A 119,165-nucleotide genomic window follows, 5' to 3' on the forward strand; every position below is an offset into this window, starting at 1 on the left:
TTTACTTTTTTTTTTTTGGTTTTGTTTTGTTTTTGTTTTTGTTTTTTGAGACAGAGTCTCACTTTGTCGCCCTCGGTAGAGTTCCGTGACGTCAAGGCTCACACAACCTCCAACTCCTGGGCTTAAGGCGATTCTCATGCCTCAGCCTCCCGAGTAGCTGGGACTACAGGCTCCCGCCACAACGCCCGGCTATTTTTTTGTTGCACTTTGGCCAGGGCCGGGTTCAAACCCGTCACCCTTGGTATATGGGGCCAGCACCCTACTCACTGAGCCGCAGGCACCGCCCAACCAGCTTCTCTTTCATAGGAGATGTAATAAGTTATTCTGCCTAGCAGAACTGTCACACACAGGTTCGGTGACTGTTAGGGATAGGTACATTAGAAGTAGGGATGTCTCCTTCTTGATGCTGATTTCTTGGACTAAATTTAGTTTCCTACAGATGTTGCTCACAGAGGATGGCAGATGGAGCAAGCGGATAGTGATGCTGGCCAGCACTTATACTCTGAGCTCCAATCCTCCCCCCAAGAAAATCGGATCAAACCCCCCTATAAAAAAAAAAAGAAAAAAAGAAAAACCTTCAGGAGTGGACTTGGGGCATTGAAGACAATGAAAACCCCCCAAGGCAAAACTGCATGGAGAACAATGAACAAAGAATCTACACTGAGACAAGGGCAGTCAGTGGTCTTCCCAATTCCTGCCTAATGAAATTTTAAAATGACTAAGATTCTTTGACTTCTGTGTGTGTTTCCCATGCTTCCATTGAAGTTGGAATTGTTTTTATTATTTGGAGATTTTTGTTCATTTATTTGTTTACTTTGGTTTTACCATTTATATTGCATGCATACTGGAGGGTCTCATTTAGGTTTTCAGGTCACCAGACCATATTCAAACTGGATGCAGTGAATGGGTGATTCATTAGGAGAAGGGTGTTCTGTGTTGAAGAAGGAGGTGCACCCATATTGTACAAACACCGTATGTGGTGGCATCAGTTCATTTAGCTCTGCTTGTTTAGGGAGGTGACTTTAGATATTTCAGAATCAAGATAACTACAAGACAAATAAATTCTTCTCTTACTTATACTGACTGCCTTTCCTACCATAACTTTTTTAAGTTTAATTTTTTATTTCTAAGTGTGGCAAAACACACACAGAAATCTACCATTATAGCCATTTTTGAGCATACAGCTCAGTAACGGTATAGCTCAGCTCAACATTCAGATTGTTGTGCAACCATCACCACCATCCATCCCCAGGACTTTTCATCTTGCACAACTTAAACTCCATACCCATTAAATACATTCCTTAATCTAGCTCTGCTTCTACCCAGAGGCCAAGGATTGAAGGAGAAGATTTAGAAATTTATAAAACGTACGATGGCACATTTTATTTCCATTATCTGTCTTTATCCTTTGTGAGGCCACTCATGGTCCTTTTAATCTTATGGCCTCTGTTGATGCTTTCTCAGCTCATCTATTGCTGGTATGATTTGGGGGGCCAAGAGGATTGTTCTCGAAACCAATTAGTCACAAATAATACATGAATACTGGGAAACATGGATTGTAGGGCTACTTTAGTGTGATTGGGCTGCCTTCAACCACTCTTTAGGAAAACCAAATTTTATGTGAGTGCTTGTGATAGGACAAGATTTTCATCCTATCTCTTTTCTGAGATAAGCATTAACAAAATTGAGAAAATAGAGATTTTTATAGATCAGGAATCTGGGCATGGCTTAGCTGTGGCATGGCTGTGTTTCACAGGCTGAAATCAAAATGTTGGCCATAGGCAGATGTAGTGAAAAGGGAACACTTATAAACTGCCAGTAGAAAAGTAAACTAGTACAACCTCTGTGGAAAACAACATGGAGATTCCTCAAAATACTAAAAACAAACCTTCCATTTCATCTAGCAGTTCCACTGCTAGGTTATCTACCCAAAGGAAAAGAAGTCACTATGTTAAAAAGATGCATCACTTATGTGTTTATTACAGCACAATTCAGAATTGCAAACATATGAAATCAATCTAAGTGCCCACCAATGCATGAGTGGATAAAGAAAATGTGATATATACCATGTAATACTACTCAGCCATAGAGAAGAATGAAATAATGTCTTTTGCAACAACTTGGAAGGAACTGGATGCCATTATCCTAAGTGAAGTGTCCCAGGAACAACAACAACAAAAAAAATAACACCACATATAAGTAGGAACTACTTATAAGTAGGAACTAAACAATGGGTATACCTGGTTATACAGAGTGATATAGTGGGCTTGGAGACTCAGAAGTGGGTAAGGATCAGAAACTGCCTCTTAGATTTAATGTATGCTATTCAGGTGATGAGTACACCAAAAACCCTGATTTCACCCCATGCTATGTACAATTCATCCATGTAACAAAAAAAAACACTATACCCCCTAAATCTATTGAAATTTTTAAAAAATATTGGCCAGGGCTGAGATCGCATCTGAAGTCTCAAGTGGGTAATAAATTTTTCCTTATTCACTCATGTGGTTTTAGGATGAATTCAGTTCTCTGAAGACTGTTGACTAAGGGCCTCTTCACTGGCTGCTGGATGAAGAATAACCTCTATTCCTTGCTTCTTCAAATAAGCATCTGGTTTCATCAAAGCCAGCAAGAGAGAAACACTGCTAACCAAGACAGAAGATAGAATCTTTGTCACCTGATCATAAAAGGGACATCCAGTCAACATTTTAATATTCTATTTGTTAGGAACCAGTTACTCAAAAGGAGGGAACTCTATAAGACAATAAGTACCAGAAGGTGGGAGCGTTGGGAACCATCTTAGAGACTTCCTGCTATACTATATCCTGTAGGGTTACAGGACTCCAATTCCTAACCACTTGTTTCTCCAATTTCTATCTTTACTCCCTCTTCTCTCTTTTTTGTACTAGAAAGGCTTTCTGCTTCCATTCCTCCCTAAAATGAGCTTTTCCATGTTTCCATGGGAACATGATGCCAAAATCATTTCAGGGGGATACAATTTGTGGAAAACAGACAAAGATTTCATAAAACACATCTGTTCAGAATTTTCAAAATAGTATGTTTTGTAAGAGTTATGTACATATGTACATTATGTATTATAATGTACATATTTAAATATGCAGAACGAATGGGCAGAAATAAAAAAACACAGATGCAAGGAGAGGCACTGCAAAGGCAAGACACAGGGGTCCTCATGAAAATTCAGAGTTATCTAATGTGATCACTAGGTTCACCCAACATGATCAGAACAGGATAAATGGAAAGAGCTTCCCTTAGCCTTTGCCTCCTTACTGAGGCAATTCCATTTATAATTTCATAAACTAGATTCAACAGGAAATGTAAGACACATTCCTGTGGAGAAATTTAAGAGCAATTTCTAAAAGGGACTGCTCGTAAAGGTGTGGACAAAGTTAAGGGCTGGTGCAGTACCCCAAAGCTAGCAAAACTGGAGAACTATTTCTAACTCTTAATGCCTGACAGTTCAAGGGAGAGAGTGCTCACAACTGACCAGAGAAAGTGGCTAGGGAAGCCAACTACCACAATAAGGTAGAAAAGGATCAGAGAGAGTAACACCCTGACCTTTCTCTCTACCTTCCTTCTATCTCCTGCCAGTACCTCCCATTGGCCAAACCCAAACAGAAGTTAGAGGGAAGCAAGCTCATCAGCATGATCCATACAGTTTGGTCTCCTGAAACAGAAAACAGAGTAGAGAACAGAGTGGGCTTTTTGAAACAAATAGAAGGCAAAGCACATAAAATAGACAATATTTTCCTGAAGAATCTCATGGTATTAGCCTCATCACCAATGTTCAGCATGCTTTTCTTTTTCTAGTTTCTGGAGATATAAAGTTGGGTTATAAAGTTAGGAGTCTTTCTTCTTTTTCAATGTAAGCATTTACATCTATGAATTTCCCTCTGAGCACTGCTTTTTTTGCACCCTGTATGTTTTGACACATTTTGTTTTCATTTTCATCCATCTCAAAGTACTTTTCAATCTCACATAATTTCTTCTTTGACCCATCAGTTAAGAATGTGCTATTTAGGGGGGGCGGAGCAAGATGGCAGCCGAGTAACAGCTTCCTTGCATCTGGGCACCGTGAGTCTGGGGAGATAGGACTCCAGGCATCTCTGGCTGGTGGGAACTGCCTATCATCACTCCTATGAGGATACAGGGAGTCAGCGAGAGACTTCTGGACCCCAAGAGGAGGACTAAAACAGTGGAAAACCGGCAAGTGGTCGCGTGTGTTCAACCCGTCTAAACCCGCCCACAACTTCCACAGGCACAAGAACTTAAAGAGCAAGAGGAAGTGAAAGGAAAATTAGGGCAAGGAAACAGATAAAAGAAATCACTCATGAGGAAGAATCAGCAGAAAACTCCAGGCAACATGAAGAACCAGTCCAGAACAACCCCGCCAAGGGACCATGAGGTAGCTACTGCAGAGGATTCCACCTATACAGAAATGTTAGGAATGACAGAAAGGGAATTTAGAATACACATGTTGAAAACAATGAAAGAAATGATGGAAACAATGAAGGAAACTGCTAATAAAGTGGAAAATAACCAAAAGGAAATCCAAAAACAGAATCAAATCAGAGATGAACGATATGAAGAATATAAAAAGGATATAGCAGAGCTGAAGGAAATGAAACAGTCAATCAGGGAACTTAAAGATGCAATGGAAAGTATCAGCAACAGGTTAGACCATGCAGAAGAAAGAATTTCAGAGGTAGAAGACAAAGTTTTTGAGATAACTCAGATAGTAAAAGAGGCAGAAAAGAAGAGAGAGAAAGCAGAACGTTCACTGTCAGAATTATGGGACTTTATGAAACGTTCCAACATACGAGTTATAGGAATTCCAGAAGGGGAAGAAGAATGCCCCAGAGGAATGGAAGCCATACTAGAGAATATTATAAAAGAAAATTTCCCAAACATCACCAAAGATTCTGACACACTGCTTTCAGAGGGATATCAGACCCCAGGTCGCCTCAACTCTAACCGAGCTTCTCCAAGACACATTGTGATGAACCTGTCCAAAGTCAAGACAAAAGAAAAGATTCTGCAAGCTGCCAGGAGTAAGCGCCAGTTGACCTACAGGGGCAAATCCATCAGAGTGACCTCAGACTTCTCTAATGAAACTTTCCAAGCAAGAAGACAATGGTCATCTACCTTTAATCTACTTAAACAGAACAATTTTCAGCCCAGAATTCTGTACCCTGCTAAGCTAAGCTTCAAAATTGATGGAGAAATCAAATCATTTACGGATATACAAACATTGAGGAAATTCACCACAACAAGACCAGCTCTACAGGGAATACTTCAACCTGTTCTGCACACTGACCACCACAATGGATCAGCAGCAAAGTAAGAACTCAGAAATCAAAGGACAGAACCTAACCTCCACACTGATGCAAAAGATAAAACTAAGCAATGGACTCTCACCAAATAAGACGAATAGAATACTACCACACTTATCAATTATCTCCATAAATGTTAATGGCTTGAATTCCCCACTGAAGAGACATAGATTGGCTGACTGGATTAAAAAACACAAGCCATCCATTTGCTGTCTGCAAGAAACACACCTGGCTTCAAAAGACAAATTAAAGCTCCGAGTCAAGGGTTGGAAGACAATTTTTCAGGCAAATGGAATTCAGAAGAAAAGAGGAGTTGCAATCTTATTTTCAGATACATGTGGATTTAAAGCAACTAAAGTCAAAAAAGACAAAGATGGTCACTTTCAATTGGTCAAGGGAAAACTACAACAAGAAGACATTTCAATTCTAAATATCTATGCACCAAATTTAAATGCTCCCAGATTCTTGAAACAGACCTTACTCAGTCTGAGCAATATGATATCTGATAATACCATCATAACAGGGGACTTTAACACACCTCTTACAGAGCTGGACAGATCCTCTAATCAGAAATTAAACAAAGATATAAGAGATTTAAATGAGACCCTAGAACAATTATGCTTGATAGACGCATATAGAACACTCCACCCCAAAGATAAAGAATATACATTCTTCTCATCACCCCATGGAACATTCTCCAAAATTGATCATATCCTGGGACACAAAACAAATATCAACAGAATCAAAAGAATTGAAATTTTACCTTGTATCTTTTCAGACCATAAGGCACTAAAGGTGGAACTCAACTCTAACAAAAATGCTCGACCCCATCCAAAGGCATGGAAATTAAACAATCTTCTGTTGAATAACAGATGGGTGAAGGAAGAAATCAAACAGGAAATCACTAACTTCCTTAAGCATAACAACAATGAAGACACAAGCTACCAAAACCTGTGGGATACTGCAAAAGCAGTTTTGAGAGGAAAATTCATCGCTTTAGATGCCTACATTCGAAAAACAGACAGAGAGCACATCAACAATCTCACAAGAGACCTTATGGAATTGGAAAAAGAAGAACAATCTAAGCCTAAACTCAGTAGAAGAAAAGAAATCTCCAAAATCAAATCAGAGATCAATGAAATTGAAAACAAAAGAATCATTCAGAAAATTAATGAAACAAGGAGTTGGTTTTTTGAAAAAATAAATAAAATAGATAAACCATTGGCCAGACTAACTAGAAATAGAAAAGTAAAATCTCTAGTAACCTCAATCAGAAATGATAAAGGGGAAATAACAACTGATCCCACAGAGATACAAGAGATCATCTCTGAATACTACCAGAAACTGTATGCCCAGAAATTTGACAATGTGAAGGAAATGGATCAATATTTGGAATCACACCCTCTCCCTAGACTTGGCCAGGAAGAAATAGACCTCCTGAACAGACCAATTTCAAGCACTGAGATCAAAGAAACAATAAAAAAGCTTCCAACTAAAAAATGCCCTGGTCCAGATGGCTTCACTCCAGAATTCTATCAAACCTTCAAGGAAGAGCTTATTCCTGTACTGCAGAAATTATTCCAAAAAATTGAGGAAGAAGGAATCTTCCCCAACACATTCTATGAAGCAAACATCACCCTGATACCAAAACCAGGAAAAGACCCAAACAAAAAGGAGAATTTCAGACCAATCTCACTCATGAATATAGATGGAAAAATTCTCAACAAAATCCTAGCCAATAGATTACAGCTTATCATCAAAAAAGTCATTCATCATGATCAAGCAGGCTTCATCCCAGGGATGCAAGGCTGGTTCAACATATGCAAGTCCATAAACGTTATCCACCATATTAACAGAGGCAAAAATAAAGATCACATGATCCTCTCAATAGATGCAGAAAAAGCATTTGATAAAATCCAGCATCCTTTTCTAATTAGAACACTGAAGAGTATAGGCATAGGTGGCACATTTCTAAAACTGATTGAAGCTATCTATGACAAACCCACAGCCAATATTTTACTGAATGGAGTAAAACTGAAAGCTTTTCCTCTTAGAACTGGAACCAGACAAGGTTGTCCTCTGTCACCTTTACTATTCAACATAGTGCTGGAAGTTCTAGCCAATACAATTAGGCAAGACAAGGAAATAAAGGGAATCCAAATGGGAGCAGAGGAGGTCAAACTCTCCCTCTTTGCTGACGACATGATCTTATACTTAGAGAACCCCAAAGACTCAACCACAAGACTCCTAGAAGTCATCAAAAAATACAGTAATGTTTCAGGATATAAAATCAATGTCCACAAGTCAGTAGCCTTTGTATACACCAATAACAGTCAAGAGGAGAAGCTAATTAAGGACACAACTCCCTTCACCATAGTTTCAAAGAAAATGAAATACCTAGGAATATACCTAACGAAGGAGGTGAAGGACCTCTATAAAGAAAACTATGAACTCCTCAGAAAGGAAATAGCAGAGGATATTAACAAATGGAAGAACATACCATGCTCATGGATGGGAAGAATCAACATTGTTAAAATGTCTATACTTCCCAAAGCAATCTACCTATTCAATGCCATTCCTATCAAAGTACCTACATCGTATTTTCAAGATTTGGAAAAAATGATTCTGCGTTTTGTATGGAACCGGAAAAAACCCCGTATAGCTAAGGCAGTTCTTAGTAACAAAAATAAAGCTGGGGGCATCAGCATACCAGATTTTAGTCTGTACTACAAAGCCATAGTGCTCAAGACAGCTTGGTACTGGCACAAAAACAGAGACATAGACACTTGGAATCGAATTGAACACCAAGAAATGAAACTAACATCTTACAACCACCTAATCTTCGATAAACCAAACAAGAACTTACCTTGGGGGAAAGACTCCCTATTCAATAAATGGTGTTGGGAGAATTGGATGTCTGCGTGTAAAAGACTGAAACTGGACCCACACCTTTCCCCACTCACAAAAATTGATTCAAGATGGATAAAGGACTTAAATTTAAGGCACGAAACAATAAAAATCCTCAAAGAAAGCATAGGAAAAACACTGGAAGATATTGGCCTGGGGGAAGACTTCATGAAGAAGACTGCCATGGCAATTGCAACAACAACAAAAATAAACAAATGGGACTTCATTAAACTGAAAAGCTTCTGTACAGCTAAGGTGACGATAACCAAAGCAAAGAGACAACCCACACAATGGGAAAGGATATTTGCATATTTTCAATCAGACAAAAGCTTGATAACCAGGATCTATAGAGAACTCAAATTAATCCACATGAAAAAAGCCAACAATCCCTTATATCAATGGGCAAGAGACATGAATAGAACTTTCTCTAAAGACGACAGACGAATGGCTAACAAACACATGAAAAAATGTTCATCATCTCTATATATTAGAGAAATGCAAATCAAAACATCCCTGAGATATCATCTAACCCCAGAGAGAATGGCCCATATCACAAAATCTCAAAACTGCAGATGCTGGCGTGGATGTGGAGAGAAGGGAACACTTTTACACTGCTGGTGGGACTGCAAACTAGTACAACCTTTCTGGAAGGAAGTATGGAGAAACCTCAAAGCACTCAACCTAGACCTCCCATTCGATCCTGCAATCCCATTACTGGGCATCTACCCAGAAGGAAAAAAATCCTTTTATCATAAGGACACTTGTACTAGACTGTTTATTGCAGCTCAATTTACAATCGCCAAAATGTGGAAACAGCCTAAATGCCCACCAACCCAGGAATGGATTAACAAGCTGTGGTATATGTATACCATGGAATACTATTCAGCCATTAAAAAAAATGGAGACTTTACATCCTTCGTATTAACCTGGATGGAAGTGGAAGACATTATTCTTAGTAAAGCATCACAAGAATGGAGAAGCATGAATCCTATGTACTCAATCTTGATATGAGGACAATTAATGACAATTAAGGTTATGGGGGGGGAAGCAGAAAGAGAGAGGGAGGGAGTGGGGTGGGGCCTTAGTGTGTGTCACACTTTATGGGGGCAGGACATGATTGCAAGAGGGACTTTATCTAGCAATTGCAATCAGTGTAACTGGCTTATTGTACCCTCAATGAATCCCCAACAATAAAAAAAAAAAGAATGTGCTATTTAATTCATGCATATTTGTGAAGTTTTCTGCTGTTACATATTTCTTATTTTATTTTATTATAGTCAAAGAAGATACTTTGGATGATTTTAATCCACCATTGATATTTCATTAAACAAAAGCAAACTCAGGATTTTTATGATTTTTAAAGCATGAAATAACAAGCATGAATTAGCAAAGATGTGTAGAAAATAGAATATTCATGCACAGATGATGAGAATATAAAACATTGCAGCCACTGTGGAAAACCAGTTTGCAATCTCTCAAAGAGTTAAACATAGAATGCCTTGTGATCCAGTAATTCCACTCCTAGGTACATACCCAAAAGGATTCAAAACAAGGACTCAAAGAGACACTTGCATACACATGTTTATAGTAGCACTATTCACAATTCCCAAAAGGTGAAAACAAGTCTAGTGTCCACTGAATGGATAAAGAAAATGGGATATATCCATACAATGGAATATTGTTCAGCCATAATAAAGGATGACATTCTGGTACATGCTACAGAATGTGAAAACATTATGCTAAGTGAACCAAAATAGACACAAAAGAACACAGTAAATGATCCCACCTAGATAATACACAGGTAGTCTCTGAGTTACAAGTGTCTGACTAACGTACAACTTGCACTTATGTATGGAAGCTATTATAGGTAATAGGTAAATATACCTGTTCCAATTTACATACAAATTCAGCTTAAGAATAAACCTATAGAACATACCTCATTCCTAGCTTGGGGACTGCATGTATCTAGAATAAGTGAATTCATAGAGACAGAAAGTAAATTAGAAGTTGCCAGAGACTGAGAGGAGGGAACAGTAGAGAGTCATCACTTGACAGGTATGGTTAAAATGGCAAGTTTTATGCTGTGTATTTTTTGCCACTTTAAAAAAAGTGTTCATTTGAGTGGCGCCTGTACCTCAGTGGGTAGGGCACCGGCCACATACACCAAGGCTGGCTGGTTTGGACTCGGCCCCAACCAGCTAAACAACAATGACAACTGCAACAACAACAACAACAAAAAGCCGGGGGCGTTATGGCGGGCGCCTGTAGTCCCAGCTACTCCGGAGACTGACGCAAGAGAATCGCTTGAGCCCAAGTGTTTCAGGTTGCTGTGAGCTGTGACACCACAGGTCTGTACCCAAGGAGATAGCTTGAGATTCTGTCTCAAAAAAAAAAAGTTCACTTAATCTCCCCTTCTCTCTCTTCCAAATAAATAAAGAATCCCAAGGGAAGATAGCCAGAGGCTAATAATGAAAGAAAAAAAAAACAGCATTTATTATGCATTTTGACAGAAAGGAAAAACAAAGGCAGCTTTGGGTGATGGCAGACAGAGCCTCCCTCTGCCGCCCCAAAAAAGTGAACTATTTCTCAATGTGACAAAATAAAAAGAATGCTGGAGACCATGTTGTTACCAGAGACCATGTTGTTACCAAACACCACGCGCCTGGGCCCGCCAAAGTCGGTTGCCTCCATAGCGCCCCCGGCTGGTGAGCAGCGGTCACTGCAGACCAAGACACATTGCGGCAAAGTGCAAAACGAAAAACAGGGAAAACGCTTCTTTCCTTGAGTTAATGCTAGGGCTCAGGCACTGCTAGTTAATAAAGGATATTTGAGATACGAGAGTATCCCGTTTTATAGATAGGGAAACAGTCTGAGAAGGAGCACATGTTAATAAAAACCAGAGAGCGGCACGAAATGTGCAGCAAGTCCTTCATAGTTCTTTTTTTTTTTTTTTGAGAAAGGGTCTTGCTGTGTTGCCCAGGCTAGACTGCAGTGGTGCCACAGCTCACTGCAGCCTCGAACTTCTGGGTTGAAGTGATTATCCTTCCTCAGCCTCCCCAATAGCTGTGACTACAGGCAATTGCCACCATATCGGGCTAATTTTTCTAGTGTTTATTTTGTAGAGATGGGATCTCACTATGCTGCCAGGCTGGTCTCAAACTCCTAGATTCAAGCGATCCTCCCACCTCCGGCTCACAGCATGCAGGGAGGCACAATAGGCCCCCACTCCCAGCTCACAAGGCCTTATTTTAAACCCCACCGCGGCGGGCCAGCGTCCTCCTCAGAGCCACCCTCACCTCTTTGTTCCTCAGAGTGTACACCACAGGGTTCAGCAGCGGCGTCACCACCGTGTAGAACACAGCCACCAGGCGGTCTTGGTCGGGGTTGCTCCCGGACTCAGGCCGCAGGTAGATGACCGAAGCGCAGCCAAAGTGCACGATGACCACGGTGAGGTGGGCCGCGCAGGTGGAGAAGGCCTTGCGCCGGCCGGCTGCCGACCGGATTCTCACAATGGCAGCCACTATGAAGGCGTAGGAGAGGAGGATGAGGAGGAAGGACACCAGCACCACCAGGACGCTCAGGAAGAAGATGCCCAGCGCTTTGTGGGCACTCTCGGAGCAGCTGAGCTTCAGCACCGGGGCGATGTCGCAGAAGAAGTGCTCCACGCGGCCTCCGCGGCAAAAGGGCGACCAGAAAATCATGCTGGTCTCGATCAAGGCCACAGAGAACCCACAGCAGAAAACCAAGGCTCCCAGACAGAGGCAAATGGTGGGGCTCATGATCACTGAATAGCTCAGAGGATGGCAGATGGCCACATACCTGTCATAGCCCATCAGGGTAAGGAGGAAGCAATGGCTACATCCCAGGCCCAGAAAGAAGAACATCTGAGCCCCACAGCCCGAGATGGAGATGGCCTGGCTCTCCATCAGCAGATGAGCCAGCATGTTGGGGACAGTGACCAGAGTGTAGCAGGTCTCAGAGAGGGACAGCACTGCCAGGAAGCGGTACATGGGGGTGTGGAGAGTCCTGTCCACATGGATGATGGTGATGATGGTGACGTTGCCACTCAGGGTGGCCAGATAGGCGAGGAAGAACAATGTGAAGAGGGTGGTCTTCAGGTCTGGGAGGTTGGAGAATCCTACTAGCAGGAACTCCGTCACCAGCAAAGTCCCATTTTCCCATTGCTTCTTGGAAACCTGAGAGGAGAGGACAGAGTAAATAGGATAGAGCAATTCACAAGAGTCTGCTATGCATCAGGCACGTGTGGGAAAGATCATCCCTATGTTACAAAAGGGGAATGAGAGACCCACAACCAAGTCCCTTGTTTTTCTAATGTTACCCAGCTAGCAAATGTCTTTTCAATAGGTAAGAAAATCACAGATATCTCTAAGGAAATGATATTTGTAGTGTGTTAGAAAGGTGGTAAGAATGTCAGTGCCTTAGTTTGAGTCTTCCGAGAAACCTATCTTATGTAAGGATTCAAGAGCAAATAGTATACATGAGAGATGGTCCCAAAACACATGAGCAGGGAAATGGAGGGAGACAGCCGATAAAAGGTGCATTTCTAAGGAACTTTCCACTTTGGGCAACTGAAATGTAATCCACCTGGGGAACACTGAGAAGTGTTGAGGACAACACACAACACAGCATCAACCCACCTGAGGCGGGAGAGAGCTGACATATTTATCCACCAACTCCCATCAGTCATTGGTTGACAGTTTTTCCCCCAGGAAGTGTTAATGGCCCAGTACCTCCACCTTGCATATTATACAGGGAATTCAAAGTCTAACTGGTCCACGGACACCTGGGTTAGGATTTTACAGGGTCTGCTAGAGTCAGTGCAAAAAGATTACCTGAAGAAGACAAAGCCTATAACATTAATACCTGAAATGAATCAAATAACGCTTTTGGAAATCTAAAGCCCCAGAGTTGCATCAGGACTTTCATGGGCCAAAGTCACTGCCTCATAAAAAAAAAAAATTTTTTTAATTATCCAGGTGTGGTGGCTCACACCTATAATCCCAACAGTTTGGGAGGCAGAGGTAGGAGGAATGCTTGAGACCAGGAGTCTGAGACCAGCCGGGGCAATGTAGTGAGACCCCACTTGTATAAAAAAATTAGCCAGGCAGGGTGGCACCTGTGGCTCAAAGGAGTAGGGCGCTGGCCCCATATGCCGGAGGCAGCAGGTTCAAATATAGCCCCAGCCAAAAACTGAAAAAAAAAAAAAATTAGCCAGGCATAGAGGTGCACCTGGGGTCCCACCTACTCAGGACATTAAGGAAGGAGAATTATCTGAGCCCAGGAGTTAGAGGTTACAGTAAATTATGCAACACTCCACTTCAGCCTGACCCAACAGACCAAGACCCTATCTGGAAGAAAAAAAAAAAATTGAAGATTGGCCCGGCACCCATAGCTCAGTGAGTAGGGTGCCAGCCACATACACTGAGCTGGCAGGTTCAAGCCCCGCCAGGGTCTACTAAACAACAATGACAACTGCAACCAAAATATATCGAGTGTTGTGGCGGACGCCTATAGTCCCAGCTACTTGGGAGGCTCAGGTAAGAGAATTGCTTAACCCCAAGTGTTTGAGGTTGCTGTGAGCTGTGATGCCATAGCACTCTACCAAGGGCGACATAGTGAGACTGTGTCTCAAAAAAAAAAAAATTGAAGATTGTATTTTGAGACTGTGCTTTTGTAAAAATGAATATAATCTTCAACCCTAAAAGTTCATTTCTTCTGATGTTAAAAAAAATTAAAACAATGTCTATGAAGAGTGTTGTGAGCCCTAGGCACTGTGCTTCATGGATAAAACTATGTTAATTAAATGAAAAGTAATTCTGAAATTATTGACCACTTTACCTCAAATGATGAGGCTTCAATAGAGATCCTGGATTGGAAATAGTTTTAACATTTTATAATTGAGTAACCTGAACTCTCAAAAAAATGTGTATAATATTTTTGAGAGTACTTTGCACTCCTTTGGAACGTGGGACTTTGTTTTAAGGAAAACGGTCCTAAGAAAATCTCTCCCTGTTTATCAAGAGTTAAGTGGCATAGGTAATAAGCATAGCTCAGCCATCAATTCCTCACATCCCTTCTTAGAGACCTGGGACAGAGGCAGAGAGAGTCCTGGTGTCTGCGCCATCTAGTGGCATTTTGGGTAATCTGCAAGCCAGTCACCCTTACAAGGAGAGAAAAAATTAAAATAGCTGTGCACTGAAACTATCCTCAGCAATGGGAAGATGGAAATTGAGAATGGTCATTTAAATGTTTTGAAAATTTGACATTTTTATCTTGGAAGGATAAATTTTTAATTTTCATTATTAAAGATGCATACGGCGGGGGGGGTATGTGCTTGATTGAGTCCGAGATTTTCTGTTAATGAAGAAAAGACAAATCAGGACCATGGAAGAACTTAATGATAAAGTCGAATGTGATGACCCACCCAGGTAGACTGACCCACCCAGGAAGAATCAAGTGCATGTCCCACTCAGGAAATAATGCGCCAATCCCTACCTCCCCGCTCCCCGCCCCCCGACCCTTTAAATCCCCATCTGCCATAGCCCATGTGTGGAATTCTTTCCCAGTCAGGGATTTCACCCCACCTGCACCCAGGTGGACTAAAGACCACATTGACCATACAGAACCAGGACTCCTTTCGTTTTGTGCCTTGGAATAATCTTTCATCTTTGGGTCCATAACCTCTCATATGATACTGGGACTCAGATGTGGTGAAGCCCACTTGGGGGGCCGAAATATACCCCATTGGACCCAACCAAAAGGACCCTTGTTCCCACTAGACAAAGGGAAATGGGACATACTCCAACCCTGACTAAAATCCATCCATTTAATGGTGAGGTGAATCTTTGTTTAGAACTCCTTTTCCGAACTTCTTTTCTCTTCCCATCTCTACTCTAATTCCTCTTCTCCTCTTCCTCCATTTCTGTGCCTTTTTAAAGCATTCGTATATAGTACTTCCGTGCCTTTTTTAGCCTCAGCACTCATATATAGTCTCTCCATGCCTTTTAAAACTTCCTTTCCCTCTTCCCATTTTAGGCCAAAAATTCCAGTGATCCATGTCTCTTCCGGTCATGGATTAACCTTAGTGGGCTAGGCTCACCCATCTAGTGCCCTCCTGTGAAGCTGGGCCACTCTCCATGGTCCCTGTCTTTTCCAGTCATGGGCTAACCTCAGCAAGGGCTTACTGTGGGCCTAGATTCTTCCAACTGGTTAAGGTCACATGCAGAGTCCAAGCCCTCTTTGACCAAGGTCATATGTGGAGACTGGTATTCTCCCTGATTCCAGCCTTGACAAGCCAGACTTGCAGGTCCAGTGGCTTCCCAGGGATATGGATCACTTTTTTCTGGCTGACAGCCACATGCAGAGGCTGGGTCCTCTCTGACTGCAGCCTTGGCCATTTCGTCCCTCCTTTTCCTCCTCAAAAGTTCTCTTTACATCTTCACTTTAATCTCATTTATTTTCTACCTCCAGTTTTCAATATGAGGACCTCTCAGTCACAGATTCCCCCTTCTTCGGCTCTAAGCTGTCTTTTAGCTCACCTCAAGCCTCTATGGCTCTATCCTGACCACACCTAAATACTTCATCTTTTTCTGTAATACTACTTGGCCTGTGTACGATCTGGACAATGGCTCACATTCAGGCATTTCTCATACTCTGAAATATTCCTTCTCTGTATTCATTTTGTGAACCCTCTCAGATTCTCCTGGTGCAGGTAACACCAGCTTTCCCTGGTCCATCTAGGTCTCCATTTTCTTCTCTTGACCCAGTGGACAGACCTCCCCCTTCTGCCCCTCCACATCCTCTCCTCCCTCAACTTCATTCCTACCCACAGAATTCCTATCTGCAGATTTCCTACTGGCAGAATTCCACCCCACCCCATCCCCTCTCTCCACTGCCTCCCACCTGCCCTCCTCTGCACGTGGTAGGAAAAAAATGGCGGAACCAGGAGAGAAAAGAAACATGGCAGAACTCCAAAAATTTCCCCAGGGACCTCAGATCCCTCAGTGAGATCTCATGGATCTAGCCTTCAAGGTGCAGCAGCAACTCTCAGAACTCCAGTTAATGGATTCTGCCATTAGTCAAAACCCAGCTACTTCTTGAAATTCCAAGGGGCACTCCAAAAGAACATTCTCCCCCCAGACCAGGTTTTAAGTGCAGCAAACCATGCTTTTGAGCAGAGCAGTGTCCAAATCCATACCTCCCCCAAACCACGTCCAGCCTGTAAAGATCTTCACTGGAAGTCTGACTGCCCAGGTCTTTCTGAAGATCTGATTTCACAGTCACTCCCAAGATCTAGCGAAAATTCCCAACCTCCTAAGCCTAGCTGCAAAAGACTGACACTCCCCAGAAAATCAAATGCCCCCCAGATGCTGTCCTGGAAAACTAAACTCTGGGTATTTTTGCTAGTGGAAGGTAAGCCAATCTCATTTCTCTTTTCTAATAAACATGGGAGCAACATTTTCCACTCTGCCACCTTATAAAGGCCCTCTAAAACAAGATCTCAGTGGTGGGAATTAATGATAATTTACTGTGCCCTCAGGCGACTCCATCCTTGAGGTGAATCATGGCCTCCTTGGTTATTTCCTATGATAGAGCCACTAATTATAATTTTTCTCATTCTCAGTTGCAGATCAGTAATTCTCTGCCTCATCTCCTGATTTATTAACCAGACAGTCACCCAAAAACAACCGCTTATATCCTTGCCCTATATGGATTCCAATCAGTCCAGACTGAAGATGCAAGATGTTCCTGTAAACACTCCTCCCCCTCCCATTCTCTTTATAGGCAGCCCATGCAGATCCTTCCCTGCAGGAAGCAGTCAGACACTACGCCCATCACCCTGCCTCCTTATAATAGGGTAAAAAGATCAGAATGATAGAGTCAAATGTACTGACCTGCCTAGGTAGAACTGACCCACCCAGGAAGAATCAAGTGCATGTCCCACCTAGGAAATAATGAATATACCAATCCCTGCCCCTTTAAATTCCCATCCCCCATAGCCCACATATGGAGTTCTTTCCCAGTCAGGGATTCCATCCTACCTGCAACCAGGTAGAATAAAGACCATATTGACCACACAGAACTAGGACTCCTTTCATTTCACACCTCAGAATAATCTTTTATCTTTGGGTTGGTAACCTCTTAACAGGAGCAGAAAGACAGTGAGGGAGGGATGCCCATTTTTCATGAAGAAAGGAAGCATACAGCTGTGTTGATCCAGCACTAGGGGACGCTAATTTATTCTGCAAAGGACCAAAGAGTGAATATCTGAGGCTTTATGGGCTCTACGTTCTCTGTTGCATCAGCCAACTTGACTATTCTAGCATGAAATTATCCAAAAACAATGTGTAAATGAATATGTATGCCTGTGTTTAAATAAAACTTTATTTACAGAAACAAGTGGGGGGCAGGCATATTTGTAGCTCAGATTGCAGTGTGCCACCTCTGATCTGGCACAAGTAAAACTAAAAGGACATTCAACTTGAGAGGAACTCCAATGAGATTCTCTGAGGGATTTATGCTATGATTTTTTAAAAGCCAAGTGTAACTTGAAATCTTCAAAAACTGAAGCAAAACAAAGTCAAACCAAGAAATTCATTTAAGAAATTCAGATCAGGGCAGCGCCTGTGGCTCAAAGGAGTAGGGCACTGGCCCCATATGCCGGAGGTGGCAGGTTCAAACACAGCCCCACCCAAAAAATAAAAAAGAAATCCAGATCTAAGAAAAGGCATATTGGCAAATGTGCCCCCAAGCATTATGTATCTGAAAGAGGCCTTTTCCCTTTAATATAAATGATATCAGAAAGAAGAATATAGCCCTTTATAAAGACAATGCTAGAAACTCAATCACATGGAAGACTTCACAAAGAGAAAAGGCAGTTTGGTATAACTATTTAATAAGTGTAATTCCTGGATATCACAAAACATTGTTCAATTGCAACAAACATGTTCAAATCACAAACTAGAAAAAAAGGTTGCAATCCTAGAAAATGTTCAACTCTTACAAATCATTAAGAAGAAAATAAACACCCAGGCCCTCCTGCCTACATTTTCAGAGTTCAAATGAAAGCCCATGTACAATGTCACTTTATATTTAAAGTTAAGAATAAAGCTAATACTTACATGAAATATGTTCTAATTCTACACATTGAGGAACATACCTTCATAATGACCTAGAAAGCCAGATTCAAATTTAGAATTCCTGGGCTCTTCATAGGTGCACTCCAGAATGTTGTACTGTGAATAGCACCCCAAGTCTGCTGTTCCCAGCCCATGGCCTATCTCCTTTTCTTCCCACCCCAGGAGCCATCCACCACCACAAGGGGCCTCATGTGTATGTGTATGGATACCCTAACCACACAAGTTCAAACTGTAGCTACACCAACTGCCAGCAGCCAATGCTTGAGCACATCAATAGGAGTGCACACTAGCAGTGTGATTCATGTTAGGGGGGTACACCCAGAGAAGACACACTCTCAGCCCTGCTAGTGCATTGAAGTCACCTAGACAGGAAATTCTGGGATCCTGTAGAGCAGTGGTTCCCCAACCTTTGTGACACCAGGAATGGGTTTTATAAAAGACAATTTTACCATAGATGGGGGTGGGGCAGAGCTCAGACGTGATAAGAGTGATGGGCAGCAGCTGTAAATACAAATGAAGCTGCTTCACTCTTCACTGGATCACCCACTGCTCACCTCCTGTTATGTGGCCAGTTCCTAAGTTTAGTGAAAGACAATTTTTCCATGGAAGGGGAGTGGGGGCTAACGGGGTAAGGGAATGGGGGAGGCAGAGCTCTGTGGCCTAGGGATTGGGAACCACAGCTATAGACCATTGTCTATAATGGAGTGTAAGTCCAAGGTCAACACAGACCCTTGACTTTGAGGACTCTTCACCCCTTGAAGAGGAGTAAGACAAACCAGGTGACAGTAAAGTCCTTAGAAGTATAAATACCACTGATCCTCTAACACCTCAGTAGAAAATAAACAAGTGCAAATGCAAATGTCCAATATCCATAGGGGAAAAAACTGTTTTAGTTTTTTGTTTGTTTGTTTATTTGTTGTGACAGGGTCTCTGCTGCCTAGGCTGGAGTGCAGTAGGGTCATCAGAGCTCACTGCAACCTCCAACTCCTGGGCTCCAGTGATCCTCACACTTCAGCCTCCCCAGTAGCTGGAACTATGGGTGCCTGCCACATGCCCAGCTACATTTTCTGTTTTTAGTAGAGATAGACTCTCACTTTTGCTCAGGCTGGCCTCAAACAATTCTCCAGCATCAGCCTCCTGGAGTGATAAAATTACAGGGATGAGCCACCACATCCACCTGGAAAACTGTCTTAATCTCATAATTATCAAAGAAATGCAAGTTAAAAACACGATACGGTTCCTCAAAATTAAACATAAAGTTACCATATGAACCACATGTCCACCCCTAGATATACACCCCCAAAAATTGAAAACAGCTGTTACAACAAACATTTCTACATGAATGTTCATAGCAGCATTATGAAAGTTTGCCAAGAAGTGGAAATAAATGTCTACCAGCAGACAAATGGGTAAATAAAATGTGGTGTATCTGTATAATAAAATATTATTCAGCCATAACATGAAATGAAGTTCTGAGCCATGCTGTAACTCAGATGAACTCAAAAACATGATGCTTTCTGAAAAGAAGCCAGACACAAGGCCTCATAGAGTATGACTTCATTTATATAAAATGTCCACAACAGGCATATTTATAAAGACAGGAAGGAGATCAGTGGCTTCCAGGGGCCGGGGGAGGAGGAGTGGGGACTGACTGCTAATGTGGACAGGGTCTCCTTTTGCGGATGATGGAATGTTCTGCAACTAGATAGAAGTGGTGGTGGCACAACACTGTGAATGTACTAAATGCCACTGAATTGTCCACTTTAAAATGGTTAATTTTATGCTATGTGAATTTCACCTTGATTTCTTAAAAGATAGCATTTTCAGTTATCAAAATGGCTCAGATTAAGGATGGAAAAAGAATGCTATGTCCTAATGTGTGTGAGCTGAGGTAGGCTCTCTGCCGTTGTTCTTGCATTGCTGCTGGTAGGAACACATGCTTTATATAGACCCAAAGCACTGCTTTGGTTCAATAATTCCATTTCTAGGTTTTTCTAAGAAATGATCTGACCTACACATATAAGCGTGTTCATATAGCATTATTTAAATTAACAAAAAAAAAACCCCACCTAGGTGTTAAGCACTTAGCTAGCTATGAGGAAGACAGAGGACAGATGTGGTTAGGCTGTTTTGGATTGGTTTGGTCAGGCTGACCTGGGCTATTATGAGACTGAGGCTAATTAAGACCTTTCAGATGGGTTGTTTTCAAAACCTGGCAGGTGAGTTGTTTTGAGAACAGAGTTAATAAGACCCTGGAAGACGTTCAAGAAGCAGCTGATACTCCTCAAACTTGTGTATAAAACCCTGAAATCACTATGCTGGGGCCCAGCTTGCTATGCAAGTCATTAATAAACTTTCCTTTTTTTGCTAAAACTTTACTTGCTCTTTTTTATTATTTTGGCAACTATCTCAAGCCACCACACCACCCTAACTAACATAAACATTCTACAGGAGAATACCCTGATAAACAGTTCAGAGGAAAACTAAACACTTTACAATAGAAAAAAAAGGTGAAAGATTAAAATAATAGTTTTCATTAAAGTCACGACTTTCACAATAATAATGACATAAGAACTCTCATGTGGTTTCTGAGAAAAGAGATATAAAACAAAAGATTTGAATTGTGTAACTACATATTTATATGTTCTGTTTTTCTGATCTTCACAATTTTTCTACACTTGGTGCTAATATTTATAAACAAGAGATAAAATTTCTTAGAGGGATTTTTTCTCTTAGTAAATGTTTTTATTGTTCTTATGGAGGTTTAATTACTCTGGTTTTCACAGAGGAAGCCAAGGGTAGAGATAAACAGGCACCTTCGTGAGTGCAAAATAAGCTAAAACCATCGTAATTAAATGACCTGAATAGCGTCTAGTCAAAACTATAAATATGTGAGTGACACTGAGCTCTCCTGGCAAGCCACAAGACAGATATCTTAGGAAGATCATAGGAAGCCATAAAAGAGTTAGCAGAATTTTTCAGAGTAGCATGATGCTTTCAAAGGGAGAGTTCAAAAACAGGTTGATGAACTCCCAACTGTTAATTTTCATATAGTGAAGGGACCCTTTAAGCTATCGTCAAGTCTCTGCTCTCCAGAAATAAGTCAGCCCCTCTTGCATATCTTTTTCTTTTTTTTGGAGACAGAGCCTCAAGCTGTCGCCCTGGGTAGAGTGCTGTGGCATCACAACACACAGCAACCTCCAACTCTTGGGCTCAAGCGATTCTCCTACCTCCACCTCCCAAGTAGCTGAAACTACAGGAGCCGGCCACAACGCCGGCTATTTTTTGGCTGCAGCTGTCATTGTTGTTTGGCAGCCAGGCTGGATTCAAACCGCCAGCTCAGATGTATGTGGCTGGCGCCTTAGCCGCTTGAGCTACAGGCGCCAAGCCCTCTCTTGCATATCTTAAAAAGGGGGATTAGAAAAGAAACTCCCCCTCAATGTGCACTCAGTGTAGGAGTGTCCTCTGCCACCATTGTTTAGCCTCCACTCGCTCACCTTCAGTGACAGGGAGCTCACTACCTGGCCAAAACAAAAATCCTCATAACATACAACAGAAATTCTGTGCTCAAGACAGCCTTTCCGTGACCAGCAGGGACAAGTTTGAGCTCTGGAACCAGACAGGCCCAGATTTAAATGTTGATCCCTTCACTTATTAGAGACAGTGTAACTCTAAAGAGCTGGATTTGCCCCTCTGAGCCACACCTATAAAAGTAGAGATTGGTCCTATGAGCTCTGTGGGTGATAGTACGATTCCCTGAACAGTGCTAACAGTGTTACCAATCCTTTGGTCTCCTACTTCTTGTTAGGATAGCTGGGATTTTTATTCTTTGCTTTGAACCTCTGGTGAAGCAGGGCATTGAAGGATAATTTGCTCCCATTCTCACAGAACTCAGGAGTATGTCTCTGCAGGCTGTGCTTCAATGGCTGTGAGTTTTGCAAGCTCATGTTTCATCCTACATAGAGCTATTAAGAATCTCCTCTGAACAGGGGATGCTGTGGGCACTGAGGATACAGCAGGGAACTAAATAGGGCAGAGACCCATTCCCTTGCCTCAAGAGCAGAAGCCACCAGGGGAGGGAGTCCAACAATAACTCAGTAAGTGAAACTGCATTAGAAAAAAGAGCTAGAAAAAGAAAAGGCAGAAGACTTAAAGGGTGGATGGAGGAATCTGAGGAGGATTGCGCTTTTAAACAGAATGGTCAGGAAAGGGTTTGGTGAGGTTTAATCTCAGTCTCTCCGGAAGTTCTTTTTCCTCTGCCCCCTTTCTAATCTCCCCTCTAGGGCTGAAGATAGGCCAGAGTGGTTTCTCCAGTCAGGCGAAGATCCCCAGTTCACACTTGGAGGAAATGAGAAAATTCTTCAAGAGGACAGATGAAGGCAGAGCATTCCAGGTAGAGGAAGCAGCCCCCGCGAAGGCCCTGTGGCTTGGGCAGGAACAGCAAGAAGGGACAGAGAGGAAGAGAGGGGGAGGTGAGAACGTAGAGGGAGGAGGGGGAGGTGAGAACATAGAGGTGACAAGGGTATGCTGTGTAGACCCTTGTAGGCCTCGGGGAGGAATTTGGGTTTACTCGGAGTGAGGTGGGAGTCCTGGAGGGTTCTGAGCAGAGGCGGCGTGTACCCTGGCTCGAGTGTTCCCAGGCGCCCTCTGGCGGCCACTGGAGAACAGGCTGAAAAGAAGCCGAGAAACCAAGAAAGAGGTTACTGGGATGGGACGATCCGGCGAGGGAAGATGGCAAGAGGATGGATCAGGGGTTGCGACGATGACAAGTGGCTAATCTGGGCAGATTCCGAAGGTGTAGGCCTCGGAATTTCCTGAGATGGGTTAGAAGTGGGTTGAGAGAAATGCAGGTGGAGCCGGCAGAGCTGCAGCAGAAGGGCAGGGCAGAGCCAGGCCAGCGAGAGGTCAGAAAGGACTCTGGAAGTCAGCGATGCTGGGGGCCGGGACCCACCTGGCCTGGTGCACTCACGCCGCAGCAGCAGGGCACCTGTTCATTTGCACCGTGGCAGTAGCATCTGCCCCAGGCCCCAGCACCCAGCCCAGAGACAAGGAACAAGAAAGAGGAAAACTCTGGGTGTAGCTGAAATGTACAGCCGGGAAACTGTGACTTTGAGTTGCTTCAATGTGTCCATCTCTTGCTTACCAGTCTGGACAAGCGACCAGGTCTGGTCAAAATGAGGTCAATCAGGCTGCGCAGGCGCTGTGGCTCACAACTGTCATCCCAGTAATCTGGGAGGCTAAGGCAGGAAGATGGCTTGAGGTCAAGAGTTGGAGACCAGCCAGAACAAGAGCAGAAAAATAGAAAAATTAGCCAGGTGTAGTCCAACCTGTAGTCCCAGCTACTCAGGAGGCTGAGGCAGAAGTAACGCTTGAGCCCAAGAGTTCGAGGTTGTAATGAGTTATGATGCCAGCGCTGCACTCCACCCTGGGCAACAGAGCAAAAACCCTACCTCGAAACAAAAAAAAAAAAAAAAAAAAAGAGCTCTGCTTACAGAGTGGGATAATTCTTGTTTTCATAGCTAGAACCCATAAAAATTGCAGTCAATGAGAGAGTCCCAGGCCAGCTGCTTGTTTGGGGTAAGAGAGTTCCAGGAACACAGTGAGCGCAGAGTTCTGGGTCTCAGGCAAAACTGCCGCTACAGTGAGAGTAGAAGAAGCCCGCCTGGTCAGTGTCTTTCCTGAGAGCTGCTGGGAGCCGTGGGAGAGGAATGCAGGACATTAGGATGTGGATTTCTTCCTCTATTGCTTTCTTCTCATCAGGAAGCCACCTAAAGGTAAGAGCTGCCTCCCCCTCCCCTTCAAGCCCTCACCCTAAATTACCTTATATGAGGCTGCACGGGTTTGTGCCTGTAAATCTCCAGAGCACACGCACATTCACATCCTAGGAGCCCAGACCACACAGGAGCAAGGCGCATTTCCTAGTATCTAGCCACACACCTGTACACAGTGGTTCTGTGTCTGGGTGTGGGTCACTTTAGAGCTGTCTCCATGAGGCTTCCCCAGAGACTTTGCCCTCCGTTTCTGGGCAGATCTCATATTCTCCCTCATCCCATGTTCTGTCATCCACAAAAATCGGAATTAAACACCTTTCCAGCAAACACCATCCAAGTGTATAACTGCACCTGATTTTCAGCACTCAGCCATTTTGCAGTTTCTGTCTGCCCAACTCATTTGTATATCTCAATCCTAAGTCCAGCCCCCAAATGCACACTCACCATGGCCCTGAGAGGTTCCCACAGAGCCTGCCTGCAATCTCTCTCTGCTTGCCACCTAAGAAGGGGGGTGCTGAGGATGCCAGTCCTGTTATAACCAAGGTCCCCAGAGCTGCCATCCCAGGGGCTCCCCAGCTACTGTAACAAGTTCCACAAGGCTCAGGTTGCCAGAACCCTGGGGTCTTGCAGCCCTGTGGGGGTTTTTCCTTCTGGAAAGCTGGGACACTCTAGAGTCTGCTTCCCCATCCCCTCAATCCCCTCACCCACCTAGCTGGGCCTGCCCTGAATGGGCAGAGTGAGAGAAGGACTAATTACCATTTGTGATGGCTGTCAGAAACACACTCCTCACTCCATCATCATTCCTGGAGCCAGTGGGGTGCTTACCCTGTGCCAGGCAACTGCTGCTTCCCTAAGGAAATATAGCCCCTGCCCCCAAGAGGAGAAGGAATAAGCAGACCTCTCAATATCATTACGCAAACGTTCTCCAGGCCCAGCTTCTTCAGGGTGACTTCAGCCTTCTCAATCCCACTCTCCCCAGATTTAGTTACCAAGTCTCTGATCTTTCTCTTTAAATCTTCCCCATCCCTGAAGCTCCACTATGACAACATTCTAATTCAAGTCAGCGTCATTGTCGCCTGTTGAAAGAGCCTGTGGTGTTGCCCTAGTTTAGTCTGACCTGTGCACTGCTATCACAAGAAGAGACACTCACCGTGTTCCTCCTCTACTCAACACCTTCCATGGCTCCCCATTACCCTCACAGTAAAGTTGAAAATTCCCTATCTTCATATTCAAGGCCCTTGTGATCTGGCCCCTGCCACCTTCTCTCATTCCAAATCCAGCCATTACTCTACTCACAGCACTAGTCACCATTTATTGAATTAACAACGAGGAAGGAAATCAGGTGTAGACTCAGCCATTCCTGCGTGCTGACTCTTCCTTTGAGATTCCCACTCTTGCACACCATGTTGTTCTTTTTCTATGCTACTCCCTTCGGTGGAAATTTCTATTCCATTCTTCCTAGACTCCTAGAAAACTCCTACTTCTCCTGAAGGACACATGTGTAGCATTACCTCCTCCAGGAAGCCTTCCCTGATAATCCCAGGCTAGTCACATGCAGTATCTGTGCTCCTGAAGATCCTGGATTCCCTCTTCATGTTTTTGGTGTCCCTGTTTGTCTTCCCCTGGCCTGAGAGCTCTCCAGAACTGTCCTCATCTTATTCCTACTTCCAAGAGCATTAAACCCAGATGATGAAGTCCAGTCTTACAATGCCTCCTTTCTTCCTTTCCTTGGCCCCTGCTATTTCTTTCCCTGCCTTTCCTCAATCTTCTCCTCTCCCAACCCTCAAAATGAGAATTCTCCAGGGCTTTATCCTAGACCCTCTCTCTCTCCCTAGCTGATGAGTATGCTCTCATGATTTAGTGTACCTTCACTATGGCAACAACCCTTGTCATCGTTTGGGTTCCTCTAGAAGCTGATTCTGAGACAAAGACTCTAGTTGAATTAAACTTATTTGCAAGGTGAATCCAGATCAGGAAAAGTAAGAGTGGAAGGAGAAGGATGCTTATAAAGGAAGTGTTATCAAGCAAGTTACCTCTGTGAAGAACTGGAGTCAATACCATAGGAGACCTCTGAGAAGCAGCACAAAGCATTTGCCTCTGAGGGGTGAGGGAGCTGAGGTGAGTGTATACCACCTTTAGCTACTCATTGTTGAGGGCTGGTCCTGTGGGTATTAATTCTCCAAAACTTCTGGCCTGCTGCACGTGTGAATAGAGTAAGCTTTTGTGTGCAGAGAAGCCCTCAAACAAACAGATGCAAGCACTCTGTTGGCATTCAGGCTAATATGCAGTGAAGTGGTCAGAGCAAGAAGATATTGACAGGGGATTGACAACAAATGCTACACCTAGTTTGTCCCCATCATCTCCAGCTGCTCTTTCTTTTTTTTTTTTTTTTTTTTGTAGAGACAGAGTCTCACTTTACCGCCTTCAGTAGAGTGCCATGATGTCACAGGACTCACAGCAACCTCTAGCTCTTGGGCTTCCACGATTCTCCTGCCTCAGCCTCCCGAGCAGCTGGGACTACAGGCGCCTGCCACAACGCCCAGCTATTTTTTGGTTGCAGTTCAGCCGGTGCTGGGTTTAAACCTGTCACCCTCGGTATATGGGGCTGGCGCCCTACTCACTGAGCCACAGGCACCACCCCCACTTTCTTTTTTATTATTATTATTATTTTTGAGACAGAGTATCACTTTGTCACCCTCCATAGAGTGCTGTGGCATCATAGCTCACAGCAACCTCAAACTCTTGGGCTCAAGTGATTCTCTTGCCTCAGCCTTCCAAGGAGCTGGGACTATAGGTGCCTGCCACAACACCCAGCTATTTTTAGAAACGGGGTCTTGCTCTGACTCAGGCTGTTCTTGAACCTGTGAGCTCAGGGCAATCCACCCACCTTGGCTTCCCTAAGTGCTTAGGATTATAGGTGTGGGCCACCCCACCCAGCCTCCATCTGCTCTTCCTTTCTCTCTGCTCTTCTGCTTTTCCAATAGTGGAGCAGTCCAGGGCTCCCGCCTTGACTGTCTTCTCTCTGCATAACTGATCAATAGAGTCATATGGTTTTATTTTTTTGTTTGTTTGTTTCTCTGTTTTGAAACAGGATTTTGCTCTGTCACCTGGGCTAGAAAGCAGTGGCATTATCACACTTACTTCAGCCTCAGATTTCTGGCTTCCAGCAATCCTCCTGCCTCAGGCTCCCTCCTGCCTCAGGTTCCCATTACTGAGTGCCGATCACCACACCCAGCTAATTCTTCTAATTTTTGTAAATATGGGGTCTTGTGCTTGATCAGGCTGGTCTTGAACTCCTGGCCTCAAATGATCTTCTCACCTTGGCCTCCCAAAATGCTAGGATTACAGCTGTGAGCCACCACACCCAATGAATTATATGGCTTTAAATTCCACTTCCACACCAGTATTTCCTAAATCTACATCCTCTGAGAAGTGATGTCAACAAAAATGTCAGAATGATGATCTGCAAAAGTTCTGTCCTCCATAAAGCAATGAGAAAGCAGGAGGGAAAAAGTTAGAATAATTTTTTTTTGTAGTTTCTAGAATGCTTACATATGTTTTGTACATTCAACAAATGTAATTGTCCATCACTGTGATGGGAAGACCTCTTCAGGACCTCAGGCCATATCAAGAGAGAAAGAAAGCGTACCCTGACCCCCTCCACCTCGGTCATGCCATGTAGCAATTACCAAAGTTTTGCAGTAACCTCGGGATCATGTGTTCATGTGTTTCAAGAAAAACAACAGAATATCAATAAGAACAACTAGCTGGGTGTTAGTTTAACACATCTGGTCTTATTCTCTAGTTTCCAGCCTTGGAAAATAAAAGCCCAAATTCCAGGTGCAGCCTGGATTCACAAAAGAAAGCAAGACAGAACTAGAACCCTTTCAAGCCTCATTCCCAAAGAATTGTCATTATTTATCCATCTGGTTATTTCCTGGATGATAAGACTTGTAAGGCTTTCTGTATTTGACCTGACTCCAAGATAAACCCAGTGCAACAGTCTTCTCTTTGGGGTCCTCTGTTGAAAACAACTACAGTCAACTGCTTCATGTTTCCAGAGGCAGTTGGTGAAGGAAGGAATCTTATGCAGGAGCTTATATTTATTTCTGGGAATATCAAAGGCCACATGAATATGTGCCTGTGCATGTGTCTGTAGTCTTGCCAGTGTTCAGGAAAGACTGGAGAAGCCCTAAGTAATCACCACAGATTGACCTTGAGGTGCTAATTCTATAAATCTAAGGCAGATTTTTTAACCTGCCTGGGTGCATGTTAAATATATGCCCTAACATGCAGGAAGAGCCCGTTGGCAAACACTGGGAAATTTACTTTTCCAAGCATTTAAAGAATCTGTGTCTAATCACTAGCTGTTCACTGAGCTGAGTAGAGATTTCAATAACTACACATGACAAAGAATAGAGACTTTACTTAATTACCTCAGAAAAGTCACTAAACAAACAAACAGATCAACTACAATAAGCAGTAACAGTAGCAAATACTGAAGAAGGGAGAGAATCTGATTTTCAAAGTTGCCACATTATATTGTTTTACTTGTCCAGTGTTGAACATTCAAAGAATCATGAGCCATGCAAAGAAACAAACTATGCAGACACAAAAAGAAAAAATAAATAAAAATTGTTCCCAAGGAAACCCAGGCATTGACTTACTAGACAAAGACTTTAAATGAGATATCTTACATGTGTTCAAAGAACTAAAGGAAGCTGTTAACAGAAAAAAATCCCAAACTCTGTAAGATAATTTAAAGGGGTTTATTCTGAGCCAAATGTATGTGACTGCTAACCCAGAACACATGGGTCCTAAGGTGGCAGAGTTACATTCTGGTTTTTATACATTCATGGAGCCAAGAATCAAACATAAAATCATAAAGCAAGGGGCAAAATGGGCCCTGGGGAAGAGCTTGTGGTACTCATGGGGGAAAAGGCAATATGGTGGCAGCTCTGAGTGGGAGATGGAGGCCTAGTCATTGTGACTGTCTCACTCATTCACTTAGGACCTGCCACTCACAGAAATTCCAATGTCAGAGGGAGCTAGGTCTCCTTTGAAAAACCAGGGCTTGGGCGGTGCCTGTAGCTTAGTCGGTGAGGCGCCAGCCCCATATACCAAGGGTGGCGGGTTCAAACCCGGCCCCAGCCAAACTGCAACCAAAAAAGAGCCGGGCGTTGTGGCGGGCGCCTGTGATCCCAGCTACTTGGGAGGCTGAGGCAAGAGAATCGCTTGAGCCCAGGAGTTAGAGGTTGCTGTGAGCTGTGTGAGGCCACGGCACTCTACCGAGGGCCATAAAGTGAGACTCTGTCTCTACAAAAAAAAAAAAAAAAGAAAAACCAGGGCTAGAGTGCTGGAGCACGTTGTAAACATAACATGCACCCCATAAATGCATTAATGTACACAGTTATAATTTAATAAAAAAATTAAAAGGCAAAAAAAGAAAAAACACAAATATAGTCTACCAAGGGGGAGGGAGAGGAGAGAGATGTGATGGAGAGGAGGGAGGGTGATTGGCTGAAGGGGAAGGTCAACTGTCAGGATCTCAGCCAAGGGATGCACACTTGAGGGTGTTCAGCACACCCCCTGGGTAAAAGCATGAACACAACTTAAACTGTAACTTAGAATTGAAAACAATGTAACCTAAAAATCTGTACCCTCATATTAATTTGTAATAAAAAATAAAAAAACTATCAAAAAAAAGAAAGACATTTGTAAACGTTCAAGCTTACCGTCGCTACCCTCTTCTTGAACATTAGTGGAGGAAGTACTCCAAGAAAATAAGTTTGTGAAGTAGCTGCATAGAAGGCACAGGATTTAAAAGGAGGAAATTCAGTATAGGACTTGGAGCAAGTGGTGCCACAGGTCCAGAAAGCACCCAACCCAGCGTGGCTCAGTGAGTGGTAACGGAACCAGTGGATTTGCTGAGACAGAGAGCCTTGTGGCAGCTCAAATAGTGCATTGGAAGACTATAAGGACAGAAACTGACAATGCCACCCCAATATTCGTCACCCACCACCCTGCTCAGTCAGGAGCTGTCAACATCAAGGCAGGACCCTCCACCAGCAGAAGGATTACAATTCGCTGAAGACTCAGATGATAGCATTCTTTAAGAATAGTTTTTTAAACTACAGTATGTACCTTTTTACACATAATGCTTTTGCACACTTAACCAATTATAGCATAATGTAGACATAAATTTTACATGCACTGGGAAAGCAAAATATTCATGAGACTCGCTTTATTACATTATTTGCTCTATAGTGGTGGTCTGGAACCCAGGTCCAGTGTCTCTGAGGCATGGCTGTGCTAACTGTGGACTTCAGGTGATAATGGTGCCTCAATATTGGTGCATCAATTGTAGTAAAAGTCCCTCACTACTCCAGGATGTCCATCACAGGGCCATTGTGACCAGAGCCAAGGGATGCTTGTGAACAATCCAAACATTCTAGTCATTTTTTTAAAACCTAGAAGTAATTTAAAAAGTAAAATATGCTTAAAAATGGAAACAGTAACAACTCTCTCTTAGCCACCTCCTCCCTGACCCTGCACTCTGGTCAGGTTCTATGATTTCTCCACCATAGGTCTCCTCTAGCCTGAGTCCTGGTGTCCCCAAGATACCCAGACTAACCTGGGCTGGTGTTTCTCCTGTTTCCTTCTGGAGTGAAGATTCTGGGAATGAGGTGGTCGTGTAACAGTCCAGCGTATGGACAAGGGAGCTCGGAGGGCTACAAAGATATATGAGAGTGAGGAGCAGTTTAGCATAGTCCAAAGTGGTCAATTGAGGCCTATAAAGGATCCACACTCTCCATTAGAGACACCTACTGATAGTGAGTAAGGAGACTATCCCCAGGTCCACGTGGAGAAGCATGAGCTGAGGATGGCAGTGTCACGAGGGAAGGATGCTAGATCACTGTGTTCCCCCAGAGTTGGGTCTCCCCATCCAGGATCATCAGATTCAACCAGGACACACCAGACTCACAGACAATCCTTGAAAGTCTGAGAAGCTGCCTGTTATAGTCCATCTCTCTCCAGTTCATACACTTGAAGTCCAGGTGTCTCGGTCAACACCATTGCAGAGAGCCTTCATTCCTGTGGTCCTGGATGCTGACACTGACCAACACAAGGAGACAGGGAACCTCACAGGAGGTTCCCTGGCCCTTTGTAGGTGGGACTAGGCTTCCCTGAGCAGAAGGAAACTTGAAATCAGAGAAAGGGCAAACATACTGCCTGTGAGGATCATGCACAGTCATGGGTTTTAAGTACAGCCCAGCTCTGACCCTCTAGCTATGCCTAGAGTGTCCCCAGATACTGGCTACTGTGAGCTCTTCCTACCTCCCCCGAGGCACTGTGAAAATTATGTCACTTTCTATTGTAAAGCAAAGTGAAGGACAGTTTCCTAGATCATGGGTGGCCTCCCCTTCCCCACCCCAATGGATATTCTGCCCTAGATGCTGGGCACTTGTTTGTGTTAGTAACAGAAGAATCCACAAGGCTTTCTGAGGTCAGTTGTGGCCCATAAGCCACTAGCAAGGGAGACAGAGCTGCAGAGCATTTCAGAGGTATGGAGGGCCTGCTGTCCACACCGAAATGTTTCCACAACTGGTCCTGAGCCAGCTGTGGGTTGTTCTGTTGGTGATGTTCAAACACCTGGGACAAATGTTGGATGCCCTGAGGTTCTCCTGGCAGGTCCTGGTGTGCACTGTTCTGGTAACCTTTATAGTGAGGAGAGGCAGGCCAGGAAGACAAGGGGAAGAGCTGGCCAAAAGGGGTTCAGCCTGGAGTAACAGGGACCCAAAACCCCAAGCCAAGATGGAGTGAACATCCAAGGCTGATGCTGGCCCACAACTGCCCATGGTGGAGGCTATTCCTTTTAAGGCTCCAAACCCTCTGTTTGGCAGCTCTTAATGGAACGAGGGCATATTCTTTACAGTACATGGTTGACTTGCTTAAAAGGGGTAAAACCAGCCTCCTAAACTTCCCCAGGTGCCAGACATACAACATGTTTCAATCACTTCACAGCATGATGGAGTTTCAGAGGAAGAATGCAGTGGGTTTGGATGACATCCATGACCTTTGGCAGTGGTATGAGGAACAGTTTCACCAAGTCCTTGCTATAAAGAAGCAAAGATTGCAGGACAAGAAGAAGGGTAGGTCGGAGAAGGAGAAGGCAAGAATGAATCAGGATGAGAGAGGTCAAATGAGGTGATGGCCATTCCTGGCCCACACCCTAATCAGCCCCCTGCAGCTGCCCAAGCTCATGAGTGACCACCGGAGGATGGGAACATGGAGATGGAGGAAGAGAAGAAAGCAGGACAGGCTGATTGCCCAGTGTCCCTGCCTGAAGTCCCCTTGAAGAGTATTGATGACAATGATGATTTCACTGTATCTATGCAACAACCTGAGAAGATGTTTGAAGAAATAGCTGGACAAGTGTCCAAAGAAACTCAAAGGAGGGAAGAGCTGGAAGAGCAAATTGAAACTGCAAGCCCAGGCGGCATCTCTGTGGGAAAACAATGCCTGGCTGGACAGGGAGACCCAGGAGCTCAAGCTGAGGCTGCAGATGCTCTCAGCTTTGAAGCAACATGTGATGGGAGCTGAGAATAAATTCACAGAGGAGGAAGCCCACTGCTTGGAGAGAGAGAAGAGATTCGCCACTGTGTCAGAGAAGCTAACAAGATATATCTTCAAGAAGATGGCTGAGAACCTGGCCCAGGAATTGTACAGAGCCACTAGCTTTTAGCAGAGGGACATCCTCTTCCATAAGCGATGAGCTAAAGACAGCTGGATAGCCACTGCGTCCAGTGAGTGCGAAGCCAAGTTGCTCAGGAGAGAAAACTACAACAGGCAGATGCTGGCTGCCCTCAGGGGCACATTCCAACCTTTCCAGAGTGGCCCTTTTGCTCCTATGGCTCCACCTGCAACCCACTGGGGCCCAGAGCTGCCAGGAGGTCTGTGGGCCTTCGGGTCCACCAGGAGGGAGGATGGCTGCTGTTGTGAGAGCTCAGGGGTCCAGGGTGACCTGCTGGTTTGATTGTGCTGCCCCTGCAGCTGGATCCTGAAGGCCGCAGCCTTGGTGAGCATCAACTGGTACTTCTCCCTCTGAAGGAGCCTTTGATTGAACTCTTTTTGGTTTAGTTCTTTCATTCATATCAAAATTACTCTAAAGTTTCATAGACAGCATCATAATTGTAAGGTAGTATTTTTACAGTATAAGGTGTTTAATGTAATTCCTATGTTTCCTTTATTCCCACATGTCTGGACCCTCTAGGCATACATACACCGTAAATACTGCATTTTGATTTAGATAAAGGGCTGGTTACATAAACATCATTGAAGTGAGAAATGGACAAGGCTGTTTAAAACCAAGTCCATTTCTGTGTGCTGTGAGTAGTTATTCAAAAACAGTACAATTTACCTGAATAAACTTTGTTTTTCAATAAAATAAAATAAAATCATGAATTAATACAAGAAGTACATTGGTTTGGCCCCAAAAGGTGGGTTCAGAGATTCTTTAACTTGGAATTGGCTAAAGAAAGAAAGCTCTGTCTAAAAGCTTGTAATGCTTTAAGTTGAGATAAGGAAGCCTGGCAATCAGAGGCAAGCCACTGGACATACACTGGTGTCAGGATCTGGTAAATAAATTGATGAGCTGCATGTGTGGTTTAATCTTTGTCTTGTAAGACCTTAGGTCTGTTAATGATTTAGTATCTTACTGTTGGAAAATTGTCTGACCTCCCTTCCCTTGTGGCCAGGATTCAGTTTTAAGGTTTTTGTGGGGTCCCTTTTGACTAGGACAGGATCTGATCCATTGGTAGGGGGATTAGGATTTTCTTTTAGTTCAAAAATCATTTCAGAAAAACTTAAGGAAAGTATGAGAATGATGTCTAACTAAATAGAGCGGGTAGAAAGAACAAGGGGGGGGAATATTTGCAGTCGCCAAGAGAAAGTATCTGCGTGGAAGAGCCTCTGGCCTCTGGTTAAGATAGCAGCCAACTAGAGCAGCCAGGCTGAGAGGGGAACCTGACCTTTCTCTCCTCCTGCCCTCCATCTCTCGCCAGTGCCTCCCATTAGCCAAACTGAACCAGAAGCTAGAGGGTACCAGGCCCATCAAGGTGGTCCATACAGGTTGGTCTCCTAAAACATAGAGCGGAAGAGAGAAGAGTAGATCTGTTGGGATAAATGGAAGACCTAACGCATCAAGCACAAGCACTAACCATATTTTCCAGGAGAATCTAATAGTGTCAACCCAATCACCAGTGTCTAGCTTAGTTTCTCCTCCTCCTCCTTCTTTTTCCTCCTCCTTTTTTTTCCTTGATAAAAAGTAGTGTATTTTCATACAACCTACACAATCCTCCTATATACTTTTAATCATCTCTAGATTATTTGTAATACCTAATACAATGTAAATGCTATGTAAATCATTGTTGAATTGTGTTTTTTTATTTGTATTATTTTTATTGCTTTTTTTCCCCAGATACTTACGGTTGTTGTTTTTTCACAATTATACTCATTTCTTAGTGGTTTTGAAATGTACCACTGCATCGTGCACATTAGGTGAGGTCCCCCCAAATACCTTCCCTCCTCCCAAACGCCCCTCCCCTCCCCTCTCTCTTCTCTTCCCTTCTACTTTCTGGACTATAGTTATGTTTTGCCATTTATATGAGTGTGTAGGTGATTATATATTGATTTCATAGTAGTATTGAGTACATTGGATACTTTTTTTTCCCCATTCTTGAGATACTTTACTAAGAAGAATATGTTCCAGCTCCATCCAGGTAAACACAAAAGATGTGAAGTCTCCATCTTTTTATGGCTGCATAGTATTCCATGGTGTCATATACCACAATTTGTTAATCCATTCATGGATCAATGGGCACTTGGGATGTTTCCATGTCTTGGCTATTATGAATTGGGCTGCAATAAACATTCTGGTGCAAATGTCTTTGTTGTAAAATAGTTTTTGATCATCTGGGTATATACCTAGTAGAGGAATTGCAGGATCGAATGGTAGGTCTACTTTTAGTTCCTTGAGTATTCTCTAAACTTCTTTCCAAAAAGGTCGTATTAGCTTGCATTCCTACCAGTAGTATAGAAGCATTCCCTTCTCTCTGCATCCACGCCAACATCTGTAGTGCTGGGATTTTGTGATGTGGGCTAATCTTACTGGAATTAGATGATATCTCAAAGTGGTTTTGATTTGCTTTTCTCTGATAATTAAGGATGATGAGCATTTTTTCATGTGTTTGTAGGCCATGCACCTGTCTTCATCAGAGAAGTTTCTGTTCAAGTCTCTTGCCCACATAGAAATGGGGTTATTTATTCTTTCCTTATTGATTAGTTTGAGTTCTCTGTAGATTCTAGTTATCAGACCTTTGTCAGAAGCATAACCTGCAAAAATCTCCCATTCTGAAGGTTGTCTGTTTGCTTTACTTACTGTGCTCTTGGCACAGCTTGCAAAAGCTTTTTAGTTTGATTAGATCCTAGTAATGTATTTTTTGGCATTGCTTCAATTACTTTGTGGGTCCTCCTCATAAAATATTCTCCCAGGCCAATTTCTTCGTGTTTTCCCTGCACTCTCTTCTAGTATTTCTATAGTTTCAGGTCTTAAGTTTAAATCTTTTATCTAGTGAGAATCAATTTTTGCTAATGGTGAAAGGTGGGGATCCAGTTTCAGTCTTCTACAGTCACCAGCCAGTTCACCCAGCACCATTTGTTAAATAGGGAGTCTTTCCCCCACTGAATATTTTTGATAGGCTTATCGAAGATCAAATGATGATAAGCAGCTGGGTTCATTTCTTGGCTCTCTATTCTGTTCCATAAATCTACCTCTCTGTTTTTGTGCCAGTACCATGCTGTTTTGATTACTATAGATTTATAGTATAGCCTGAAGTCTGGTAATGTGATACCTCCTGATTTGTTCTTATTTCTGAGTAATATATTTGCTATTTGAGGTTTTTTCTGATTCCATATAAAAAGAAGTACTATTTTTTTTCAAGTTCTTTTAAGTATGATAATGGTGCTTTAATAGGGATTGCATTAAATATGTAGATTGCTTTGGGTAGTATGGATATTTTAACAATGTTGATTCTTCCCAGCCATGAGCATGGTATGTTTTTCCATTTGTTAACATCTTCAGCTATTTCTTTTCTCAGAGTTTGTTAGTTCTCTTTATAGAGATCTTTCACATCCTTTGTTAGGTAAATTCCCAAATATTCCATTTTCTTTGGCACTATTGTAAAAGGAATGGAGTCTTTGATTTTTTTTTCAGCTTGACTATTGTTGGCATACATAAAAGCTACTGACTTGTAAGCATTTATTTAGTATCCTGAGACACTGCTGTATTCCTTGATCACATCTAAGAGTTTTTAAGTTGAGTCCCTGGGATTGTCCAGGTATATGATCATGTCATCAGCGAAGGGTGAGAGTTTGATCTCCTCTGACCCTATTTGGATACCCTTGATCACCTTCTCTTGCCTGATTGCAATGGCTAAGACTTCCATTACTATATTGAATAGCAGTAGAGACAGTGGGCATCCTTGCCTCATTCCTGATCTGAGTGGAAATGTTTTCAATTTTACACCATTCAATGATATTGTCTGTGGGTTTGCTGTAGATGACCTCTATCAGTTTAAGAAATGTCCCTTCGATGCCTATTTTCTTAAGAATTCTGATCATGAAAGGATGCTGGATATTATCAAAGGCATTTTCTACATCAATTGAGAGAATCATATGGTCTTTGTTTTTATTTTATTGATGTGATGTATTATATTTATAGATTTGCATATGTTGAACCAACCCTGTAACCCTGTAATAAAACCAACTTGATCATGGTGTATATTTTTTTTGAGGTGTTGTTGAATTCTGTTTGCTAAGATCTTATTGAATATTTTTGCATCAATATTCAGTAATGATATTGGTCTATAATTTTCTTTCTTTGTTGGATCCTTTCCTGGTTTGGGTATCAGGGTGATATTTGTTTCATAGACTGTGTTGGGAAGTATTCCTTCTTTTTCTATGCTTTGGAAAATGTTGTATAATATAAGTACTAGTTCCTCTTGAAAGGGTTGATAGAATTTGGATGTGAAGCCATCTGGTCCTGGACTTTTCTTTTTAAGGAGATTTTATATTGTTGATGCTATTTCAGTGGTTGATGTAGGTCTATTCAAGATTTCTAATTCTTTCTGGTTGAGTCTGGGAAGGTGGCATGCTTCCAGGTAGTGATCCATTTCCTTCAGATTTTTGTAGTAATCATTGAGGATTTTTTGAATTTCTGAAGTGTCTGTTGTTATTTCTCCTTTATTGTTTCTGATAGATGATATTAGAGATTTTACCTTTCTATTTCTGGTTAGGTTGGCCAAAGGTTTATCAATTTTGTTAATCTTTTCAAAAAACCAACTTTTTGTTTCGTTGATCTTCTGAATGATTCTTTTGTTTTCAATTTCATTTAATTCTGCCCTAATTTTGTTTTGTTTTGTTTTAATTCTGCCCTAATTTTGGTCGTTTCTTTTCTTCTGCTGGGTTTGGGGTTGCACTGTTCTTCTTTTTCCAGTTGCTTGAGATGATCCATTAAGTTGTTGGCTTCCTCTCTTTCTATTTTCTTGATGAAGGTTTCCAATGCTATAAATTTCCCTCTTAGGACTGCCTTTGCAGTATCCCACAGGTTTTGATAATGTGTCTTCCTTGTCATTTTGTTCCAAAAAATTGGTAATTTCCTTCTTAATCTTGTCTTTGACCCAGCTATCACTCAGTCTAAGATTATTTAGCTTCCATGTCTTTGTTTGAGTATGATGATTCCCATTGCTGTTGAGTTCAACTTTTATTCCATGGTGGTCTGAGAAGATAATTTCTACATTTTAAATTTTCTGAGGTTAGACTTGTGTCCTAGGATATGATCTATTTTGGAGGATGACCCATAGGCTGATGAGAAGAATGTATATTCAGTTATATTAGGGTGAAATGTTCTGTAGAGGTCTGTAAAGTCCATTTGTTCTGGGTTAGATTTAAGTCTAATATTTCTTTGTTTAGTTTCTTCTTGGAGGATCTATCCAAAACTGTCAAAGGGGTGTTAAAATCTCCAACTATTATAGTGCAGGAAGATATCAAGTTGTTCATATTCATTAGGGTCTGCTTTATGAATTGAGGAGCATTCTGGTAGGGTGCATAAATGTTAATTATCGAAAACTCTTCATGTTGGGTGTTTCCTTTGACAAATATGTAGTGACCTTCCTTATCTTCCTTTATCTTTGTTGGTTTAAAGCCAATTGTATCTGCTACTAAAATTGCAACCCCTGCTTTTTTCTGGTTTCCATTGTCTGTATTATACAAGTCCATCCCTTCACCCTGAGTCTATTTTTATCCTTTAAGGTAAGGTGAGATTCTTGTATACAGCAGATATCCAGTCTGAGTTTATGTATCCATTCAGCCAGCCTGGGCCTCTTTAGAGGACAATTTAAACCATTCACATTAATTGAGAGAATTGATAAACCTGGTTGTGTTTGGGGTATCATGATTTTTGGATGTCCAGTGGACGATTTTAATCCTTTCACCACTGTGGAAGTTGGGTTTTGTTCAAAAATTTCTGGGTGAGTTTACTTTGGAGGTAGAGCATTGTGCTGGTCATTGTGGAGGATGGGTCTGAGAATATCCTGGAGAGCTAGTTTAGTTATGGCAAATTTCTTCCCCATGTCTATGTCATTAAAGTATTTGATTTCTCCATCACAAATGAAACTTAGTTTAGCTGGATAGAGAATCCTGGGCTGGAAGTTGTTTTGTTTTAGGAGACTGAAGGTCAATGACCATCTTCTTCTGGCTTGAAATGTTTTGGCTGAAAGATCTGTGGTCATTCTGATATTTCTCCCTTTGCAGGTGATGCTTTTCTTACATCTGGCTGCTTGCAGAATTTTCTCCTTCATCTTAACTTTGGCAAAGTTAATCACAATGTGTCTAGGAGATGCTTTATTTGGATTGAGTCTTGGTGGGGTTCTGAAACTGTTTGCTATCTGAAGTTCTGTATCTCTTGCAATGTTTGGGAAATTCTCCAAAATCTCTTGAAGTAGAGCATCTGTACCTTTAGGACCATCCTCTTCGCCTTTGGGAATTCCTATAAGATGAATGTTTGATCTTTTCGAGTGATCCCACAACTCTCTTAGGGAATGATCAGTTTTTGCTCTCCATTGGTCTGCCTCTTTGAGTGTTTGGGAACGTTCAAAAGTTTTGTCCTCAGTTTCAGAGATCCTTTCTTCTGCCTGGTCAACTCTATTACTGTGGGATTCTACTGTATTTTGGAGCTCCTCAACTAACTTTTTCATTTCCTTGAGCTCTGTTATCTCTTTTCTCATTATGTCCATATCTTTGGTGACTTGGGCTTTGAATTCATTAATTTCTTGAGAACTTTAGAACTACTCTTTGGAATTTAATTTCTATCTTTTCTTCCATTCTATTTATCTTATTTGCAATCCATATTCTGAATTCAATTTCTGACATTACTGCCATTTGTCTATGCATGGCATCTTCAGTTGTATCTCCTTTGTCATTTCTTGGGGGGGGTTGATCTACTCTGGTTATTCATGTTGCCAGAGTTCTTCTGTTGGGTCCACACTATGTTTATTTTCCACTGTTTGGTTATTAGAACTGGTAAGATGAGATTGAATTGGGGTTCCCAGGTAGTAGAGATAGCCCCTTACCAAAGCTATAGGCTTTGTAAGTGTGGCTTATCTCCTACAACCTTACAAAGTTCCCTTTCAGAGTTTTGACCAGAGACTCTGAGGACCTACTTGGTGAGATAGCGCAGGCTAGCTCTGTTTTGATATTAGCCAACCTCTACCTATCCTAAGAAACCACACTATTAGGTTTAAATCTTGACTGTGAAGAGATACAAACAGCTGTGGTGCCCAGCCCCCACCCTTCAGGTCTTTTCCACTACAGAACTTTGAAGGTCAACTTCAGAATGTTCCTGAGTGGACAGCCCCAGACACAGGTTCCAACCAAATTGTCTCAGGTAGTACAAACCCTGCCCAACAGAGAGGGATTCAAGGACAATTCAAAGCAAAGGGATTCAAAGCACAACTGGAGCCAGGGATCCACACTCCCACCCACCAGACTCAGCCCACACTATTGTCTGCTTCTCTACTCACAGGCCCAGCTGGAGCCAGGGGCAACACCCCCCCACCCCTATTGGTCTCAGTCCCCACACAGCTAGCCTCTGCTTGCCAAACCAGTTGGAGTTAGGGGACCACACACCCCCCTTGCCAGTCTCAGTCCACTGCCTGGCAAGCCTCTGTTCGCAGGCTCTGTTAGAGTCAGGGCACTACACTCCACCTGCAGGTCTCAGTCCTCACCTGGTAAGCCTCTGCTCACCAGCCCCTCTGGAGCAGTGCAGCGTGCCCTAGCCCTCAGGTCGTTCACACCCAGTAAGCCACTGCTTGAGGGTTCTGTTGGAATCAGGAGACCAGCCCTTGCTCTCAGGTCACAGTCCACGCCTATCAAGCCTCTGCTCGCAGGTGCAGCCGGGGCTGGGTTCCAAACCTGTCTGCCAATCTCAGTCCACATGGAGCAACCACTCTTCTGCTCTGGGTGCCATCAGAGCTGGGGGTTCTGCAGCCCCTCCCACCAGACACAGCCCGGACCAAGGGTCAACACTACCACTGGCCAGGCATACTCATAACCAGGGGACTGCTCCTCCTCCCGCCAAGTGTCCCTTTCTTCTTAAACCCTCTTACTTCCTCTTTAGTCACAGATTCTGTCCTGATGGTTGGTGGTCCACACTATGCCCAGAGTGGGAGGCTCAGCTTGACTCATCTCCCCATCTTTGGCTTCATAGAGTCTGATTCCGTTCAGTTTTCTTCCTCTGCTCAGGAGCCGCTGGTGAGGGTTGCTATCAGTCGGCCATCTTCCCAGAATTTCCTCTCCTCTTTTTCCTCACAGAGTCACTCTGTGGTGATCCTCCCACCTCAGCCTCTCAAGTAGCAGGGACTGCAAGTGTGTATTACTATGCTTGCCTTTTTTTTTCTTTTTCTTTTATTTTTTTATTAAATCATAATTGTGTACATTAATGCAATCATGGGGCACCATACACTGGTTTTATATACAATTTGACATATTTTTATCCCACTGGTTAACATAGCCTTCCTGGCATCACCTTTTTATTTTTCTTGCAGATAGAGTCTTGCTATGTTACCCAGCCTGGTCTTGAACTCCTGGTCTCAAGTGATCCTTCCAACTCAGCTTCCAAAGCACTGGGGTTACCAGGCATGAACCACTATGCCCAATCTGGTCTTCTTTTCTAGTTCCTTGAGGTATAAAGTTAGGTTACTGATTTGGGATCTTTCTTCTTTTGTAATGTAGGCATTTACAGCTGTAAATTGTCCTCTGAACAGTGCTTTTGTGCATCCCATAAATTTTGGCATGGTATGTTTATTTTCATTTATCTCAAAGTATGTTCTGATCTAACTTGTGCTTTTTCTTTGACCCATTGGTTAAGAATATGTTGTTGAGTAGGGTGCAGTAATCCTCGTACTTTGAGAAGTTGAGGAAGGAAGATCAGTTGAGCACAGGAATTTGAGGTTATAGTGAGCCACTTCACTCTAGCCCAGGAGACAAAGCTAGACTGTTTCAAAAACAAAAACAAAAAAATAAATAAAATATGTTGTTTAATGTCTACATATTTGTGAAGTTTTCCTTCTCTACTAATTTCCATTTTATTCCATTTCACTGTTTGGAAAAGATACTTTGGATATGTCAATTTATCACTACAGTTTAATTAAAAAGTGAGCTACTACACCACAATGAAACACCACTTCACACCTACTAGGATACCTATAATTTCTTAATTGATAAATGACAAATTGCATACAATAAATATACATATTTATAATTTTTCAAAACAGAAAATAACAAGTGTTGACAAGGACGTGGAGGAATTGGAACTCATGCATTGCTGATGGGAAGGTAAAGTGGTAAAGCCACTATGGAAAACACTTCGGCAGTTCCTCAAGAAGATAAATATAGAATTACCTTGTGATTTAGCCCTTCCATTCCTAGTTACTTGCCCCAAAGGGCTGAAAACAGAAATTCAAACCAATTGTTTTATACCCATGATCATAGCAACATTCACAAGTCAAAAGGTGGAAACAAGCCAAGTGTCCACCAACAGATGAATGAATAAACAAAATTGAATATCCATACAATGAACTATTGTCCAGCCATAAAAAATGACATTATGGCATATTCTACAAAATAGAAGAACATGAGAAGTTTATGCTAAGTGAAGCCAGACAGATGCATAGTCTACAATTCCCCCTAGACCAGTGGTTCTCAACCTTCCTAATGCCGCAAACCTTTAATACAGTCCAAAGGGGTCGCTATCCACAGGTTGAGAACTGCTGACCTAGACAATATATCTAGAATAAGTGAATTCATAGAGACATAAAGTAGATTACAAGTTACCAGAGATGGAGAGAAGGGGGCAGTAGAGAGTCATTGATTGATGGGTACAGAGTCTGACTAGTTGGGAAGATGAAAAAGTTTTAGAAATATGGTGGTGGGTTACACAACATTGATCCTGTATTTAATACCAATGAATTCGACACTTGGAATCGGTGGGATCACACCTGTGGTGCATATTACAGGGGTATTTGCGAAACTTGGTAAATGTAGAATGTAAATGTTTTGGCACAGTAACTGAGATAACACCGGAAAGGCTATGTTAACCACTGTGATAAAAATGTGTCAAATGGTAAAAAAAAAAAAAAAAAAAAAAAAAGAATGGTTAAGATGGCAAGTTTTTTGTTTTTTTTCTTTTTAAACTATGGCTTTTTATTTTCATGTGGATAGCCTAACAGAAGTAGGAATAATCAGTAGCCTTTGTTCAATGTTATTTTAAAAAAAGAAAAAAAAAACCCACAAAACAGAAACCAAATTTTGGGCTTAAAAGAAACCTAAGTCTGTCACAGGATCCTGGTTGGAAGATACATTATTTTTATGGATGAGAAACACAGTGCTAGAGAGTGAAGAAGGAATGGTAGTTTGGGAGACCTATTTCCCAAAGTGATCTGGAAGAGGTGTCACAGTGCTAGATATAGGGTGATGGGACAGTAATCACTCCCCAGGGCCTTGGAACGGATCTTGCTGTCACACAATGCTGGTAACAGAGAGTGGGACAACAAAAAGTAGTCAAGACACCAACCAACATTCTTGGCTCTAACATTCATCATGTAAGTCCAAAAGGTATAGGCATAGGCTGTGTTGGGGTAGAGGTGCCGAAAGCTGTCAGCCAGTGGCACAGCTTGCAGCAATTCCCCCATAGCCTTGGCGCTCTTGTGGGGTGAAGCCAGCATTCTTTTTGTTTCCCTTGGGGTTGCGAAGGTCAATTTCTTCATGAGCCACATTGAGATCTCCACACAGCACAAGGGGCTTTTGGGAAGTCAAGCCCTTCAAGAACTTGTGGAAGGCTTCATCCCAGCACTGCCTGTACTCCAGTCACACTAGCCCATGGCCTACCTTAGGTACATAGGCTGTTACCAGCACAAACTTGTCAAACTCAGCCACAATCACTCGTCCTTCCTAATCATGTTCTTCCTCACCAATGCCATAGGAAACTTTGAGTGGGCACTGGCAGGACAGTAGGCCCACATCACTGTACCCTTCCTTGTCTGAAGGAGCTGACCAGTACTGATGGGATAGTCCAGGCAGCTCTTGAAGTTCAGTGGGTAGTTTGTTCTCAGAACATTTGGTCTCTTGGAGGCACAGGATATCTGGGGCTTCTTCCTTTACCCCAATCTAATCCTTTCTTCTTAATCCAGGCCCAAAGCCCATCCACATTCCAAGAGCAAATCTTGAGTGTGGCAGATTTGCCACTGGGTGAGGTTTTCTTATCTGGTGGGTCCTCATATAGGACAGGGCCCTCTCCTGCTGCTTCTTTTTCATTTTTCTTTGCTCCCGTCTTACTCTTCTTGGGCTCTGGCTCCATCTTGGGGTCTTCCCCATCTTCTGCCACTGCTCCCTTTTTCCCACGCTTAGGCATCCCTGCCCTTGAACACCTATACCACGTTGTCCACCGAAGCAGTATTTTATCACTTCACCCTATTCGGATCTCAGCCCGGCTCCTCCTTATGCGAGCACAAAGAATGCAGCACACTGTGCCCCCACGTGGGTACCTAGCGTGGTCACATCAGTCTGGATATATATCACGTCTAAGATGGCAAGTTTTATGCTGTGTATCTTTTGCCACAATAAGAAAACTTCTTCATTTTGTCCTCTCTTTTTCTTAAATTATATACTAAAGAAATAAAGGATCCCAGGGGAAAAGACCTACAGGCTAATAGTAAAAACCACTTTTTTATTAACAAATGTTATTGTATATATTGAGGTTTATTACATGATGTTATGAGATACATATAGATAGTGAAGTGCTTAGTAGAGTGAATCAAATTAACATATCTATCATCTCATATAGTTAATTTTTTGTGTCCAAAGCAAAAAAAGATTTGTGAAATCTTAATTTAACAAAAATTCTTAATCCAATACAATTTTAATAACTTCATGTTGTACATTATATATCTAAATTAGTTCATCCTACAGATATATATTATTTGTGTCCTTTTACTGATATCCCCCACTCCTGCCCTTCTGTCATCCCGATGGTAACCACTGTTTTATCCTATATCTCTGAATATTTGAGGATTATTTTTTTGAGACAAAGTCTCACTCTGTTGCCCTAGATAGAGTGCCATGGCGTTATAGCTCACAGCAACCTCAAACTCTTAGACTTGAGCAATCCTCTTGACTCAGCCTCCTGAGTAGCTGAGACTACAGGTGCCCACCACAACTCTAGGCTAGTGTTTTGTTTTGTTTTTTTAGTAGAGACAAGGTCCTGCTCTTGCTCAGGCTGGTCTTGAACTCCTGAGCTCAAGCAATCCTCCCACCTCAGGCTCCCAGAGTGCTAGGGTTACAGGTGTGAGCCACTGTGTCCAGCCTATTTGATGCTTTTTTAAATAAAAGTTTCACATATAAGCAAGATCATGCAATATTTTTCTGTGTGTGTCTAATATGATTCCCTTAGCATAATGTCCCCCAGATTCATCCACACTTTGGCACATGGCGGTATCTTGAGGGTTTGGGGAATTTTTTGTTTGGTTGCAGTTGTTTGTTTGCTTGCTTGCCTTTTGAGACAGGGTCTTGCTCTGTCTCCTGGGATAGAGTGCAGTGGTATCATCATAGCTCTCTGCCACCTCAAACTCCTGGGCTCAAGTGATCCTCCTGCCTCAGGACCCAAATAGCTGAGACTAAGGTGTACACCACCATATCTAACAAAATTTTTCTTTTTTTTTTTTTTAAGAGATGGGATCCTGCTTTGTTGCCCAGGCTAGGCTGCAGGGGCCCCATCATAGCTCACTGCAACTTTGAATTCTGGGTTGAAGTGATCCTCCTGCCTCAGCCTCCCCAGTAGCTGTGACTACAGGCAATTGCCACCACATCTGACTAATTTTTCTATTTTTTTATTTTGTAGAGATGGGATCTCACTATGCTGCCAGGCTGGTCTCAAACTCCTGGGTTCAAGCGATCCTCCCACCTCCGGCTCACAGCATGCGGGGAGGCACAATGGGCCCCCACTCCCAGCTCACAAGGCCTTATTTTAAACCCCCACCGCTGCGGGCCAGCGTCCTCCTCAGAGCCACCCTCACCTCTTTGTTCCTCAGAGTGTACACCACAGGGTTCAGCAGCGGCGTCACCACCGTGTAGAACACGGCCACCAGGTGGTCCTGGTAGGGGTTGCTCCCGGACTCAGGCCGCAGGTAGATGACCGAAGCGCAGCCAAAGTGCACGATGACCACGGTGAGGTGGGCCGCGCAGGTGGAGAAGGCCTTGCGCTGGCCGGCTGCCGACCGGATTCTCACAATGGCAGCCACTATGAAGGCGTCGGAGCCTCCTCTCCTACGCACCAGGACGCTCAGGAAGAAGATGCCCAGCGCTTTGTGGGCACTCTCGGAGCAGCTGAGCTTCAGCACCGGGGCGATGTCGCAGAAGAAGTGCTCCACGCAGCCTCCGCGGCAAAAGAGCAACCAGAAAATCATGCTGGTCTCGATCAAGGCCACAGAGAACCCACAGCAGAAAACCAAGGCCCAGACAGAGGCAAATGGTGGGGCTCATGATCACTGAATAGCTCAGAGGATGGCAGATGGCCACATACCTGTCATAGCCCATCAGGGTAAGGAGGAAGCAATGGCTACATCCCAGGCCCAGAAAGAAGAACATCTGAGCCCCACAGCCCGAGATGGAGATGGCCTGGCTCTCCATCAGCAGATGAGCCAGCATGTTGGGGACAGTGACCAGAGTGTAGTAGGTCTCAGAGAGGGACAGCACTGCCAGGAAGCGGTACATGGGGGTGTGGAGAGTCCTGTCCACATGGATGATGGTGATGATGGTGACATTGCCACTCAGGGTGACCAGGTAAATGAGCAAGAACACCGTGAATAGCTTGATCCTAGGGTCTGGAAAATTGGAGAATCCCACCAGCAGGAATTCTTTCACCAGCCAGGTCCAATTTTCCCACTGCTTCTGAGGGGAGAGGACAGAGTGAATGGGATAGAGCAATTCATAAGGCTCTGCTATGCATCAGATACTGGTGAGGAAGGATTGTAATCCCTGTTTTACTATAAAGCAGTGGTTCTCAACCTTCCTAATGCTGCAGTGTATTTTTATTGTTAAAAAGGGGTCACGACCCACAGGTTGAGAACCGCTGCTATAAAGGAAAGGGAAGCTCTGAAATGAATAGTCACTTGTTTTCCTAATACCACCCAGATAGCAAGCCCTCAATAGATAAGAAAATCACAAAAATCTATAATGAAAATATATTTGGCATGTGGGAGGAAGAGGGAAGTAATGGTAAGTGTTAGTTTAAGCTTCCCTAGAAACATATTCAAAGACTCAAGAGCAGATATTTTGTCTGGGACATGATTTCAAACAGCATGGATAGGGTAGTGGGAAAGTGAGCAGGGGTAAAAAAGACAGCCAATAAAAGCTGCACCATAAAGGAAATTACCACTGTGGGTAACTGGAAGCCCTGAGAAGTGTTGAGTAAAACGTGATTCACTGTTATCCCAACTAAGCCGTGAGGGAGCTGGGGTATTTATTCACCCAATCACATCAGTCATTGCTTGAAGGTTTCTCCTGGAAGTTGTTAATGTCCCAGTACTTCCAGTTTACCGTGTGTACAAGGAATTCAAAGTCTGGCTGGTGAGCAGGGAACAGTAAGAGCCATGAGGATGTAGGTTAAGATTTTACATGGTCTGTGAAAAGACTACCTTAGAAAGGCAAAGCTTGCAATATTAATACCTGCAATGAAATAACAGTTTTAGGAGTGTGAAATCAGCAAGATTGTGAAATAACGGTTTTCTAGCATCATCCTTTTCCCACCAGAAATCCACTGGCAGGTATCCACTGGCAAGAATCCCATTGTTACTATACCAAAACTTGGGAGTGAGGCTGGGATCCCTCCTTCAACTGCAGGATTTTAAAAAGTGTGATTCGTTCTCTTTGACCACACAGCCCCTCCCCAAGGCCAGCAAGAAACCGTTTGCTGAGAGTTCTCCTGGGTCCATGATTTCTTCAGTGAAAGAAGAGAGTTAGGTGTGGAAATTAAGATTCCCTACCATTCTAGGGACTCTTTACCATGGCTCACTCCTGCCTGTCCAATTTGAAATGCTGGGAATGCCACCAAGCCTGAACCACCTGGGGTCTGTTGAAGACAAAGAGGGGGGTTCACAGAAACCAGCTCATGGATTTTGGTGGTTGACCTACATTCCAACAAACAGAGATGCCACACCATATAAACTCACCAAAAGCATCATTCAAAGGAAACATGGTGTAGATTCCTAACAACAGTACCACCTACCCAGGAAAGACAGTTTCCAACCCTCCCTGACCAGAGGCAATTGCAGAGCCCAGCTAGTAATGGCAGATTCTAGCCAGTGGTCTTAACAGCCTGGTGCTCAGCCTCAGAGCTCCAGAAGAAACCCAGCCCAATTAAAGAATCCCACACCAAGGTCACAACAAGCCAGCCCATACAGAATCCCAAACAAAATTAAATAGAAAAGGTCTATCACCACCAAAGAACACTTGCAAAGACTGGAAGGGTGGCCATCTCCTCAAATGTACAGACATCAATGTAAGGACACAGGGATTATGAAAAATAGGGAATTATGGACTCAGCACCCATAGCACAATGGTTATAGCCCCAACCACATACACTGAGGCTGGTGGGTTTGAACCCCACCCAGGCCAGCTAAACAACAATGACAACTGCAACAAAAAATAGTGGGGATTGTGACAGGTGCCTGTAGTCCCAGCTACTTGGGAGGCTGAGGCAAGAGAATTACACCAAGAGTTTGAGGTTGCTGTGAGCTGTGATGCCACAGTACTCTACCAAGGGTGACATAGCAAGACTCTGTCTCAAAAAAAAAAACAAAAAAAGGGAACTATGACACTAACAGAAAAGAAAAAAAAAATGAGCCTAGGGTAATGGATTCAGGAGAAAAGGAAATCTATGAAATTACTAGCAAAGAATTCGGAATAATCCTCTTTAAAAAGTTCAGAGAACTGCAAAAAATACATAGCTAGAAAATTTAATAAAATATGGGGAAAATCATGAACAAAGTTAGGAGATTAGCAAAGAAACAGAAATAATTCTTTGAAACAAATAGAAATCCTAGAGTTAAAAATTAAATAACTAAACTGAAAAATTCAATAACAATAGGAATAAAAGTATAGAAATAAGTTTCTTATTATCAAAGTTAAGTTATTATCAGCTTAAAATAATCTTTTATTTTTTTTTTGAGACAGAGTGTCACTATGTCACCCTCAAAGTAGAGTGCTGTGATGCCACAGCTCACAGCAACCTAAAACTCCTGGGTTTAAGTGAATCTCTTGCCTCAGCCTTCCAAGTAGCTGGGGATTACAGGCACACCACAACACCTGGCTACTTTTTGTTGCAGTTGTTATTGTTATTTTAGCAGGCCCAGGCTGGGCACGAACCCGCCAGCCTAGGTGTATGTGCCTGGCGACATAACCACTGTGCTACAGGTGCCAAGCCAGCTTAAAACAATCTTTTATAAGTGTTTTGTAAGCCTCATGGAAATCACAAAGCAAAAACCTATAATAATAATAATAATAAAAAGGAAACAATCAAAACATACCACTAGAGAAAATCACTTAAGCACCAAGAAATATAATAAGAGAGGAAAAAAGGGAAAGGATCTACAGAACAACCAGAAAATAATTACCAAAATAGAAATAGTAAGTTTTCATCTATCTATAGTTACCTTGAATGTAAATGGAATAAATTGTTCAATCAAAAGACATAGAGTGAATAAATGAATAAAAAAGAACTCTCAATTAATTGCTGCCTACAAGAGACTCACTTCAACTTTAAGGACACACAAAGGATAAAAGTGATTGACTAGAAAAAGATATTACACACAAATGGAAGCCGAAAAAAGCAGGAGTGATACTTACACCAGATTAAATAGACTTTAAAACAAAAACTATAAGAAGAGACAAAAAAGACATCTTATAATGATAAAAGTGTAAATTTAGAAAGAAAACACAACAATGTAAATATATATGCACCTAATAATGGAGAACATAAATATATTTTTTAAATATTAAAGGATGGGAAGGAAGAGATACATTGGAGCATAGTAATAGTAGGGGACTTCAACACCCACTTTGAGCAACAGACAGATCATATGACAGAAAATTAATGAGGAAACATCGAGTTTGAACTACATTAAATGGACTTAAAAGACAGATACAGAACATTCCATCCAACAGCTGCAGAATACACATTTCTTTCAAATGCACACAGAACATTCTCCAGGAATAGATCATGCGTTAAGCCACAAGACAAGTCTTAACAAATGTAAGAAGATTAAAATCAGAAAAAGTATCTTCTCTGACCTCAATGGCATAAAACAGGAAATTAATGCCAGGAGGAACTTCAGAAAGCCCACAGATACATAGAAATTAAACAACATGCTTCTAAACAACAAATGACTTGGTGGAGAAATTTAAAAGTTTCCTCAGACAACTGAACATAGAAACACAACTTATCAAAATATGTGGGATACAGAAAAAGCAGTTCTAAGGGGAAAGTTTATAGCAATAAATGCTTATATCAAAAAAAGAAGAAAGATTTCAAATAAACAACTCATATTGCCCCTTAAGGGACTAGAAAAATAACAACAAACTAAGCCCAAAATTAGTAGAAGGAAGGAATTTATAAAGATCAGAGCAGAAATAACTGAAATAGAGACTACAAAGACAAAAGATTGAAAAATGTTTTTTGAAAAATAAAACCTAGAGTAAGAAAAAAAGAGAGAAGATGGGGGGGCAGAGACAAGATGGCTGACTAAAGCCAGCTTTCCACAGAGGCTCCTGTCCAGAAGGAGAGTTAAAGGACAGAAATTTAGCAAGTCACCTGGTGGATTAGAGCTGCACCAAGAGAGAAGGTTGAAGAATGCACATCAACTCTGCTGAGGCAAGCTGTGACCCCAAGGATACAAACAAAAGGTACAAAATACATCACCAAACGGATGGGAGTCCCCTCCCCCATGAGAACAACTCAGAGTGCCCCCCAAACAAATGAGCAGAGTTTAAAGGTCCTCCCACTATACTCCACGGGACAGACCCTCTAAAACCTGGACCTACCTCCCCTACTAGGATGCCATGGCATTCACCTGCCAGGCATAAAACTGTATATATTCTCTACCTGCAATTCTGAGCTCCCAGCACTCCCCTCCAATCCCACTCTGAGGTCTGGAGGCCTATCCCCCAAGCCCAGATTCTTGGGTGATTTCTTGAGGGGTGTGGACAGGGCCTGTACTGCAGCTGGTCAGTGCTGATTCTGTGGCACTGGAGTGAGGAGAGGATGGTCAGCTCGGAGGGAACCAGGCCAGAGTGGCAGTGCCCCAAGTCACAGAGCAGCAGCCATTTTTGGCAACAATAAAGCTCACTCCCAGATATTCCGAAGTCACACCCCCTGTCTCCCTGGGCAACCAGAGGAGGTCGGGCATCTTCTCAGATGGCAACCACCACAGAAAAGACCTGGGATGGAAACATAGGCCCCGTGAGTAAAGGGTTCGCCTGAGGCGGTACCTGCCTGGGTGGAGCGCAGGGACTAGAAAATGCACGTGCAGAGCCAGGAGATTCCCAGGGTGGGGCTGACCCAGAAGACCACTTTACCGAGCCTAAGATGCACCCGGCCCCCAGGGGACCATCAGCTTAAACACAGGAGGGCAGGTGGAGGCTGGATCTGACAGGTAACCATACTGTGAATACAAACAGCTGAGACCGTACAGCAGCACAGACAGGGCCTGAGGCACAGGTTCTGGGAACTCAAAACAGCTTCTCTTCTGCAGGGGAATTTAGCAGGGACAGAAACAAATTCCCACAAAGTTGTTCTGTTCTGTCAGTAACATTAATCAAAGGCAGGGCTGGAACTCAGTGAACACCCCCCAGCCTCCATCAAGCACCTGAGGTTGTCAGGCCTCACCTACCCCTGCTGGATAGAGGCAGAGAGCAGCGGCCTGGCTTAGCAGACATAGATTTCCTTGTGATTCAGACAGGTGCAAACGCCTGGAGTATCTGCTCATTGGAGGCAACTGGGTCACAGCCCTGTGGGGTAATCAGTGACTGGGTGTGACAGAGGTGCAAGATGGGGAAGAAGGCATCAACCTTCCCAGACTAATCTATTTGCTGGGTGGGTCCTCCTGACTTGACAGAGCACCAAAGCAAGTCATATTTGAGTTGTCAGCAGACCCCTGTGATCTAGTTGCCAGAGACCTTTTAAACTCTCTCACCTGAGACACGGGCTGACTGAGACAATTGATTTGGACCTTTTGAACTGAGCCAAACGCCCAAGGACTATCCAAGTGGTGCCCTGGGTGTGTGGTTGTAGAAAGGTTTGATTTTCCTTTTCCAATTGTTACCTGTGAGGAGTGGGGTGGCTTAATTGCTGGTATTTCTCCACAGCTGAGACTTCAACCCAGAGTTAACTGTTTCACTAGGGTCAGACAGAGACCAGGTGAAAACAAGACAGAGACACTTGGCCCCACCACACCAAACAGGTCCCCAGTTTCTCAGGCCATAGCACTGTATGGGTCCTCGACAAAGCTCCAGGGGAAAAGTCAAATGGTGTAAAATAATCATGGGGCAGAATCAGTGGAAAAACCCTGGTAACATGAAAAACCAGAATAGATTAACACCACCACCACCCCAGGAAAGATATGGCAGATGTAACTGAAGATCTCACTCATAAACAGCTGGCTGAGATGTCAGAAATTGAATTCAGAATTTGGATTGCAAACAAGATTAAAAGAATGAAGGAAAATTTGGAATTAGAAATTCGAGGAGCAATTCAAAAGTCAGAATTAGAAATTCGAGGAGAAAATCAAAAGTTGTCTCAAGAATTTAATGAATTTAAAGATAAAACCACCAAAGATTTTGACACACTGAAGCAAGAATTTACAGCCTTCAAAGATCTGAAAAATACAGTAGAATCCCTCAGTAACAGAGTGAAGCAAGCAGAAGAAAGGATTTCTGACATTGAAGACAAAGCTTTTGAATGCTCCCAAACTCTCAAAGAGGAAGAGAAATGGAGAGCAAAAATGGATCATTCTCTCAGAGAGCTCTGGTATAATTTGAAGAAGGCTAATATCAACCTCATTGGAATCCCTGAAAGTGATGAAGTGGCTTTGCAAGGCACAGAGGCCCTTCTCCATACAATTATGAAAGAGAATTTTCCAGACATGCCAAGAGATTCTGAAATTCAGATAGCAGACAGTTTCAGAAACGCAGCACGACTCAACCCAAATAAAACATCCCCCAGGCATATCATAATTAACTTCACTAAAGTTAATATGAAGGAGAAAATTCTGAAAGCAGCCAGACATAAGAAATCCATTACCTACAAAGGGAAGAATATTAGAATGACTGCAGATCTCTCTGCTGAAACTTTTCAAGCCAGAAGAGGGACGTCATTGACTTTTAATCTCCTAAAACAAAATAACTTTCAACCCCGGATCCTGTATCCAGCTAAACTGAGTTTCATTTATGATGGAGAAATTAAATACTTTAATGATATTCATATGTTGAAGAAATTTGCCATGACCAAACCAGCTCTTCCGGATATTCTCAGACCTATCCTCCATAATGACCAGCCCAATCATCTACCACAAAAGTAAACTCACTCAGAAACTTTTGATCAAACTCCAACTTCCACAGTGGCAAAAGGATTAAAAATGTCCACTGGACTTTTGAAAAACTCAATACCCAAAATTTTATCAGACTTATTAATATACTCCATTAATGTGAATGGCTTAAACTGTCCTCTAAAGAGGCACAGTTTGGCTGATGGATACAAAAACTCAGGCCAGATATTTGCTGCATACAAGAATCACATCTTACCTTAAAAGATAAATATAGACTCAGGGTGAAAGCATGGTCGTCTATATTTCAGGCAAATGATAATCAGAAAAAAACAGGTGTTGCAATTCTATTTGCAGACACAATCGGTGCTGCGGACCGCCGGTCGATGGGCCTCAGTCCGAGGGTGTTCAGGGTGAACGGTACAGGTTGGTTGAAAAGGTCGACGCAGGATGAAATGACAGACTGCACACAGCACTTGGTGAAGCATGCAGTTGCAAATTTTATTGAGTTCAGAAGTTGGTATTTATACATTTTCTTTCCAGGGTTCAAACAATGTAATCGTTATTTTGTTTATGTTTACAAATTATCTTTGTGTTTGTATATGTGGTTTATCATGCATTATATGTTTTCAAGGTTTTGCTCTCCGGAGGGAGGTGGTTTATCTTTAACACCTGGTTACTTCCCCTTATTTAGGAATGTTAAGGTTTGTAACTTCTCTTAGCTCTGTAATTGTTCTCAGTTTCTTATAATTTCTTTTAAAAATAGCTGAACATATTCTTTTACGTATAATGCTTGACTACTTCTATATATATTTTCTATATATTTTTACTCTTATTAGTAACTATACTTTGATTTATAATTAATTGTTTGTTAAACATTAAGCTACTCTATTGATTTGTATTACATATGAAAATTAGTGAAGTAAGATGTTTTTCTAAGTAAAGTTTTACTGTAGGTGGTGATAGTGTATGTTATGTTGGAACATCTTGTTTGCTGTGCCTGCATTGTCTCAATGCACTGTCTCAATTCACTGACATTTATGGTGGGAACGTGCTCCTGCATCGTTCCCCTGGAGACATTGAGTCTCCACCGGTTATGTTTGATTATGGATTAGTAAGTTATTATGTTTATTTTTAGTTTCTCAAGACAAGCAGGCATTCAACTCAACAAACAGGTTTCAGAGCAAAGGTTTCTTAGGCTTTTATGTCGCACCTCGTGAGTCATTACGTTTAAACAAAGGCATGCTAGGCAACTTATGCGCTGCTGTCGCATACCAGGGGTGCTGGGGGTATCGCTCCGGGGAGCACAGACCACCTACCCATGTGTTTTACAACGCGGACAGCGCCACCTCGCTGCGGTTTGATGTCGAGGGTGTGGCAAATCGGTTTAAACCAACAAAAGTATGGAAGGATAAGAATGGTCACTTCATATTTGTTAAGGATAATACTCAATATGATGAGATTTCAATTATTAATATTTATGCACCCAACCAGAATGCGCCTCAATTTATAAGAGAAACTCTAACAGACATGAGCAACTTGATTTCCTCCAGCTCCATAATAGTTGGAGATTTCAACACTCCTTTGGCAGTCTTGGATAGATCCTCCAATAAGAAGCTGAGCAAAGAAATTTTAGATTTAAACCTAACCATCCAACATTTGGATTTAGCAGACATCTACAGAACATTTCATCCCAAAAAAACTGAATACACATACTTTTCATCAGCCCACAGAACATACTCCTAAATTGATCACATCTTAGGTCACAAGTCTAATGTCAGTAAATTTAGAGGAATAGAAATTATTCCTTGCATCTTCTCAGACCACCATGGAATAAAAGTTGAACTCAGTAACAACAGGAATCTGCATACTCATACAAAAACATGGAAGTTAAATAACCTTATGCTGAATGATAGCTGGGTCATAGATGAGATTAAGAAGGAAATAAACAAATTTTTGGAACAAAACAACAATGAAGACACAAATTATCAGAACCTCTGGGATACCACAAAGGCAGTCCTAAGAGGGAAATTTATAGCACTGCAAGCCTTCCTTAAGAGAAGGGAAAGAGAGGAAGTTAACAACTTAATGGTACATCTCAAGCAACTGGAAAAGGAAGAACATTCCAACCCCAAACCCAGTAGAAATAAAGAAATAACCAAAATTAGAGCAGAATTAAATGAAATTGAAAACAAAAGAATTATATGACAGATCAATAAATCCAAAAGTTTGTTTTTTGAAAAGGTCAATAAAATAGATAAATCTTTGGCTAACCTAACCAGGAAAAAAAGAGTAAAATCTCTAATGTCATCAATCAGAAACGACAAAGATGAACTAACAACAGACTCCTCAGAAATTCAAAAAATCCTTAATGAATATTACAAGAAACTTTATTCTCAGAAATATGAAAATCTGAAGGAAATTGACCAATACTTGGAAGCACAGCACCTTCCAAGACTTAGCCAGAATCAAGTGGAAATGTTGAAAAGGCCAATATCAAGTTCTGAAATAGCATCAACCATACGAAATCTCCCTAAAAAGAAAAGCCCAGGACCAGATGGCTTCACGTCAGAATTCTACCAAACCTTTAAAGAGAAACTAGCACCTATACTACTCAACCTGTTCCAAAATATGGAAAAAGAAGGAAGACTATCCAACACGTTCTATGAAGCAAACATCACCCTGATCCCCAAACAAGGAAAAGACCCAACAAGAAAAGATAATTATAGACCAATATCACTAATGAATGTAGATGCAAAAATATTCAACAAGATCCTAACAAACAGAATCCAGCAACACATCAGACAAATTATACAACATGACCAAGTCGGTTTTATCCCAGGGTCTCAAGGCTGGTTCAATATACGTAAATCTATAAGTATAATTCAGCACATCAACAAATTAAAAAACAAAGACCATATGATTCTCTCAATTGATGCAGAAAAAGCTTTTGATAATATACAGCATCCCTTTATGATCAGAACACTTAAGAAAATTGGTATAGAAGGGACATTTCTTAAACTGATAGAGGCCATCTACAGCATACCCACAGTCAATATCGTATTGAATGAAGTTAAATTGAAATCATTTCCACTCAGATCAGGAAACAGACAAGGTTGCCCATTGTCTCCACTGCTCTTTAACATTGTAATAAAAGTTTTAGCCACCACAATTAGGGAAGAAAAGGTGATCAAGGGTATCCATATAGGGTCAGAAGAGATCAAACTTTCGTTCTTCGCAGATGATATGATTGTATATCTGGAAAACACCAAGGATTCTACTACAAAACTCTTAGAAGTAATCAAGGAATACAGCAGTGTCTCAGGTTACAAAATCAACATTCATAAATCGGTAGCCTTTGTATATACCAACAATAGTCAAGCTGAAAAGAGAGTTAAGGACTCTATTCCATTCACAGTAGTGCCAAAGATGATGAAATATTTGGGAGTTTATCTAATAAAGGATGTGAAAGATCTCTATAAAGAGAACTATGAAACGCTAAGAAAAGAAATAGCTGAAAATGTTAACAAATGGAAAAACATACCATGCTCATGGCTGGGAAGAATCAACATTGTCCCAGAGCCTGCGCCTCAGGCCCTGTTGTTGCTCCTGCAGGTTTGTATTCGGTTAGCTGTCAGTTCTAGCCTCTTGCCTTCCTTTGTCTATAGGCTGATGATCCCCTGAGGGCTAGGTGCATCTTAGGCTCAGTAAAGCGGTCCTCTGGGTCAGCCCTGCCCTGGGAACTTCCAGGCTCTGAGCATGCGTTTCTAGTCCCCAAGCTCCACCCAGGCTAATATCGCCTCAGGCAAACCCTTTACTCACAGGCCCTGCGTTTCCCTCCCAGATCTATTCCGTGGTGGTTGCCACCTGAGTAGATACCCAGCCTCCTCTGGTTGCCCAGGGAGACAGGGGGTGTGGCTTCAGAATATCTGGGAGTGAGCCCTATTGTTGCCAAAAAACGGCTGATGCTCTGTGCCTCAGGGTACCGCCGCTCCAGTGCGGTTCCCTCTCACTGCGACTGTCCTCCCCTCACTCCCATGCCGCAGAATCAGCACTGACCAGAAATCACCCAAGAATCTGGACTCCAGGGGGGACAGGCCTCCAGACCTCAGAGTGAGAGTGGAGGGGAGTGCTGGAAGCTCAGAACTGCAGGTAGAGAATATATACAGTTCTATACAGTTTTATGCCTGGCAGGAGAACGCTGTGGCACCCTAGTAGGGGAGGTAGGTCCAGTTTTTAGAGGGTCTCTCCCATGGAGTGTAGTGGGAGGACCTTTGAACTCTGCTCATTTGTCTATGGGGCACTCCAAGGCGTTCTTATGGGGGAGGCGACTCCCGTCTGCTTGGTGATGTATTTTGCACCTTTTGTTTGTATCTTTGGGGGTCGCAGGTCACCTCAGCGGGGTTGATGTGCGTTCTTCAACCTTCTCTATTGGTGCAGCTCTAATCCACCAGGTTACTTGCTAAATTTCTGTCCTTTAACTCTCCTTCTGGACGGGAGCCTCTGTGGAAAGCTGGCTTCAGTCAGCCATCTTGTCTCTGCCCTCTGGTTTTCCTCTTCATATTGTCTGTGTCCTTGTGAATCTCCCATTAGCCTGTGAGCTCTTTGAATTTGGCTCATCTTATTCCACCTACCAGGAACATTCAACCCAGATGATAAATTCCTATCTAGCGATGCCTTCCTCTCTTCCTTTCCATGACTCCTGATTTTTCTCTCCCTTCTTCAGTCTCCTTTCCTAACCCCTAAAATGATTATTCCCCAGAATCAGTCCTAGACCTCTCCTTAGCTGATAAATACAGTCTCATAATTGTTCACACCTGCTTTATGCCAACAACTCCTGTCATAGTTTGGATACCCCCCAGAAGCAGAGCGCTGAGACCAAAATTCTAGTGGAATTATATTTACTTGGGAGGTAATCCCAGAAAACACCAATAAGAAAGTGGAGGAAGGAGAACAAGAAAGGAAGGAAGCTTATAAAGCACATGTTATTGAGCAAACCATATCTGTGAACAACTGCAGTCAGTACCATAGGGTACCTGCTAGAAGCATCACACAACATTCACCTCTGAGGGGTGAGGGAGCTGAAGTATGTATACGCCACCTCCAGTTGGTCGTTGTTGAGGACTGCTTGTGGGGGCATCAGTTCTCCAATAGTCCTTGCCTGCTGCACATGGGAGTAGAGTAAGCTTTGGCATGCAGAGAAGCCCTTGGCAAATAGATAACAACACCGGGTGTTGGAAGTCAGGTCACTGTGCAGATCAGAGCAAGAGGATATGAGCAAGAGACTGATGACAAATACTGCACCCAGTTCATCCTCATCATCTGTGTCCACCTCTTCTCACTTTCCTTTTTTTTTTTGACTTTATTTTTTATTGTTGGGGATTCATTGAGGGTACAAGATGTGTCAAACACTGAGACCCCACCCCCCTCCCTGCTTCCCTCTCTGCTCTTCCTTTCCTCCACTCCCATCCCTCGTTCTCTCTCTCTCTGCTCTCCCCTTTCCTCACCCCCCACCATGTCATTAAGTGTCATTAATTGTCCTCATATCAAAATTGAATACATAGAATTTGTGCTTCTCCATTCTTGTGTTGCTTTACTAAGAATAATGAGTTCCACTTCCATCCAGGTTAATACAAATGCTGTAAAGTCTCCATTTTCTTAATGGCTGAATAGTATTCCATGGTTGTACATGTACCACAGCTTGTTAATCCATTCCTGAGTTGGGGGCATTTAGGCTGTTTCCTCATTTTGGCAATCATAAATTGAGCTGCAATAAACAGTCGAGTGCAAATGTCCTTATGATAAAAGTTTTTTTTTTTTTCCTTTTGGATAGATGCCCAATAATGGGATTGCAGGATCAAACAGGAGGTCTAGCTTGAGTTCTTTGAGGTTTCTTCATACTTTCTTCAAAAAAGGTTGCATTAGTTTGCAGTCCCACCAGCAGTATAAAAGTGTTCCTTTCTTTTTTTTTTTCTTTTTTTTTTTATAGTTTTTTTTTTAGAGACAGAGTTTCACTTTATGGCCCTCGGTAGAGTGCCGTGGCCTCACACAGCTCACAGCAACCTCCAACTCCTAGGCCTAAGCGATTCTCCTGCCTCAGCCTCCCGAGTAGCTGGGACTACAGGTGCCCACCACAACGCCCAGCTATTTTTTGGTTGCAGTTTGGCCGGGGCTGGGCCCAAACCCGCCACCCTCAGTATATGGGGCCGGCGCCTTACCGACTGAGCCACAGGCGCCACCCCAAAAGTGTTCCTTTCTCTACACATCCTAGCCAGCATCTGCAGTTTTAAGATTTTGTGATGTGGGCCATTCTTGCTGGGGTTAGATGATATCCCGGGGTAGTTTTGATTTGCATTTCTCTAATAATTAGGGATGATGAGCATTTTTTTCATATGTTTGCTAGCCATTCGTCTGTCTTCTTGAGAGAAGGTTCTCTTCATCTCTCTTCCCCTTTGATATATGGGATTGGTGGCTTTTTTCATGTGGATTAATTTGAGTTCTCTATGGATCCTAGCTATCAAGCTTTTGTCTGATTCAAAATATGCAAATATCCTTTCCCGTTGTGTAGGTTGTCGATTTGCTTTGGTTGTTGTTGTCTCCTTAGCTGTACAGAAGCTTTTCAGTTTAATCAAGTCCCATTTGTTTATTTTGGTTGTTATTACAATTGCCACAGCAGTTTTCTTCATAAAGTCTTTCCCCAGGCCCATATTTTCCACTGTTTCTCCTATGCTTTCTTTGAGGATTTTTATTGTTTTATGCCTTAAATTTAAGTCCTTTATCCATCTTGAATCAATTTTTGTGAGTGGAGAGAGGTGCGGGTTCCATTTCAGTTTTTTGCATGAGTGTCACAGCCCCTAGTGGCCCCTATGGCCCTCGTCTCGCCGCAGGAAGGAACCAGGCATGACTCAGATTAGAAATACAAGCTTGCAGGAAGCGGGCTAACCTTGCTTGCAGGGTAGCCCCCAGCAACCTCCGCAGTAGCCTTTTATTGAGACAGCACAAGACAGGTGAGGGGAGTATCAGACAATGACTAAGTGCCTAAGGATCGTCATGGGCTTGGACTCTTTCTCCCTAAGGAGCACCTATGGATGAATTGCCTGAGGGTCCATCCCCCAGCTGCAAATCATCTTGCTTAGAGGTCGTCTGGCTCTTGACCTCCTCCTCACATGTGGATACCCAGTTCTCCCAGCACCATTTATTGAATAGGGAGTCTTTCCCCCAGTGTATGTTTTTGTTTGGTTTATGGAACATTAGGTAGCTGTAAGTTGTTAGTTTCATTTCCTGGTTTTCTATTCAATTCCAAATGTCTATGTCTCTATTTTTGTGCCAGTACCATGCTGTCTTGACCACTATGGTCTTGTAGTACAGCCTAGCAGGGGTCCTCAAACTATGGCCCATGGGCAACATGAGGTGGTGTGATTGTATTTGTCCCCATTTTGTTTTTTACTTCAAAATAAGATATGTGCAGTGTGCATAGGAATTTGTTCATAGTTTGTTTTTTTAAACTATAGTCCTGCCCTCCAACGGTCTGAAGGACAGTGAATTGGCCCCCTGTTAAAAAAGTTTGAGGAAGCCTAGCCAAGATCAAGGCTTGGGACCTTCGCAGCAAGAAGGAGAAGGAGCTGCTGAAACAGCTGGGCGATCTCAAGGTGGCGTCGTCCCAGCTCTGTGTCACCAAAGTGACAGGAGGTGCGGCGCATTCGCAAATCCATCCTCATTAACCAGACTCAGAAAGATCCTCAGGATGTTCTACACGGGCAAGAAGTACAAGCCCGGATATCTGCGCCCTAAGAAAACTCATGCCGTGGGCCGCCGGCTCAGCTAGCTCCAGAGGAATCTGAAGACCAAGAAGCCGCAGTGCCAAGAAAATGTGCCCACTGCCGCAGTCAAGGCCTGAGCCTTGCAGCATCAATAAAAACAGAAAACTGGAAAGAAAAAAAAAAAACTTTGGACCCAAATCCCTGTTCAAAGAAACAAACAAAAAGTAGAAACTGGCTCTGCACCCGTAGCTCAGTGGTTAGGGCGCCAGCCACATGCACCGAGGCTGGCGGGTTCAAGCCCGGCCGGGGCCTGCTGAACAACAATGGCAACTGCAACAACAAAAAAATAGCCAGGCGTCGTGTTGGGCGCTGAGGCAAGAGAATCACTTAAGCCCAAGAATTTGAGGTTGCTATGAGCTGTGAGGCCACAGCCCTCTACTGAGGGTGACATAGTGAGACTCTGTCTCAAAAAAAAAAAGGTGAAAACTATTGTCATAACTACACAAGGACTACTAAAAGGAAAAATTGTGTTACATTTTTTAAATTTTTTGTTAAGTTTCCCTCCATAATTTTTTTGTTCCTGTAAGGAAAAGAGTAAAACTTGTTTAATTTTATTTGACTTTATGATACTGTGTTCAACTAGCAAATTTAAATGTGTTAAGACTTAACTTGTTGTACTAGCATTGCAATTTTGCAAGTAAAGGTGTCCTTAAGGCCACTTGCTATCTGATTTTTCCCAGTAAATGAAACAAGTAATTCTAAGATTTTCCACAAACATCTAGCCCTCTAAAACTGAGACATGAATCCTTCTGGCTATGCAAACAAGCTAGCTATTAGAGGGTGGGGTATGCTACTCTTAGGATTTCAGGGTGTCTTCAAAGTGAAATCTCAGTATTCTCAGTGTGAAAAACCTGACATCAGATGCCTATGTAAGGAAAGTGCTGCTCACTCAGTAAATCCAAAACAAATGGATGATGTGGTCATATTTTGCCTTTCTGACATTTCCTGGGGCATCTGCAAGAACTTGCATTTTCCCCTTCCCCAGTAAGACCTTTTAAGTATGTGTTAAACAACTGAAGAATACTAAATAAAAAGTTTGGCAAAAACAAACCAAAAAATACAAAAACCAATTCTAAGCCAGGCACAGTGGCTCACTCCTGTAATCTCTGAGAGGCTGAGACAGGTGGATTGCTTGAGCTCAGGAGTTCAATATAGCAAGAGAATCTCTCTCTAAAAATAGCCAGTCATTGTGGCAGGTGCCTGTAGTCCCAGCTACTCGGGAGGGTGGGGCACGAGGATCACTTGCACTTGAGAGTTTGAGGTTGCTGTGAGCTGTGACACCATGGCACTCTACCAAGGGTTACAAAGTAAGACTTTATCTCAAAAAAAAAAAAAGCAAGCTCGGCTCCCATAGCACAGTGGTTACAGCACCAGCCATGTACACTGAGGCTGGCGGGTTCAAACCCAGCTTGGGCCAGCTGAACAATAATGACAACTGCAACAACAAAATAGCCGGGTGTTGTGGGAGGCACCTATAGTCCCAGCTACTTGGGAGGCTGAGGCAAGAGAATAGCTTGAGCCAAGGAGTTTGAGGTTGCTCTACCCAGGGTGATATAGTGAAACTCTGATTCAAAAAAAAGCAATTATATTTCTATATATCTGAGAATGATGAACTGAAATGAAAATTTTGAAACAGAACCATTTAGAAGTTTTAAAAATGGAATTGTTAAGCAGTAAATCCAATAAAAATCTCTTCTTAACAACTAGAACACACTGATTCAAAATAGAATCAAAGAAATGTAGCACGATCTTAGATCAAAATACTCAATGTTATTAAGATGTCAATTCTCTCAAAATTGATCTAAAATAGTGGTCACCAAGTTTTTCTCTGTAGGGTTAGGCAGAAAATACATTAGGCTTCATTGGCCATGCAGTCTTTGTCACAACTACTCAACTTTGCTGTTGAATCATGAAAGCAGTCAGATACGATGCATAGATGAATGGATGTGTCTATGTTCCAATAAAATTTTATTTACAAAAACAAGTGAAGGGCCAGATTTGGCCAGCAGGCTGCAATTTGCCAATTCCTGATCTAAAGTTATCAGTGCAATTCCAATCAAGATTCCAGCAGGACAAACCCACAGCTAATATTTTACTGAATGGAGTAAAACTGAAAGCTTTTCCTCTTAGAACTGGAACCAGATAAGGTTGTCCTCTGTCACCTTTACTATTCAACATAGTGCCGGAAGTTCTAGCCAATACAATTAAGCAAGACAAGGAAATAAAGGGAATCCAAATGGGAGCAGAGGAGGTCAAACTCTCCCTCTTTGCTGACGACATGATCTTATACTTAGAGAATCCCAAAGACTCAACCACAAGCCTCCTAGAAGTCATCAAAAAATACAGTAATGTTTCAGGATATAAAATCAATGTCCACAAGTTAGTAGCCTTTGTATACGCCAATAACAGTCAAGATGAGAAGCTAATTAAGGACACAACTCCCTTCACCATAGTTTCAAAGAAAATGAAATACCTAGGAATATACCTACTGAAGGAGGGGAAGGACCTCTATAAAGAAAATTATGAAATTCTCAAAAAAAAAAAAAGAAATTCTCAGAAAGGAAATAGCAGACGATTTTAATAAATGGAAGAACACACCATGCTCATGGATGGGCAGAATCAACATTGTTAAAATGTCTATATTTCCCAAAGCAATCTACCTATTCAATGCCATTCCTATCAAAATACCAACATCGTACTTTCAAGATTTGGAAAAAATGATTCTGCGTTTTGTATGGAACCAGAAAAAAACCCGTATAGCTAAGGCAGTTCTTAGTAATAAAAATAAAACTGGGGGCATCACCATACCAGATTTTAGTCTGTACTACAAAGCCATAGTGGTCAAGACAGCATGGTACTGGCACAAAAATAGAGACATAGACACTTGGAATCGAATTGAAAACCAAGAAATGAAACTAACATCTTACAACCACCTAATCTTTGATAAATCAAACAAGAACTTACCTTGGGGGAAAGACTCCCTATTCAATAAATGGTGTTGGGGGAACTGGATGTCTACATGTAAAAGACTGAAACTGGACCCACACCTTTCCCCACTCACAAAAATTGATTCAAGATGGATAAAGGACTTAAATTTAAGGCATGAAACAATAAAAACCCTCAAAGAAAGCATAGGAAAAACACTGGAAGATATTGGCCTGGGGAAAGACTTCATGAAGAAGACTGCCATGGTAATTGCAACAACAAAAATAAACAAATGGGACTTCATTAAACTGAAAAGCTTCTGTACAGCTAAGGAGACAACAACCAAAGCAAAGAGACAACCTACACAATGGGAAAGGATATTTGCATATTTTCAATCAGACAAAAGCTTGATAACAAGGATCTATAGAGAACTCAAATTAATCCACATGAAAAAAGCCAACAATCCCATATATCAATGGGCAAGAGACATGAATAGAACCTTCTCTAAAGAAGACAGACGAACGGCTAACAAATATATGAAAAAATGCTCATCATCCCTATATATTAGAGAAATGCAAATCAAAACAACCCTGAGATACCATCTATCTAACCCCAGTGAGAATGGCCCACATCACAAAGTCTCAAAACTGCAGATGCTGGTGTGGATGTGGAGAGAAGGGAACACTTTTACACTGCTGGTGAGACTGCAAACTAGTACAATCTTTCTGGAAGGAAGTATGGAGAAACCTCAAAGCACTCAAGCTAGACCTCCCATTTGATCCTACAATCCCACTACTGGGCATCTTCCCAGAAGGAAAAATTCCTTTTATCATAAGGACACTTGTACTAGACTGTTTATTGCAACTCAATTTACAATCGCCAAAATGTGGAAACAGCCTAAACGCCCACCAACCCAGGAATGGATTAACAAGCTGTGGTATATGTATACCATGGAATACTATTCAGCTATTAAAAAAAGTGGAGACTCGGGCAGCGCCTGTGGCTCAAGGAGTAGGGCGCCGGTCCCATATGCCGGAGGTGGCAGGTTCAAACCCAGCCCCGGCCAAAAAACCACAAAAAAAAAAAAAAAAAAAAAATGGAGACATAGAGACTTTACATCCTTCGTATTAACCTGGATGGAAGTGGAAGACATTATTCTTAGTAGAGCATCACAAGAATGGAGAAGCATGAATCCTATGTACTCAATTTTGATATGAGGACAATTAATGACAATTAAGGTTATGGGGTGGGAGGAAAAGCAGAAAGAGGGACAGAGGGAGGGGGGTGGGGCCTTGGTGTGTGCCACACTTTCTGGGGGCAAGACATGATTGCAAGAGGGACTTTACCTAACAAATGCAATCAGTGTAACCTGGCTTATTGTACCCTCAATGAATCCCCAACCAAAAAAAAAAAAAAAAAGATTCCAGCAGGATTTGTCATAGAAAATGAACAGGCTGAATCAAAAGTTATATGGCACTGCAAAGGATCTAGAATAGCAAAATAATTTTGAAAAAGAATAAAATTGAAGGAGTCACATTATTTGATTTTAAGATTTACTATACCATTACTTATAGATCAAAGGAATATGGAGGAAGTCCACTAATAGACTAACACAAATATCACCAATTGATTTTTGGCAGAAGTACAAAACCAAGTCAACAGAAAAAAAAATAGTTTTCCCAACCAGTGGTGTTGAAACACTTAAACATGCACAAGGCAAAAATAAAAAGAATGTTTAACTTAAATCTCAACACCTTGTATAAAATTTTACACAAATTAGACCATAGGTCTACGTGTATAATGTAAAACTATAAAACCTTTTAAAAGAATTTAAAAGAAAACTTATGAAGAAATCATCACACCTAGAGTTTGACAAGGAGTTCCTAAACGTAACACCAAATGCATAATCCACTAAAAAGGATTTACTTGTTTTTATCAAAACTAAAGTGTTCTGCTCTAAAGTGAAAAAACAAGCAAGAGACTAAAATGAAATATTTGTGTTTTTTTTTTTTTTTTGGCCGGGGCTAGGTTTGAACCCGCCACCTCCGGCATATGGGACCGGCGCCCTACTCCTGGAGCCAAAGGCACCGCCCCTAAAATGAAATATTTGTAAATTACCTATGTGAAAAGAATTTTTATCTACAATATATAAAGAATTGTCAAAAATCAACAGTAAGAAAACAAAACAATCAACTTTCCTAAATGGTCAAAACATACTTGAACAGGCACTTTACCAAAGAGGATATACAAATGGCAAATAAAGATATACAATAGCACAAAGGATATACAAATTTCCCTAATGGTTAATGATATGATAGAAGTGCACATCTTTTTTCTATCTACGTATCTCTATTTATCTATCACCTATGAAAGTATGGTTATCATATATCATTAACCATTAGGGAAATACATATAAAAATAACAATGAGACACCTCTGTGCATTTATTACACTAGCAAAAAATAAACAAAATAAAAAACCTAACAATACCAAGTGCTGATGAGGATGTGGAAAAACTTAAAACTCTCATACATTGGGCAGTGCCTGTGGCTCAGTGAGTATGGCACCAGCCCCATATACCAAGGGTGGCAGGTTCGAATCCAGCCCCAGCCAAACTGCAACAAAACAACAGCCAGGTGTTGTGGCGGGCACCTGTAGTCCCAGCTAGAGGCTGAGGCAAGACAGCTGGAGTCCAAGAGCTGGAGCTTGCTGTGAGCTGTGATGCCACAGCACTCTGCTGAGGGCGACAAAATGAGACTCTGTCTCTAAAAAAAAAAAAAAAAAAAAAACTCTTATATATTTAAGGAGGTGCAAAATGTTATAACCTCTCTGGGAAACAATTTGGGATTTTCTTATAAAGTTAAACATATCTTCAACATATGGCCCATCAATTTTACTCCTTGGTATTTTTTTCAGAAGTGAAAACTATACAAAAATCTATGCACAAATTTTTTATAATAACTCCATTCATAATCACTCTAAACTGGAAACAACCCAAATGTTTTTTGAGTGAGTGGTTAAACAAGCTGTGATGTACTCATATGATATAACAATAAAAAGGAGAAACTATTGAAATAAGCAAAATAGAATATAGAATATTGCTAGAATAGCTAGAATTTAAAAGATTGATGATACCAAGTATTGACTATTAATAAGATGTGGAGCCACTGGAATGCTCATACATCCCCCAGGGGAATGCAAAATGATTCCACTTGGGAAAACAGTTTTATGGTTTCATATAAAGTTAATGTACACTTACTATGAAACCCAGCCATCTCACTCTTAAAAAACATACCCAAGAGAAATGAAAACATGTCCACACAGCAACTTGCATGAATGATCATAGCAACTTGGCTAGGCACAGTGGCTCATGCCTGTAATTCTAGCATTTTGGAAGGCTAAGGAGGGTGGATTGCTTGAACTCAGGAGTTGGAGACCAGCCTGAGCAAAAGCAAGAGCCCATCTCTACTAAAAAAAATAGAAAAACTGAGGCAAGAGGATCATTTGAGCCCAAGAGTTTGAGGTTGCTGTGAGCCATGGTCATGCAATGGCACTCTACCCAGGGCCACAGAGTAAGATTCTATCTAAAAAAAACAAACAAACAAAAAAAAATCCTGGGGGTGGCACCTGTGACTCAGTGAGTAGGGCACCGACCCCATATACCAAGGGTGATGGGTTTAAACCCGGCCCCGGTCAAACTGTAACAAAAAATAGCCAAGCGTTGTGGCGGGCGCCTGTGGTCCCAGCTACTGGGGAGGCTGAGGCAAGAGAATTGCGTAAGCCCAGGAGCTGGAGTTTGCTGTGCGCTGTGATGGCACAGCACCCTACCAAGGGCAATAAAGTGAGACTGTCTCTACAAAAAAAAAAACCCTGGGAATTACCAAAATGTCCTTCAGTTGTCAAATGGATAAACACATTGTGGTATATCCATACCACACATCATACATACAGAGTCAGCAATACAAAGGAATACACATAATAACTGATACATATAATGGCATGGATGCATCCCCAAAGCATTATGCTAAGTGAAAGAAACCAGACTCAAAGGCTACATTGAGTGATTCCATTTATTTGAAATCCTAGCAAAGGAAAAACTACAGTGACTAACAGCAAATCCATGATTGCCAGGGATGTGGGAGGGGGCTGACTACAGAGGGCCAGAAGAAAGCTTGATTTCAGTCGTTGTATTACTGCATGTATTTGTCAAAAACTTACCAAACTTTACACTTAAATGGATTGACTTTATTATATACTAGCTATTCTTCATAAAGCTGAATTTAAACAATGAATGACTCTAGGTGTGGCGGCTCACATCTGTGATCCTAGCACTTTGGAAGGCCGAGGCAGGAGGATCACTTAAAGTCAGGAGGTTGAGATCAGCCTGTGCAAGAGTGAGACCTCATGTCTATAAAAGCTAGCTAAATTAGCTAACACGGTGGTACATGTCTACCATCCCCGGAACCAGGAGGCTGAGGCAGGACTGCTTGACCCCAGGAGGTTCTCTTATTTTTGAGACTAGTGCAGGAGTTTGAGGTTGCAGTGAGCTATAATGATGCCACTGCACTGTAGCCTGGGTGACAGAATGAGACCTTGTCTCAAAAAAAAAAATGAATCAGTAGAGAAAAATATAGATAGATAATAGATCAATAATTAGAGATAAGTAGATAGAAAAACAGAAAGATGATGATAGATAATAGATAAATAGATGATAAAAAATAGAAAGACTGGTAGATAGATGATAGATAAATAGAAAATAGACAGATGATAAATTATAGATGGTACAGATAAAGATAGGTAGAGAGCTTGAGAGATGACAGAAAATAGAAAGATTGGCTCGGCGCCCATAGCACAGTGGTCATGGAGCCGGCCACGTGCACCAAGGCTGGCAGGTTCAAACCCAGCCTGGGCCAGCTAAACAACAATGGCAACTGCAGCAAAAAATAGCCGGGCATTGTGGCAGGTGCCTGTAGTCCCAGCTACTTGGGAGGCTGAGGTAAGAGAATCACTTAAGCCCAAGAATTTGAAGTTGCTGTGAGCTGTGCCACTACAGCACTCTACTGAGGGCAACAAAATAAGACTCTGTCTCAAAAAAAAAGAAAAGAAAAGAAAGAAAATAGAAAAATTGGTAGATAGAAAGATAAATGATAGATGGATAGATAGAAGATAAATATGCTAGGCAGGTGAGGCATGGCCAGGATGTAAAGAAAGCCTTTACCATTCATAGCCCAAAAGGGCCAAGGAGAGGAAGCAATAACCCAAACCCACAGGAGCCAAGGAAATAAATATATTCTACCATCTAACTTCATCTATCTACCACTCAATCTTTGTATTTTTCTATCATCTATTTACCAGTCTTTTAATTTTTCCATCTATCTTTATCTATCCACCATTACCTATATTATCTATGTGTATATATGTATATACCTTTATCTCTATATTTATCATCTATATAGCCATCCAACTCTTATCCATCCCTTACTTGTGGTGGGTAGTTTCTGTCCTGAGTAGAGAGTTTCAGGTATTTACAGTCAAACACTGTCAGCACGTATGAGAATGGTAAGATCCTAGGGGATATAGAGGCCACCCCTTAAAGATCCCCCAACTAGCCTGAAATTCTACGAGAGCAGAGACTGGGCCTATGTAATTCACCATTCTACTCCCAACAACTTGCCCTGGACTTGGCACACAGTAGGTGCCCAATAACTGCATAGAGATAAATGAATGAACATTAATTAAACTTGAGATAAACACAGAAGAAACTATTTCATCTTCAAAGATTGACAAAGAGGGAAGGAGGAGTAAATATTTATTAGTAGATTCACAGAATGCGTGCTTCCACAAACCTGATTGCCCCTAAATTTAGCACATTCCTTGTTCCAAAGGAAAGGCTTTAAGAAATGCTTTAAGAATTATCCAGGCATGGGTGGCACCTGTGGCTCAGTGAGTAGGGCACCAGCCCCATATACTGAGGGTGGCAGGTTCAAACCCGGCCCCAAACTGCAACAAAAAAATAGCCGGGCATTGTGGCAGGTGCCTGTAGTCTCAGCTGCTCGGGAGGCTGAGGCAGGAGAATCACCTACACCCAAGAGCTGGAGGTTGCTGTGAGCTTTGACGCCACAGCACTCTATGGAGGGCGATAAAATGAGACTCTGTCTCTACAAAAAAAAAAAAAAAAGAATTATCCAGGCAGGCGGCGCCTGTTACTCAGCGGATAGGGTAGGGCCCCATAAACTGAGTGTGGCAGGTTCAAACCCGGTCCTGGCCAAACTGCAACAAAAAATAGCCGGGCATTGTGGCGGGCGCCTGTAGTCCCAGCTACTTGGGAGGCTGAGGCAAGAGAATCACCTAAGCCCAGGAGTTGGAGGTTGCTGTGAGCTGTGATGCCATGGCACCAAGGACAACAAAGTGAGATGCTATCTCAAAAAAAAAAAAAAAAATTATCCAGGCACAGCAGTGAGTGCCTCTAGTCTCTGCTACTTGGAAAACTGAAGTGGGAGGATCCCTTGAGCCCAGGACTTTGAGGCTACAATGAGCTATGATAATATGCCACTGCACTCCACTAGGCAACAGAATAAGACCCTGTCTCAAATAAATAAATAAATATCAGCACATCCCATATCCCATTGTAATAGTGATTAGAGCAGAGGTTCTCACCCAGCTCTGATTCTGCCACCCAGGGGACAATTGGCAATGTCTGGAGGCACTTTTGATTGTCAAAATTGAGAAAGGAGATGTGGTACCTAATGGGTAGAGACCAGAGATGCTATTAAACATCCTATAATGCACAGGACAGCTCCCCACGGCAAAGAGTGACTTGACTCCAAATATCAATATTACTAAGATCAAGAAACCCTAGGTTAGAAAATGGATACACAGGCTCAGCGCCTGTAGCACAGTGGTTACGGTGTCAACCACATACATCGAGGCAGGAGGTTTGAACCCAGCCTGGGCCAGCTAAACAACAATGGCAATTGCAACAACAACAAAAAAAATAGTTGGGCTTTCTAGTGGGCGCCTGTAGTCCCAGCTACTTGGGAGGCTGAGGCAAGAGAATCGCTTAAGCCCAACAGTTTGAGCTTGCTGTGAGTTGTGACGCCACAGCACTCTACTAAGGGGGGTATAGTGAGACTCTGTCTCAAAAAAAAAAAAAAAAAGATGGATATGTAACCCAAATGGAGTCAACAGAAAATCAATTGCAAGACTAGAAGTTTCTCTCACTTCCCTGGAAAGTACAATATGGTCTAATATCTTTACCTATTCTACCAACACAGAGGGCTGAAACTGAATGGAGTGGTGAAGAGAGGTTAGGTCGGGCACCATGTGGAGCCTGAGGATGAAACTGTTGCTCAGAGAAAGCTATACAGATAAAGAAAATCTTACCCTTGTCATCTCACTTGAGCCACTAAATCAAATCTCCTCTGAACCTGTCTTAGCTAAAGAAAAAAAATAAAACCCTTTCCTGTTTAAGCCAGTCGACTTTTATGTGCTCTTGCAACCAAGAGCACTCCAACTAACAGAAAGAACTAATGGACATTAAATCTATTCTTTCCTGGAGGGCAGCAGTATAACTATAACCATGTCTTGGTGCACAATTTTTTGCAAGAAACAGAAACCCATCCATGCTGGGGTATGTAAAGAAGTACTGGCTGGGCGTGGTGGCTCATGCCTATAATCCCAGCACTCTGGAGGCTGAGGAGGGTGGATAGCTTGAGCTCAGAAGTTCGAGACCAGCCTGAGCAAGAGTGAGACCCCCATCTCTAAAGGACCTGAAGAGCAAATTTTGTCAAAAGAAAGCTGTTATAAAGGCTCGGCACCCATAGCACAGTGATTATGGTGCCAGCCACATACACCCAGACTAGCAGGTTCGAACCCAGCCTGGGTTAACTAAACAGCAATGACAACTCCAATAAAATATAGCCAGGCAATGTAGTGGGCACCTGCAGTCCCAGCTACTAAGGAGGCTTAGGCAAGAGAATCACTTGAGCCCAGGGGTTTGAGGTTGCTGTGAGCTGTGACACCATGGCACTCTACCTAGGGCGAATCCAGGGCAACAGCTTGAGATTCTGTCTCAAAAAAAAAAAAAAAAAAAAGCCAGGTGTTGTGGCGGGCGCCTGTAGTCCCAGCTACTTGGGAGGCTGAGGCAAGAGAATCACTTGAGCCCAAGAGTTTGAGGTTACTGTGAGCTATGACAAAGTAAGACTCTGTCTCAAAAGAAAAAAAAAGAAGTATTTATTACACAGGTTTAAGATTATTTCTAGAATCCAAAGTAGCAGAAAGTTAAGGTGACATTCCAAGAATGGAGAAGCATGAATCCTATGTACTCAATTTTGATATGAGGACAATTAATGACAATTAAGGTTATGGGGGGGAAGCAGAAAGAGGGACGGAGGGAGGGGGGTGGGGCCTTGGTGTGTGTCACACTTTATGGGGGCAAGACATGATTGCAAGAGGGATTTTACCTAACAATTGCAATCAGTGTAACCTGGCTTATTGTACCCTCAATGAATCCCCAACAACAAAAAAAAAAAAAAAAAGAAAGTTAAGGTGACATTCAAGTTGAACCAGCATCAGGCACTTAGAAGGCAACTAATAAATACCTGTTGATAGCAATTGAATGCGTGTTCCCTTCACTGGAATTTTTACTGCACTGGGAACTAATATTCCCTTTAGGCTTCAGGAACTATTTGAACTCTCAACTCCGATTCCCCCTGCATATATTAGCTCCATTCTTCTGTTCTGCTCGTTCATCAGTATCCACTACCTCAAATTGGCCATCAATATTTCTTAATTTGCTGGCGACTTTAAAAGTTTCACCAACTGGGGCGGCGCCTGTGCTCAGTGAGTAGGGCGCCGGCCCCATATGCCGAGGGTGGCAGGTTCAAACCCAGCCCCGGCCAAACTGCAACAAAAAAATAGCCGGGTGTTGTGGCGGGCGCCTGTAGTCCCAGCTACTCGGGAGGCTGAGGCAAGAGAATCGCTTAAGCCCAGGAGCTGGAGGTTGCTGTGATCTGTGTGATGCCACGGCACTCTACCAAGGGCCATAAAGTGAGACTCTGTCTCTACAAAAAAAAAAAAAAAAGTTTCACCAACTGTTAACTTCCCTATCCTCTCCATTAAAGATAGTTCTTGAGGGCAGCGCCTGTGGCTCGAGGAGTAGTGCGCCAGCCCCATATACCGGGGGTGGTGGGTTCAAGCCCAGCCCTGGCCAAAAAAAAAAAAAAAGAAACTGCAAAAAATAAATAAATAAATAAAAATAGTTCTTGAGCAAGGGAATCTGACTGACTCATCTTAAGTCAGGTGATCAGTCTTGATCTGATCAGTGGAGTCATCTGCCAAAAGAGGAAGCAGGTGGGTCAAATGGGTGTACCCCAAGATGGGAATGTGAGTAGTCTTTAGGAAACATAAATCCCACCACCACACACGCCCCACTTTACCTAGACACAGACCAATGACACTGAGTGTTAACTATTCCTTTATTATGTGGGGAGGGAAGTGGGGACTGTACAGTGCAGGACCTGGGGATCCAGCTACATAGGGACTGTGACCAGAAACCATATTATAAAAAATAGCCTAAAAATACTTCTATTCTGTCATGAGGCTGGGCCAGGAAAGTACCAGGAAGATGTGTCTCCCAGGCAGCTCCTCCCTTTTCCTGTAGTCCCATATTTACATGGAGACAACATGGAATGCACACATCTCACCTGGCCCTCATTTCCCACCAGCCACCCCCTACCCCCCAAAGGGAGGTGACCCAGGCTTTGACGGGTGCGGCTGGAGGTGAGTTCTTGGGCCAGAAGGGCCCTTCTCCTTCAAGACTACAAAACAAATCCCATCTGGAATGCAGTGAAGTGAGGGAGGTGGGGTAGGGAGAAGGCTCCCAACTTTCCCCCAACCCCTGGCCCTGGAGGGTGTGCCCAAGGGTGCCTACTTGGTACATACCCGGGTCGTGTACTCAGTACATGGGATCCCAGTCATGCATGCCTGTGTACTCAGTACACAGAATCCAGCTTGGCCAAATGGGCCCACAGACTCAGCCCCACAGGGGCACTGGGGGAGGGGGATTCAGAGGGGGAAGTGAGCATCTCCATATATATATTTTGTAAAAAATAATAAGTTTAAATGAATTTTTGTTTCTATACAAAATGTAAAAAAAGGAAGAAAAATAATAATAATTCACTTGTGTCAGAGTATGAGGAAATGAGAAGCCAGGAGGCAAGAAAGGAAGGAGAGAAGAGAGAACTTAGGGGTGGAGAAGGGTGCTCCCCCCATTATAAATAAAGGAAGACTGAAGGCCTGGGCTGGTGACCCGTCCCAGTCACACTGCAAGGCAAAGGTGCAGGAGGATTGGTGGAGAGAGAGAGAGAAGAGAATGAAACAGACTAAAAAGAAAAGAAAGAAAGGAGTGAGAATGGGATGTCTCTTCAGCCCCCCAAATCCAGGATCCAAGGAGGGTCTCAGGCCAACACCTGCCTCTTGGGGGTAACTTCTGGCTTTGGTCCCAGCTGGGTCTGGGCCTGAGCCAGAGAGCCAGGGACAGACAAGGGGAGTGGCTGAGCAGGGAGTGCCCCAGTGGTGGTGGCAGTGGCTGGGCTGGGCGTGGAGTCGGACCAGTCCGAGAGGGAGGGAGGCGATGGGCTGGCCCAGTGCTCAGGAGACTCGGGGGATGGGGTCAGGTAAGGATGCTCACTTGGGACCCGCAGGAAGCGGGCCTTGGGGGGGCTGCCGTGGGCCCCAGAGGCCGGATACTCCTCGGCATGTCCCGGGGCCGCCAGGTAGGGCGGGGGCCGCTCCTGAGGGGAGATGGGGGTCCCAGCGTTGAGCAGCTGTGGTGCTGGCGCCAGTGGCAGCAGAAACGAAGGGCCTGGAGGGGCAGGTGGGGGCAGCCGGGCCCAGTCGAGGGGGACTGCCACAGGGTTCAGCAGGCCCAGGCTAAGCACGCAGCCCCCAGGGGGCTGGCGCCCTAGACCAGCGCGCCCAGCACCACCAAGCTGCGCCAGAGACACCGCAGTGGCAGTGGTGGCTGCGTAGGGGCCCTCCAAAGGGAAACCACCGGGGGAAGTAGGGGGCCCACCAAAGGGCCGCGGGGAGTCCAGTGAGTCCACGGGTGACAGCGTGACTGAGCTCTCAGCCAGTGGGCCCGGGCAGGCCAGCGTCAGCTTCTTGCCCCGGCCCCGGGCCCCCTGTGGCCCCAGCCCTGCCTTCCCGGGTGGCCGCCGGCTCTTTTTGGCCCCTGACTGTGTCACCTTGAGGCCTGGGAGGAAAGCCCCAGGTGGGCAGAGCAGGGGCCCTAAGCCATGGGGGCCAGGAGGGCTGCGGGGCCCACTGGGCTGGTCTAGCAAGCGCACGATGTCCTGATGCAGCCGCTCCTGAGCCACATCCCGTGGCAGCCTGTCCAGGTGGTCCGTGATCTCACGGTTGGCAAAGTGGTCCAAAAGCAGCTTGGCAGCCTCATAGCTGCCCTCGCGGGCTGCCAGGAACAGCGGTGTCTCCTCCTAGGGGGGGCCAGAACCCACAGACGTCAGAGTCACCCTCACCAACTAAGCAAAGGTTCAGGGAACCTGAAAGCTAAGAGTTTGTCCATAGACCTGGGTTAAATCCTGTCTATGCTGAGGAAACCTGGGCAAGCTCTTGAACATCAAAAACCAGTCATCAAAGTAAATGATATTTTAATGCAATGATTTTTTAAAAATAAAGTTAATGCAAAAAAAGTCCATAATGAATAAAATATCGAAATTTTAGGCCAGGTACAGTGGCTCACACCTAGTACTGTAATCCTAGTACTCTGGGAGGCCCAGGCAGGAGGATCACTTGAGCTTAGGAGTTCAAGACCAGCCTGGGCTACATATTGAGACTCTGTCTCTACAAAAAAAAAATAAGAAAAATCATCTGGGCATAGTAATTATAGTCCCAGATACTTGGGAGGCTGAAACAGGAAGATCACTTGAGCTTAGGAGTTTGAGGCTACAAAGAGCTGTGATGATGCCACTGCACTCTTGCTCAGGTAACAGAGGAGACTCCATCTTTAAAAAAAGATTAAAATTTGAAACACAGACAGAATTCACTCCTACACACTTCTGAGCCACACCCTTCCCATTTGTAAAATGAGATCACATAATGCTACCTTGAGAGAATTTTTTTTTTTTTTTTTTTGTAGAGCCAGAGTCTCACTTTATTGCCCTCGGTAGAGTGCCGTGGCGTCACATAGCTCACAGCAGCCTCCAACTCTTGGACTTAAGCGATTCTCTTGCCTCAGCCTCCCGAGTAGCTGGGACTACAGGCGCCCGCCACAACCCCCAGCTATTTTTTTGTTGCAGTTCGGCCGGGGCTGGGTTTGAACCCACCACCCTCGGTATATGGGGCCGGTGCCCTACTCACTGAGCCACAGGTGCCGCCCCCTTGAGAGAATTTTTAAACAACAGTTACCTTTTATTGAGGATCCACTAAGCACTTTACAAATGCATTAGCTCACTGAATCCTCAGGAGATGCAATGAGATGGGTACTGTTCCTTCCCCATTTCATAGAAGAAGACACTCAGATTTAGAGAAGTTCAGAGAAGTCAAGCAACTTGCCCAAGGTCACACAGCAACTGCCACAAACTTCCTCCTTTAATCCACTGTTAAGAGCCTGTGGGCCCTAAATCCCACCCTTGAAAGTTGACACAGTAAATATCCCCACCAGTCTTATCTCACTCTGCTCTCTGCTACCTGCATGGAACGACTATGCCAATAATAATACCGAAGGGAATTGAGGGTCAGGGCTCACCTTGCTATCCTGCATGTCCTTGTTGGCTCCATTTTTGAGCAAGGCCAGGGTGGCCTCCACATTGTTCACAGCTGCAGCCCAGTGTAAGGCTGATTTCCCTGTGGGGTAAGGAAGACAGATAAGGACCAGGCCCATGTTCCAGGCTCCCCCACGTCAGGGAGGCAAGAATTGTCTAGAATATGGCCTGGGGGAGAGGGGGAAGGCCTGTGATGAGTATTTGAGCACCTGTGTTTGGATTTATGTGTGTGCAGATCTGTGGAATAACTCTTTCTGTCCAAGGGGCACACCCTGTGTATGTGTGTGAGATTCTCCATACACAGGGGGTACTGTGATGAACCTTTGTCCAATACAGTAGCCAATAGGAGCATGTGGCTCTTTAGATTTAAATTAAATACAATAATCATTCAATGAAGAAAAGAATAGTCTTCTCAACTAATGGTACTAGAACAACTGGATCTCCACATGCAAAAGAATGAAGCTGGACTCCTACCTCACACCATATACACAAATGAACTCAAAATGGATCAGAGACCTAAATGTAAGAGCTCAAACTATGAAACATCTAGCAGGTGGCACATATAGAAGAATCACTTGAGGTGTTTGAGAGCAGCTTCAACAATATTGCAAGATCTTATTTATAAAAAAAAAAAATTAGCCAAGAGGTTGAAGAGGAGGATCACTTGATCCTAGGAGTTCAAGGTTACAATGAGCTATTATTAGGCCACTGTACTCCAGCAGGGGTGACAGAGCAAGACCCCATTTAAAAAAAAAATATATATATATATATATAAATATAAAAAATACGTATATATATATGCACATACATGAGAAGAAAACATGGTAGTCTTCATGACTTTGAATTAGGCAAAGGTTCTTAGATATAACATCAATAACACAAGCAACAATAACAACAAAATGGATAAATTAGACATCATTAAAATTAAGACTTTTATAGACATCATCAAGAAAATAAAAAGAAAACCTACAAAATAGGAGAAAATATTTATAAATCACTTATTCAATTAGGCATTAGGGACTTACATCTACAATACATAAAGAATTCTTATAACACAACGATAAAAGGACAAATAACTCAGGCCGGTGCGATGGCTCAAGCCTGTAATCCTAGCACTCTGAGAGGCCAAGGCAGGTGGATTGCCTGAGCTCACAGGTTCAAGACCAGCCTGAGCAAGAACAAACCCACATCTCTAAAAATAGCCAGGCATTGTGGTGGGCACCTGTAGTCCCAGCTACTCGGGAGGCTGAGACAAGAGAATCGCTTGAGCCCAAGAGTTTGAGGTTGCTGTGAGCTGTGATGCCATGGCACTCTACCAAGGGCAACAAGTAAGATTCTGTCTCCAAAAAAAAAAAAAGACAAAAATAACTCCATTTTAAAATGGGAACAGGATCTAAATAGACATTTCTCCCAAGAAAATACACAAATGGCCAATAAGCACAGGAAAAGATGCTCACTATCATTAGACATCAAGGCCATGTGAATCAGAACCACACTGAGTTTTCACATTACAATTCCTTTTTTTTGAGACAGAGCCTCAAGCTGTTGCCCTGGGTAGAGTGCCATGGCATCACAGCTCACAACAACCTCCAACTCCTGGGCTCAAGTGATTCTCCTGCCTCCGCCTCCCAAATAGCTGGGAATACATGCATCTGCCACAACACCCTGCTATTTTTTGGTTGCAGCCGTCATTGTTGTTTGGCGGGCCCAGGCTGGATTCCAACCCACCAGTTCAGGTGTATGTGGCTGGTGCCTTAGCCGCTTGAGCCACAGGCACCGAGCCCACATTACAATTCTTATTTTTCTTTTTTCTTTTCTTTTTTTTTTTTTTTTTTGAGATAGAGTCTCACTATGTTGCCCTTGGTAGAGTGCCGTGGTATCACAGCTCACAGCTATGAGAATCCCTTGGGCACCGTAACCACTATGCTATGGGTGCCGAGCCTCACATTATAATTCTTAGCCATACTAGGAAGCCTATAAACAAAAAGACAAATAAAATAACAAGCGTTGGCAAGGGTATGAGATATTGAAACTGTCACATATGGTTAGTGGAATATAAAATAATGCAACCACTGTGAAAAACAGTCTAGCATTTCCTCAAAAGGTTAAACATAGTTACCATATGACTCAACAATCCCATTGCTAGGTATCTACAACAAGAGTATCCCAAAGAGCTGACAACAGGTGTGCAGACAAAAACCTGTATGTGAATGTTCACAGCAACATTATTTACAGTAGCCAAAAGGTAAACAACTCAAATGTCTATCAATGATAGATGAACAGATAAACAAAATGTGATGTATCCATATAATGGAATATTTTTTAGCCATAAAAAATGAAGTATTGACACCTGCTACACTGGTGAACCTTGAAAAAATTATGCAGAGTGCAAGAGGACAGATACAAAAGGACACACATTGTATGATTCCATTTATATGAAATGTCCAGAACAGGAAAATCCTTAAAGACAGAAAGTAGATCAGTGTGGTTGCACAGGGCTAGAGAGATGAAAGGATTGGCAGATGAAGATTAACAGGTTATAGTTACTTTTTCAGGTGATGAAATGTTCTAGAATTGTGATAATAATTGCACAACTCTGTGATTATATTAAGAACCAATGAATTTTATACTTTAAATGAGTGAATCCTACAGTCTATGAGTATCTCAAGAAAGCTTTTTCAAAAAAAGATAAAACAAAGATTAAAAAATTAAATAAACTAAAATATTTAGTACATTTGCCCCAGCCACATGTCAAGTGTTCAACAGCCACTACATGTGGCCAGTGGCTGTCATGTTGGACAGTGCTGAGAATATTTTCATCACGCACAAAGCCCTATTGGCCAGCCCTGCTCTAGAGGTGAGGTTCTCAAGCAGGAGTGATTTTCCTCCCCCAGGGGCATTTAGCAATGTCCAAAGATATTTGGAGCTGTCACAACTGACATCTAGTGGGTTGAGGCCAGAGATACTGCTCAGCACCTAACAATACACAGAATAGTTCCTCACAACAAAGAATTCTCCAACCCCTCCTTGTTAATATAGTGGAGGGTATAAAGTTTAAAAAAAAATTAAAATAGAATAAAATAAGAATTATCCAACCCCAGTGTCAAGGTGCTGAAGTTGAAAACACCTGCTCCAAATGCATGTGAGTGTCTGAGTTTTTCTATGGCTGGTCAAGGCCTTTTGGACGTGAAGACAGACTGCTGAGAATCTGTAAAGGTCAGGAGGCTCTGCCATCACATGTGCGTTTGGCCAATTTGCAAAATTATTACAACTGTCCAGCAGGTGGCAGTAGAGTAAGTTCTTCTAATAAAGAAGAAGGAAAGGAAGTGTCTCCAGCAGGGGTCCTCAAACTACCGCCCGCGGGCCACATGAGGCGGTGTGATTGTATTTGTTCTCGTTTTGATTTTTTACTTCAAAATAAGATATGTGCAGTGTGCACAGGAATTTGTTCATAGTTTTTTTTTTTTTTTAAACTATAGTCCGGCCCTCCAACGGTCTGAGGGACAGTGAACTGGCCCCCTGTTTAAAAAGTTTGAGGACCCCTGGAAGGAATGGCTCCTTATTCTAAATCCCTAAGTGCCCTCAGTTTTTTATTCCTATGCAGTGTGCATAGGAATTTGTTCATAGTTTTTTTATTTTTTTTTTAACTATAGTCCAGCCCTCCAACGGTCTGAGGGACAGTGAACTGGCCCCCTGTTAAAAAGTTTGAGGACCCCCTGGAAGGAATGGTTCCTTTTACTAAATCTCTAAGTGGCTGCCCTGTAGGAGACTGTGAATCCATATCTGAACCCCCCTTATGTGTGCATGAGCTTCAGTGATTAGGTCCCAATTTAGGTGTGACCTCACACCAACTGCACAGTCAGGGCCCAGGTGACCCAGCCTCCCACCAATTCCTCTCCCAACCTACCGAGCTCATCCACAGCATTGACATCAGCATGGCTGGCAATGAGCTCTTCTACCATCCCCTCCACCGCCAGACGGGCTGCCAAGATCAGTGCTGTTGAGCCATCCGCCATGCGGGCATCCAGGTCTGTGGAACGGTTCCGGATAAGAATCTAGGGGAGACAGAGACAGGATATATATAATAGGAAGAGAGGAGTAATGGCAGGAACAGAGGATTCAGGAGTACACCTATTCCCCTGAAGTCCCCAACCCCTATATTCCTGAATTTGATAAGCTTCCGGGAGCAGCTACTTTCCAGATACTGTACTCCAGTGTAACCCATTTTCCAACTGAGAGAAATGAGCTCTGAGAGGCATCTAAGACTCAAGGGTGGCATGCCTGCCCCAGCTCTGAAGTCCAAAGGGTAGGCCCGTCTTACCTGAAAGACTCCCTGGGCATCGGCAGTGACAGCTGTGTGCAGGGGTGTGCGACCAGAGTGGTCCTGGGCATTTGTGTCTGCCCCAGCATCCAGCAGCCGCTTGGCAGCATCAGCCCGGGCATAGCGGGCAGCCAGGTGCAGGGCAGTCTCACCCGTGCGGTCAGTCCGTGCCCCCAGCTGGGCCCCCTGGCAGATTAGGTCTGAGATGATGCTGGCTGATGTGTCATCTGCCTCATCCTCCTCAGTTGGCATTGGTTCCAGGGACCCCCCACAGAAGGAAGCCAGCATTAGTGGGGTGAAGCCATCTGTAGGGATGAGAGTATGTCACCAGGGAAATGGGTACAGTGGTCTTTCCAGTGAGTATTATCAAGAGCACCATTTTAAGATCAAGTTAGAGACATGAAAGGACAAGAAGGAATGGACAAGAAAGAACCAAAGATTTGGTTTCTTTGTCCCCAGCTGGATTATAACTCTGTGGTGCAACTCATGTTACAGAGTCCCCTGCAGGATCAGGCTTATATAGCCTGCTGGGAATTTGCCTGAGGTTGCACACTTGCTTGACTTCTTTTCTTCTTTGTCCTGTGTCCCCTATTCCCTGTGTCCTATAATAAATCGCAAACCCAGGTATCGTCATCTTGGGTACGGATGCGCAGATGGCAGGATTTACCACTCCTTTTTCTTTTTTTTAAGACAGAGTCTTACTCTGCTGGCCTGGGTAAAATGCTCACAGCAACCTCAAACTCTTGGTTTCAAGTAATCTCCTTGCCTCAGCCTCCCAAGTAGCTGGGGCTACAGGCATGTACCACCAAGCCTGGCTAAATTTTCTATTTTGATCAGAGACAGATCTCACTCTTGCTCAGGCTGGCATGGAACTCCTAAGCTTAATTAATCCGCCCACCTCAGCCTCCCAAAGTGCTAGGATTACAGGCATTAGCCACATCACCCAGCTTTAAAAATTGGCTTTTGACTAAGATGTGGTATACCCTGTAACTTGGTGCAGGGAAAGAATGTACTGATCTCAGGGATAGTCATAGTCCAACCCATGTGACAGTTATATTTTACAATGTAAATTAATAAATTAAATTTCCAATTAAAAAAAAAAAAGAGCCATCCCCCAGGGACATAAAATCTCAGGCTCTTCCAACCCCAGTAGCCAAAAGGACTTCAAAAGCAAGCCATGAGTGCAGGCCATTCGGAGCAAAACAAAATGAAGCTGCGGCAGGAATATCCTGAAATGTGATAAAGATGAATCTAAGAGGCTCTAGACAACATAGTCTGCTACACTCTGTATGAACATTTGCCCTGATTTTTCTTAGGGAGCCTCTTGCACCCCATCCTCCATCCTCAAGTCCTGGGGAGAGCCCAATCCCCTCCCTGGCTCAAAGACAGGTAAGTGGGCCAGGCCTGGTTAATCTGCATATTCTAGCTCAGGAATGAGCATGTGACCCTACTCTGTCCAATAGAATCCATCCTGAGACTTCCACTGGGGCAGCTGAGAAGGTTTGGTAAGGAGGTAGCCAATGGGCAGAGAGAGGAAGACTGAATCTGGGATCCAAATATGTCTGCTGCTTCCAGTTACATAACTTAGTAAATCCTGTTTTACTTAAGCTACTTTGAGTTGGGTGTTTGTCACTTAACAACCAAGAGTGTTGGTTAACACATACCTAAAGAAGTCCTGACACTCCCCAGTTCTCCCCAGAGCACAGATTCAGATATAACCTCTCACAAGAAGGATAGGCATCCTATGGGGTGAGGGGCACCATCACTGACCTGGGCCTCGCACATTGACATCCATGCCATCAGTATCCGCTTCACCCTGTGGTGGTGTCAATGCCATGGCTGGTGCCACCCGGATGTCAGCTGCAACCAGATGGTGTTGAGTCCATTGGCGGCAATCCACAGCCTCCTCAGCTCCCATGCTGGGCTCCTCTACCTGGAGGGAGAGGAACACAGGTTCTCAGATCTCACTCTTGGAGGTTGGGAAAAACATTCCCAGGCACAGGGCTGGGAAGCCCCATAGGTTTCTCCCACACAACGGCCCTGGGTAACCATTAACAATTAACTGCTTTTATAGAGAAACAGGAAATGGATATGCCAGAGCTTAGGGAGCTACTAAGAGGAAGAAATGGGATTTCAATCCAGGTTGGAAGGGAAAGAGAGACTGGAAACCCAAAGCGGGTGATCCACAAAGAAGCACAAAGTGTGGCACTTGTCAGCACACACACTAGACATGAACACACCGAAAATGAAATAAGAGAACAATTCCATTGACAATAGAATCAAGAAGAAGAAAATGTTTAGAATTACATTTAACAAAAGTATAAAACATGAGAACTACATGTCACTGGTAAAAGATGGCTTGTGCCTGTAATCCTAGCACTTTGGGAGGCCAGGGCAGGAGGATTGCTTGAGGCCCAGAGTTAGAAGTTGTAGCGAGCTATGATGAGGTCACTGCAACTCCAGCCTGGGCAACAGAGCAAGATCCTGTCTCTAAAAAAAGAAGTTTTTTTAGGCCAGGCACGGTGGCTCATGCCTGTAATCCTAGCACTCTAGGAGGCCAAGGCGAGTGGATTGCCTGAGCTCATGGGTTCAAGACCAGCCTGAGCCAGAGCAAGACCTCATCTCTTTTTTTTTTTTTGCAGTTTTTGGCCGTGGCTGGGTTTGAACCCACCACCTCTGGCATATGGGGCTGGCACTCTACTCCTTTGAGCCACAGGCACCGCCGGAGACCCCATCTCTTAAAAAAAATTAGCCAGGAGTGTCAGGCGCCTGTAGTTCTAGCTACTTGGGAGGCTGAGACAGGAGAATTGCTTGAGCCCAAGAGTTTGAAGTTGCTGTGAGTTGTGAAGCCATGGCACACTACCAGGAGCAACAAAGTGAGAATCTGTTTCAAAAAAAAATGAAGTTTTTTAAAAATTAGTCTGCATAGGCATGTGCCTTTAGTCTCAGCAAGGTTGAGGCAGAAAGATTGCCTAAGCCAAAGAGTTCAAGACTGCAGTGAGCTATGACTGTGCCCACTGCATGCCAACCTAGGATGACACAGCAAGACCTCATCTCTAAAAAAATATATATATATATACATATATGTATATATGTGTGTGTGTGTGTGTGTGTATATATATATATATATAAATTTTTCTTTGTAGCCCAGGGAGGAACCCAGGGCCACAGTGCATTCGAAATATCCATGATCAATGCGTCCTGCAAATTTTAAAAACTTTTAAAGGAAACATGGGGGTAGAAAGGGGAACTTTCAAGAACCAGTATTAACCTGGAAAGAAGAGAATGGATGGAAGAGGAGAGAAAGGAAGAGACACCCAGGATCCCACAATCAGGAAGTCACATGGACCTCTAACCTGGTAGCCAAAAAATGATCAGGACCAAACACTCACACGCAAACCTATATTTACCTTCACAAGCAGCTGGGCCTATAGCAGGAGCTTGATCAATTTCAGATTCATAGTTCAAAAGGCACACGAGACATTATGGAAATAGGATAGAATATTCTTAGCTAGCCTACCTAAGGATTTGAGAGCTTTGGGACCCCGCAAATTTTAAGGACCCAGGAAGGGAAGTTGAGCTTCATGAAAGTGGCCAGGTGATGCACAGAGAAGCAGAAGGAGTCAAAGAGGATGGGACAGCACTTGATGCGGGATCAAGTTCCAACCCTACCCCTTAGTAGCTGGGCAAATCACATTACAGCAAGCTTCTCATTAGCAAAATCAAGATATCATTATTACACAATGCTAAGGTGTAGTCAAAGCATACTGGACCAACCCTTAAATAATCACTTTGGGATGAAGACCAAAAAAAAAGTCTGGACCCAACAGATTCCTTTAGCTGTCAATAGTAATAGATACCTCCTCTTCACAAACATTAAAGGGCAAACAAAAAGCAGTTGTAAATTAAAGTGCATGTCAATAGTTACTTCATAGGGCCTTCAAAAAGATAAAATAAGATGCTTTGTGTCCATTAGAGATAGTCAGTGGATGCCCAGGTAATGCTAGTAGGAGCCTGTTATAAACTGAATTGTGCCCCCTCTAAAAATCTTATATTGAAACCCTAACCTTCCAAGAGACAGTATTTGGAGATAAAGCCTTTCAGGAGGCAATTAAGGTTAAGTGAAGTCATAAAGATGGATCCATAAGCCAATGAAACTGGTGTCAAATAGGATATACTTATACATACATGCTTATTAGAAGAAAGACAGCAGATGTCTCTCTCTCCCCCACCCCATATACAGAGGAAAGGCCATGTGAGGATACAGTAAGAAAGTGACTATCTGCAAGCCAGGTAGAGAGTCCTCACCGGGAGCCAACCCTGACAGCACCTTGATCTTGGACTTAAGCCACCCCAGTCTGTGGGATTCTGCTATGGCAACCCAAGTTGACTAATATGGAGCCCATGGGTGTGGCTCCAAGGTATTCAGGACCAACTGGGAGCAGGAGCACTCTCAGGCTGAGCATACTGGACAAAGCTGGAACCAACAGAGAGAAAGCAGAGTTGCTATTTCTGAGCCAAGGGGTCTCCTCTGGGAAGACCCCAGGTTGACTTAAAAGCAGAAGCCTGGCTGGGGAGAGGCAGGATGAAATTGGAGAACTTCTGCCCAACCCCAGGGTTCCTTTGAGGCCACAGAGCCATGCGAAGGAGAAAACAAGGTCACAAAGCTGTGACTATTTTCTGAATCCCAGGAGGTGGGGAGAGTAGACTTCCCTGAGCTCTCCCACTAACACATGGGATCCCCAACCAGGATCCTGAGGGCAAGGGTCTGAGGAGGGGCAGCACCTTCAGTCGCTTGGCCTCTGGGCACTCGGTATCCATCCAGTCTGTGGCCACCTCCCCCATCAGACTCTCACCCTTGGCCATGTTCCTGTGGGGATAGTGGGAAGGGAGGATGTGAGAAGAGACACTGGAGGTGTCTAGACTGGAAGGAGGACTTCGGGGAGTCAGAGAAGAAGTTTTAAGGAGGCAAGTTTAGAGGTCTGAAGTTGGGATCAGGGGTCTCAGGTCAGTAGACTGAGGGGGCAGAGTCAAGACACAGGTCCAGTGAGGGGATTCGGTAAGGGGTTGAGAAGTCTTTATAGTCAGGGTCTATGACAGGTAACAGCTGGGTGAATGGAATTATAGAAGAAACAGGAGTGGAATCAGGGTTCTAAACAGTGGGTTATGAGATAAGTGAGTATCCAAACAAACAGCAGGGATTATAGAGGATGATGTCAGAGGTCATGGAGAATAGAGTTAGCTTTATAATATAAGAGTTAACCTGGGAGAGGCAGCCAGGATTGAAAAGGTTGTGGTTGTAAAAAAATGTCGACTTAGAAAAAAAAAAGAAAAGAAAAGATTGTGGTTGGGGTCAGGGGTCAGGGGGTCACAGAGAGGCTTAAATTCAGGATGGGACTGTGATCTTCAGGGGCAGGTAAAATTGGAAGTCAGATCCAGGGTCAAGCCCAGGATTGAGGAGCATGGAAAATTAATGTTGAATTGGGGTGGAAAGGGGGTCAGAGTTGAGGTCAAAGGTGAGGGTGGATTGGAGGCAGAAGTAGTATTGGGGGACCTAGAGGAGTCAGGGGGTCAGGGAGGAGCTGGGGTACAGACAGGGGTCATAGAATCAGCAGTCATGTGTGAACAAATCAGGGTAAAGCCTGAGCGTCTAGGTCAGGGTGAAAGCAGGTAGGATTTGAGTCAAGAGAAATAAGTAATAGAAAATAAAGTCAGGCTCAGGGGTCAGAGGTCAAGGGACTGAATGCTGGGGTCCAGTATGGAATCTGAAGTTAGGGGTCAAGTTGAGGTCCAAGAGCCAGGTCAAGGTGGGGTCCAGGGCTCACGAGGTCCCCATGGTAGGGGACGGGGTGAGCGGACAGGGTCCTCACTTCATGCCCAGTGCATCTTGGCCCACAGGCTCTCGCCGGCCTTTGTGGCCAGTAGCCAAGTCCTTGTGCAGCGCGAAGCCCTCAGGGAACCAGAGAGTGCTGTGCTCACGCTTGCGCCGAGCCACCATGATGCCCAAGACGAGGATGACCAACAGGAAGACAGCGCCTGCTACCAGCAGGGGCAGAAATGGCACGCTTGGCTCTGGGGGCTCCAGAGGCTCCCCTGTGGGCAGAAAGCAGAGGGCGAGACTTCAGCCAAGAGGTGGGGCTTCAACCATGGAATGGATGAGGCTTCAGCCACAGGGTAGCGCTTCAGCCAAAGGGCAAAGTTCAACCATGGGGAGGGGCGTCAACCACAGGACCCTACTTCAGGCATAGGGTAGGGCTTCTGTCATAAGAGCAGAGTTTCAGCCACTGGCTGGGCCTTCAGTCACTGCCTGGGGCCTCAACCACCCCTCCTCTGGTACCAGCATTTCTGCCCTCATCACCCTGGGGGCCAGGCTGCACCTCGCACATCCCGCAGTGGGTACGGAAAGTCAAGGCGCTCCACCGCTGACAGCGCTCCCAGGTAGTCAGCAGCACTTTGGGCATCAGGAAAGCAATGGTCATTCTCGGGGGACTGCAGGCAGAGTCGGTTGTCAATCTCCAGCATCACTACAGAGCTGCGGTGACAGCAGGGAGGGACCAGAGGGCTCAACAGTTGCTGATACACTCCCTGGCACCAACACCCACCCTCCCTCCCCAGCACAAGTCTCAGAAAAGCCATCTCCACCCACCATGTCTCCATGGTCCACCTGGCTCCTAGCTGATGTCCAACCCAATGCACCTCCAAACCTATCTTGCTGTGGCCAGTCACCCCCAAGCCATAAATCCAATGGACGTTGTTTTTACATCAACATCTCAGTAACTTTCTTCACCCACTCTAGTGGCTGGGCTGCTGCATTCAACTCCCAGCTACTATAAATGTTGGCTTCTAACAGCTGACAGTTGCTCCGTCTCTGGATGACCCACAGTGGGTGCCAAAAGTCAAGGTGCTCAGCAATATGGGGACTACCCCACTTGGGAGGCAACGGATACACCCTAAGGCATGCCGCAGACAGTAACTAGCTGAGATGCAAGGTACAAAATCCGGAAACCCACTCTGAGGTGCTATTACACTCCAGGCCTCCCATGAGATCAGACTTGGGCCAGCTTCCAGCTGGGGCTACCTCCTTCCTTAGTTATCCCCTGTCCTACCTCGTTGCCTCACTATTCCTTTTCTTCTGAGAGCAACCTCCCTCAAATACATTACATGGTTCTGAATCCCCATCTCAGATTCTGCTTCCAGGAACCCAACTTATGACCCCTCACTTTCTCTACATTCCCTCCTTCATCTGCCTTCATTGGGATCACTTGTCCTGATATTGAATTTCTATCTCTCTATTCTTTCTCTTTCTTCTTTCTTTTTCTTTCCTTTTTTTTCCTTGAGACAAGTTCTCGCTCTGTCACCCAGGTTGGAATGCAGTGGCCTCATCATAGCTCACTGCACCCTCAAATTCTTGGGCTCAAACTATGCTTCCCAATTTTTCTTATTTCTGTCTTCAATTCCCAGCTACCTCCTGGAAGGGTCTTCCTGATATCTCCAGATCCCTCACATTCTTCAAGCCCCAAAGTGACCCTGGTTTTTCACCCTATGCCTCTATCGCTCAGGCATCTCAGCCAAGGGCTGGTACCTCAGCCACCTTCCTCCATCCCCCGACTCCTGCCCTCCCCTCACCCACACCCCAATATCTCTAAAACCCAGCTCTCTTCTCTGTGTTAAGGTCACGTCCTTCTCAGGCTTCTCTGTCTCCTCAACAACAGCCACACCTCCCTCATGCCCTTCTGGTCCTCTACCAGGCCATGAACAGGATAATTTTACATTTTGCATTTCTTCTGGATTTTGAAGGGGGGTGGTTGTTGTCATTTTGGTTTTGATTTTATTTTTGTTTTTTGTTTTTTCTTTCTTTTTTTTTTGTTTTTTAGTTTTTCTGGGCTATGTTGCCTAGGATAGATTCTTGGGCTCAAGTGTCAAGTGATCCTCCCACCTCAGTCTCCCTAATAGCTGGAACTACAGGGTCCCACCACCACGCTGGCTCTATTTTCCATCTGTAGTCTGCAGCTACTCTAGAGGCTGAGGCAGGAAAATGGCTTGAACCCAGGAGTTTGAGTTTGCTGTGAGCTAGGCTGATGCCAAAGTACTCTAGCCTGAAGCAACAAAGTGAGACTCTAAGTAAATAAATAAATACAAAAAATAAACCAAAAACTAAAAAATCATCCTTACACATGACTTTAACCACTGCCAAACTACCTCCCTCTCCAGAAGGACGCAGAGCTAGACCTGGGCAATTCCATCCCTCTAACAGCCCCCTTCACCTCTGGAGAGAGGCTTCAGCCAAGGCGGGGTTTTCAACCATGCAATGTAGCTTCAACCCCAGAGTAAGGCCTCAGCCAAAGGACAGAGTTCAACCTCTGGGTAAGCTTGCTAGTATCTAAAAGCATTGTTGGTTGTTGGCTATCACAACTAGGAGGCGGTGGTACTGGCATCTAGCAGTTAAGCGAGTTAAAGAGAAGAGATAGGGGCGGCGCCTGTGGCTCAGTTGGTAAGGCGCTGGCCCCATATACCGAGGGTGGCGGGTTCAAACCCAGCCCTGGCCAAACTGCAACCAAAAAATAGCTGGGCGTTGTGGTGGGCGCCTATAGTCCCAGCTACTCGGGAGGCTGAGGCAAGAGAATCACTTAAGCCCAGGAGTTGGAGGTTGCTGTGAGCTGTGTGAAGAGAGAGAGAAGAGATATACACAAGACCTGGATCACTGGATCACTGGATCACTGTGCGCCGCCTGCTGCGGCCCTCATGGCGCCTCTGGCCTACCCAAGTGGAGTCACTCACCCGATCACTTCGGGAGCCAGTTCCCGACGGCTTCGGGGTTCGGAGTCAGGACTGGGCCGGTGGTAAGGGAAAACCATGGCCTGGCCATGGGCATCCAGGCGGAAGCGCAGAGAGGTGCGCAGGATGGCGCTGAGTCGCTGCAGGAAGTCAGCGCTGGAGCGCAGCAGCTGCTCCGGGGGCAGCAGCACCGTGAGCACCAGCACACCCCGGGCCAGCAGTGCCGGCACCTCGCTGGCACAGTCCAGCCCATCCCAGCCGCACTCCTCAGTGTTGCAGCCCTGGTCACAGCGGCCATCGGCAAAGTGGTCGGCGCAGTACTTCTCGTATACCGGGCTGGGGGCAGAGAGGGCCCGAGTCAGAGAGGCCCCATTCCCCCTCACCCCCGCCACACACACACACACCCATAGAGCATGAGACTCCAAACAATGCTTAATATGCAGTAGAATGTACTGGTCATTGCCAGGCTTTCTGCAAATCTAGTCATTCGCTGGCAAACTATAATAAACCAATAATATTTATTAACTGCCTGCCATGTGCCAGGGATGGCTGTAGGCACCAAGAATATAGCCCAGCCACAAATCCTTGCCCAGGTGGAGTTGGCATTCCAGTGCATGGAAACAGACATTAAAGAAGATAAATGGGGCTCACCTATGGCTTAGTGGGTAGGGCACCAGCCCCATATACCAACGGTAGCAGGTTTGAACCTGGCCCTTGCCAAACTGCAACAAAAAATAGCTGGGCATTCTGGCAGGCGCCTATAGTCTCAGCTACTCAGGAGGCTGAGGCAAGAGAATCGCCTAAGCCCAGCAGTTGGAGGTTGTTGTGAGCTGTGACACCATAGCACTCTACGGAGGGCAACAAAATGAAACTTTGTCTCAAAGAAAAAAAGAAAAGAAAATGGGCAGCGTCTATGGCTCAGTGGGTAGGGCGCTGGCCCTATATGCCTATAATGGTGAGTTCAAACCCAACCTCAGCCAAACGGCAACAAAAAAATAGCCGGGTGTTATGGCAGGCACCTATAGTCCCAGCTACTTGGGAGGCTGAGGCAAAAGAATCGCCTAAGCCCAGGAGTTGGAGGGTGCTGTGAGCTGTGTGATGCCACAGCACTCTACCCAGGGCAATAAAGTGAGACTCTGTCTCTACAGAAAAAAAAAGAAGAAGAAGATAAATGAGCAGAATACACAGCATTTCAATAAATACTAAATACAAACATACACACACAGCACTAAAAGGAATTAAAAGCTAAGGGAAAAAAATCAAACACAGGAAGTGCCAGGGGTGACCAGGGAGGAGCTCACTGAGAAGGTGCCACCTTTTAAGCAAAGACTTGAAGGAGGTAAGGGAGGAGTCATGTGGCTTCCTGAGGGAGGAGTTTTCTAGGCAGTGGGAACAGCCAGTGCAAAGGCCCTGAGGTGGGACCAAACCTGAAGAACGGCAGAGAGGCTAAGGTGGCTGGAGCAGAGTGAGCAAGAGAGAGTGGGGACAGTGAAGATGGTAAGATAAAAGGGAGGAAAGGGCTGCAGGAGGGCACACAGGGACAGAAGGACCAGAGCAGAAGAATGTACATATAAACTACATGGAACAGATAGAGCTCATGGACAGAGAGAAGGACAGAAGAGTGGTATGAATAGATAGGCAAGGCATGTGCAGATGGAAGCCATATTGAGGGGCAAAATGGCTGTATGGCAAGACAGAGGGGCACACAGATGAACAGGTGGGGCACAAGGATGGACAGACACCCAGGCAGAGTGGACGTACAGACAGACAAACGGATGGACAGATGAGGTCTAAGGATGGGCAAACAGGGGTGCAGGCAGGCAGGCAGGTGCATAGAAGAATTAAAAAAAAAAACATTCATGGTGGACAGAAACACTAGCAGACCATAGAGAGGCACAGATGGAGTGCATAGACAGACAGAAAAACAGGCATGGCACATAGATGGGCAGGCAGATGGATAGACAGACACACAGGCTCACTGATGGAGAGGCAGGGCACATGGGAGCAGCAGATGGAGTGGACGGAGAAACAGACGGGGCAGATGAATGTACAGCTCAACAGACAGTCCAAGAACGGGCTGACAGACTACAGCGAAAAGATGCACAGACGATAATCGGATGGACCAGCTCACTTGCAAGCACGCTCGCGGCCACCCGCGTGGCAGTCGAAGTTGTCGTAGAGGCAGGCTGGCGAGCTGCAGGCCGGGTCGCAGCGACTGTTGTTGAAGAGGCGCCAACACTGCAGCGCCTCGCACTGCCGCCAGGGGTCACCCACACTCAGCGAGCAGTCGCCGCCATCCCAGCCGCAGCCTGGACTGTTGCACTCGCGGTCGCAGCGCTTGTCCCCGCGCTTGGCCTGACAGGTGGAGCGCGGGCACCGCGGCTCCTCAGAGACCTCAGGCTCTGCAGCGGGAGCCTCACAGCGTGGCCCGGTCCATCCCGGAGCGCACGTACAGTGGAAGAAGGGTACATGTGGTGTAGGGCGGCAGGAGCCCCCATGGAGACAGGGGGCGGCCGCGCAGCTGGCGTTGCTGGCCCCAGGCGGCGACCCCCGGGAGCCACGGCAGGAGGGCCCAGACAATCCTGGGGGACAGGCGCAGCGCGGCCCGCGGGCAGTCTGCTGGCATGGGACGCCCACGGGGCACTGCAGCTCTCGGCAGGAGCGCGCCACCCGCTCGCAACGCGGACCCCAGAATGGCTGTGGGTAGGATGTGGGAACAGAGGAGAGAAGGAGTGAAAGAAATGGAAGAGTGGAGAAGAGGAGCGAGGGTGGAGAGCGAGAGAGGGAAGAGTGAAGGGTCAACACTTGGGAAGATTGAACCCCCAGCTTTCCCATGTCCCGCCCTACCTCTCTCCCTTCCACTGGAGGACCCATCTGGCAGATAAGCCCCGCCTTCCCCGGGAGGCCAAGCCGCCAAATACCAAACTCATCCCCTTTCCCCTCAACCTCTGCGTTAATTACGGCACTTCCCAGAAACCCCCTCGCCTTCTACCTCTTCCCCTGTAAAGCTATACCCTCCTTCCCCCCCCGAGGCCACGCCCCCACTCGTCCCCTTGATGGCGCCACCCACACCTACTGGGACACAGTGGCAGGCAAAGGTCAGCCCACCCCCAGCGCCTGGGCTGGGTCGGCACTGGCCTCCATGCTGGCATGGTTGGGACTCGCAAGGAGACAGGACAGTCTGACAGCGGGAACCTGATCGGGCAGTAGCAGGTGGATTAATCACAATGGAAGACCGGCAGAGTCCCGAGCCATCCCCCTCTCCCAGGCTTACCTGTAAAGCCTGAATGGCAAAGGCAGTGGAAACCCCCACCTGGGTCCTGAAGGCAGTCCCGGGTGTGTGCCGCGTGGCAGTCACCTGAGCGGCACTCATTTATGTCCGCCTCACAGCGCAAACCGGTGTATCCCGGGGGGCAGATGCAGCGGAAGCCTCCCACCAGGTCCACGCAGGTGCCATTGTGTAGGCACTGGGGACCTGAGTGCAGGAGTAGGCCTGGGCCGCAGTCATCCTCATTAATCTCACAGAGCACACCTGGGGCAAGGAGAAGGGGAATTGTCAGGAAGGGATGAAGATTCAGGATCCTATCCTGTCTCCCAACCTTGATCCTGGCATACCCAGTGTCCCAGGCGGACAAGAGCAGAGATATCTGGCCACGAGGTCAATGCAGGAGCCCCCATGCTGGCAGGGCTGGGAGGCACACTCGTCCACGTCATGCTCACAGTCGTCACCAGTGTAGCCAGCCAGACACTTTATTGGGGTGAGAAAGGAATCCATTCAGTCCAGAGGGACACAGACACACCTGGACACACCCCGTGAAGACATGGAGAACCCCTGCACAAAAGGATACACACAGAGATCCAACACACGAAGACATCCCCAATATGCAGGACACACGAACCCAGACACACCAAGTGCCAAGGGACAACACAGGAAAACACCAGATACCCCTAAGACACACAGGACTAGAGATGCACACTCAGACACACACAGAGACACATCTAGATGCGCCTAGGAAATAACAGAAGTCATGGGCACACAAGATATACCCAAAGTGACACCCATAAAGATTATCCAGATTAACAAAAGCAAAACCCGGACACATGTCTAGAGAGAGACATACCCACAGACACACAGAAACATGTGCCCAGACACACCTGAGCATGAAAATCTTTTCCCTCTCCCACTGGGCACCCCCTTACCTCACACACATAGCCCCCCATGTAGCCACGGCAGGTGCCCCCATGCTGGCAGGGCTGAGCCAAACAAGGGTCCACTTCCTGCTCACAGTGGCTACCTGTACGTCCCTCTGGGCACACGCAGTAGTGGGAGCTGTCCTCATCCATGCACTGCCCACCCGCCTGACACAGCTGTTCCAACCGCACCCCTGCAAAGAGGTGAGTGGCATCAGATACAGAGGCAGCCACACATCCCTGCTCCGTTCTGCATCATATACAACATTACCCACCATCCCTACTGGCATCAGTCCCCAGGGCTTCACCCACACTCCATTGGATTGACACACATGCCCCCAGCTGGCAGAATGTCAGTCACTGACAGGAACATAAAGGTGATGCTTAAACTAGCTCAGTCACACACTGCATCGCAGGCACCTGTCTCATGGTGACAGACCCACACACTCTATCCTGGCTGCCAGTTGTCACATAGTCACACACACTCAGCCACGCACCTCACCACACACATATGCTCTGTAGCACCCTCAGACAGTTCACACTTGCAGGAGGTACATGCACACACACCCCTCCCGCAGCCCCTCGCACCCTGCCATGCACTTCCCTTACCCCCTCACCGATTTGGGCTGCAGCCTCCCTGCAGAGCAGACTTGGAGTGTCACAGAGGCGGCCATTCCATCCCGGAGGGCAAAGGCAATAGGCCCCGGTCTGAACACAGCGACCCCCATTCTGACAGGGCACGCTACTGCACCAGTCCACCAGCGTCTAGAGTGGGAGCCCTTGGCGGTATCAGGGCTTGGCGCCCCAGCTTACTTTTCCCCCAAGATTCCGGGTAGGCCTTGCCCCCCAAACATCCCTCCAGGCTCGTCTCCCAGAGCCCCCCCTTAACCCCCACCCACCTGGCACTGAATGCCGGTAAAGCCCTCTGGGCAGGCGCAGCGGAAGCCAGGGTAGGCAGCGCTGCAGATACCCCCATGCAGGCAGGGCCGTGAGAGGCACAAATCGGCCTCGTGTTGGCAGTGGGCTCCGGTGTAGCCGGGGCGGCATAGGCAGCTGAACGAGTTCACACCATCCACGCAGGTCCCACCATTGAAGCAGGAGCTGGGTGGCGGAAGGAGAATGTACCAGGGAGGAGAGAGGGTAGGGTCAGGTTCTGCCCCCTAGCAGCTCCCATTCTGGCTCACCAGTCCTTGTAGCTTTGGGGCCCTCCCACTCTCTGACCCTTACCCCCAGGAGAAGCTACCTCCCAAACAGAGGCCCTGCCCTATCCCTTACCCCCAATTCACCATGTACTTTAGCACTTTGGTGGGAACCAGTGGAAACTTCACCCCCTCAAGGACCAACGTTTCTAAAGTGACATCCAATCTCCATCTGTCATCAGAGTCCTAAAGTGGCTACCAAACCAGGGACCACATCCTATTCCTTTGTCCCCACTCCTTCCAGACCCCACACCTTATTCAAAGCCACAGTAGCTGAGCTAGGAGTAGAGGCCCCGCCCACCTGGGGCTGCAGTCAAGTAAGTCCTGCTCGCAATGGAGGCCTCCATAGCCTGGAGGGCAGGAGCAGGTGAAGGAGGCCACATGGTCAGTGCACGTGCCGGGGCCACAGGGGTTGCTAAGACACTCATCCACGTCATGAGCACAACGCAGGCCAGCAAAACCAGGGAGGCAGGAGCATGAGAAGGAGCCCACGCCATCCTGACATGAGCCACCATTCAGGCACGGATCTGTGGGCAGGAGGAAGATGGTCTGATCACCTACTTTGCCCCCATCAGCCTGTGCTGACTGGGATATGCGTTGCATGAAGTAGAACTAAAGAAGAAATCAGGTTCAGTTGGGAGGAGGCACGTTTTGTCAGAGGAATCAAATTCTGTCCTCTTCTGTAGCCTCGTCCCCTCCCTTATCTGGAAACCTTACCTATGTGGACAAAGATTGTTGGGAAAACAAAGAGGTCCCTTTGAGTTACAAAGAAGATCCTGCTAATTGTGCCCCCTCTAATTCCTGGGCTAAGCACAGGCCTGTGCTGGCCAGTACAGTGGCCACTAGCCATAAGTGACTACTGAGCCCTTGAAATTGTGACGGAATTGAGGCTGGTCATGGTGGCACATGCCTGTGGTCCCAGCTACTAGGATGGCTGTGGTGAGAGGCCACAAGTTAGAGGCTGAAGTCAGCTATGATGGTGCCACTGCACTTCAACCTAGGGAATAGAGCAACATCCTATCTCTAAAAAAATGAAACATATTAAAATTTTTTAATCTCATTAATAATTTTATATTGATTACATGTTAAAATAATTGATTTTTGTGTGTGTGTGAGACAGAGTCTTATTTTGTTGCCCTCGGTAAAGTGCTGTGTCATCACAGCTCACAGCAACCTCAAACTCTTGGGCTCAAGTGATTCTCTTGCCTCAGCCTCCCAAATAGCTGAGACTACAGGCACCTGCCACAACACTAAGGTATTTTTAGAGACGGGGTCTCACTCCGGCTCAGGCTGTTCTCGAACTCATGAGCTCAGGCAATACACCTGAGTGCTAGGATTACAGACATGAACCACTACACCTAGCAAAATGATCAATTTTATATGCTGAGTTAAATAAAATAGATTATTTACACTTAGTAAATTTAAATTTATTAAATTTAATATTACTTGGGGGTTGTTTGTTTTTTATTGTAGCTACTCCTAGACAACTGAAAATTGCATGTCTGGCTAGTATTATCTGCCTTTTCAACAACATTCCTGGAGGACTCTCTTGAGGCCTTTTATCTCATACTTTCCACCCAATCCTAATTTGTTTGTTCTGACAGACAGTACACAGTCAGACAGACTGATGCTCCAAACCCAGCTCATCCCCTTGTGGCATGACCGTGGGCAAGTCACTTAACCTCCTTGAGCCTCAGTTTCCATATAAAGAAAATGGAAAAAGAGAGCTAGGAAGAGGAAATGAAAGTGCAGTGCTGGCACATAGTTCAGGCTTGGCAAATGTGTTCACTAGAGCAGTATCCCCACCAAGAGCTCCTCTACACTTACTGGGTTCACAGTCATTGATGTCCTGATTGCAGGAAGGGCCAGTGTAACCACTATGGCAGGTACAGCTGAAACTCCCTGCCAAGTTGGTACAGGTACCATGGGAACCACAGGGTGAGGAACCAGTACACTCATCCACATCCTGTTGGCATCGTAGGCCTGGGGTGAGGAGCAAAGTAACACCTAGGGTTAGAGGGTCCAGGGCCAGATTTGAGAGGCCTGGAGCTCGGAAGGCCCTGCAGGCCAAGACTGATGAATGAACAAGCCATGTAGTCATTTGCTTCTGGGCATTTTGCGCATGCTATTCCCAAACTTCCTTCTCCCTGTATCAGTGGGTGGTGAATACCTACTCTGAGGATTGCTCTTCCAGGAAGTTGTCCCCAAACCCTCAGCCTGAGAACTAGCATCCCCAGCCCCACATTCCCTCCTCTTCCCCAGAGCTAACCACATGGGCTACAAATGTCTGTGTCTAGCTCTGTCCTTTCCTAGAAAGAAGCTCCTCTCAAAGGCAGAGCTGGGGGTGCAGCTCTGAGTCCCCAGCATTACCATGTATGGAGCAGGGAGCAAAATAAGTGAAAAGGAGGGGGGAAAGATAAGTAATAAATATATCTTAACTAAAATGTATAATTTTTGTGCATGATCTATCTTTTTTCATTGATTAAACCATACCTCTGAGCAACTTTAAAAAAAAAAAAAAAAAAGGAGGGGGAAAAAATGCTGGTGTACCTTGCCAGCCAGGTGGGCAGGAACAGACAGTCAGCTGGCCAGGGGCAGACTCACATCGACCCCCATGCTCACAGGGGTTTGGGGTGCAGGGGGACAACAACTCACACTGACGTCCTGTGGGGGAACAGAGTGAGATAGCCTTGAGAGATTCCCCATTCCCATCTCCTTCCAGGGTCCCTGCCTTCATAGCCACCTCCCAAGCTCTTGAGAGGATTGCAGAATAGTGAAAAAGGCAAATAAATGTAGGGGGAAGAGAGCAGAAAGGAACTGAGAAGGATAAGAGTGCTAGGGGTCTGGGATGGGAAGATGGGGCACACACCCTGGACACCAGGAGGGCAGGTGCAGTGGAAGCCCATTCCATCGCTGGTGCAGGTGCCACCGGCCCGGCAGGGCTGGGATTCACAAGTATCTCGGGTCAGGCTCTGGCTGCAACGGGGGCCACTCCAGCCAGGCTCACACACACAGCGAAACCTGGCAGGGGAGGCAGTCAGGGCCAGCAAGTGGGCCAGGGAGAGGGACACAGTGTCAGAGGTTGAGGAGGGGCCTCACCCGCCAGGTGCATCATGGCAGATGCCGTGACTGCAGGGCTCATGGGCACAGGGATGGCTCAGGGGAAGGCAGAGCGGGGGCAAGGAGCCCAGCGGGCAGAGGCAGCGGAAACCATTTTCTCCATCCACACAGGAGCCTCCATCGCCGCACGGGCTGGATGCACACTCATTGATCTCCACGTTACAAAGGGGCCCTAGGGAGCACACAGGCAACCTCATCCCAGGACAAGGGTGGTGGAGCCAACTGGACCCCTGATCAAGGACAGCTTCTTTCTCATAATGCATCAACTCAAATGCAAGTCAGCACACCAAGAGCTGCTGTGCCCCAGACCATCTTATGAAGTCACTTTCATTTCCACCAAGGATTACTTTAACCCTACTGAGAGACAACCCTGTCCTTGAGTCTGGACACTATTACTATGCCGCAGAATAATAATCTTGAGCTAAAATGGGGACAATCTCATGCCAACATGCTGAGAGAGCACAACCTCAGGGCAAAACATGGGCACTCTCATTGGAAAAGAATGTGTAAAGGTAACAGTGAAACTCAATCTAGTGACTTCGCCCTCACTCTATAATGACCCCTTCTTCGTGGCAGCCACTTGCCCACCTGTGAAGCCAGGCTGACAGACACAGTCATAGCGATTGATGCCGTCACGGCAGACTCCAAAGGTGCAAGGGTTACTGGCACAGTCATCTATGTTCACCTCGCAGTTAACGCCTAGGAGAAGGGAACGTGACAAGGGGTAACTACCACGATACCCCAAACTCTCTGTGCCCCTCCAGGTGTGCTGTTCCTGCCCCAGCCCCACCTGTGGTGCCAGAAGGACAGCGGCAAAGGTATTTGTCCACCAGGTCTAGGCATTTGCCCCCGTGGCGGCAGGGCTGGCTGCGGCACTCATCCACCTGGCTCTCGCAGCGTGTGCCCGTGTAGCCTGGAGCACAGGCACATGAGAAGCTGGCAATGCCATCCACACAGCGACCATGGTGGCATGGGTCCGGAGAACAATCATCCACGTTATGCTCACACAAGGTGCCCTCAAAGCCTGCGAGGACCAGAAGGTCAGGCTCCACCCACTTGCCAAAGGGCTGCCCACACGTTTGGCCATGGCCCAATCCTGTCTCAGCCCTATCTCAGGTCCTGCCCATCAGGAGGCAGGTTAAATTCAGGCCCCACCCCTAGCTTGCCTCCACTCCACTCAGTTTCAAGCACTAGGATTCATCCCTGGCCAAGACCCTCCCACAGTTAAATCTCACCCCCAGCTCTGGCTCCGCCTCCAGTCCTTACATAATCAGCCCAGTTCTTCCCTGGCCATAGGAGCACATGGGAGAGGCCTGGGGAAGGTAATGAGGACTGGGACCAACTCTTAAACTTACACCTGTCGGCCAGACTCTTTGGCCCCACCCCTATGCTATAATACACCATTGGCTCCACCCTCAGACTCTTATCATTGGCCTTGCCAGGATCCCGTCTGCTACAGCACCCCCCAACTCCAAGCTCTTCTCCTGTCTGTTATTGGCCCTGTCTCCACTAGCCCCGCCTCCAGATTCTTGCAGACTATAATTGGGCCGCCTCACCCTCTGCGCAGCGGCACTCATAGCCATCGGGTTGGTCCACGCACTTGGCACCGTTCTTGCAGGGAGTGCTAGCGCATTCATCCACGTCTAATTGACATGTAGATCCACTGAAGCCTGGCGTGCGGAAATGGAATAAGCGGAGGCCCAGATAGTAGTAATCTCGCCATCCCTGCCTTGTTTGGGTAGGAAAACCCATTTACTTGCATCTCAATGTTTTTCATAATATATGGCTTCTATAATAAATTATCCGCTAATGTGGTCTTACAAGGTCCCATTCTAGGACCTTTGCACAGACCCGTTTTAAGGTTCCCAGTCTTAGGGTCCTCACCAGAGGGACAGGTGCAGCTGAAGCCGTTGACCCGGTCCTTGCAGACCCCGCCGTTGACACAAGGGCTACTTTGACACTCATCGATATCGACCTCGCAATAAGTTCCTGTGAAGCCTGGGGACAGAGGAGGGGGATTAGGGCAGTGGGAGGCTACCCCTTGGTCTGCAGGGAGCTCAATGGAGAAGGTACTCCCCTTACAACTCACAGATAGTCTTGACCCCACCCCCAGCTCAACCTTAGAGGTAGTTGTCAGCTACAACCTGGACCCTCACCCAGCTCTGGTTTCAACTGGTCCAAGGCTCATGAGACTGGACTCCATATGGGCCTTGCTTCAAACCATCCTTATTCTTTCTCCACTCGACAAACTATGCCCTGCCCCTAGGCCCCAGCCCCAGGGCCCACAATAACCTTATGCCCGGCCTCAAGTCCAACCTCAGCCTTAGCTCAAAGTGGCAAACTCCATCTTAACCCCACAGCCACCCTGCCATCCTATCATCCCCTTCCCCAAGTGGGTCCCAAGTCCTAGACCACTCCTAAGCCATCTGAGATTTCACTGAGTCTAGCCATCTGAGGTTCCACTGATTGCATTTGACCATCCCTCACACAGGATTCTGCTGCCCCACCCTCACGTCAGGCCAAGCTTCAGTCTCTAGGGGTCCCACTCCAAGTTCCACCTCCCAAAAAACAAATAAATTTCACCCATTCTCCCTGCCCCACCTCCCCATGGGGCTTCTCTCAGGACTGGCTCCAGCCACTTCTACCACACACCTGCCATGCAGATGCAGGTGAACTGGCCTATGCGGTCCAGGCATGTGGCCTGGTTTCGGCAGGGTCCCGACAGACACTCGTTGACGTCAGTCTCACAGCGTGGGCCAGTGTAGCCGCGGCCACATTGGCACAGGAACGATCCCTGTGTGTTCACGCACCGACCCAGGTGCTCACATGGGTTGGCGCCTGTGGGACAGGGCACAGTCAATGTAGGCATGGCCAACTGAGACTCTGCCTCTCCCCTTATTCCCAGATTTTCGGTGCCCCCCTTACCAATGGAGCACTCATCCACATCCTGGTCACACGCTCCGCCCGTGAAACCAGGTGGACAGGTGCAGATGGCCCGGCCATTAACTGGGTTTGTGTCACAGATAGCATCTTCGTGACAGGGGTTGCTGACACAAGCATCATCCAGATGACATAGAAGGCCTGAGAAGTAGTAGGCAGAGGTCATGGACAGAGCCTTCAGCTCGGCCCAAATGTCCCACACCCCTCGCATATTGTTTTTTGGTTTTATTAACCTGAAGTGTATTTAGCAGCTGATTTTTATCCATTTCATTCATTTATTATGAAAATCAATCAAACATCCAGAACTGTTAATCATTCATATATCTGCCACTTTCTTTTTTTTTTCTTTTTTTTTTTTTTTTGAGACAGGTCTCGCTCTGCCACCCAAGTTGGAGTTCAATGGTGGAATCATAGCTCACTCCAGCCTCAAACTCCTGAAGTGATCCTCCTACCTTTGCCTCCCAAAGTACTTGTATTACAGGCATGAACCACCATGCCCAGACTACTTACCACCTAGATTCAACTATTATTACCTTAATCCATCAATCTTCATTTTTTCTGAACTATTTGAAAATAAATTCCAAATATCTACATGTGGTTTTAAAATCTATTGATACCTTTTTGATTTTTTTTAAGAGACAGAGTCTCACTCTATCGCCCTCAGTAGAGTGCCATGGCATCACAGCTCACAGCAATCTCCAGCTCTTGGGCTTAGGTGATTCTCTTGCCTCAGCCTCCAGAGTAGCTGGGACTACAGGCACCTGCCACAACGCCTGGCTATTTTTTTGCAGTTTGGCCAGGGCTGAGTTCGAACTCACCACCCTCGGTATATGGAGCCAGTGCCCTACTCACTGAGCCATAGGCACCACCCTCCTTTTTGATTTTAAAAGAGTCCTGGCTCAGTGCCTGTGGCTCAAGCAGCTAAGGTGCCAGCCACGTACACCTGGGCTGGTGGGTTTGAATACAGCCCGGGCCCACCAAACAACAATGACGGCTGCAACCAAAAAATAGCCGGGTGGCGCCTGTGGCTCAGTGAGTAGGGAGCCGGCCCCATATGCCAAGGGTGGCGGGTTCAAACCAAGCCCCCGCTGAACTGCAACCAAAAAATAGCTGGGCGTTGTGGCAGGCACCTGTAATCCCAGTTGCTAGGGAGGCTGAGGCAGGAGAATTGCGGAAGCCCAAGAGCTAGAGGTGGCTGTGAGTCCTGTGACATCATGGCACTCTACTGAAGGTGGTAAAATGAGACTCTGTCTCTACAAAAAAAAAAAAAAAATAGCCGGATGTTGTGGTGGGCACCTGTAGTCCCAGCTACTTGGGAGGTGGAGGCAAGAGAATTGCTTGAGCCCAGGAGCTGGTGGTTGCTGCGAGCTGTGATGTCACAGCTCTCTATCCAGGGTGACAGCTTAAGGCTCTGTCTCTACAAAAAAAAAAAAAAAAAGTCCCACCTACAAGTCTTTGCTTCTGCAGTACCCTGTGCCATCATGCCTTCCTTCCATTTCCAAGTGCCCTTCCTAAACACTGCCTCTGACCTTTGCTACTTCCAAAGGTCCCCTTTCTTTCTTGGTTACACTTCCCAAGAGGATTCTTTTTTTTTTTTTTTTTTCTGCAGGAAGGAGCGTTGAGTGCTGCTGCTGACCCAGGGCCCAGCAAGCCCTGAGGTGTCTCCGCCAAAAGCAAATGACTACGGAGCTGGCGCCAGGCTTTCGGGAGGGGCAGCTCAGGGGCCACTGGCCCTCACAGATCCTCGAGGGAGGGGCTCTCGGAGCTCCTCAGCAGGGACAGCAGGTAAAAATATGGAATGCTTCACGAATTTGCGTGTCATCCTTGCGCAGGGGCCATGCTAATCTTCTCTGTATCGTTCCAATTTTAGTATATGTGCTGCCGAAGCGAGCACTCCCAAGAGGATTCTAATGGCTTCTGCCCCAGACCACATGTCAGCCTCCTCCCAGTCTTACCCATTTACCCCAAATCCAGCCTCCAGTCTAATCTAACACTCAAGTCAGACTCTGTCTTTGCTCCCACTCAAGAACTATCAATGGCTCCCTGCTGCCTACAGGGAAAACAGCTACTCACCAGTCTTGCCCATGGGGCAGGCACAGTAGAAAGAGGCAACGCGATCATGGCAGGTGGCCCCATGGAAGCACACGGCTGTGGCACAGTCATCAATATTCTGACTGCAGCTCTCGCCTGTCCAGCCATTGACACACACACAGCTGTGGCCACCCAGTGTGTTGAAGCAGGTGCCTCCATTGTGGCAGGCATTGGGCTGTAACTGACACTCATCCACATCCTCTGTGCAGAATTGGCCTGTGGCACACAGATGTACCAGTCAACCACTGGGTGTATGACAACCCAAAGTCTGCCACCCAGCCCCCTTCAGTCCAATTGCCTACCTGTCCACTCAGGAGGACACTGGCAGTTGTAAGTGTTGACTCCATCCACACATGTTCCCCCATTGAGACATCGGTGTCCTGGACAGTCATCCACATTCACTTCACAGTTCTGGCCCTCAAACCCTAGCATGGGAGGAGAGGAGGATAGTTACTATCAGGCTGGCCTGCTGAACCCACCCCTACCTGAGTAGACCTCACTTACCAGGAAGACAGGCACAATCATAGGTGATGTCACCACTTTGTCTACAGGTGCCCCCATTACGGCACAGTGAGGGAGCACAGGGCACTGCGGGGCTTTCACACAGTGGCCCTGTGTAGCCAACTGGGCACTGGCAATGGAAAGAACCAGGTGTGTTGAGGCAGGTGCCACCATGGCGGCAGGGCCCACCCACCCGGCACTCATCCACATCATTCCGGCAGCTCCGGCCCTGGTAGCCAGGTGGGCAGGAGCAGGTAAAGCGGCCATCAACCCCCACTGAGCAGCGGGCACCATGGGCACAAGGGCTGCTGAGGCAGGGGTCTGGCAGAGAGCAGTCAGGACCTGGAAGGACCAAGAGAGGGTGAGCTTGGGACCGACCACACCGTGGCCTGCCTGGGATTCTCCTCCAGATTCTCCTCTCTCACCTCTGAATCCACGGGGACAGCGACAGGAGAACCGGGCACTTCCTGCCACCACTGAGCTCTGGCAGATGCCACGGCCAGCACAGGGGCCTGAGTGGCAGGGGTCTTCTAGTTGACACCACTCACCCACCCAGCCTGGTGGGCACCTGTGGGCAGAAATGGCTTGGTTCAGGACACACAGGGCAAGATGTCCTCAGATGCAGACACATGCACAAGGTAAGCAAGAAACACAGGCAAACAAACCAGCAAACACAAACACACACATATTCATTCATACAATGGATACTGTCTGAGCACCTACAATGTGCTAAACAATGGGAATATAGCAGTAAACACAATAAAAGTCGTTTCTACCCTCTGGATCTGCACAGCCAGGTCCAGGAAAAGAGAACATATACAAATGAAAAATTAATATACATGCCAACAGGGGTAGTGAGATGCATAAGGATCATGAAGGGTGTGGTGAGTTGGGTGGCAGCCCCTGAAAAAATACGAGTCCACGTCCCAAACCCATGACTATGACCTTATTTATTTAGAAAAAGGATCTTTTGGGCGGTGCCTGTGGCTCAGTGAGTAGGGCATCGGCCCCATATACTGAGGGTGGCGAGTTCAAACCCAGCCCTGGCAAAACTGCAACAACAACCAAAAAAAAAAAAAAAAAATAGCCAGGCCTTGTGGCAGGCACCTGTAGTCCCAGCTACTCGGGAGGCTGAGGCAAGAGAATTGCCTAAGCCCAAGAGCTGGAGGTTGCCGTGAGCTGCGACGCCACCATGGCACTCTACCGAGGGTGACAAAGTGAAACTCTGCCTCTAAAAAAAAAAGAAAGAAAAGAAAAAAGAAAAAGGATCTTTGCATATTTTGGAAAAGGATCTTTGCAGAGATAACTCAGGACAATCTAGGTCAATCTCAGATCTCTGTCAATAAGAGATTGTACTAAGTTATCCAGATGGGCCCTAAATCCAACGACAAGAGTCCTTCTAAGGGAAAGACAGAAGGTTATTTGTGAGGAAGAATGAAGAAAAAGCCATGCGGAAACAGGCAGAGATGGGAGACTTTTAGCCACAAACCAAGGAACACCTAGAGCCACCAGAAGCCAGAAGAGAGCAGTGAAGAATTCTCCCCTGGATCCTCTGGAGAGAGCTCGGCCCTGCCAACACCTTGATTTCAAAATTCTAGCATCTAGAATTGCAAGAGAAAAATTCCTATTGTTTAAGCTAGACAATTTGTGGTAATTTGGTACAGCAGCCACAGAAAACTAATACACAAGCAAAGAGGAATAGAATGATGGGGAAAGGGTGGAGAGAGGAGGTGTGTATTATATTTTCACTGACAGAAGGTGAGGAGGGGGCCATGGGACAGTGTGTGTGGAAGAGGATTCCAAGCGGAGGGAACAGCAAATGAAAAGTCTACTAGCCAAGCACACACAGGACATACCAACTAGATCCTTTGGGTTGGCAAACAGTCAAGGAACTAACTCACAACTTCCCACACCGTTATGGGCAACTCTCACACAGACAGATGCAAAGACTCCCACAGTCCCTGGGACACACACAGCCTCCCAGGGTTGATGCCTTTATCTTGGAGGATGTCCCTACAATCTGCAGCTCCCTTCCCAAGCCCACCGTGGCAGCCTTTGAATGAAGAGAAATGAGATTGGGAAAGGGTTGTTTTAAGACAGAAAATCTCCAGAGGGTCCAGGCTCCGCCCCCGTGGCTGCCAACCCTCATCCCACCCTTCTTCCCCCACCTCGGGGGTCAGTCCCCTCCTTCTGGATTGTCCCAGACGCCTGGGACTGAACTCAAGCAAGTGACTCAGTCTTTAGCATCGCCCACAAGATCATCCCCTCCTCCACCCTAGCCCCCAGCTAAACAGGTCAGGGCCTGAGCCCAGCTCTCAGCTTCCTCCCCAAAGGCCCGCAGGGCAACCATGACCGCGCGCCGGGAGGAGGCGCTGTGCGCTGTGCGCGGAGGACTACAGGTCCCACCTCCAGGCAGGGCGCTACCCGCGCGGCCCCTCCCGACCACCCGAGCGGGTTCCCACGCTCTGCGCCCGGCGACCGGTCGGGCCGGTTCCAGCCCCAGCCCGCGCCCCGCCCCAAGAACTGAACTTTGGGGGAGTCCGAAGGGAAAACACAGGCTTGCGGGGATGTAGCGGGGGAGGTGATGACTAGGAGAGAGTTAACCCAAGAGCTCAGGAGCCTACTTTGGGGACGAGACTTGGGATGTCCATAGGTGGGGTGAGAGTTTGAGGCATCCTCGAAAGGACAGTAATATTTGACATCTTGAAAAAGATTGAAAAAGCGGGGGGGCGGTGGGGGCGAGCGGTGTAGGGAGCGATTCCCACAGCCCAACTCTGGAGACCGAGCCCGCTCCACTCCGGGTGATCCAGGCTCCGGGCGCCGCGCGTACCGGTGATTCACCTGTTGGGGAGGACGGAGTACCCGGGGGCGCATTCACCTGTCGGCAGTAGTCCAGGCGCGGAGCTGCACTGCGCAGGCGCCCGGCCCCAGGGCTCAGCCGACTAGGCGAGTGGCGCTTGGTAAGGTCACATTCCCCCAGCCCCACCATCGCAGACCCCCAGCCCCAGGAACAACCATGCTGAGCCCTTCACACAGATAAGCCCAAGTGGGGCTCCAGCCAAGTGCGGGTGTGTAATTTCAAAGGGGATCCTCTGGGTCTAAAGTCACCCCAGATCCACCCAGTTTGGGATCTCATCCAGCGCCTGCACACATAGTGTTGAATAAACGTTGCATTAAGTAATAGTTGCTGGGTGAACTGCTATTACTAATTAGAGCATAAAAGGAGTCAAGCATTTCTCCATAACCTTGAAATGTTTCCCCTTGGAGTTCTTATTTCCTGCGTCCCCACCATTATTATTTATAATAATAATACCTGTTTATTGAGCACTTAATGTATGCTGAGCAGTATGCTGAGCACATCATATGAAGTCTCTTAATTAACCCAATAGGAGTTGTTTTTTTTGTTTTTTTTTTGTAGAGACAGAGTCTCACTGTACCGTCCTCGGGTAGAGTGCCATGACGTCACAAGGCTCACAGCAACCTCTAACTCTTGGGCTTACCTGATTCTCTTGCCTCAGCCTCCCAAACAGCTGGGACTACAGTCACCCGCCACAACACCCAGCTATTTTTTGGTTGCAGTTTGGCCGGGGCTGGGTTTGAACCCTCCACCCTCGGCATATGGGGCCGGCGCCCTACTCACTGAGCCACAGGCACCGCCCAAATAGGAGGAGTTATTACTGGCCCATTTTCCAGATGCAAAAACTGAGGGTAGGAAAGCTTGAAGCACTTGCTCAGGAAGTCCCAGAGCTCTATCTGCTTCAGCTCAGCTCTTTGCAAGCCCTTTCTCTTTTCACAGTCACGAGCCAGAGAGATGCACTATTTCAGAGACACAGTGAGGTTCAGAGAGGGGAAATAACACGAGTCACCCAACAAGAAAGTAGAAGAGCAGGACTGTATTATAGACATCCTGTGCCCACTCACACTGAATATTGAGATAAGGGAGGGTGTGGATGGTGTCCTCACCCCTGCCTATCCGCTGCCATTGGTCCCTGAAAGTTTGTTGATTGCCTAATACCTGTCTCATGGTGGGGGATGGGTTAACATGTGACTTCAGGTGGCCAAAAACTCTTTGCAGTTGGGATTACTGGGCCCATTTTCTAGATCAGGACACTGAAACTTAAAGGGTTTAATTCCCAGCCAGTCAGCAAAATGACGTGGAATTTGAACCTAGGCCAGGCGGACTCCAGAGCCCCTGCTCAATTTCCGAAAAGGAAACAAGAGGTTCCCCAAGCCACACACATGTAAGAAGTGGTAAAGGCATCCATGCTGGACACAGAAGCAGAGGAAGACAAACCGCCTCCCCACACAGGGCCCACTGATGGCTCTGCGCCAGGCACTCACAGGCAGGCAGCCTCCCGGGAGGGTAGCTGGGTGCAACGGCCTCCATTTGCACACGGGCTTCCATCCAGGCAAGGGGGGGCTGTGTGGATGTGAAGGAAGGTTGGGGTGGTGGTCAGCCAGGCGCCAAGGAACCTCTGACAGACCCCCTCCCAACCTCCATCAGGCAACAGCTGCACTGGGCTGGGGGTGTCTCTGTGGGTGCAATAAGCCCCCCACTCATGGTTCCCACGGCCCCTCGCCTCAGCCCCAGCTGTTTGGGCTGCAGCTGTCCCTGCCAGCTCCAGCCCTGGGAACCACAAGGCAGAGCGGGCAGGAGGAGGGGCTAACTTGTGCCAGATGTGGGGGCTCAGGAAGCTGCCAGAGCTAAGATGTACAGAATGGAGGGCGTGCCAAGGTAGAAAGTGAGTGTTAAAGGGAGGTCTGGGGCTTCATGCCCAGATCATGGGATAATGGGGGGGGAGAGAAGGAGAGAGAATTCTAGAGCTATGGGTCTTCCTTCCCCTGAAGTCAGGCATGTACTCCAGCTGGGCAGGCTCTTGGGAAAGGGGCTGAGGCATGTAACCACTAGTGAGCACAGAATTTCCACGGGCAGGAGCATTGTATGTTGCAGGATAGGGTGTGTGTGGAAGGGAGGGGCAGCTGGCACAAAACGTGCTACACTGTCCAGCACTGCCATCCCTAAGGGCTGTGTCCCTCTGAAGTGTGGCATAGTCTAACTGTCCTGCCAGATGGGTCAGAGGTGTGGCTAAGATCTGAGCTAGTGGAGAATCGTGTCTGTGGGCTGGTGTGGGTCCACAGTGCATTATGTGTGTGTGTGTGTGTCAGAGAAGGATGGAGGGAAATTTAGGAAAAACAGAGACAGACATAAAAGAGGAAACTAGAAGCATAGTGAAGGAAAAGGAGAAAGGCAGAGAGAGATAGAAAGGGAGAGACAGTGAGAGACAGATGAGTTAAACTAGACATGAGAATGGGCCCACATGGCATGTTTTCCCTTCCTCGTGAGACAAGTGGACAGGAAGGATACTGTCCCCTACAGACAGTGGGAGTTTGTGAACTCACATGGGAGGTTCTATGACATGGGCTATACACTCATTCATCTGCTTGTGTCACTCTTCCTGTGGGCTTTGGGCATGCATATGTTGTGTACCTGTGGAGCTAAATATGAGTCTGCACATGCATGTCAGTGTGATTGTGGTTGAGTGTGTGAAGCCCCCATGCAGAGGGTTCAGATGTGTGTGCTGTATGTATGCAGGCTGCATGTGCTGTGCATCCATGTTTTCAGTGAACCAAATATCTGGGTGGACAGCTCTGTGTAACCTGTGTGTGCACTGGTGTGTGTGTATAGGTTAGATGTCCCTGTCTTTCTACACATGTGAGCTAGAAGTAGGCATGTCCTTGAATCTGTGCCTGTGAGTGTCTGAGTGTGTGCAGGCAGCATGTGTGCCAGACCTTGGGCTAGAGACGACGCCCGTGATGAATGATCATATTTGACTGCGTGTGTGCATGTCAATGTGTGAGCTGCCTGCACATCTTCCAGTGAGCTGTGTCTGTGTGTGCATGTGCATGTTTGCATCTCTATTTGTGCATGCCAGTGAGAGTGTGACAGGCCATGTGTGAATGTGCTGGCCCCACGGGGACAGCCGCTCCTGCCCTGTCTGCCTCCCATTCCCTCCCGCAACCCCCACTCTACCCAGAGTTGCGCCCAGGACCCTTGGCCAGGGCCCTCAGTCCGCGCCCCTCCCCCGCCAATCAGGCGTCCAGTGGCGGGGGGTGGGGGCGCCCCCGCAGCCCCCGGCTCTGGCCTAGCCGTAGGTCCTGCTTTGTCTGGCAAAGAAAGCGCGAGGCTGGCCGGGGGGAGGGGGTGTCTAGACGGCTCTGCCATTGTCCCGAGCGGGGGAGGGGAGAGAGGCGAGCAGGAGGGGCAGGGGGGCCTGGCCGGCTGGGGAGGGGCTCTGGCCTTGGAGACTGGGTGCTGGAGCCGAAGGGGAGCACGTGGGCCCTCGCCCCTTCCCTTCTCCGCGCAAGGGCGGAGTCCCGGGGCTGCCTGGTCCCCCCGGGCCGTGGAGCAAGCAGGACAGAGGGAGGGCGAGGGGGAGCGCCTGCACCGCGGTGGCTCCAGATCCATATCCGGCTCCAGGTCTTACCGCGCTCCGGCCTGGGAAGTTTTCTCTGAGTTCTGAGCTCCAAGAACTTCGCGCCCCCTCCCCTCCCCCCGCCCAGCCCAGCCCGCCCGTGGGTATCTGAGGGAGGGTGGACGCTTTTGTGCCAGGGGTCCCCGGCCTAGAGGCACTTGGGCCCCAGTAACAACTTTTCTAAGACTCCAGGCGGGAACCGGATAGGGGCGAGCCCGAAGTCTTAGTATCCTTCACACTCGGAACCTTTGAGTCTCTGATTCCTGCACCTCGAGCTCCAAGTCACGAACTCCTGGATCCCTTCATCTACAGCCCCGATCGCTCATGGGCCTCTGGGTCCTCACCATTCTGAGACTCTGGGACCCCCGTTCCCCCAGGACTAGCACGCAGCCCCCGGCTCCTGCTCGGACTCTGATCCCTGGCTCCCAGGATCCCCTTGCCCAGCTCCGGACTTGGGAGGCTTTGCATTCCCTCATCCCCGCCCCTTCCCCGTCGCCAGGTCCCGGCCCCTCACCTGCAGCCCCCGGCCCCGCTAGCAGCAGCAGCAGGGGCAGCGCCCTCACGGGCGGCGGTGGCAGCGGCGGCCACATCGGGCGACGGCGGAGGCGGCGGCCCCGGGCCCTCGGCCCCATGGCGGCCGGCCGCAACCCTCCCCTTCTCCCTCCTCCCTCCTTCCCTGAGCTCTGGGCGAGTCCTGGGCCAGCCTCCGCGCCGCCAACTTCGCCGAACTGAGGCAGCCGGGCTGCCCCGCCCCCAGCCCTCAGTGGCTCGCCCCGCCCCGGGGCCGGCCCTACGCGCCCCCGCCCCCCGCCCGGCCTCCTGGGGTCCCTACCTACAGTACTCCCGCATATCCTGGGAACCCAGGACCCTCGGAAACCCAGGCCTTCCATGGGGTTAGATGCAGCACATCCAGCTTTGTGAGCACCCCACACCCTCACCCTTCTATACGCGCATAGAGCTAGGAGGAAAACACAGATCCCAAAAATCCTCAAAACTGAGGCCAGGCACGTCCTGAGAGGCTCATGAACACACAGTCACCAATGCACAAATGCAGACTCATGCCCAAAACTTCGTGGGGACTCTACATCCATCTGAAACACTTGCAAACCTGAAATGCAGGCTCAACCAGGCCGGGAGCCTGGGGTAGCGGGGGCATTTGCAGCCTCAAAGCTCAGACACACACTGGAAGTCTCATGCGTGTGTGTAAACACATACGACCCTATGGGACTCTCAAAGGTCCACCCTAGCCCCCCAGTCCAACTCAGTACACCACACAGCTTTGTCACTCAGCAAATACTGCTCAATTTGATCAACTGCCTTTTCCCAAATCAGTCGTGCTGCAATGCCTTCCTGTAGCCCTCTCCGTCCCTGCTGGGAGAATGGGAACCCTGAGAGACACCAAGCCCAGGCCTAGAGGAACCCCCAAATGTGGAGAAGAAAAAGCAGGACACAGTCACAGACAGCTCAGGGCTTGGCTAGATGGAGTTATGGAGTCTGGAAAGGGCACCAGAGAAGCTGGTGAGGACTCTGCCTGGAAGGGTTATTTGTTCACTCATATATTCAAAAAGTATGGCTAAAGTTCCAGCTCTGTATTTGGCTCTGGGGATTGGGGATACGCCTTACATTCTCTAGGGAGAGTTTTCCAGAGGGGGCTGTAGTGTGTCTTAGCTCTAAAAGATGAACTGGAGGAAAGACATCCCAGCAGAGGGACTATCCTGCACCCAGGTGAGGGGACAGAGTTGTGAGAGTGTCCAGGCCAGAGGTCACAGGAGGAGAAAGAGGTCAAGCTAACTTCCTGGCTTCTGGCTTGGTGATGAGACTGCTAGGAGAAGAGTTGCTTGGTGTGAGTCCAAAGGGGTCACCTACAAGGCAGCTGGATGCTAGGGGTGAGCCTAGGAGAGCTGTCTGAGTGGGAGACAGTCACATGCCTGCCCCAGAAATCTTCAAGCAAATTTTTTATTTTTTACTTTGAAATAACTTTAAATATAGAAAGTTGCAGAATAGGCTCGGTGCCTGTGGCTCAAGCATCTAAGGCACCAGCCACATACACCTCAGCTGGCAGGTTCGAATTCAGCCTGGGCCCACCAAACAACAATGATGGCTGTGCCAAAAAAAAAAAAAAAATAGCCAGGCATTGTGGCAGTCACCTGTAGTCCCAGCTACTTGGGAGGCAGAGGCAGAAGAATCCCTTGAGCCCAGGAGTTGGAGGTTGCTGTGAATTGTGATGCCACAGCACTCTACCTAGGGCAACAGTTTGAGGCTCTATCTCAAAAAAAAAAAGAAAGAAAGAAAGTTGCAGACTAATGGAAACAACTTGTATAAGCCTTATGTCTAGACTCACCAATCACCCACATTTTGCCACATTTGCCTTATAAATGTATATGATATGCATGTGTGTATATTCATTTCTTTGGCTGAATTATTTGAAAGCAAATTGTAGACAGGATACTCCTTTGCCCCTAAATAGTTCACTGTGTTTCCTAAGAACAAGGACATTCTCATGTATAAACTCTACTGTTTTCATCCCAGTCTATATTCAAAGTTCATCAATATGCTTTATCATGTTTCTTTCCTGATCCAGGATCTGATCCCGGACCACATGGCAACTAATCATCAAGTCTCTTGGTTTCCTTTAACTTAAGTCAGTTCTTTTTTTTTTTTTTTGCAGTGTTTGGCCTCCGGCATATGGGGCCAGCGCCCTACTCCTTTGAGCCACAGGCACCACCCTTTAAGTCAGTTCTTCAGCCTTTCCTTCTCTTTCATGACAATGACATTTTTGGAGAGTTGAAGTCAGTTGTTGTGAAGAATGTCCATCAGCCAGCTGGCTTGCTGATTCCTAGTGACCAGGTTCAGGTTGTACATCTTTGACCAGAACCACAAAAGTGGGCAGTGCCTGTAGCTCAAAGGAATAGGGCTCCGGCCCCATATGCCAGAGGTGGTGGGTTCAAACCCTGATGTCAGTTCCCAACATTGGTGGTGTTCAACTTTGATCACTGAGGTGATGTTGGCCAAGTTTCTCCACTGTAAATGTACCATTTACAGCCACTCCATCCTCCCCTTTTGTAAAGAAAAAGTATCCCATCAGGAGACACTCTAAGACCATGTAAATATCCTGGTGCCCACTAAACAACAACTTCTTCTTCTCCTCCTCCTCCTTCAACAGGGTCTCACTCTATCGTCCTGGGCATCATAGCTCACAGCAACCTAATGCTCTTAGGCAAGCGATCTTCCTGCCTCCGTCTTCCAAGTAGGTGGGACTACAAGTGCCCACCACAACACCCGACTGCTTTTGTTCCCCCTATTTTTAATAGAGATAGGGTCTTGCTCTTGCTCAAGCTGGTCTCAAACTTCTGAGTTCAAGCAATCTACTCACCTCAGCCTCCCAGAGTTCTAGGATTACAGGCGTGAGCCACTGCACCCAGTTCCATTGAACTTTTACCCACTGTTTTTCACTTCTATTAATGATTTCCTCTTATGATTTTTATTTTATTTTATTTATTTTATTTTTGTGTGTGTAGTTTTTGGCCAGGGTTGGGTTTGAACCTGCCACCTCCGGCATATGGGGCCGGCACCCTACCCCTTTGAGCCACAAGCACCGCCCTCCTCTTATGATTTTTAAAAAACAATTGAGGCAAAATTCACATAACATAAAATTAGCCATTGACCCTTTAAAAATGCACAATTCAGTGGCACTTAGTACATTCACAGGGGTGTGCAGCCATCTTATCTATTGGAGTTACAAAACATTTTTGTCATCCCAAATGAGAAACCCCGTTAGCAGTCACTTCCCATTCTCATCTCTTCCACCAGCCCCTGGCAACCAGTAATCCACTTTCTGTCCCTATAGATTTGCCTATTCTGGACATTTCATATAAACGAAATCCTGCAGTATGTGGCTTTTTTGTGTCTGGCTCCTTTAATTCAACATCATGTTTTTTTTTTTTTTTTTGTAGAGACAGAGTGTCACTGTACCGCCCTCGGGTAGAGTGCCGTGGTGTCACACGGCTCACAGCAACCTCTAACTCTTGGGCTTACGCAATTCTCTTGCCTCAGCCTCCCGAGTAGCTGGGACTACAGGTGCCCGCCACAACACCCAGCTATTTTTTTGTTGCAGTTTGGCCGGGGCTGGGTTTGAACCCGCCACCCTCGGCATATGGGGCCGGCGCCCCACTCACTGAGCCACAGGCGCCGCCCCAACATCATGTTTTTGAGGTTCATCCACGTTGTGGCATGAATCAGTGCTTCCTTCCTTTTTATGACTGAGTAATATTTCAGTCCAGGGGTCCTCATACTACGGCCCGTGGGCCACATGAGGCGGTGTGATTGTATTTGTTCCCATTTTGTTTTTTTACTTCAGAGTAAGATACGTGCAGTGTGCATAGGAATTTGTTCATAGTTCTTTTTATAAACTATGGTCTGGGGGACAGTGAACTGGCCCCCTGTTTAAAAAGTTTGAGGATTTTTCACTCTGAGTGATTTTTTAAAATTATTATTTATGGGCTGGGCACAGTGGCTCACACCTCTAATCCTGGCACTCTGGGAGGTCAAGGCAGGTGGATTGCCTGAGCTCACAGGTTTGAGACCAGCCTGAGCCAGAGAGAGACCTCATCTCTCTAAAAAATAGCCGGGCATGGCTTGGCGCCTGTGGCTAAAGCAGCTAAGGCACCAGCCACATACACCTGAGCTGGCAGGTTCAAATCCAGCCTGGGCCCGCCAAACAACAATGGCTGCAACCAAAAAAATGGCTGGGCGTTGTGGCGGGTGCCTGTAGTCCCAGCTACTTGGGAGTTGGAGGCAGGAGAATCCCTTGAGCCTGGGAGTTGGAGGTTGCTGCGAGCTGTGATGCCACAGCACTCTACCCAGGGAGACAGCTTGAGACTCTATCTCAAAAAAAAAAAAAAAAGTAGCCAGGCATTGTGGCTGGCACCAGTAGTCCCAGCTACTTGGGAGGCTGAAGCAGAAGGATCACTTGAGCTCAAGGGTTTGAGGCTGCTGTGTGAGCTGAGATTCCATGGCACTCTACCAAGAAGGACATAGAGAGACTCTGTCTCAAAAAAAAAAAAAAAAAGAATATAATTATTATTTATTGGCCAGGCCAGGTGGTTAATGCCTGTAATCCTAGTACTCTGGGAGGCTGAAGTGGATGAATGGCTTGAGTTCAGGAGTTCAAGACCAGCCTGAGCAAGAGAGAGACCCCATTTCTACGAGAAACAGAAAAAATAAAACTAGCCAGGAGGCTGAGGCAGGAGGATCTCTTGAGCCCAAGAGTTTGAGGTTGCTGTGAGCTATGATGATTAGCACAGCACTCTACCCAGGGTGATAGAGTAAAACTTTATCATAAAAAAATAAACAAACAAATATATAAATAAAACTATTATTTATTAATTAATTTATTTTTGTCCACCTTGATTTCAAGGATGATTTTTTTTAGATGGGGGCTGTCTCACTATGTTGGTCAGGCTAGTATCTATCTAACTTCTGGTCTCAATTGTCTAGCCTTGGCCTCCCAAAGTGCTGGGATTACAGGTGTGAGCCACGGCGCCCGGCCTCAAGGATGATTTTTAAAGGCTGGAAGAGGAAGAGGCAGAAGAGATAGAGAAGGAGCATCAAAGAAAAGGGAGAAGCATGAAGAGCTAAGAGTGAAAGTTGAATGACTGACCAGGGGCAGGTATGAGCAATAACCTCTGTCCCAGCCCAGGCTGGCAGCCAAGCCCAGCCCCAAGGAGCTGGAGCTGAGGATGCAATGTCTGAAGGGTTCAGACATATCTGTCTATATTATGGGTGCAACCACATAACTTAGAGAGGAGCAGTGATTTGGTGGGGGGGTTTCTAGAGGAAGCGTTGAAATGGAAACCTGAGTCTCAGTGATTCTAGGCCTCATTCAGTATAGGGGCAGGATAGGGGTTGGGCAGAGAAAAAGACAAAAATTGCATCAGAAGGGGCACGCACTGACTCACAGCCATTGTGCTGAGTCAACAGGCCTGTGAGGCTGACTCAACCGAAGTCCTGCCCCATGCCCATCACCCCGGCAGGAAATCCAAGTTCCGCCACCAGCTTCATCTTCAAGCACCTGGGCTCTGGCCTGACCCTCTCCAGTCTCATTAAAATCCCCATCATTGGCGGCGCCCATAGCTCAGTGGGTAGGGCATTGGCCACATACACTGGGGCTGGCGGTTTCGAACCTTGCCTGAGCCTGCAAAAACCAACAATGACAACTGCAACAACAACAAAAAAAAAATATCTGGGCATTGTGGCAGGTGGCTGTAGTCCCAGCTACTTGGGAGGCTGAGGCAAGAGAATCGCTTAAGCCCAAGAGTCTGAGGTTGCTGTGAGCTGTGTCGCCATGGCACTCTACCCAGGGTGACAGCTTGAGACTCTATCTTAAAAAAAAAAAAATCATCAGACAGCCTCAAACCCCATCTTCCCCAGGGAGGCTGAGGTGGGAGGAAAACTTGAGCCTGGAATTTGAGACTAGCTTGGGCAACATAGCAAGACCCCATCTGTAGGAAAAATTTTAAAAATTATCCAGGTGCAATTGGCACACATCTATAGTCCTAGAGGAGGCTCAGGCAGGAGGATTGCTTGAGCCTGGGAATTCAAGGCTGCAATGAGCTGCAATCATGCCACTGCACTCCAGCCTGAATGAGACCCTGTCTCTAAAAAACATAAAATAAAACCTGTTTGCATCTAGCAGACCTCATGCTCCCCTGGCCTTTGCTCTGCCTAGGACACCCAGCTGGACAGAATGACCCTTTTGCTTCCTCCAAAAGCCGGAAATCACAGCAAATGTGTCCTCTTCAAAAATGCATTTTTCTTCTAGATAAAACGGATACTCTTGTTTCTCACTAACACTCACCACCCCTTTGCCTATACTGGTCCCATTTTCTGAGACACCTTCCCTCCTTCTATTTCTGTTCCTGCTAATCTCCTAATTATTCTTCAAAGGTCCTACTCTGGGAAGCCATCCTAGCCCCTAGGCCGAGCCCCTCTGCATCCCTGAGGCCTTTCAGTTCCATTCTTCTCTTTCACTCAACCTTGTTCGAGGGAATGGGGTGTCTGTATCCTGCTTTGTCCCTCCTCCAAAGGTTGAGGGCTCTTTGGGTGCCTGGCAGAGGATGCGGCTTCTGGAGGGTGCTAGCATCCCCTTGCACAAAATGGGGTGACATAGGAGGGTTTGGTGATTCAGGAAGTGCCTGAAAGTGTTGGGGTACCCAGCCCAGAAGAGCTGCCCCAGGGGCCCCAAACCACTCTTTTCAGTACCATTTTTTAGGGTCCATGGGTCCAAAAAAGGGTCTAGTGATTGAGGGCAAAGCTATGGCTCTCAGGGAAGGTCAGCTCTTTTGCTGGCCAATATGAGAAAGGGTCCTGGAATGGGTGCTCTAGGAGGTGCTGACCTCCTTATCACAAGGAGCAACCAAGGAATGTGGACACATATTTCACCAGGCAGGAAGTCCAGAGTCTGTGACTTTGCTGATATGGCAGAGTCTATGGAGATGAGGCTGAGGATGGCATGGGAAGGAGATGGGGACTAAAGGCATAAGGACACATCTAGAAAGCACCAACTCAGTAGAGGGTGGGGGTGCTTGCTCAAAGTTCCTGCTGGTGTTCTCCAGCCATGGTGGTAGGACTGGCCCAAGGTATCCAGGGTCCCTAGGGGAGAGGATAGTCAGAGCAATGATTCCCATGGCCTTGTAGCCAGTGGCCACACAGTTCCCAATGTGGTGGGGATAGGTTTGAGCCCCTTGCCTTCCTCTACTGGCTGCCCTGGCCAGGGACTGCATTTCTCCTCAATGAGCTCAGTCCCTGGGGACACAGGGCCTGGGGCCAGGCCAAGACACAGCTGCTGGCTCACTGACCAGGAACCTGAAAATGTGCCCTTGGCCTCTCCTCCCAGCACCACAGTCCTGCCCTTGGTGTGGAAGCTGGGGCCAGGTTCTGGCACCCAGGAGGTGATTGTGGGGACCCTGTGAGAACCAGCAAGGGTGAAGGCTATGAGTGTGGGCCCTGGGCAAATGTGGGGAGGCTGGACTCCAGGGCCAGTGTGCTGAGAACTAGCCAGGTCCCTGAACACTACTCCATGGTACACTCCAATGTTAGTGGCATAACCCCTCCCCACCTCACCAGTTTCACCTCCCTGTCATGCAGCCTTTGCATGGGTTTTTTCCACTGCCAGGAGCATGCTTCTCATACCTCCCTTCCCCCTGACTGCTCACTCTGACCCTCTAGCTCTTTTCACCTTCATTCAGTCATTCAACATTCACTAGACACCTACTTGGTGCCATGCCCTACCTTACATGGAAGTGACCCAAGGCAGAGGTGGCTCCTGTCTTGATAGGGGTGACAAACAAGAAATAAGAGGGAGAACAAATAAGAACCATAGAGACAAGAAGGTTCAGAGGGAGGAAGATAGTTCATTGTGGGGAGGCCAGAACAGGCCTCACTGAAGAGAGAATCAGAGCTGAGACCTGAAGGAGGAGAGAAGCCTGCAAGGGAAGCAGTCAGGGGAAGGGTGTTCCAGGTAGAGGGAATAGAAAACACAAAGGCCCAGAGGAAGAAAGGGTGGGTGGAGGAGAATAACCAAGGCAGCCCACGGAGGCAGCTAGGTACAGAGTGAGTGAGGGGTGGGAAA

At 45.8% G+C, this 119,165-nt stretch overlaps 1 protein-coding gene, 1 non-coding gene and 1 pseudogene across 3 annotated transcripts; all 3 read right to left on the reverse strand.

Annotated features, from left to right (window-relative positions):
- Positions 1-43,259: 43,259 nt before the first annotated feature.
- Positions 43,260-44,218, reverse strand: LOC128581880 (DNA-(apurinic or apyrimidinic site) endonuclease-like; annotated as a pseudogene).
- Positions 44,219-73,601: 29,383 nt separating this feature from the next.
- Positions 73,602-111,239, reverse strand: NOTCH3 (notch receptor 3). Of its 2 annotated transcripts, XM_053586549.1 has the most exons (33): positions 111,051-111,239; positions 108,405-108,483; positions 104,489-104,631; positions 104,067-104,405; positions 103,865-103,987; positions 103,545-103,778; positions 101,457-101,612; positions 101,184-101,369; positions 100,416-100,529; positions 100,088-100,201; positions 99,322-99,555; positions 99,120-99,230; positions 98,511-98,703; positions 98,281-98,432; positions 97,962-98,075; positions 97,239-97,394; positions 95,713-95,938; positions 95,112-95,313; positions 94,830-94,977; positions 94,222-94,406; positions 93,637-93,769; positions 93,296-93,553; positions 93,098-93,216; positions 92,153-92,718; positions 90,025-90,357; positions 87,624-87,778; positions 87,117-87,339; positions 86,032-86,116; positions 83,017-83,179; positions 81,247-81,551; positions 80,833-80,980; positions 76,910-77,007; positions 73,602-75,638 (listed from the first exon to the last, which is right to left on the reverse strand). In XM_053586549.1, exons 1-33 carry the CDS (start codon positions 111,166-111,168, stop codon positions 74,601-74,603), a joined length of 6,951 nt encoding a protein of 2,316 aa, XP_053442524.1. In that variant the 5' UTR covers positions 111,169-111,239; the 3' UTR covers positions 73,602-74,600. The 2 variants fall into 2 exon arrangements, with proteins under 2 accessions (XP_053442524.1, XP_053442525.1); XM_053586550.1 differs by lacking the exon at positions 99,322-99,555.
- On the reverse strand, positions 103,259-103,365 carry LOC128582659 (U6 spliceosomal RNA). Its single transcript, XR_008379106.1, has one exon. It is a non-coding gene; the product is annotated as a U6 spliceosomal RNA (small nuclear RNA).
- Positions 111,240-119,165: the final 7,926 nt, after the last annotated feature.

This window comes from Nycticebus coucang, chromosome 3 (assembly GCF_027406575.1).
Source record: "Nycticebus coucang isolate mNycCou1 chromosome 3, mNycCou1.pri, whole genome shotgun sequence".
NCBI lineage: Eukaryota > Metazoa > Chordata > Mammalia > Primates > Lorisidae > Nycticebus > Nycticebus coucang.

Bases quoted from the DNA above. Each gene is read 5' to 3' on its own strand.
- NOTCH3 (XM_053586549.1), bottom strand. From the start codon at position 111,168: ATGGGGCCGAGGGCCCGGGGCCGCCGCCTCCGCCGTCGCCCGATGTGG. The intron at 99,556-100,087 runs GTGAGGCGGCCC...TGGTCCTCGCAG, and splicing joins TGAGTGCCGCTGCGCAGAGG to GCTTTGAGGGCACCTTGTGT. The intron at 98,433-98,510 runs GTGAGGCCCCTC...CTCCCCTGCCAG, and splicing joins TGCCATGATGCACCTGGCGG to GTTTCGCTGTGTGTGTGAGC.